Source organism: Colossoma macropomum, unplaced genomic scaffold (genome assembly GCF_904425465.1).
Source record: "Colossoma macropomum unplaced genomic scaffold, Colossoma_macropomum, whole genome shotgun sequence".
In the NCBI taxonomy this organism is placed as follows: domain Eukaryota; kingdom Metazoa; phylum Chordata; class Actinopteri; order Characiformes; family Serrasalmidae; genus Colossoma; species Colossoma macropomum.
The window spans coordinates 40,286,744-40,406,185 of NW_023494787.1; the positions used below are offsets into that span (position 1 = coordinate 40,286,744).

General features: G+C 38.0%; 4 protein-coding genes across 8 annotated transcripts; 1 reads left to right on the forward strand and 3 right to left on the reverse strand.

Moving 5' to 3' along the window:
* Positions 1-4,368: 4,368 nt before the first annotated feature.
* On the reverse strand, positions 4,369-8,724 carry LOC118804960 (interferon a3-like). Its single transcript, XM_036565553.1, has 5 exons — positions 8,605-8,724; positions 7,862-7,942; positions 7,534-7,680; positions 6,803-6,895; positions 4,369-4,473 (listed from the first exon to the last, which is right to left on the reverse strand). The coding sequence occupies exons 1-5, from the start codon at positions 8,722-8,724 to the stop codon at positions 4,369-4,371; spliced, it is 546 nt and encodes a 181-aa protein (XP_036421446.1).
* A 22,070-nt stretch (positions 8,725-30,794) lies between these two features.
* Positions 30,795-33,802, reverse strand: LOC118804962 (interferon a3-like). Its single transcript, XM_036565554.1, has 5 exons — positions 33,683-33,802; positions 32,937-33,017; positions 32,639-32,785; positions 31,842-31,934; positions 30,795-30,899 (listed from the first exon to the last, which is right to left on the reverse strand). The coding sequence occupies exons 1-5, from the start codon at positions 33,800-33,802 to the stop codon at positions 30,795-30,797; spliced, it is 546 nt and encodes a 181-aa protein (XP_036421447.1).
* A 9,968-nt stretch (positions 33,803-43,770) lies between these two features.
* On the reverse strand, positions 43,771-46,962 carry LOC118804963 (interferon a3-like). The gene is made up of 6 exons (XM_036565555.1): positions 46,883-46,962; positions 46,583-46,670; positions 45,845-45,925; positions 45,546-45,692; positions 44,779-44,871; positions 43,771-43,875 (listed from the first exon to the last, which is right to left on the reverse strand). The coding sequence occupies exons 1-6, from the start codon at positions 46,960-46,962 to the stop codon at positions 43,771-43,773; spliced, it is 594 nt and encodes a 197-aa protein (XP_036421448.1).
* A 14,231-nt stretch (positions 46,963-61,193) lies between these two features.
* On the forward strand, positions 61,194-118,329 carry arhgap27l (Rho GTPase activating protein 27, like). 5 transcript variants are annotated; one of them, XM_036567362.1, is made up of 20 exons: positions 61,194-61,241; positions 68,902-69,249; positions 82,810-83,733; positions 101,595-102,053; positions 102,903-103,112; positions 104,428-104,508; positions 104,748-104,864; positions 106,087-106,176; positions 106,419-106,478; positions 107,816-107,883; positions 108,370-108,457; positions 108,595-108,696; positions 109,003-109,101; positions 110,379-110,463; positions 110,662-110,784; positions 112,021-112,119; positions 112,303-112,380; positions 112,526-112,660; positions 113,291-113,396; positions 114,531-118,329. In XM_036567362.1, exons 3-20 carry the CDS (start codon positions 82,870-82,872, stop codon positions 114,706-114,708), a joined length of 3,042 nt encoding a protein of 1,013 aa, XP_036423255.1. In that variant the 5' UTR covers positions 61,194-61,241; positions 68,902-69,249; positions 82,810-82,869; the 3' UTR covers positions 114,709-118,329. The 5 variants fall into 5 exon arrangements, with proteins under 5 accessions (XP_036423255.1, XP_036423256.1, XP_036423257.1 ...); XM_036567363.1 differs by having other exon boundaries at positions 106,090-106,176; XM_036567364.1 differs by having other exon boundaries at positions 101,595-102,026.
* The last annotated feature ends 1,113 nt before the right edge of the window (positions 118,330-119,442 follow it).

Here is a 119,442-nt window from a genome sequence, read left to right on the forward strand (position 1 = left end):
CACAGCAAGAGTAAAATCAACGTTTTGTGCAGTTATGTTACAGGAAAGAAAGAATAGAAATGTACAAGGTGTATGTGGACCGTGATTTCGAGCTGCAGTCCGCGTTTTCAGTGAAAATACTCCACCGGCTTTCCCACAAGAGTAACTGTTTGGCCTCGTGATGTCTCTTTAGGATAGGTTTATCAGAGTCAGACAGGCAGGTTATGCCGACAGTACGTGGTGCTAGAAGAGAAAAGCGAGCTCTATTGATGAATTCCTTCATCAGTTTCATCAGAGAATGTGTTCCCATCAGCAGTGAACCAGGGTTCGCTTGAAAGCGGACCAAGACCTGCGTTTTTTGCCGATCCACAGTTCAGCTGTCTGTTGCAGACCCGATATTCACAGATGTCAAAACGGAGCGAACTAAAGAAAACGTCTGGTAGGTCCAGACCAAACAAGGCAGCTGTAAAAGCGCCCTGAGAAACTTCTCCATCTCTGGCTCGCTAACTGTCTGCATCGCGCGCCCGCAGCTGCGTTGTCTCAAACTGATGACGTTTATTTAGCCCGTTACTGCAATGTTTTATTTGAACGTATATTGGTTATGATTTACCTGTCCAGGGTGTATCCTGCCTTCCACCCAATGAGTGCTGGGATAGGCTCCGGTACCCCCCAAAGCGACCCCCCCCCCGCGACCCAGAGGCGGCTTAGAAAATGTGTGTGTGGTTATGATTTGATAACTTTATTATTCGATTTTTAATTATTAAGTTAATCTTTTCCGTTGTTACGACTTAAACTAGGAACTATTCCCTCCGCACTGTGAACGGGCCCACGGACCACTACAGCGTGCTTCACGGCCCACTGGTGGTCCGCAGCAGGGGTGGCGGCACACCTCCAAAAGTGGTGGGGCAAAACACAAAGCATATTCTTTGGGAAAAAAAAATAAAAAACGGCTGACTGACTGACAAAATGCAATCAGATCACTAACTAAAATTGCCTTTCATGTCATGCTCATGACATGTCTTTATAAATGAAATAGAGTGAGAACTCTGTGAGTGCTGGCTTGGTGGGTCTTAGAAGCAGGAGGCTCCGGTAAGAGAGCAGGGCTCGGAGAGACATTCCATCAGATAATGGTCAGTTAATGGTCGTTCTGGTATTGTTAGGTACAAGGGCACATTGTTACATTGGCGTACGGGTGAGTAGGTGTGTATGTGTGTGTGGCTATAGACACTAAGAGAAATATAATAACAGGGATTACATTAACTGTGTTAGGCTGCTACATATAAACAGTGTTCAGGCACTCGATACCTCACATTTACTGAAGCCAATGCAAACTAACCACATAAAGGCAGCTAATCTACTAGTCAAACAGCACACTTGCAACTTAACTAGCTCTAATTAGAAAGTTCAACAGAACTAAGTATCTACGTCTGATAAACATAAACATACATTATTTTCATCCACTCAAACTCAAACAGCTCGCTCTCATATCAACATAACTAGCCACATTCGCAATGTGGCATTCAATAATACATTTAGAGAAAGGAAAACAAAGTTAACTAACTTGATATTCACAATTTTAGCAAACTACAGAAATAATATCTCCTGCTGGAGAACTCAAAGTATAATTAAACTTACTTTCTATTCAATTGACGCACACAAACTGAAAATAAACTTTAAAAGTGCCACATCTCTGCTTCAGCTGCCTTCTGCACAAGGGAACTAGGGAATCGCTGCAGGGACAAAACACGAAGCTGAAAGACAATAAATGTTCATTGTATTGACAGGAACAGCGGCTTTATGACAGGCTACCTTAGAGACTTTACTACAATAAACCTATTCAGGGGTGGTACATTTACTCAAATACATTTACTTAAGTCAAATATTGATGGATTCTTACTCTTCTGAGTGTTTTTAAATCATACTTTACTTCTACTAAAGTGAGTAAAGAAATCTTTTTACTCAGCCACATTTGTAATTTTGTAATTTTGTACTTCTGTACTTTTGTACTTTTGTTCCTTGTTGCACCTTGTTCCTGGAGGAACGTAATTTCACTCCACTGTGTACTTGTACATAGATGGAATGACAATAAAAGCCCCTTGACTTGACTTGACTTGATTTGACATTTCAGACTTACTTTCGTACTAAGTTATTCGTATTTAGATACTAATTCCATTAGGCCAAAAAATACGTTCTACGGTCCATGTGCCAAAATCTAACGCATATCATTACTGTATTGCTTGTCTCTCGTTACTTACTGCTGCTCGCAGTACTGGAAGGAAATGAGCGTTTGTAAAGAGTGAAACAGTGAAATGTTGCGCAGACAGAACAGCGAAAAATAGTGTAGCACTGGAAAATAGTGTTGAATCCTCAATTAGCACGGTTCAGCTGTTCGGTGCTGCCTGAATTCGGGTGGTGTCGCGTGTCAAAACCGAACTAAAGAAAAAGGTGGACAGGTTCGCACCAATCAAGGCAGGTCTGAAAGTGTCTCCCAGCTGAAACCGAGATTCTGATTGGCTCTGCCGCTCAGTTTTACTCTGTCTGGTCGTGCTGACCAGCGCTTCATGCAGTTCAGTGAAAGCGGAGGTTTTTATGTGCGCGTGCTGAAAGTAGTGGGGCGTCGCTACAGTACCTTGAAAAGTGGTGGGGCAAATGCCCGCTCGTCACTGTGGTTCCGGGGGCCCTGGTCCGCGGCCCACAGGTTGAGAAACCCTGGTCTAAGCCAATCGGAAATCCTAGGCTTTGTTTGCACAAGCAGCTCAAATCCGAATTTTCTTCTGATTTAAACAGGGCATTTCCTGTAGTTTGAACGAAAAAAAAAATCGGACTTTTTCCAACAGTTGTTGGCAGACATTCACATATTCTGTCTTAAACAGAGAGCTGGAGCTTTTAAAGAGATTTGAAAGCTTTTGAATATTACTGGTAGAACCTATTAGCATGTTAGCTAACGTTACCGATGAATGCTATGCACTGTTCAGGTTCTAGCTGCTGAAAAGTGAAATTCTGTTGTGAAATAAGTATCTATAGCATGATGAGCATGCTACTACTACTACTACTACTACTACTACTGCTACTACTAATAATAATAATAATAACAGCGTGATTGTTGTAGTCGACTGCTTTTTTGTTAAAATCTGATGCTGTTGCATTGGAATTGGCCACCAATAGGGATCACTAGTTTCCTGTAAGACTTCCAGCATTTTTCAGCAAAGTTCCTAGAGGTTTCACCTCTTTGACATTTAGTTTTCAACACATATTGCAGCTAATCGATGACTTCTAAAGATATTAAGTATGAAAGAAATATGGTGGAGCACGCCTAGCGCATTAGACAGTATCTTCAGCAGATTAATTAGGCAGGCTACTCGGTGGACTTCTACTTTACAGTGAGGAAAATATTTCAAGCTGCCCATCTGTTTCTTCATAATGAAGTTTGACCTGATGGACAGAAACTTCACCTATATAGCGGTGGCCTGAAGTTGACTCTTCAGCTCATTGAAACATTCATCGGCTTAAAATTTTTATGCTGGAGCAAAAAAACAGTACAGTGCACGGTGTAGAGGGACTACAGGAGTAACATATGGCAACACTGGATTAGAGAAGCCACTGGTGAACCATCTACACAAGACATATCAAAGCTAATGCAACCAGTGAGATACTGCAATGCTACACTGAAATTCGTGACGTAATTTGTACCTAAATAATCAAATGACAATGGTTATCTTCTTAAAAGTAGTTGCTATAGCATTGTTTAGGGGTGCTAATTGTAGAATGCACCGAAATAAGGAAATAAATGTAAAACTGCTTTTTTCCCACACTGTCAGAAAAATGCTACTGTGCAGGTATATTTTTATTCATTACGGTTCAGAAAGTGTGAACTTTTAGGTCGCAAATTTGTGCCAAATTGTCACAAATCTGTACCTTTTCCTGATAATAAAGAATAATACAAAATAAAAATTCTGGGGACAAGACACGGTGAGTGGAGTCAATACAACTTAAAAAATATAATTGCAAAGAAATTATACAGGACAGTTACGTCCCTTACATAATGAGATAAAAAGTGAGTGACAGAAGCTCCTGCATCGAATTACTTATTCAAGACGCCTTCATTTCATATACGTCATTTGAAAGAGTGACACCAAAACTGGCAGACGTCATTATGTGTGCATTTATTTTTTAAGGTTCATACAAAATTCATAAATTAATTAATGTCACTAGAGATAAAATAAATGAATGAATAGAATAAATATTGAAAAACATTTTTATGCAGCAATAAATATCATAACACATAAATAAGCGAAACAATTGGCAGTAATTTTCACTTTCACAGAAAATCTCTCGCGGTACTTCACGCGGTCAGGATTTCAAATCCACGAGTTTGAGACGCAGTTTCATCTAAAGGCTGGCGTCGAGTTTAGTGCTGATGGCCAGTAAGTCCAGTCTGTACAGGTGTTGCAGCACCAGTCCAGCAACGTCCTTCCAGCCATTCGCGCTGTAATCCTGCAAAGAGAAAGATCAGCTTCAGCTTCAGGCAAATTTCAGTGCTGAATGATTTTAGAGCGTATTCAGTGCTGTAACTGTGTTTTGGGCCTCAGTGCATAATAGTTTTGCTAATTGTATATGCTGAGAACAATAATAATAATAATTATAATAATTTTCAATTAATAAGAAATAACAATATAATTAGCATGTTAATTTGCTAGTGTTATGTCTTACGTTAAGATGCTTTTATTATTATTAGGGTTCAAGCATGCAATGCATTGAACCCTATTGGAATTGTTAGAGTTTTTCTTATTATTATTATTCTTTTTCCGCCCTGAAACGGAACGCACAGCCCAAACCGTAAGTCCTAGAGACTTGGTCAATAGGTAGTAGTCCCTCCCGCTACTCAGGCGCAAGAAATCAGCCCCATCGGCCACAAGGTGGCGCTATAGCGTTTTGGCGCGTTTTGGCTCATAACTGCTAAACCAGATTTTTGCCAGACAAGCCATATTTTTTTCCTGATTCTAGGGGTCCAAATAAATATCTTTGCTATTTGGTTCGTCAATCTCCGCCCACTTAGATTTTTCGCAATACTGCAAAATATGCGAAACCTACTTTTGCGAACTAGTCCTACAATTTTTGCCCGATCCTCATGTTTTTGGTGTCAAAAAATTCAGAAGACCCTGAAGGTCAATAATTATCAAAACATTTTAAGTTTTCCATACAACATGGCTGCCATATGCAAATGAACCCTTCTGGATAAATTCAAAATAATTCAGAATTAATTGAAAAATCTGTAACTCAAGAATCCTTCAGCCAAAAAATTTCAAACTTCACAGGCCATGTCAGTAGCCTATTCTGAGGTAGCCATTCGATTTTTGTGCGCATATGTAATTAGGGGGCGGAGCAACAGAAACATGGCATTTTCTCTGCAGCCGTACATTCTATCAAGCTGAAACTTTGCAAGCAGCATCCATAGGCCAGACTACAAGTGCCACTATAAGGACAATTGGATATGTTGAAATTTGTGGTCGCCATCGGCCAATAAGCATTCAGCAGGCCTTTTGACAGGCTTAACATTGACCAATCATGACGAAACTTGAATGATGTCTATATGTAGCCACTTTCTAACAACCAGTCGAGTTTCAAACGATTTGACCACTGGGGGGCGCTATTTCTGAAATTTACATGTCATTACAATATTATTACAATTTTCACCAAAAGCCTATTGTACTACAGTGTGACAAACAATTTTGCCTATACATGTTTATTAAAAAACTGCATAGTTTTTTTTGTAATCGATAAATGTTTGAAAACCATACTTTTCGAACTAGTCTCTGAATTTTGATCCAATCTTTTCAAAATTGGTCTAGAACAATATTTTGGCATCAGTAGGTAAATAATTATCAAAAACATTTTGACTTTTCTACTCAGGGTCAGGGGATTAATCACTTAATTACTGCATACATGGCATTGCGAGCTTGATTAGCTATAACTCATCAGTCCTTGGTCACATCATCTCCAAACTTTCAATATTTATACAAATTGAGATTCTAATGGAGTATGCCAAGGTTGATCCAGATTGGCCTTTGGGGGTGCTTCAGCACTCAAAAACACTGAAAAATCAATAAAAATGTTATTACAATGTTATTACAAGGTCGACATATAAACAATTGGTGCCATGTGACTCAGTCCACTAAGATGAACAACTTTCTAATTACATGTTATGTCAAAAATTGCACTGCTTGTCTTTTATTTTGGCTTATTCATTCAAAGATTTCACTATACAAAGACTTACTATACAAAGGCTTGAGGCCTTTTCAGGCCTAATATAATAAAAGCTTGAGGCCTTTTTAGGCCTAATGGGCTAAACCTGCAGGAGGGCCCATACTGCTGTTGCATGCTTGAACCCGGTCATTGCCGCTTGCGGCTATATTTATTGTTGTTATTATTGTTGTTTTTGTTGTTGGTGTTATTATTATTATTATTATTATTATTATTATTATTATTAATAATAATTTTTTGATCGCAATTTTCGGTCACCCCAGAGCACATACAATGCGCAAAAACAACAAGGCATACTCAGAGTAGATCTTACACTCTTAAAAAAGATGGTTCTTTCTTGATCTTTAATCAAGAAAATGGTTCTATATAGAACCATGAACACTCAAAGAACACTTTGCATGATTTAAGCGTTCTTCAGATTAGCTGTAGATGGATCTATACAGAACCTTTTTGAAAAGAACTTTTTTGGCACTGTTTAGAACCCATTTTGCTAAGTGAGTACTTAATTCATTATTATAATAACATTCAAATAGATCTGTGTTTCCACTGTTTGAAAACTTACCGTGTTCTTCAGGTGGGAAATCAGACTTTTGAAATGAATTTCCATCTTCTTCATTATCTTCTTGTTCGCTGCAGTTATGACGACTTTTGTAGCCTTCACAGAAAAAACAAACAAGTGTTAAAATCATTTTGAAAACTCTTTCTTTGCGTACTTTATGCTGAAGGCGGGTGCTGGGCTGTACCATCTCTCCGGACAAAAAAAGAAAGAAATGATCCCCCTTAAAAACTGTCATCCCCCTTTAACAGTCCATGTGTTCTAATGTCATTATGTTTAATAACATAAAGTGTCTACTGTTACGTCGCTGTCGGAACAAACTCATTATTTTCATACTTTGAAAATGCCAGCTGACGTTTCATCGCGAAAGGCCCAACAGAATTAATGAAATGAATTACTTAAAGTAAAATATTTTTACCCAAGCTTACATTAAAATATAAGAAAGTTTGTTTTCCTTCTCCTGTAAAGTCTATCGACAATGGATATTTTGATTTCATACATTGTAAAAAAAATGATGTTTTAACTGAAAAAAAAATAGTTACTGGGCTGCTTTGAAATTTTAATTAAACTTCTAATAGTAAGTTACCAGAACAACATTCTGAGTTTTATGCAAGAAATTTAAGGCAGCCTGTTAACTTTTCTCAGTGAAAACACCACGTTTTTGCAGGCTACGTTTGAGATTTACGTGCCAGCCATGTTACTTCTTTCTGATTGGACCACTGACTGCAATGACTTACACATCGCTCGAGCTCCGTGATCTGGCGGTGGATGTCGAGGATAAACGTCTGCAGCTTCTGCTGGTCGCAGTCCGCGCTCTCAGATTTCTCATAGAGCCTCATCACGTTCTTCAGAGTTCGCAGAATAAAGACGATGTGAGACTTCGCCTAAAGAACCGACCAGGATTCAGTTATCATTAGTACAACTGTTCAAACTAATGCAGTATGTCTATATCTGTAACTCTACAAAGCTGCTCTAAAACACTATCAGATCCTTCCCGAGGCCTTCAGTTCCTTTAAATGAACACCATACTAAATTTATCAGGAACAGTGGTGAAAGTGCCTGTACCTGTAACTGAGTGACGTGACTGTAAAGCTTGCTTGGGAATTCCAAACTCAGCGTGACGTGGCGATGCGTGACGTCGTTGCACTGAAATGTAAACAAAAATTGTACAAGTCGCATCAAATGCTTTGAACAAGAAATGAAAAGTGTTCTATCAAATCTACAAAAGGTCACAATGGAAAACATCACGATGACTTTTTTGCATTATTATCTTCTTTTGTCAAGTCCAGGTTTCCACGTGTTCTTCAGATAACAGTAAGATGTTGTTCGCTTTGGAGTCACAATGAACAACCATCCAACATTCTTTTATAATGCACACTTTAAAAAAATCAAAGGTTCTTTAGTGAAGAAAATATTTCTACTTAGAACCACGAGTTCTATATAGAACCGTTTGCATGTTTAAATGATTCGTTGCTTAGTGGAATTGTTGTTCAGATTGATGGAGAATGTGTTGTACATGGCTCTGTATAGAGACTTTTGAAAATGGTTCTACACAGCACCAAAAAGGGTTCTTCTATTGTTACAAGCTTGACATCGTAACAACAGCAGAACCCGTTTTGGTGCTATTTACAACCCTCTACAACACATTCTCCATCCACCTGAAGAACCATTTCACCATGTAAAGAACAATTCAAGCATGAAAAGCGTTACTTTTTGTGTGTTCATGGTTCTATATAGAACCCTTGAAGAACCATCTTTTTAATTGTGTACAATAAATAACGTATTTTCCAGCGAATCTATTTGCTTACCGCTTGTTGAAGATGCGAGATGGAGCTGTTGCTTAAGATGTGGAAGTTGCTCTTCATCCATGTGCATCCATCCACGTTGCTCCAGCAGCTAAAGGCAAGGAGAACACCAAGCAGACACATCTTGAACACTGCCATTTTACAGCACTAAGAGAACCAGAGCTGATGAAGGACTGCAGCTGAATTAAAGATATTAAAGACTGGCAAGAACAAGTTAAGAGAGCTCGAGGTGTTCGCTTTGCCGTTCATTTTGGGGCTCGTGCGTTTATACTAAAGCTACTGAAAACTGAAAACCTGTGTTTCCCCCCCACACCCTTTCGCATCTCTTACGCAGCTGAGTGACCTGAAAGTTTTATCACCTGTGTACTTCCATGGAATGTCAGGTCAGTCTATTTGACGCCGTGTCATTAATACCTGTGCATTAACTTTAATACTGTATATTCAAGTCAATTTACTTTCCTCACTGTTGTTCAGATCGCATCATAATCTGTGACTTGAACTATTTTCAAGTGTTCATTATAAAAAAGTAGCAAGAAAACAAAGGTGGGTAGTGTTAGATGTACTGGAGTAACCTTGTATTATAGATTTATGCTTTCTTATGTATTTTCTGTTATAATACTGCTCCTTCTACCCATGTGCGTTTGTGTATATTTGTGAGACTTTAACTTTTAGATTTATTTCAGTCATTAAGTTACTAATTCCTTTTTCACTACATTAACATATCTGGCATCAGCTGTACATTGTTTACACCTCTCAGTTTTGGGGTTCAGTTTATTGTCGATCAAAGTGTGCAAAAAAAAGGACTTGTGTCTGCTGATAGATGCTGGATGTTCGAAGACGTTGTATTGCAGTTCTGTTAAGTTAAACTCACTACTTAAGTGTTTTTGACCTACAAAGGAAAATGTATTGACAACGATTCATGTGTAGACAGATCAGGAAAGAGCGGGGAAATTTAGCTTACATTATAATTATTATTATTATTATTATTATTATTATTATTATTATTATTATTGTTGTTGTTGTTGTTGTTGTTGTTGTTGTTAGATTAGAGTGAAATTAAGTGAATGTTCATGATTTTATTCACTCTCTGTTCGATTTTTCGACCTTTCGATTTTCGAACTTGAACTCACTCTACCAATCATTATCTGTGGCGTTGGCCGCAACCAACGTAAAGGCTAGCTAGTCTGCATGCCGAGTGCATCGCGTACGGTGTATGCACTTTTCATGCGAATATTCGTATTTTCGTGTCATTTATTCGCATCGCTTTCAGAGCAATCTACACTGACAACACGGTGCTTCGCATTCACGAGGAAAGTGTCTTGGTGAGTGTGCATGTATGGTATAGCGTAAACATTTAGAGACACTGTAAACTGTAACCCACTGACCATTGAGTTGGTAAACCGATAGAGTCACGTTTTCTATGTAAATAAAGAAACTGATTTTAATTTCCAGTTGAATTTCAAGACTACAAACTGATTTTAACTTTAATTCTAATTGACATACAATTATGAAGTTTACGGTCAAACGTTATTCGCCTATTTCAGTTATATCTGTTCATCATTTGCTAATATTTGTTATTTAGATGCCTTCCTTTTCAGAAAACTCAGATTCATTGAGTAAAATCTCGCTTTATTATGGTATAAACATTTGTACAATGACGCAGTGATGCATTGTGGTACACAGTTGACACAGTAGAGCTGATGTAATACCCGTCATTCATGTACAACCGACTGACCACATTTCAATCGTTTAAATACATTTTCATTTCCTTGTTTTAGGCGAGCAGTCTGCGCCAAACCGCAACCGGTGATGAAAAGAAAAGCACACTTGAAGGTATTTATTCACTTTTTTAATTATGTATCTTCATGTGTGGGTCAGACTTCTTCTCTGGTCATCCACCTGGCCGCTGGTCACATTCCGCTGTGACGCTGAGCTGGTTGCTGAGAGAGAGAGAGAGAGAGAGAGAGAGACGGAATCTCTCCCACGGCAGAAAGCTCTCTCGACCGCATGCAGCGCAAACGCTCCTTCCGCTTTTCTCCTCTGCTCTAAAGACAGCAGTCTAAACTTACACCCCAGTAAAACTCTTATTTTGAAATAATAACCAAAGACAACTTAGCATCTTAAAAAACCTCAAAGGAGAATTCCACCAATTTTTGGAATCACTGTATAATTCAATCAGAGAGTGGTTTGGTGTGAGATGTGCATTGTGGAGAAATGTACTAACTCAGACCTCTTTACAGTGCTGGTGATACATTCTTTAAAAAGACATTTCTTTAAGGGTTCTTGAATAAAGGCAGTAGTTCTATACAGAGCCATGGGTTCTATATGGGACCATTTTATGCTTTCATTTGGGAAATTGCTTCAGATTGATGGATAATGTGTTGAAAACAGTTCTACATAGCACTGAAAGGGTTCTGCTGTTGTTCACTTGATGATGTCAAGCTTTTAACAATAGAAGAACCCTTTTTGGTACTATATAGAACCATTTTCAAAAAGGTTCTATATAGAACCATGTACAACACATTCTCTATTAATCTGAGGCCATTTCACCATGCAAATGGTTCTATAAGGAACTGATGGTCCTAAATAGAACTATTACCTTTACTAAAGAACGCTTGAAGAATCCTTCTTTAAGAGTGTAGGAACCAGGAGTCTCAATGTTTACAATGCAAATATAGTCAGTTTATTTACTAAGCCAGTAAACTTACACCTGTCAGGCACTATATTCAAAACCACTTAATGCAATAACTTTGTGTGATGTAGCCTTTGGGAGCAATCAGACGTCTGGTTCCCATCAACACAACTGTGAATTATTCTGACTCTGTTTCTCTAGAATGAAGCATTTCCAAACCATTAATGAGTTTGTTTACACCATAACCATTGAATTATACAGAAATGTTGAAAAGTCACTGGAATTCACCTTTAAGCACAGAATAACATTTTTTCTGTATATTTCCATCTATGAGCATGGGAACTGAAGTTGGAAAGACTTTGTTTTCCTTTCTGATGCAGTCTTGGTCTCTAAAACAAAAATGGTAAACCTCAAAAGTCAGAAGTGTGACCAGTCACAAAGCAGAACAGATACTGTCACTTATGGAACATGAAATCAAACCCAATGACTACATTTAAATGAGTGAAAATAGATTTCCTTCCTCACAAATGAACTTCAAATAAAAATATTAGCTTTACTCATGTAACACAGAGTAATAATAAATAAATAATAAATAAATATTAGTAATACTTATGTAACATAGAGGGAAATACAGATGCATGATTCAAGAGCAAGTCTTTGTTTTTAGAAAGGAAACAAGACATATATTATGAGCATTTAAGCATAAAAGGAGGATATATGAGGGTGATGGTTTGTCAGTATACCTTGAAACAGCAGCTATGGGAGGCAATACTTATGAAATACAGGCAGAAACTATACATGTTAAAGTCATCTCAAAGAAGGGCTTATATATCAATATTTAACTTGATCTGTAAATACAGTGATTTAACTTGTTTTTATTTTTTGTTTTTATACTTTCATAATAATGACATTCATATAATTTCAATATTTGCTGCATGGACAGATATTTTTTCCAAAAATAAAAACAAGTTAAATCATTGTTAAATCAAGTTACATATTAATATATAAGGCCTTCTTTGAGATGACTTTAACAACTTTCTTTATATATATATGTCACCATGACTTCAGTCAGGGTCGCATTCACCCACTCCTTTAGTTTGCAAAGAGAGTCTTTTTTTTGTATGAGAGTCTTACTGCGCGAGAGAGACTGGATCCGCTTGTGAGACAATGAAACTGCGCAGGAGAGACTGAAAGTTTACTTCCCTGAAGTGTGTCCTAATCATGCTGACACATTTCTGTCTCTGTATCAGTTCAGGGCCTGATGTAAATATAATTTGGCTGCCCTGTGTTACCATGTTTATTGCCATGTTTATTTATGGTCAGCAAAGCCATGTTTTTGGAACTTTACAACACCATGGCTACCAGACTCACAGACAAACATGGCTTTGCTGACCATAAATAAACCAAACAAATCTATTTTGGCAGGCTTTCTGACAAGCCACGGCTTCAACTATTAGCTACATAACTGGGAGGTTGGCTTGATAGTACTCCGTTTATTTATTTATTTATTTATTTATTTATTTATTTAATGGTGCTGTAGCTCAGTGTGTGCATTCAATGACATTGTGATAACACTAGTGTTGGAGAAATTAGGTGAAAAGTAATAACCTCTATTACGACCCCACATTCTGTCTAGGGTGCTGTGGGATCAGAGACATGTGGCAATAAAAGACTGAACTGGTGATGATGGATTAAAAGTTGGAGGAACAGGCTAATAGAGCTTTTGAAGCCAGTTTATTAAAACTAACCATCTTAAAAAGGTGTGCTATGATACCTAGTACCACACTGGAAGAGTCAAACTCTGGATGGCACCAAAGATGTGAACAAAACGAAACCTAACCACGCTTGCCTACTCTGAAACAAAAAGCACTTAGCTAACCTAAAAAAGAAAACAAAAGCTAACTCCTCCACACTTCCCTGGCCAGTAATCAAAAGTACATGTGGCAGTGCCCTCCCTCTAGGGAACTAGAAAGAGTGGATTTCTACGTGGTCCAAATGTATAGGCATTTTGACCATGTAGAAATCCACTCTTTCTATCTATCTTACTTTTTTGAAACCCCTCTTGTCTCTTGTAAACCAAAGTTTTAGTAATAATCATGTTGATGTAACATCATTCATTATGAACTCTCCCCTTCGCTTTCTGTTTGGAGTGCAATGCACCGGTCAGGAAGAGCGGGAAGATGAAGAGTCGTTTTAGGTATTGTAATTACACCTTTGGCATCGTCTTGCTGAAATAAACAAGGCCTTCCCTGAAAAAGACACTGTCTGGATGGCAGCATATATATATATCGTTCAGCATTAATGGTGCCTTCACAGACGTGCACGTTACCCATTCCATGTGCACTAATGCACCCCTATATCATCATGAATACTGCCTTTTGAACTGTGCCCTGATAACAAGCTGAGTGGTCTTTAGCCCAGAGGACACAGCGTCCATGATTTCCTAAATGAATTTAAAATTTTTATTCGTTGGACCACAGAACACTTTTCCACTTCCCTTCTGTCCATTTTAAATGAGCTAAGGCCCAGAGAAGGTGGCGGCATTTCTGGATTCTGTTTATATACGGTTTCTTCTTTGTGTTTTAGAGTTTTAGCTTGCATTTGTGGATGCAGCAACAAACTGTTTTCACAGACAGTGGTTTTCAGAAGTGTTTCTGAGCCCATGCAGTGATTTCCACTACAGAATCATGTCTGTTTTTAATGCAGTGCTGTCTGAGGGCCAAAAGATCACGGCCAGCAGATACTGGTTTTTGGCCTTGTCCCTTGCCTACAGAGATTTCTCTAGATTCTCTGAATCTTTTAGTGATATTATGTACTGTAGATGATGAAAAGCAAAAGTTCTGTGCTATTTTATGTTGAGAAACGTTATTCTTGAATTGTTGTACTATTTGCTCATGCAGTCTTTCACAGAGTGGTGAACTCCTCCTCATCTTTACTTCTGAAAGACTCAGCCTCTCTGAGATGCTCTTTTTATACCCAATCATGTTATAGGCCTATTGCCAATCAACCACCAGGTGTTTTTTTTTAGCATTACACAACTTTTAGCATTAAACAATGTTTTTGGAACATGTTATTGGCATCAAATTCAACATGGGCATACATTTTTCAAAAAACAATAAAATTTCTCAGTTTCAACATTTGATATGTTGTCTTTGTACTATTTACAATTAAATAGGTTTTAAATGATTTGCACATCATTGCATTTTGTTTTTATTTACATTTTGCACAGCATCCCAACTTTTTTTGGAAAATGGAGTTGTATTTGGAGCACATTTTTATTGGTTGACTTCATGCCTGAGCCTGTTCACCAGTCATCACCGTTGTCTCTGTATACTATATTAATGTGCCAGAAATGTTGTGACCATTACATAATTAACCAGTTAGATATCTATCTAAGAACAAGACCAGTTCGACCAGTTCTCTGGTTTCCTGCTTGTTTTTGGTCACCTTCAAACTGTAGATGAACATTGACAGCTCCTAACCCTCTCCAATTCTCCTCAACTTTGCCTCTGAAAGATGAAAGGAAATGAAAACCATAACTTAATTTCAAAGTTTGACATAGGAGTGATAGATAACATTGTTTGTTTACGTCTGAAATAGTGGGCAGAAATACGAATAAAAAACTTTTTGAATAAAGAAGCATTTCGTCTGAAACAAATTAAATCTGTTTCATTTTTTGGTTAAAGGATTTTTGATGTAGTGCAGTTGTGTTTAAACAGCATGATGCTTGCCCTAGATCAGTGTTTCCTAATCCGACCATCAGTGTCCCCCAAACGGTCCATATTTTCCCTTCATCCCTATGTGTTTAGGTTGATTAAGATAGGAGTAAAAATGTGGGTCCTCTGGGGTCCCTGCTCTAGATAAAGAACGTCTTTGACAAAGTTTTAATTATTTAGGATTTTTAAAGACTGAAAACTGAAGATTGAAGTGTTCTGTTAACTTTCACTATTCAGTTGTCCAGCAGGTGGTGCTGTAGCTCTATGTTCAGACTGCAGGCAAATCGTATTTGTTTGTCAAATCAGATCTTTTGAGCCTACTGACCGCACTGTTAAGTGATCAGATCGGATTTGTTTGTCCAGATATCACCGACCTGTCAGCCTCGTTTACTGTGGTAATGATGTATGCGTTAGTAATTACGTAGCTAGCTGGTGACGATAATGTCAAACACGGATTCAGTAGAGATGGAGGCGCAACATCCCACCTTCAAACCCTTCAAGCTCTTCTTGATTCCCAGCACCTCCATCACTCTGGATTTGACGCGTTCGTCACGTTGCGACTGAGAATAGACCATTAGAACCTTTAGGATTAAAACCTGCTTTTATGCTTTTTAATGGTAATAGAGACCACCAATTTTCTGTAAAACACCTTTAGATTCTAAAGCAAAAAATTAATTTAGAATCAAGCATTAGTCGCCCGTTAAACCATTATGATCCTTTACACTGTGATATCAGCCCATTAAAAAGCCAAAACATAGTACAAACCCATCAGCAACCAATAGAAACACTTAATGGTTTCTATGGGGGGTTTTTTCAGCAGAGCGAGTGACGCAAAACACACAGTAAGTGCTTCAGTAACGGTTCGAAACTCTTGAGCATCACTGGTAGAGCCTACAGTGTCTTACAGTGAGCTAATGTATAAACTCAGGAATATAAATACAGGAATGCTCAGTCAATATAAGCCAAATGTTCCATCCAAGTGTCTAACTGTAGTAATTTAGAGGTTAAACAAAGGGCCCCCATTTCAAATGGTCCAGCCCAAGTTTGCTTATTGCTACCGAGTCTGGTACAGTGGATAAAGATTAGATGAAGTGAAGATAGCTTCATAGTCCCGATCCACCTTAAATGGTATGGCACTTTCATTCAGACGCCTGTGCTGGCGCTTGCATCTAACTGTGGCTATGACTATGGAATTCCAATAAGAAACTTCAGCACAATAGAGTAAACCTGACAGTCCATTACTTTTTTGTCAGAAGGCGGACAGCAGCAGCAAGAACTCCAAAAAACAAGGTGGCACCAAAACCACATAAATGGAGAGCTACTTGAAAAGCTACTTAAGAAAGATGACAACATATTCGAGCAGGATTTTAGAAAAAGATATATTGCACAAAGGCAATGCTGTGTGTGTGTGTGAGTGTGGGTGTGTGGGGGGGGCATGGGGGGGGGGGTCCTAAAAATCAAAGGAACAAATCTGATTTGCCCTGTGTGAACAGAACAAAATGTAAAGTTTCATTTCTTTATTTGTTCATTCTGACCGAACAGCATGAAAGGCAAAGATAAACCTGTCGTGACCATAGCTGGAAAAAAGACAAATTTGAGGCCACTAGTTTTCTGTGAGACTTCCATCATTTCTTTCAGCAAGGATCACTTCTTTAACATTTCATTTTCACCATAATCAATGACTTCTGGAGATATTAATGATGCATTAAATGTGGTGGAGATGGCCTGGCGCATTACAAGGTCGAGCAGGCTATTATTCCTTGGTGTATTTCTGCCTTACAGTGAGAAAACTATTCAAGCTGCCCATCTGCCACCTCATAATGACATTTGACCTGATAGACATAAACTTCACCTATAAAGCAGCAGCCTGCAGTTCATGGAACACACTTTATTGTGATAAAATCATTATAGAGCAAGAAAACAGTATAGTATGCAGTGTATAGGGGGAATACAGAAGCAAGATATGACAAAACTGGATTAGAGAATCCACTGGTGAACCATCCACATATGACACATCAGAGCTAATGCAACCAATGAGATACTGTAATCGGTAGGAAGAGACTAAACTGGCACAGGCTGCCTTCAGGCAAAACGGTGCACTCACAAAGGCCTATCATGTTTCTAGACCGTCCCTTCCTTTCTTTTGTCTTGTTTATGTTCGTGCACTCTCAGAAAAAAGGTATCAAACTGTTACTGGGCAGTGACCCTGAGGGGTACAACTTAAGTACCTTTATTCAGGGGACAAAACTGGACCATATTTCATTGAAATGGTATTTTTTATGTTGTATTGGCTCCACTCACCCTGTTTTGACCCAGAAGTTTTATTTGTTCGTTATTGTTTATGAGGTTATGATAAATATGTACCTTTTCCTTGGGAAGAACGTCAGGTACACAGTTTACATTGTTTGAACCTTGATATACCTTTTTCTGACTGTGGAAAAAAGCAGTTTGCATTTCAATGCTGTATGATATGGTATTATCAGTATTTGGACCGTTTCATTACACGTATTTCATTATTTTACTATGTTTCAGCTCATTCTACAATTAGCATCCTATCTGAATAATGAGATAAAAGGTGAGTGACAGAAGCTCGTGCATGGAATTACATATTCAAGACGCCTTCATTTCATGTACGTTATTCGAAAGAGTGACACAAAAACTGCTAGACATCGTGATGTGTGTATTTATTTTTTACAGTTCATACAAAATTAATACATTAATTAATGCCTGTAGATATAAAAATAAATTAAGAAATAAATAAAATAAATGTTTAAATAAACATATGTTTGTTGCAATAAATATCACAAAAAATAAATAAATAAAACAATTGGCAGTAATTTTCACTTTCACAGAAAATCTCTCGCGGTACTTCACGCGGTCAGGATTTCGAATCGACGAGTTTGAGACGCAGTTTCATCTTAAAGGCTGGGGTCAAGTTTAGTGTTGATGGCCAGTAAGTCCAGTCTGTACAGGTGTTGCAGCACCAGTCCAGCAACGTCCTTCCAGCCTTTCGCGCTGTAATCCTGCAAAGAGAAAGATCAGCTTCAGCTTCAGCTTCGGGCAATTTTCAGTGCTGAATGATTTTAGAGCGTATTCGGTGCTGTAACTATCTTTTTCGCCCCAGTCCATAATAATTTTTCTCATTGTATGTGCTCATAATAATAATAATAATAATAATAATAATAATAATGGCCCCATGCGAAAATTCATTTCAATGAATAAGACATAACTCTGTAATTTACTTGTTAATTTGCGAGTGTTATGTCTTAAACAAGGCACGCAACTAGCATGTTTACATTAGACGTAGACGTGCTCTTTGGATCGCAACAATTATGTCATAATTAACTATCTATTTGAAAGGCCCAATAAAGGTTTAAGAGAGTCCGGTCGCGGCGGGAACCCTGCGTCATGGACCGTACCCCTGAATCGCGCCTCTAACTGTATATTAGTTGTATATTATAATTATAATTACATATATTGTGTATTATTATTATTATTATTATTATTATTATTATCGCCATTTTCAGTCACCCCAAAGCATATACAATAGGCAAAAACAACAAGGCCTACTGAGTGAATGGACTCCAACTAAATCTTACACTCTTAAAAAATATGGTTTTTCAATGGATCTTTAGTCAAGAAAACGGTTCTATATATAATCATGAACACTTAAAGAACACTTTGTATGATTTAATCTTTGCATCGTGAAAGGGTTCTTCACATTAATGGAGAACATGCTGTAGATGGTTCTATATGAAAAGGGTTCTTTATAGCACCAATAGGGTTCCTCTGTTGAAACAAGCCAAAATATCTTTTTTGGTACTATATAGAACCCTTTTTTGCTGAGAGTTTACTTTAATAATTCATTATCATAAGACATTCAAATAGATCTGTGTTTCTATTGTTTGAAAGCTTACCGTGTTCTTCAGGTGAGAGATCAGACTTTTGAAGTGCATTTCCATCTTCTTCATTATCTTCTTGTTCGTTTCAGTGATGACGATTTTTGTTGCCTTCACAGAAAAAACAAACAAGTGTTAAAATCATTTTGAAAACTCTTTCTTTGCCTACTTTACGTTGAAGGCGGGTGCTGGGCTGTACCATCTCTCCGGACAAAAAAAGAAAGAAATGATCCCCCTTAAAAACTGTCATCCCCCTTTAACAGTCCATGTGTTCTAATGTTCTATTATGTTTAATAATCTACAGTGTTTATTATAGCGTCGCTGTCGGAACAAAACATTATATATATCACCATTTTTCCATCATTTAAAAATGCCAGCTTATTAAACTGTGCGATTTTCATGGCAAAAGGCCCAAACAGAAATGGTTCAAAATGACTTCGAATAAAAATCTTAAAATAAACTTACATTAAAAGATTGAAATGCTTTTTATTCTCCTGTAAAAATACTTTTTCGAGCTTTTGTTCAGACAGCGACGATAGATATTTTTTAAAAAAAAAAGTGGTGTTTTAGCTGAAAAGGTTAGTTGCCTTACCGTTTTGAGTTAATTAAATGTCTAATAGTCAGTTACCGTAACAACAGTCTGTATTTTATTATCTGTCAATTTATTATTTGAAGTTCAAATAATTCAAACTTTTAAGGCACCACCGGGACCACATTGTCGTTTGAACCCACCAACACCATGTTACTTCTTTCTGATTGGACCACTGACTGCATTGCATTGATACTTACACATCGCTCGAGCTCCGTGATCTGGCGGTGGATGTCGAGGATAAACGTCTGCAGCTTCTGCTGGTCGCAGTCCGCGCTCTCAGATTTCTCATAGAGCCTCATCACGTTCTTCAGAGTTCGCAGAATAAAGACGATGTGAGACTTCGCCTAAAGAACCGACCAGGATTCAGTTATCATTAGTACAACTGTTCAAACTAATGCAGTATGTCTATATCTGTAACTCTCCATAGCTGCTCTAAAACACTATCAGATCCTTCCCGAGGCCTTCAGTACAAAGTGAAAGTGCGCTTTCCCTATACCTGTAGCTGAGTCACGTGACTGTAAAGCTTGCTCGGGAATCCCAAGCTCAGCGTGACGTGGCGATGCGTGACGTCGTTGCACTAAAATGAACAGAAATTGTACATCAAAGTCGCATCAAATGCTTCGAACAAGAAGTGAAAAGTGTTCTATCAAATCTACAAAAGGTCACAAAGGAAAAAACATCACGATGACTTTTTTGCATTATTAGCTTCTTTTTTCAAGTCCAGGTTTCCACGTGTTCTTCAGATAACAGTAAGATGTTGCTCACTTTGGAGTCACAATGAACAACCATCCAACATTCTTTTATAATGCACACTTAAAAAAATCAAAGGTTCTTTAGTAAAGGCAATGGTTCTACTTAGAACCACGAGTTCTATATAGAACCATTTGCATGCTTAAATGGTTCTTTGCTTAGTTGAATCGTTCTTCAGATTGATGGAGAATGTGTTGTACATGGCTCTGTATAGAAACCTTTGAAAATGGTTCTGTACAGCACCAAAAAGGGTTCTTCTATTGTTACAAGCTTGACATCGCAACAATAGCAGAACCCGTTTTGGTGCTATTTACAACCCTCTACAACACATTCTCCATCCATCTGAAGAACCATGCAAAGAACAATTTAAGCATGAAAAGCGTTAATTTTTGTGTGTTCATGGTTCTATATAGAACCCTTGAAGAACCATCTTTTTAATTGTGTACAGTAAATAACGTATTTTCCAGCGAATCTATTTGCTTACCGCTTGTTGAAGATGCGAGATGGAGCTGTTGCTTAAGATGTGGAAGTTGCTCTTCATCCATGTGCATCCATCCACGTTGCTCCAGCAGCTAAAGGCAAGGAGAACACCAAGCAGACACATCTTGAACACTGCCATTTTACAGCACTAAGAGAACCAGAGCTGATAAAGGACTGCAGCTGAATTAAAGATATTAAAGACTGGCAAGAACAAGTTAAGAGAGCTCGAGGTGTTCGCTTTGCCGTTCATTTTGGGGCTCGTGCATTTATACTAAAGCTACTGAAAACTGAAAACCTGTGTTTCCCCCCCACACCCTTTCGCATCTCTTACGCAGCTGAGTGACCTGAAAGTTTTATCACCTGTGTACTTCCATGGAATGCCAGGTCAGTCCCTTTGACGCCGTGTCATTAATACCTGTACATTAACTTTAATACTGTGCATTCAAGTCAATTCACTTTCCTCACTGTTGTTCAGATCGCATCATAATCTGTGACTTGAACTATTTTCAAGTGTTCATTATAAAAAAGTAGCAAGAAAACAAAGGTGGGTAGTGTTAGATGTACTGGAGTAACCTTGTATTATAGATTTATGCTTTCTTATGTATTTTCTGTTATAATACTGCTCCTTCTACCCATGTGCGTTTGTGTATATTTGTGAGACTTTAACTTTTAGATTTATTTCAGTCATTAAGTTACTAATTCCTTTTTCACTACATTAACATATCTGACATCAGCTGTACATTGTTTACACCTCTCAGTTTTGGGGTTCAGTTTATTGTCGATCAAAGAGTGCATTGAAAAAAAAGGACTTGTGTCTGCTGATAGATGCTGGATGTTCTAAGACGTTCTACTGCAGTTCTGTTAAGTTAAACTCACTACTTAAGTGTTTTTGACCTACAAAGGAAAATGTATTGACAACGATTCATTTGTAGAAATACCAGGAAAAAGCGGGGAAATTTAGCTTACATTCTTATAATAATAATAATAATAATAATAATAATAATTATTATTATTATTATTATTGTTGTTGTTGTTGTTATTAGATTACAGTTAAATTAAGTGAATGTTTATGAGTGTCATTTTCACTGTATTCGTCAACTAATAATATTAATGTTATAACTCGTGACATCTTGCACAAAAATGCAATTTTTCGAAAGGCAAAAAGTCGACATGATTTTATTCACTCTGTGTTCGATTTTTCGAACTTTCGATTTTCGAACTTGAACTCACTCAACCAATCATTATCTGTGGCGTTGGCCGCAACCAACGGAAAGGCTAGCTAGTCTGCATGCCGAGTGCATCGCGTACGGTGTATGCACTTTTCATGCGAATATTCGTATTTTCGTGTCATTTATTCGCATCGCTTTCAGAGCAATCTACACTGACAACACGGTGCTTCGCATTCACGAGGAAAGTGTCTTGGTGAGTGTGCATGTATGGTATAGCGTAAACATTTAGAGACACTGTAAACTGTAACCCACTGACCATCAAGTTGGTAAACCGATAGGGTCACGTTTTCTATGTAAATAAAGAAACTGATTTTAATTTCCAGTTGAATTTCAAGACTACAAACTGATTTTAACTTTAATTCTAATTGACATACAGTTTGAAGTTTACGGTCAAACGTTATTCGCCTATTTCAGTTATATCTGTTCATCATTTGCTAATATTTGTTATTTAGATGCCTTCCTTTTCAGAAAACTCAGATTCATTGAGTAAAATCTCGCTTTCCTCAAATATAAGTAAACTTGCTTAAACCTTTGTAGGTTATACTTTTATGATAAGCTTATATTCACAATAAAGTCTACTGTTGAGTATTAATATTTACTGTTATTATTTACAGTGTGTGTAAGACTATTAACAAATATTCGAGAGAATTTACCCAATGGAAAAAACATAAACGTGCTTGAACGTTTGTATTACGATTTACTATAATCATTCATGTTATATGCAAGATTAGAGCAAATACAAGAAAGTGTAGTATAGTAAACATAGTTAGATAGTTAGAAAGTTAAATAGAAAATAGATATGAAAAGAGCCCAGAAAAGAACATGTGTGCAGTCTGAGGAGACTGCAAAATATATTGTTATGGTATAAACATTTGCACAATGACGCAGTGATGCATTATGGTACACAGTTGACTCAGTAGAGTTGATTTAATACCCGTCATTCATGTACAACCGACTGACCACATTTCAATCGTTTAAATACATTTTCATTTCTTTGTTTTTAGGCGAGCAGTCTGCGCCAAACCGCAACCGGAGTGAAAAGAAAAGCACATTTGAAGGTATTTATTCATTTTTTAGGTACGTATCTTCATGTGTGGGTCAGACTTCTTCTCTGGTCATCCACCTGGCCGCTGGCCACATTCCGCTGTGACGCTGAGCTGGTTTGCTGAGAGAGAGAGAGAGAGGAAATCTCTCCCACGGCAGAAAGCTCTCTCGACCGCATGCAGCGCAAACGCTCCTGCCGCTTTTCTCCTCTGCTCTAAAGACAGCAGTCTAAACCTACACACCAGTAAAACTCTTATTTTGAAATAATAACCAAAGACAACTTAGCATCTTAAAAAACTCAAAGGAGAATTCCACCAATTTTTGGAATCACTGTATAATTCAATCAGAGTGTGGTTTGGTGTGAGATGTGCATTGTGGAGAAATGTACTAACTCAGACCTCTTTACAGTGCTGGTGATACATTCTTTAAAAAGACATTTCTTTAAGGGTTCTTGAATAAAGGCAGTAGTTCTATACAGAGCCATGGGTTCTATATGGGATCATTTTATGCTTTAATTTGGGAAATTGCTTCAGATTGATGGATAATGTGTTGAAAACAGTTCTACATAGCACTAAAAGGATTCTGCTGTTGTTCACTTGATGATGTCAAGCTTTTAACAATAGAAGAACCCTTTTTGGTACTATATAGAACCATTTTCAAAAAGGTTCTATATAGAACCACATATAACACATTCTCTATTAATCTAATGCCATTTCACCATGCAAATGGTTCTATAAGGAACTGATGGTCCTAAATAGAACTATTACCTTTACTAAAGAACGCTTGAAGAATCCTTCTTTAAGAGTGTAGGAACCAGGAGTCTCAATGTTTACAATGCAAATATAGTCAGTTTATTTACTAAACCAGTAAACTTACACCTGTCCTCTGTGTTTATATAGCCTATATAATGTTGTTGAAAGTAAATAGTGACAAATCTGAAAAAAGCCCCCACCTTCTCTTTGTAGACTATTTGGTCTTATAGTGCCCTACATGTACCCCTCCGCAATGAATAGCTTTTTAAAATTACATTTTTGGCTAAAAACTTCTCATAAAACTACTAATAAACAATGTCTCAGGCACTATATTCATAACCACTTCATGCAATAACTTTGTGTGATGTAGCCTTTGGGAGCAATCAGACGTCTGGTTCCCATCAACACATCTGTGAATAATTCTGACTCTGTAAGTTTCTCTAGAATGAAGCATTTCACACCAAACCATTCTGAATGAGTTTGTTTACATCATAACCATTAAATTATATGGAAATGTTGAAAAGTCACTGGAATTCACCTTTAAGCACAGAATAACATTTTTTCTGTATATTTCCATCTATGAGCATGGGAACTGAAGTTGGAAAGACTTTGTTTTCCTTTCTGATGCAGTCTTGGTCTCTAAAACAAAAATGATAAACCTCAAAAGTCAGAAGTGTGACCAGTCACAAAGCAGAACAGATACTGTCACTTATGGAACATGAAATCAAACCCAATGACTACATTTAAATGAGTGAAAATAGATTTCCTTCCTCACAAATGAACTTCAAATGAAAATACTAGCTTTACTCATGTAACACAGAGTAATAATAAATAAATAATAAATAAATATTAGTAATACTTATGTAACATAGAGGGAGATACAGAGGCATGATGCAAGTGCAAGTCTTCGTTTTTACTGAAAGCCATGATGAATAACGAAATAATAAAGGAAAGGAAACAAGACAAAAGAATATGTATATATATATATATATATATATATATATATATATATATATATATATGTATACACACACACACACACACACTGTGTTCCAAATTATTATGCAAGTAACATATCAGTAGGATATCAGTATTATGAGCATTTAGGCTTTGGCTTTTCAAATAAAGTGTTTGTTTTATTTCTCGTATCTTCTTAAGTAACTGGTATCAATCTCAGACAGGTTTGTTAATCAGTTTGCCAAGTGATCTTGATTAACAGGAAACTTACAGAGATTGTTCCACATTGTTAAGCAAGTAACAGTTCTCATACAATATGTGGAGAAAGGAAGATCCTTCTCAAGATGAAAAGCATGAAATAATACAACGTCTTGCAAAAGGCATGAAAACAATTGATATTTCACAAAAACTGAAGAGAGATCAGAAAAGATGTGTATTAAAAGGGCAACTATAAAACACCACTGTTGAGCAGCAAACAGGTATTTAAAGCTGCTGCTGTCTCAAGAACCTCTCGATGCAGGATTCTCCACAGGCCGGCAGCTGTGCATAAAGCTGTTTTTTGCCTCCCCCAAGGCAAAGCTCACAAAGAGAAACATTTACAGTGGGCTCAGAAACACATGAAGACTCATTTTTAAACAGTTTTATTCACTGATGAATGCCATGCTGCACTAGATGGTCCAGATGGATGGAGTTTTGGATGGTTGGTGAATGGCCACCCTGTTCCAAGACTGCAATGTCAGCAAGGAGGTGGAGGAGTGATGATTTGGGCTGGAATATTGGGAAGTGAGATGGTAGATAGCATCTCTGTGGGTGTTAAAATGACCTCTGCAAGATATGTAGAGTTCCCAACCGACCATTTTCTGCCATGATATAAAAAGAAAATTCATGCCTTCTGAAAAAATTGGCTGCTATGGGCATAAAAGGAGAAAAAATCTTGATTTGGCCACCAACATCTCCTGACCTCAATCCCATTGGGAACCTGTGCAGCAACCTTAAAAGGAGGATATATAAGGGTGATGTTTGTGAGTATACTTTGAAACAGCAGCTCTGGGGGGCAATACTTATGAAATACAGGCAGAAACTATACATGTTAAAGTCATCTCAAAGAAGGACTTATATATCAATATGTGACTTGATCTGTAAACAAAGTTATTTAACTTGTTTTTATTTTTGGAAAATTATCTGTTCATGCAGCAAATATGAAAGATTTCTTTTTGAAATTATATGATTGTCATTATGACCCTATGAAAGTGTCAAAAAACTGTATTCTGCATAATAATTTGGAACAACGTATTTTGTGTTCTTTTCAATTTTCAGTAAAGTCATTGCCAGTAACAGTCAGTACTTCTAATTGTAATAATGTCCACATGGTTAAGCCCATCCTATATATATGAGAGAGAGAGAGAGAGAGAGACTGGATCCGCTTGTGAGACAATGAGACTACGGGAGAGTTGAAGAGCGCTTGGCACAGCGAGTGAAATGGCACAGGAGAGATTGAAAGTTTACTTCTCTGATATGTGTCTCAAAAAATCATGCTGACACAATTCTGTCTCTGTATCAGCTTGGCATTTCAGCTTTTGGTCTGATGTAAACATAATTTACAATGGGCTTCAGGGGCTGCAGTCTGGGCCTCCGCCACCAGGGGGAGCAACAATAACTATTTATAACTATTGATTTTCAGACTTCAGTACACATTTACTTCAAAAACAACAGTTCAAAACTGCTCACCATGTGGCCATGAGGGACAGGGATGTAGAATTCTCCACTGAGGGATTGTATGATCTGTACATTTTTGATACTTTACAACACCATGGCTACAAGACTCACGGACAAACATAGCTTTGCCGAACTTAAATAAACCAAACAAATCTATTTTGGTAGGCTTTCTGACAAGCCAAGGCTTCATATCAGTAACATGTGGCAATAAAATACTGAAGTAGTAATGATGGATTAAAAGTTGGAGGAACAGGCCAATAGAGCTTTTGAAGCCAGCTTATTCAAACCAACCATGATAAAAAGGTGTGCTATGATACCTAGTACCACACTGGAAGAGTCAAACTGTGGACGGCACCAAAGAAATAAACAAAACAAAACCTAACCACGCTTGCCTACTCTGAAACAAAAAGTACTTAGCTAACCCAACAAAAAGAAACAAAAGATAACTACTCCACACTTCCCTGGCCAGTAATCAAAAGTACATGTGGCAGCGCCCTCCCTCTGACCTAGGGAAGTAGAAAGAGTGGATTTCTACATGGTGCAAGTGTATAGGCACGCCTCTTGCCTGTTTGAAACCCCAGGTGGTACAAACAATCAATCTCTTGTAAACCAAAGTAAAAGTATGCAGGTAAAATACCTAAAACAAACGCAGACTCTCAACACAAGAGATTAAAAAAGATTAAAAACACAGCACCCATGTAATGAGTCCTCTCTGTCTTCAACCATCTTGAAGGCCTCTTTGAAAACATAGGCTCCTCCCCAAATTGCACCAGCCAGGCCTCTGATTTGTTGGAGGTCCACCTCACATCACTGCTTGCAGAGCAGGTACACCTGTGAAGGGAGAGACCGGGAGAGAGAGACACTGACAAACACAAAAAAGACCAAAATACATGCTTATGAGTAACACCCCCAAAAACGTGAACTAAAATCTAGCCCCCGAGAGACCATTCTGAGCATTCTAAGTAGAATATTCCTTGAAAGCATCTTGGGGTGGACACAGGCTGAGTCGTCCAGGGCGGGCTCAGCACCCTGGCGACTGTGGTGGTGGGTGACTGTGTCAGTCTGTGTACTTCCAGTGAAGTACCCCTTTTACTCAGTTTTGTTTTCAGTTCTGCTTTTAGTAATAATCATGTTGATGTAACATCATTCATTATGAACTCTGCCCTTCGCTTTCTGTTTGGGGTGCAAAGCACCGGTCAGGAAGAGCGGGAAGATGAAGAGTCGTTTTAGGCTTTGTAATTATTTGGAGCACATTTTTTAAGAATTGACTTTGTGTCCCAGCCTGTTCACCAGTCTTCACCATTGCCACTGTAGCCTAGTGTATTAATGTGCCAGAAATGTTGTGACCATTACATGATTAACCAGCTAGATAACTATCTAAGAACAGGACCGGTTGGGCCAGTTCTCTGGTCTGAATTTAGGCTACACTGATTTACAGTTGATAACGAGGTCATGTGACCCACACACATCTTCTTCATCCTCTTCCTCTCCAATCCTCCTCAACTTTGCCTATGAAAGGTGAAAGGAAATGAAAATCATAACTTCATTTCAAAGCTTGACACATGAGTGATATAACATTGTTTACTTTTGAAATAGTAGGCAGAAATATAAATAAAAAACTTTCTGACTAAAGAAGCATTTAATCTGAAACAAATTTAAACTGTTTTTCATTTGTTGGCCAAAAGGTTTTAATATATTTTAGTTGGCTTTACACAGCAAGATGCTTGTCCTCGATCAGTGTTTCCTAATCCGATCCTAAGTGCCCCCCAAACAGTCCATATTTTTCCTTCATCCATAAGTGTTTAGGTTGGTTTAGGTAGGAGCAAAAATGTGGGTCCTCTGGGGTCCCTGCTCTAGAAAAAGTCTTTGACAAAGTTTAGTATTAGGATTTTTAAAGGCTGAAAAGTTAAGATGTGTTCTGTTACTGTTCACTATTCAGTTGTCCAGCAGGTGGTGCTGTAGCTCTACGTTAAGACTGCAGGCAAATCGGATTGTTTGTCAAATCAGATCTTTTGAGCCTACTGACTGCACTGTTAAGTGATAAGATCGGATTTGTTTGTCCAGATATCACCGACCTATCTGCCACTAGTTTTCTGTAAAACACCTTTAGATCCCATTAGGGAAAGCAAAACATTAATTTAGAATCAACCATTAGTCGCCCGTTAAACCTTTAGGATGCTTTACACTGTGATATCAGCCCATTAAAAGCCAAAACATGGTACAAACCCATCAACAACCAATAGAAACACTTAATGGTTTCTATGGGTTTTTTCAGCAGAGCGAGTGACGCAAAACACACAGTAAGTGCTTCAGTAACGGTTCGAAACTCTTGAGCATCACTGGTAGAGCCTATTAGCTTGTTAGCTAACATCAGTGCCAGTGTTGGTAATCAGGAGAGAGTCAGGAGAATTCCCAGTGGGCTGGTAGTGTCTTACAGTGAGCTAATGTATAAACTCAGGAATATAAATACAGGAATGCTCAGTCAATATAAGCCAAATGTTCCATCCAAGTGTCTAACTGTAGTAACTGTAGCCCAGGTTTGCTTACTGCCACCGAGTGTGGTACAGTGGATAAAGATTAGATGAAGTGAAGATAGCTTCATAGTCTAACGTCCCGATCTACCTTAAATGGTATAGCACTTTCATTCAGACGCCTGTGCTGGCGCATCTAACTGTGGCACTATTTACGGTGGAATGGAAATTCCAATAAGAAACTTCAGCACAATAGAGTAAACCTGACAGTCCATTACTTTTTTTAAGAAGGTGGACAGCAGCAGCAAGAACTCCAAAAAACAAGGTGGCACGAAAACCACATAAATGGAGAGCTACTTGAAAAGCTACTTAAGAAAGATGACAACATATTTGAGCAGGATTTTAGAAAAAGATATATTGCACAAAGGCAATGCTGTGTGTGTGTGAGTGGCGGGGCGTCCTAAAAATCATGTTTAAGGAACAAATCTGATTTGCCCTGTGTGAACAGAACAAAATGTAAAGTTTCATTTCTTTATTTGTTTATTCTGACCGAACAGCATGCAAGGCAAAGATAAACCTGTCGTGACCATAGCTGGAAAAAAGACAAATTTCAGGCCACTAGTTTTCTGTGAGACTTCCATCATTTCTTTCAGCAAGGATCACTTCTTTAACATTTCATTTTCACCACGTATTCCTGATAATCAATGACTTCTGGAGATATTAATGATGCATTAAATGTGGTGGAGATGGCCTGGCGCATTACAAGGTCGAGCAGGCTATTATTCCTTGGTGTATTTCTGCCTTACAGTGAGAAAACTATTCAAGCTGCCCATCTGCCACCTCATAATGACATTTGACCTGATAGACATAAACTTCACCTATAAAGCAGCAGCCTGCAGTTCATGGAACACACTTTATTGTGATAAAATCATTATAGAGCAAGAAAACAGTATAGTGTGCAGTGTATAGGGGGAATACAGAAGCAAGATATGGCAAAACTGGATTAGAGAATCCACTGGTGAACCATCCACATATGACACATCAGAGCTAATGCAACCAATGAGATACTGTAATCGGTAGGAAGAGACTAAACTGGCACAGGCTGCCTTCAGGCAAAACGGTGCACTCACAAAGGCCTATCATGTTTCTAGACCGTCCCTTCCTTTCTTTTGTCTTGTTTATGTTCGTGCACTCTCAGAAAAAAGGTATCAAACTGTTACTGGGCAGTGACCCTGAGGGGTACAACTTAAGTACCTTTATTCAGGGGACAAAACTGGACCATATTTCATTGAAATGGTATTTTTTATGTTGTATTGGCTCCACTCACCCTGTTTTGACCCAGAAGTTTTATTTGTTCGTTATTGTTTATGAGGTTATGATAAATATGTACCTTTTCCTTGGGAAGAACGTCAGGTACACAGTTTACATTGTTTGAACCTTGATGAATGAAAAATATACCTTTTTCTGACTGTGGAAAAAAGCAGTTTGCATTTCAATGCTGTATGATATGGTATTATCAGTATTTGGACCGTTTCATTACACGTATTTCATTATTTTACTATGTTTCAGCTCATTCTACAATTAGCATCCTATCTGAATAATGAGATAAAAGGTGAGTGACAGAAGCTCGTGCATGGAATTACATATTCAAGACGCCTTCATTTCATGTACGTTATTCGAAAGAGTGACACAAAAACTGCTAGACATCGTGATGTGTGTATTTATTTTTTACAGTTCATACAAAATTAATACATTAATTAATGCCTGTAGATATAAAAATAAATTAAGAAATAAATAAAATAAATGTTTAAATAAACATATGTTTGTTGCAATAAATATCACAAAAAATAAATAAATAAAACAATTGGCAGTAATTTTCACTTTCACAGAAAATCTCTCGCGGTACTTCACGCGGTCAGGATTTCGAATCGACGAGTTTGAGACGCAGTTTCATCTTAAAGGCTGGGGTCAAGTTTAGTGTTGATGGCCAGTAAGTCCAGTCTGTACAGGTGTTGCAGCACCAGTCCAGCAACGTCCTTCCAGCCTTTCGCGCTGTAATCCTGCAAAGAGAAAGATCAGCTTCAGCTTCAGGCAATTTTCAGTGCTGAATGATTTTAGAGCGTATTCGGTGCTGTAACTATCTTTTTCACCCCAGTCCATAATAATTTTTCTCATTGTATGTGCTCATAATATTAATAATAATAATAATAATAATAATAATAATAATAATAATAATGGCCCCGATGCGAAAATTCATTTCAATGAATAAGACATAACTAAGAAATAACTAAGAAATAACTATAACTATAATTATATAATGTAATTTGCTTGTTAATTTGCGAGTGTTATGTCTTAAACAAGGCACGCAACTAGCATGCTTACATTAGACGTAGACGTGCTCTTTGGATCGCAACAATTATGTCATAATTAACTATCTATTTGAAAGGCCCAATAAAGGTTTAAGAGAGTCCGGTCGCGGCGGGAACCCTGCGTCATGGACCGTACCCCTGAATCGCGCCTCTAACTGTATATTAGTTGTATATTATAATTATAATTACATATATTGTGTATTATTATTATTATTATTATTATTATTATTATTATCGCCATTTTCAGTCACCCCAAAGCATATACAATAGGCAAAAACAACAAGGCCTACTGAGTGAATAGACTCCAACTAGATCTTACACTCTTAAAAAATATGGTTCTTCAATGGATCTTTAGTCAAGAAAACGGTTCTATATATAATCATGAACACTTAACACTTTGTATGATTTAATCTTTGCATCGTGAAAGGGTTCTTCACATTAATGGAGAACATGCTGTAGATGGTTCTATATGAAAAGGGTTCTTTATAACACCAATAGGATTCCTCTGTTGAAACAAGCCAAAATATCTTTTTTGGTACTATATAGAACCCTTTTTTGCTGAGAGTTTACTTTAATAATTCATTATCATAAGACATTCAAATAGATCTGTGTTTCCACTGTTTGAAAGCTTACCGCGTTCTTCAGGTGAGAGATCAGACTTTTGAAGTGCATTTCCATCTTCTTCATTATCTTCTTGTTCGTTTCAGTGATGACGATTTTTGTTGCCTTCACAGAAAAAAACAAACAAGTGTTAAAATCATTTTGAAAACTCTTTCTTTGCCTGCTTTACGTTGAAGGCGGGTGCTGGGCTGTACCATCTCTCCGGACAAAAATGATGAGAAATGAAACAATGAAACAACAATGAAAGAAATGATCCCCCTTAAAAACTGTCATCCCCCTTTAACAGTCCATGTGTTCTAATGTTCTATTATGTTTAATAATCTACAGTGTTTATTATAGCGTCGCTGTCGGAACAAAACATTATATATATCACCATTTTTCCATCATTTAAAAATGCCAGCTTATTAAACTGTGCGATTTTCATGGCAAAAGGCCCAAACAGAAATGGTTCAAAATGACTTCGAATAAAAATCTTAAAATAAACTTACATTAAAAGATTGAAATGCTTTTTATTCTCCTGTAAAAATACTTTTTCGAGCTTTTGTTCAGACAGCGACGATAGATATTTTTTAAAAAAAGTGGTGTTTTAGCTGAAAAGGTTAGTTGCCTTACCGTTTTGAGTTAATTAAATGTCTAATAGTCAGTTACCGTAACAACAGTCTGTATTTTATGGTCTGTCAATTTATTATTTGAAGTTCAAATAATTCAGACTTTTAAGGCACCACCGGGACCACATTGTCGTTTGAACCCACCAACACCGTGTTACTTCTTTCTGATTGGACCACTGACTGCATTGCATTGATACTTACACATCGCTCGAGCTCCGTGATCTGGCGGTGGATGTCGAGGATGAACGTCTGCAGCTTCTGCTGGTCGCAGTCCGCGCTCTCAGATTTCTCATAGAGCCTCATCACGTTCTTCAGAGTTCGCAGAATAAAGACGATGTGAGACTTCGCCTAAAGAACCGACCAGGATTCAGTTATCATCAGTACAACTGTTCAAACTAATGCAGTATGTCTATATCTGTAACTCTCCATAGCTGCTCTAAAACACATCAGATCCTTCCCGAGGCCTTCAGTACAAAGTGAAAGTGCGCTTTCCCTATACCTGTAGCTGAGTCACGTGACTGTAAAGCTTGCTCGGGAATCCCAAGCTCAGCGTGACGTGGCGATGCGTGACGTCGTTGCACTAAAATGAACAGAAATTGTACATCAAAGTCGCATCAAATGCTTCGAACGAGAAATGAAAAGTGTCCTATCAAATCTACAAAAGGTCACAAAGGAAAAAACATCACGATGACTTTTTTGCATTATTAGCTTCTTTTTTCAAGTCCAGGTTTCCACGTGTTCTTCAGATAACAGTAAGATGTTGCTCACTTTGGAGTCACAATGAACAACCATCCAACATTCTTTTATAATGCACACTTAAAAAAATCAAAGGTTCTTTAGTAAAGGCAATGGTTCTACTTAGAACCACGAGTTCTATATAGAACCATTTGCATGCTTAAATGGTTCTTTGCTTAGTTGAATCGTTCTTCAGATTGATGGAGAATGTGTTGTACATGGCTCTGTATAGAAACCTTTGAAAATGGTTCTATACAGCACCAAAAAGGGTTCTTCTATTGTTACAAGCTTGACATCGTAATAATAGCAGAACCCGTTTTGGTGCTATTTACAACCCTCTACAACACATTCTCCATCCATCTGAAGAACCATTTCACCATGCAAAGAACAATTTAAGCATGAAAAGCGTTAATTTTTGTGCGTTCATGGTTCTATATAGAACCCTTGAAGAACCATCTTTTTAATTGTGTACAATAAATAACGCATTTTCCAGCGAATCTATTTGCTTACCGCTTGTTGAAGATGCGAGATGGAGCTGTTGCTTAAGATGTGGAAGTTGCTCTTCATCCATGTGCATCCATCCACGTTGCTCCAGCAGCTAAAGGCAAGGAGAACACCAAGCAGACACATCTTGAACACTGCCATTTTACAGCACTAAGAGAACCAGAGCTGATGAAGGACTGCAGCTGAATTAAAGATATTAAAGACTGGCAAGAACAAGTTAAGAGAGCTCGAGGTGTTCGCTTTGCCGTTCATTTTGGGGCTCGTGCATTTATACTAAAGCTACTGAAAACTGAAAACCTGTGTTTTCCCCCCACACCCTTTCCCATCTCTTACGCAGCTGAGTGACCTGAAAGTTTTATCACCTGTGTACTTCCATGGAATGCCAGGTCAGTCTATTTGACGCCGTGTCATTAATACCTGTGCATTAACTTTAATACTGTGTATTCAAGTCAATTTACTTTCCTCACTGTTGTTCAGATCGCATCATAATCTGTGACTTAAACTATTTTCAAGTGTTCATTATAAAAAAGTAGCAAGAAAACAAAGGTGGGTAGTGTTAGATGTACTGGAGTAACCTTGTATTATAGATTTATGCTTTCTTATGTATTTTCTGTTATAATACTGCTCCTTCTACCCATGTGCGTTTGTGTATATTTGTGAGACTTTAACTTTTAGATTTATTTCAGTCATTAAGTTACTAATTCCTTTTTCACTACATTAACATATCTGGCATCAGCTGTACATTGTTTACACCTCTCAGTTTTGGGGTTCAGTTTATTGTAGATCAAAGTGTGCAAAAAAAAGGACTTGTGTCTGCTGATAGATGCTGGTTGTTCTAAGACGTTCTACTGCAGTTCTGTTAAGTTAAACTCACTACTTAAGTGTTTTTGACCTACAAAGGAAAATGTGTTGACAACGATTCATTTGTAGAAATACCAGGAAAAAGCGGGGAAATTTAGCTTACATTCTTATAATAATAATAATAATAATAATAATAATAATAATAATAATAATATTGTTGTTGTTGTTGTTGTTGTTGTTATTAGATTACAGTTAAATTAAGTGAATGTTTATGAGTGTCACTTTCACTGTATTCGTCAACTAATAATATTAATGTTATAACTCGTGACATCTTGCACAAAAATGCAATTTTTCGAAAGGCAAAAATTCGACATGATTTTATTCACTCTGTGTTCGATTTTTCGTGCTTTCGATTTTCGAACTTGAACTCACTCAACCAATCATTATCTGTGGCGTTGGCCGCAACCAACGGAAAGGCTAGCTAGTCTGCATGCCGAGTGCATCGCGTACGGTGTATGCACTTTTCATGCGAATATTCGTATTTTCGTGTCATTTATCATCACTGACAACACGGTGCTTCGCATTCACGAGGAAAGTGTCTTGGTGAGTGTGCATGTATGGTATAGCGTAAACATTTAGAGACACTGTAAACTGTAACCCACTGACCATCAAGTTGGTAAACCGATAGAGTCACGTTTTCTATGTAAATAAAGAAACTGATTTTAATTTCCAGTTGAATTTCAAGACTACAAACTGATTTTAACTTTAATTCTAATTGACATACATTTTGAAGTTTACGGCCAAACGTTATTCGCCTATTTCAGTTATATCTGTTCATCATTTGCTAATATTTGTTATTTAGATGCCTTCCTTTTCAGAAAACTCAGATTCATTGAGTAAAATCTCGCTTTCCTCAAATATAAGTAAACTTGCTTAAACCTTTGTAGGTTATACTGTTATGATAAGCTTATATTCACAATAAAGTCTACTGTTGAGTATTAATATTTACTGTTATTATTTACAGTGTGTGTAAGACTATTAACAAATATTCGAGAGAATTTACCCAATGGAAAAAACATAAACGTGCTTGAACGTTTGTATTACGATTTACTATAATCATTCACGTTATATGCAAGATAAGAGCAAATACAAGAAAGTGTAGTATAGTAAACATAGCAAGTTAAATAGAAAATAGATATGAAAAGAGCCCAGAAAAGAACATGTGTGCAGTCTGAGGAGACTGCAAAATATATTATTATGGTATAAACATTTGCACAATGACGCAGTGATGCATTATGGTACACAGTTGACTCAGTAGAGTTGATTTAATACCCGTCATTCATGTACAACCGACTGACCACATTTCAATCGTTTAAATACATTTTCATTTCCTTGTTTTTAGGCGAGCAGTCTGCGCCAAACCGCAACCGGAGTGAAAAGAAAAGCACATTTGAAGGTATTTATTCATTTTTTAGGTACGTATCTTCATGTGTGGGTCAGACTTCTTCTCTGGTCATCCACCTGGCCGCTGGCCACATTCCGCTGTGACGCTGAGCTGGTTTGCTGAGAGAGAGAGAGAGAGGAAATCTCTCCCACGGCAGAAAGCTCTCTCGACCGCATGCAGCGCAAACGCTCCTGCCGCTTTTCTCCTCTGCTCTGAAGACAGCAGTCTAAACCTACACACCAGTAAAACTCTTATTTTGAAATAATAACCAAAGACAACTTAGCATCTTAAAAAACTCAAAGGAGAATTCCACCAATTTTTGAAATTACTGCATAATTGAATCAGAGAGTGGTTTGGTGTGAGATGTGCATTGTGGAGAAATGTACTAACTCAGACCTCTTTACAGTGCTGGTGATACATTCTTTACAAAGACGTTTCTTTAAGGGTTCTTGAATAAAGGCAGTAGTTCTATACAGAGCCATGGGTTCTATATGGGACCATTTTATGTTTTAATTTGGGAAATTGCTTCAGATTGATGGATAATGTGTTGAAAACAGTTCTACATAGCACTAAAAGGGTTCTGCTGTTGTTCACTTGATGATGTCAAGCTTTTAACAATAGAAGAACCCTTTTTGGTACTATATAGAACCATTTTCAAAAAGGTTCTATATAGAGCCACGTATAACACATTCTCTATTAATCTGATGCCATTTCACCATGCAAATGGTTCTATAAGGAACTGATGGTCCTAAATAGAACTATTACCTTTACTAAAGAACCCTTGAAGAATCCTTCATTAAGAGTGTAGGAACCAGGGGTCTCAATGTTTACAATGCAAATATAGTCAGTTTGTTTACTAAACCAGTAAACTTACACCTGTCTTCTGGGTTTATATAGCCTATATAATGTTGTTGAAAGTAAATAGTGATAAATCTGAAAAAAGCCCCCACCTTCTCTTTGTAGACTATTTGGTCTTATAGTGCCCTACATGTACCCCTCCGCAATGAATAGCTTTTTAAAATTACATTTTTGGCTAAAAACTTCTCATAAAACTACTAATAAACAATGTCTCAGGCACTATATTCATAACCACTTCATGCAATAACTTTGTGTGATGTAGCCTTTGGGAGCAATCAGACGTCTGGTTCCCATCAACACATCTGTGAATAATTCTGACTCTGTAAGTTTCTCTAGAATGAAGCATTTCACACCAAACCATTCTGAATGAGTTTGTTTACATCATAACCATTAAATTATATGGAAATGTTGAAAAGTCACTGGAATTCACCTTTAAGCACAGAATAACATTTTTTCTGTATATTTCCATCTATGAGCATGGGAACTGAAGTTGGAAAGACTTTGTTTTCCTTTCTGATGCAGTCTTGGTCTCTAAAACAAAAATGATAAACCTCAAAAGTCAGAAGTGTGACCAGTCACAAAGCAGAACAGATACTGTCACTTATGGAACATGAAATCAAACCCAATGACTACATTTAAATGAGTGAAAATAGATTTCCTTCCTCACAAATGAACTTCAAATGAAAATATTAGCTTTACTCATGTAACACAGAGTAATAATAAATAAATAATAAATAAATATTAGTAATACTTATGTAACATAGAAGGAGATACAGAGGCATGATGCAAGTGCAAGTCTTCGTTTTTACTGAAAGCCATGATGAATAACGAAATAATAAAGGAAAGGAAACAAGACAAAAGAATATGTATATATATATATATATATATATATATATATGTATACACACACACACACACACACACACACTGTGTTCCAAATTATTATGCAAGTAACATATCAGTAGGATATCAGTATTATGAGCATTTAGGCTTTGGCTTTTCAAAAAAAGTGTTTGTTTTATTTCTCGTATCTTCTTAAGTAACTGGTATCAATCTCAGACAGGTTTGTTAATCAGTTTGCCAAGTGATCTTGATTAACAGGAAACTTACAGAGATTGTTCCACATTGTTAAGCAAGTAACAGTTCTCATACAATATGTGGAGAAAGGAAGATCCTTCTCAAGATGAAAAGCATGAAATAATACAACGTCTTGCAAAAGGCATGAAAACAATTGATATTTCACAAAAACTGAAGAGAGATCAGAAAAGATGTGTATTAAAAGGGCAACTATAAAAACACCACTGTTGAGCAGCAAACAGGTATTTAAAGCTGCTGCTGTCTCTGGAGTCTCAAGAACCTCTCGATGCAGGATTCTCCACAGGCCGGCAGCTGTGCATAAAGCTGTTTTTTGCCTCCCCCAAGGCAAAGCTCACAAAGAGAAACATTTACAGTGGGCTCAGAAACACATGAAGACTCATTTTTAAACAGTTTTATTCACTGATGAATGCCATGCTGCACTAGATGGTCCAAATGGATGGAGTTTTGGATGGTTGGTGAATGGCCACCCTGTTCCAAGACTGCAATGTCAGCAAGGAGGTGGAGGAGTGATGATTTGGGCTGGAATATTGGGAAGTGAGATGGTAGATAGCATCTCTGTGGGTGTTAAAATGACCTCTGCAAGATATGTAGAGTTCCCAACCGACCATTTTCTGCCATGATATAAAAAGAAAATTCATGCCTTCTGAAAAAATTGGCTGCTATGGGCATAAAAGGAGAAAAAATCTTGATTTGGCCACCAACATCTCCTGACCTCAATCCCATTGGGAACCTGTGCAGCAACCTTAAAAGGAGGATATATAAGGGTGATGTTTGTGAGTATACTTTGAAACAGCAGCTCTGGGGGGCAATACTTATGAAATACAGGCAGAAACTATACATGTTAAAGTCATCTCAAAGAAGGACTTATATATCAATATGTGACTTGATCTGTAAACAAAGTGATTTAACTTGTTTTTATTTTTGGAAAATTATCTGTTCATGCAGCAAATATGAAAGATTTCTTTTTGAAATTATATGATTGTCATTATGACCCTATGAAAGTGTCAAAAAACTGTATTCTGCATAATAATTTGGAAAAACGTATTTTGTGTTCTTTTCAATTTTCAGTAAAGCCATTGCCAGTAACAGTCAGTACTTCTAATTGTAATAATGTCCACATGGTTAAGCCCATCCTATATATATGAGAGAGAGAGAGAGAGAGAGACTGGATCCGCTTGTGAGACAATGAGACTACGGGAGAGTTGAAGAGCGCTTGGCACAGCGAGTGAAATGGCACAGGAGAGATTGAAAGTTTACTTCTCTGATATGTGTCTCAAAAAATCATGCTGACACAATTCTGTCTCTGTATCAGCTTGGCATTTCAGCTTTTGGTCTGATGTAAACATAATTTACAATGGGCTTCAGGGGCTGCAGTCTGGGCCTCCGCCACCAGGGGGAGCAACAATAACTATTTATAACTATTGATTTTCAGACTTCAGTACACATTTACTTCAAAAACAACAGTTCAAAACTGCTCACCATGTGGCCATGAGGGACAGGGATGTAGAATTCTCCACTGAGGGATTGTATGATCTGTACATTTTTGATACTTTACAACACCATGGCTACAAGACTCACGGACAAACATAGCTTTGCCGAACTTAAATAAACCAAACAAATCTATTTTGGTAGGCTTTCTGACAAGCCAAGGCTTCATATCAGTAACATGTGGCAATAAAATACTGAAGTAGTGATGTTGGATTGAAAGTTGGAGGAACAGGCCAATAGAGCTTTTGAAGCCAGCTTATTCAAACCAACCATGATAAAAAGGTGTGCTATGATACCTAGTACCACACTGGAAGAGTCAAACTGTGGACGGCACCAAAGAAATAAACAAAACAAAACCTAACCACGCTTGCCTACTCTGAAACAAAAAGTACTTAGCTAACCCAACAAAAAGAAACAAAAGCTAACTACTCCACACTTCCCTGGCCAGTAATCAAAAGTACATGTGGCAGCGCCCTCCCTCTGACCTAGGGAAGTAGAAAGAGTGGATTTCTACATGGTGCAAATGTATAGGCACGCCTCTTGCCTGTTTGAAACCCCAGGTGGTACAAACAATCAATCTCTTGTAAACCAAAGTAAAGGTATGCAGGTAAAATACCTAAAACAAACGCAGACTCTCAACACAAGAGATTAAAAAAGATTAAAAACACAGCACCCATGTAATGAGTCCTCTCTGTCTTCAACCATCTTGAGGGCCTCTTTGAAAACATAGGCTCCTCCCCAAATTGCACCAGCCAGGCCTCTGATTTGTTGGAGGTCCACCTCACATCACTGCTTGCAGAGCAGGTACACCTGTGAAGGGAGAGACCGGGAGAGAGAGACACTGACAAACACAAAAAAGACCAAAATACATGCTTACGAGTAACACCCCCAAAAACGTGAACTAAAATCTAGCCCCCGAGAGACCATTCTGAGCATTCTAAGTAGAATATTCCTTGAAAGCATCTTGGGGTGGACACAGGCTGAGTCGTCCAGGGCGGGCTCAGCACCCTGGCGACTGTGGTGGTGGGTGACTGTGTCAGTCTGTGTACTTCCAGTGAAGTACCACATTAACTCAGTTTTGTTTTCAGTTCTGCTTTTAGTAATAATCATGTTGATGTAACATCATTCATTATGAACACTCCCCTTCGCTTTCTGTTTGGGGTGCAATGCACCGGTCAGGAAGAGCGGGAAGATGAAGAGTCGTTTTAGGCTTTGTAATTATTTGGAGCACATTTTTTAAGAATTGACTTTGTGTCACAGCCTGTTCACCAGTCTTCACCATTGCCACTGTAGCCTAGTGTATTAATGCGCCAGAAATGTTGTGACCATTACATGATTAACCAGCTAGATAACTATCTAAGAACGGGACCGGTTGGGCCAGTTCTCTGGTCTGAATTTAGGCTACACTGATTTACAGTTGATAACGAGGTCATGTGACCCACACACATCCTCTTCATCCTCTTCCTCTCCAATCCTCCTCAACTTTGCCTATGAAAGGTGAAAGGAAATGAAAATCATAACTTCATTTCAAAGCTTGACACATGAGTGATATAACATTGTTTACTTTTGAAATAGTAGGCAGAAATATAAATAAAAAACTTTCTGACTAAAGAAGCATTTAATCTGAAACGAATTTAAACTGTTTTTCATTTGTTGGCCAAAAGGTTTTAATATATTTTAGTTGGCTTTACACAGCAAGATGCTTGTCCTTGATCAGTGTTTCCTAATCCGATCCTAAGTGCCCCCCAAACAGTCCATATTTTTCCTTCATCCATAAGTGTTTAGGTTGGTTTAGGTAGGAGCAAAAATGTGGGTCCTCTGGGGTCCCTGCTCTAGAAAAAGTCTTTGACAAAGTTTAGTATTAGGATTTTTAAAGGCTGAAAAGTTAAGATGTGTTCTGTTACTGTTCACTATTCAGTTGTCCAGCAGGTGGTGCTGTAGCTCTACGTTAAGACTGCAGGCAAATCGGATTGTTTGTCAAATCAGATCTTTTGAGCCTACTGACTGCACTGTTAAGTGATAAGATCGGATTTGTTTGTCCAGATATCACCGACCTATCTGCCACTAGTTTTCTGTAAAACACCTTTAGATCCCATTAGGGAAAGCAAAACATTAATTTAGAATCAACCATTAGTCGCCCGTTAAACCTTTAGGATGCTTTACACTGTGATATCAGCCCATTAAAAGCCAAAACATGGTACAAACCCATCAACAACCAATAGAAACACTTAATGGTTTCTATGGGTTTTTTCAGCAGAGCGAGTGACGCAAAACACACAGTAAGTGCTTCAGTAACGGTTCGAAACTCTTGAGCATCACTGGTAGAGCCTATTAGCTTGTTAGCTAACATCAGTGCCAGTGTTGGTAATCAGGAGAGAGTCAGGAGAATTCCCAGTGGGCTGGTAGTGTCTTACAGTGAGCTAATGTATAAACTCAGGAATATAAATACAGGAATGCTCAGTCAATATAAGCCAAATGTTCCATCCAAGTGTCTAACTGTAGTAACTGTAGCCCAGGTTTGCTTACTGCCACCGAGTGTGGTACAGTGGATAAAGATTAGATGAAGTGAAGATAGCTTCATAGTCTAACGTCCCGATCTACCTTAAATGGTATAGCACTTTCATTCAGACGCCTGTGCTGGCGCATCTAACTGTGGCACTATTTACGGTGGAATGGAAATTCCAATAAGAAACTTCAGCACAATAGAGTAAACCTGACAGTCCATTACTTTTTTTAAGAAGGTGGACAGCAGCAGCAAGAACTCCAAAAAACAAGGTGGCACGAAAACCACATAAATGGAGAGCTACTTGAAAAGCTACTTAAGAAAGATGACAACATATTTGAGCAGGATTTTAGAAAAAGATATATTGCACAAAGGCAATGCTGTGTGTGTGTGAGTGGCGGGGCGTCCTAAAAATCATGTTTAAGGAACAAATCTGATTTGCCCTGTGTGAACAGAACAAAATGTAAAGTTTCATTTCTTTATTTGTTTATTCTGACCGAACAGCATGCAAGGCAAAGATAAACCTGTCGTGACCATAGCTGGAAAAAAGACAAATTTCAGGCCACTAGTTTTCTGTGAGACTTCCATCATTTCTTTCAGCAAGGATCACTTCTTTAACATTTCATTTTCACCACGTATTCCTGATAATCAATGACTTCTGGAGATATTAATGATGCATTAAATGTGGTGGAGATGGCCTGGCGCATTACAAGGTCGAGCAGGCTATTATTCCTTGGTGTATTTCTGCCTTACAGTGAGAAAACTATTCAAGCTGCCCATCTGCCACCTCATAATGACATTTGACCTGATAGACATAAACTTCACCTATAAAGCAGCAGCCTGCAGTTCATGGAACACACTTTATTGTGATAAAATCATTATAGAGCAAGAAAACAGTATAGTGTGCAGTGTATAGGGGGAATACAGAAGCAAGATATGGCAAAACTGGATTAGAGAATCCACTGGTGAACCATCCACATATGACACATCAGAGCTAATGCAACCAATGAGATACTGTAATCGGTAGGAAGAGACTAAACTGGCACAGGCTGCCTTCAGGCAAAACGGTGCACTCACAAAGGCCTATCATGTTTCTAGACCGTCCCTTCCTTTCTTTTGTCTTGTTTATGTTCGTGCACTCTCAGAAAAAAGGTATCAAACTGTTACTGGGCAGTGACCCTGAGGGGTACAACTTAAGTACCTTTATTCAGGGGACAAAACTGGACCATATTTCATTGAAATGGTATTTTTTATGTTGTATTGGCTCCACTCACCCTGTTTTGACCCAGAAGTTTTATTTGTTCGTTATTGTTTATGAGGTTATGATAAATATGTACCTTTTCCTTGGGAAGAACGTCAGGTACACAGTTTACATTGTTTGAACCTTGATGAATGAAAAATATACCTTTTTCTGACTGTGGAAAAAAGCAGTTTGCATTTCAATGCTGTATGATATGGTATTATCAGTATTTGGACCGTTTCATTACACGTATTTCATTATTTTACTATGTTTCAGCTCATTCTACAATTAGCATCCTATCTGAATAATGAGATAAAAGGTGAGTGACAGAAGCTCGTGCATGGAATTACATATTCAAGACGCCTTCATTTCATGTACGTTATTCGAAAGAGTGACACAAAAACTGCTAGACATCGTGATGTGTGTATTTATTTTTTACAGTTCATACAAAATTAATACATTAATTAATGCCTGTAGATATAAAAATAAATTAAGAAATAAATAAAATAAATGTTTAAATAAACATATGTTTGTTGCAATAAATATCACAAAAAATAAATAAATAAAACAATTGGCAGTAATTTTCACTTTCACAGAAAATCTCTCGCGGTACTTCACGCGGTCAGGATTTCGAATCGACGAGTTTGAGACGCAGTTTCATCTTAAAGGCTGGGGTCAAGTTTAGTGTTGATGGCCAGTAAGTCCAGTCTGTACAGGTGTTGCAGCACCAGTCCAGCAACGTCCTTCCAGCCTTTCGCGCTGTAATCCTGCAAAGAGAAAGATCAGCTTCAGCTTCAGGCAATTTTCAGTGCTGAATGATTTTAGAGCGTATTCGGTGCTGTAACTATTTTTTTCACCCCAGTCCATAATAATTTTTCTCATTGTATGTGCTCATAATATTAATAATAATAATAATAATAATAATAATAATAATAATAATGGCCCCATGCGAAAATTCATTTCAATGAACAAGACATAACTAAGAAATAACTATAATGTAATTTGCTTGTTAATTTGCGAGTGTTATGTCTTAAACAAGGCACGCAACTAGCATGTTTACATTAGACGTAGACGTGCTCTTTGGATCGCAACAATTATGTCATAATTAACTATCTATTTGAAAGGCCCAATAAAGGTTTAAGAGAGTCCGGTCGCGGCGGGAACCCTGCGTCATGGACCGTACCCCTGAATCGCGCCTCTAACTGTATATTAGTTGTATATTATAATTATAATTACATATATTGTGTATTATTATTATTATTATTATTATCGCCATTTTCAGTCACCCCAAAGCATATACAATAGGCAAAAACAACAAGGCCTACTGAGTGAATGGACTCCAACTAGATCTTACACTCTTAAAAATTATGGTTCTTCAATGGATCTTTAGTCAAGAAAACGGTTCTATATATAATCATGAACACTTAAAGAACACTTTGTATGATTTAATCTTTGCATCGTGAAAGGGTTCTTCACATTAATGGAGAACATGCTGTAGATGGTTCTATGTGAAGGGTTCTTTATAGCACCAATAGGGTTCCTCTGTTGAAACAAGCCAAAATATCTTTTTTGGTACTATATAGAACCCTTTTTTGCTGAGAGTTTACTTTAATAATTCATTATCATAAGACATTCAAATAGATCTGTGTTTCCACTGTTTGAAAGCTTACCGCGTTCTTCAGGTGAGAGATCAGACTTTTGAAGTGCATTTCCATCTTCTTCATTATCTTCTTGTTCGTTTCAGTGATGACGATTTTTGTTGCCTTCACAGAAAAAACAAACAAGTGTTAAAATCATTTTGAAAACTCTTTCTTTGCCTACTTTACGTTGAAGGCGGGTGCTGGGCTGTACCATCTCTCCGGGCAAAAAAAGAAAGAAATGATCCCCCTTAAAAACTGTCATCCCCTTTAACAGTCCATGTGTTCTAATGTTCTATTATGTTTAATAATCTACAGTGTTTATTATAGCGTCGCTGTCGGAACAAAACATTATATACATCACCATTTTTCCATCATTTAAAAATGCCAGCTTATTAAACTGTGCGATTTTCATGGCAAAAGGCCCAAACAGAAATGGTTCAAAATGACTTCGAATAAAAATCTTAAAATAAACTTACATTAAAAGATTGAAATGCTTTTTATTCTCCTGTAAAAATACTTTTTCGAGCTTTTGTTCAGACAGCGACGATGGATATTTTTTAAAAAAAGTGGTGTTTTAGCTGAAAAGGTTAGTTGCCTTACCGTTTTGAGTTAATTAAATGTCTAATAGTCAGTTACCGTAACAACAGTCTGTATTTTATTATCTGTCAATTTATTATTTGAAGTTCAAATAATTCAAACTTTTAAGGCACCACCGGGACCACATTGTCGTTTGAACCCACCAACACCATGTTACTTCTTTCTGATTGGACCACTGACTGCATTGCATTGATACTTACACATCGCTCGAGCTCCGTGATCTGGCGGTGGATGTCGAGGATGAACGTCTGCAGCTTCTGCTGGTCGCAGTCCGCGTTCTCAGATTTCTCATAGAGCCTCATCACGTTCTTCAGAGTTCGCAGAATAAAGACGATGTGAGACTTCGCCTAAAGAACCGACCAGGATTCAGTTATCATTAGTACAACTGTTCAAACTAATGCAGTATGTCTATATCTGTAACTCTCCATAGCTGCTCTAAAACACTATCAGATCCTTCCCGAGGCCTTCAGTACAAAGTGAAAGTGCGCTTTCCCTATACCTGTAGCTGAGTCACGTGACTGTAAAGCTTGCTCGGGAATCCCAAGCTCAGCGTGACGTGGCGATGCGTGACGTCGTTGCACTAAAACGAACAGAAATTGTACATCAAAGTCGCATCAAAGGCTTCGAACAAGAAGTGAAAAGTGTTCTATCAAATCTACAAAAGGTCACAAAGGAAAAAACATCACGATGACTTTTTTGCATTATTAGCTTCTTTTTTCAAGTCCAGGTTTCCACGTGTTCTTCAGATAACAGTAAGATGTTGCTCACTTTGGAGTCACAATGAACAACCATCCAACATTCTTTTATAATGCACACTTAAAAAAATCAAAGGTTCTTTAGTAAAGGCAATGGTTCTACTTAGAACCACGAGTTCTATATAGAACCATTTGCATGCTTAAATGGTTCTTTGCTTAGTTGAATCGTTCTTCAGATTGATGGAGAATGTGTTGTACATGGCTCTGTATAGAAACCTTTGAAAATGGTTCTATACAGCACCAAAAAGGGTTCTTCTATTGTTACAAGCTTGACATCGTAATAATAGCAGAACCCGTTTTGGTGCTATTTACAACCCTCTACAACACATTCTCCATCCATCTGAAGAACCATGCAAAGAACAATTTAAGCATGAAAAGCGTTAATTTTTGTGTGTTCATGGTTCTATATAGAACCCTTGAAGAACCATCTTTTTAATTGTGTACAATAAATAACGTATTTTCCAGCGAATCTATTTGCTTACCGCTTGTTGAAGATGCGAGATGGAGCTGTTGCTTAAGATGTGGAAGTTGCTCTTCATCCATGTGCATCCATCCACGTTGCTCCAGCAGCTAAAGGCAAGGAGAACACCAAGCAGACACATCTTGAACACTGCCATTTTACAGCACTAAGAGAACCAGAGCTGATGAAGGACTGCAGCTGAATTAAAGATATTAAAGACTGGCAAGAACAAGTTAAGAGAGCTCGAGGTGTTCGCTTTGCCGTTCATTTTGGGGCTCGTGCATTTATACTAAAAGTACCGAAAAGCGAAAGCCTCACGTACCTTACCACAGCCTTTCGCATCTCTGGACCTGAAAAGCTTCCTTGGAACGTCAGATTAGTCCCTGACGCCGCGTCATTCATACCTGTCCACTAACTTACGTGTGTCATGTGAAATTCCCCACTGTTGAAATAATCTGGGACTAAACAAAGGTGAGCAACTGCTTCAATAAACCTTACAGATTTATACTTTGTTGAGAGTTTCTAGTTCATAATGCTTTTCTAACCATGTATATTTGTATTTGTGATAAACTATTAACATTTATATATAAAGTAATTATATTGAGTTACTTGTTATTAATATTGATTAATTCATATTTTTGTGCTCCATTTCCTTACATTAATACATCTGACATCATCTTTGTTACCATTTTATTGGTTTATCAGTTTGTTATAGAGTGTGCATCAAAAAGAATGGACTTGTGTCTGTTGATGTTGGATGTTCTACGTGGTTTCACTGCAGTTCTGTTTTTTTGACCTGCTACTTTTGTTCCTCTACTTGCAAAGGTACTTTTACTCATGATTTGTATTGTTGTTTTCTTTTATTCAATTACAGTTGAAGTAACACTGGAGAACTGGGTTAGGCAATCTCTACTCACAAATAAACTGGATTGCAAAAAAAATCATTTATAGAAACATCAGTAAAAGGTGAGAAAAGTTATCTGGTTGCCTTAAAGTGTTTAATAAATTGATTGAATTTTTCGAAATTTCAATTTTTGAATTTGAAGTCAATTGACCAATTATTGTTGTCTCTGGCCTTAGCCTGGCCACAACCAAGATAAAGGCTAATTTGTATCCAGGTTTGTAAGTGTGGAGGTCTTCAAAATGGGCTCAGACTAGACTACAATCCCAACTCAGATTGCCTTTTCGCAAAGCAAAAACATTGTGAAATTATCCCCAAAACGTTCTAAAGTTTTGGATAAAGCCTTATCCGCCTAATTTATTAGTTAGTTTATTTGTTAACTACTTGCTAATATTTGTTATTTAGTTGCATTCCCTTTAAAAAAAAACAGAATTGGGTCATTTTCTTCAAAAATAACTGAACCTGCTTGAATTTTTTTAGGATACTGTTATGTACTTGTATGACAAGATGCAAGCAAAATAAAATAAAGTAAGTTAAATAGAAAATAGATATTAAAAGAGCCCAGAAGTGCGCATGTGTACAGAGTCTGAGGAGACCTATAATGCAAAATATATTCTTATGGTATTGTACAGTGATGCAATGATGTGTTATGGAACAGTAGAGTTGATGTAATGCATGTAATTCATATGCAAAGACTGACCACATTTGAATCGTTAAATGCATTTTCACTTCCTTGTTTTAGGCGAGCAGTCTGCTCCGAACTGTAACCGGTGAAACGCGGTGACTCTTCGACGTCTTTTGAAGAAGAAGTGAGGAGAGGTGGATGCTGATGAAAAAAACACATTTGAAGGTATTACTTTATTTTTTTAGTTATGTATCTTCATGTTTGGGTCATCTCTGGTTATCCTCCTGCTCGCTGGCCACATTCCGCTGAAGTGGTGAGCAGGGAGACGCTGAGCTGGTTGCGGGAAATAGGGAATCTCTGCGTGAGGAAGCCTACAATCGAGACGCGGGCTGCAGCTCCTCTCGACCGCAGCAACGCGAACGCTCCTTCCGCTTTTCTCCTCTGCGTCTCTCCGGTGGTTTTATAGTTTACAGCGCTTTAAAGACAGCCGAGCGGCCTAAACCCACACTCCAGTAAAGCTCTTACCTCTTTATATAAAAAACTCAAATAACCTAGCAGGTCGAAAAAAAAAATACTTTAAGGACATTTTTTTCAACATGTCCGTGTAATTCAGGAATTGAGATGTAAACAAAGAGTACTTTGAGCTGAGATGGTGCACTGTAAAGAAATGTACTAACTCAGGCGTCTTTACAGTGGTGGTGATGCACTAAAATATGGTTCTTCAAGGGTTCTTTTGTAAAGGCATTAGTTCTGTTTACAGCCATGAGTTTTATATAGAACCACTGCACGCTTAAATGGTTTTCAGATCGATGGAGAATGCGTTGTATATGATTTTATACATCACCCGAAAGGTTCTGCTACGGCTACGATGTCAAGCTTGTAACAACAGAGGATCACTTTTTGAGGCTATATAGATCCATTTTCAAAAAAGGTTCTATATTGAACCTTAATACAACACCCTCTCCGTCAATCTAAAGAGCCATTCAAAGAACTCGTTAATACCATGCCACCATACAACGAACCATTTAGGCATGCAAATGGTTCTTTATAGAACTAATGGTTCCAAATACGTAGAATCTTTACTAAAGAACCCTTGAAGAACCTTCTTATTTAAGAGTGTAGGGACCAAGGATCGCAATGTTTACAATGCACGTAATGTACTATCCAAAACCACCAGTGAACGTACGTGCCTTCTAAGTTTGTACATATAATGTTGTGAAAGGTAAATGGTGGTATGTCATGTAATAACTTTGTGTGATGTAGCCTTTAGGAGCAATCAGACGTCTGGTTCCCATCATCCCATCATCACCACTGTGAATAATTCTGACTCTGTAGGTTTCTCTAGAATTAAGCATTTCACACCAAACCAATCTGAATGACTTTGTTTACATCATAACCACTTAATTATACAGAAGCGTTGAAAAATCACTGGAATTCACCTTTAAGTCCAGTACAACATAATTATGTCTTAATAAGGCCATCTACCAGCATGGGAACTGAAGTTTGCAGGGCTTTGATTTCCTTTCTGATGTGGTCTCGGTCTAAAAACAAAAATGATAAACCTCAAAAGCAGAACAAAGATACTGTCACTAATGGAACATGAAATCAAAGCCAATGACAACATTTAAGTAAAATTAAGTAGACTTCTTTCCTCACATTTTTACTAGATGTAAAAATATTAGCGTTAAAAAACTCAGAACTGCGTACATAGAACTGCCCCCCTTGTTGGCTAGACATGTTTAAAGTTGGCTAGAAGTGTTTTGTTGAGGTGTGGAATCTGTGCTTTGCAGTTTACGGCTATGTTGTTAAAATTATTTAGCATTGATCCTAAGTTACACTCTCAAAATGTGATGTGTTAAATAATAACACACTTATTTGTGTTACCAGTTTTTGATTTAACACATTCTGTGTTAACAGTAACATGTGTTATCTGTAAGTAGGCACAGAAATATTTCAACACATTTTGTGTTGAAAGTAACTCGAAATGTGGCGTCTCCAACTGAACACACGGATGTGTGTAGTTAGAGACAGATGTGTTGTTTTTTAACACATCTGTTTTTAGAGTGTACTAACTGTGTTAAATAGTAGGCGCCTCAGCAGAGGACTTTTAATTTGTAGTAATGGTGTCAGTCGAAAGTTTTACTGTACAGTCTAAAAATAAAAGTTCCTGTCCTGGCGCACGGCTCGTTCACAAAGAATCATGCACTGAAATGTGCGTTTACACTTTTATTGAAACTGGAAGGGGAATCCCACTGATTTGTCAAAATTTCTGCATGATGAAATGGTTAAGATCAAAGTCCTCCGGAGTGGTTTTGGTGTGAAATGAAATTCTAGAGAAACGTGCCGGTTCAGAACTCACTCTAAAAAGTGATGTGTTAAAAAACAACGCATTCTGTCTCTAATTAGGCACATCAGTGTGTTCAGATGGGGGCGACCCATTTTGAGTTACTTTTAGCACAGAATGTGTTGAAATATTTCTGTGCCCACTTACGGACAACACGTGTTGTGTTACTGTTAACACAGAATGTGTTAAATCAAAAAACAGTATGATCCAGTATGATTGTTATTTAACAAGTGGCGATGATGGGAACCAGACGTCTGAAGAGTTCAATGCCTTCAAAAGCTACACCACAAAACAAAGTTATGACATGATTACATGAACTGTTAATGAATGCTTTGCCAGCTGTCTGAGACATTGTTTTACCAGAATTTTGGCAGAAGAGGTTGGCGGAGGGACACAAGCAAGGCAAGATAATTTTTTTAGATTATTGACGTTACATCCAAAAACTCATACGGCAAATCTATATGTGTACTGGCTAAATTGGATTGTTAATAAAATGGCTATATCTGTGTTGTAGGTATCGTGACTCCTGGTTCCTATCACCACCACTGTAAAGAAATCAGAGTCATTCTCTACAATGAACTACTTCACATCAAACCACTCTGAATGACTTTGTTTACGCCCCAAACACTGACTTAAACAGAGATATTGAAACATCGCTGTAAGTGATTTCCTGGCTTATGGCCCCGAAAGTGACTCGTCCTTTTATATCCCACATTTGATGTTACATAATGAGGTTCCATTTTCATTTTTACCATCAGAATGTTTTACTTTACATTTACACAACAGTTAACAGACCTCGTTCACATTTAATACATGTTGTGTAATCACACTGAAAAAATTAATGCTTTACTTGATTTAAACGTTGGGATGCACATTAATAAAATATATTATATTAACACAATTAATTCCAAAATAAGTGAACTAAAAGGCAGCGACTGTACTAAGAAAATATACTATAGCTAGTTATGTACAACCTACTGACGCATTGAATCAGGTAAATGTAAAGCACAAGTTTCTTCAGTGCATTATTTTTATCTGGAAAAGCCCTTAATGCTCTAATCAGAGCATTTATATTTTGGAGATACGGTTGGGGATTCCGGCTTATGCGGGCATTCCATGATATGATTCTACATTTCAAATGACCATTTTTTATATTTCCAATTCATGTGATCCCTCATAGGGTGGTGTACAGTAGTAATCTACTCTCGCTGTTCATCCTTTAACAAAATCCCCCTCAAATACACGAGCGCTGGCTTCCAGAGTACCGAACATCTGCTTGTATAAAACTTCTGCGTTTCCACATTGAAGATCATGATTGTCAGCCAGATAATATTTCTCACATTTATAAAATGTGTCACAACGCTTGATTAATTGGATAGTGACTCGTAATGTCTGCAGACGCTGCATTCATTCATGATTAGCTCCTGGTGCCTCTGAATTTTGGAGATGTATTAGTAAATCTGTATCAGGTTTCATTGAGATAGACTTGGATGGCCTTCTAAGTGTTAACAGACATTTTACAATTAACTCAGATCACCGTTTGCTGCTTTTATTGCTGATCCGTTCTACCGTTGTGGCAAATGGGGTCCCGGTTTGGAGCCACGAAAACGAACTCGAAATAACAACAAACCATAGAAAGTTGATATCTGTGAAGTCTTTGTTTTGTTCTTAAATTAATAAAGAAATAACTGACAAAAGAGCAGCAGATTCTGAAGTATTATTTTTGTAAACAAAAATGCAGTTGAAATTGTAAAAGTGCGTTAAAATAATCGTTTACCGTGTGTTAAACTGAATATAAGTATTGTATGTTTATATTTTGATGAAAAATCTTGTCCCAATTTTTTTTTTAGTCAGAGGTGATACAGAAACATAAAATGTCATAAAAAAATAGAAAGGTAGACTAAGACAGGTTCATGGTAAGTGATTTTGTAATATTTCTGACACATTTGGCTAAAATACTGCCAACATCATGTGTCGCAGCAAAATTGTCAGTGGTGTTGCTAATAAAACGTGATTTCGAAAAAATTCACACTAGAAAAGTGCATTTCCTGAAGAAAATACAGTGACTGCGCAGCTTATAAGCAGTTCCCAAGTGGTTGCTGCGATATTGCCGAGTAGTTGTGTAGGGATGTCACTTATGTACTCAGATCATCATGATATAAGTAATGTCCACAAACTTTTGCCATCGTAGTTCCGCCATTCATTCCTATGTGGAAAAATGTCACTTAACATCCATTATATGAAAACTGTAAATAACTGTAAAGCTGTATATAAGCACACCATTCCCAAACAGACTGAATAATAATAATAATAATAATAATAATAATAATAATAATAATAATAATAAAGAATATACCGTTGGATGACAACGGTATTGCGCGTTGGTGTTGTGCAATTTTTAATAACAATATAGTTGCAATATTTGACATTTTCTACATACGATGTGCCTTTGAATCCAAAATGGTAGGGAACTATATATAATATAGTAATTTTGTCAGTTATCACTGTAAAAAAGTTACCATAAAATTTACAGTAATATACCGGCAGCAGAGTTGCCAGTAGAGGACTGTTTATTCACGGTGATTGTTAACAGTAGTTTACTCTATATTACATTTACAATTATTTTATTATAAATTTACAGAACTTTACTGTTAACTTTGCTGCTGATCTAACTGCCCAAACTTTTACAGCATGACCCTATGAAATAAAAAACAGTATTTTACTGTAAATACTGCCAATTCACAGCAGTTTTTACACTGCAACTTTATTGATGTTCAATATAACAGAGGTTTTACCCTAAATTATATAGCAGCATTCGAAAGTCGTTGGACACCACAGTGATAGAATGACCCACCTACTAAAAATCAGCTCAGTTAAATAAAACTCATCCTTAAACAGTGTGCGTGGACATCACTGCTGTCCTAGAAGATTCATAAACGTAAGCATCTTTCTCAGTAAGACTATCTCGTTTAAATAGTAACAGACACTCACACATACTGTTTCATTTCAGTACAGATTTTTTATTGATCATAATAATAAAATAATTTAATAAGTTGGCCATTGTTAAATAAACAGGATGCATATATACCATTAAAACTCAAATATGTCTTTTTAAAACAATATAAAACAGAATGTACATGACATTACCTGAACCTGATTGATGAAATAATTTAATTCTAGATGTTTATAATCAAATCTATTTATTCATAGGACAGACAGATAGAGATGGGTAGTTGTTGCCTGTTTTATGCGCAGGTGCAGCGTGTGTTATGTCTTATGCTTCGATGCGTCCTTGACTTTTTGGATCGACACAAACTTTGCATGACGCTCAAAACAATAGGCCGCACGCTCTCCCACGCGCATGCGCTGAAAGCCTGCGGAGATGAAAACGAAAAAAAGCCAATAGCATTAAAAATGGTCAGTAAATGTATATAACATCACATATACTTCAGTCGCTGATAGTCAGAGTGGGCCAGTGAGGGTGTCACCTGTTCTGTCAGAAAGTTTTCCACACTGATCCAGAAGTTTCTCCACAGCTCCACCTCCGCATCACCAGCAGCAGCAGCTGAGTCGGCAAAGTCAAACTAAATGAGAGTAAATAAAGCGTCAGTCTCCACGGGTTAATAATAGATGATGATATTTATGCTAATCTGATTATCTTACACATTGGGTTTGCTGGCCCAGCAGGTCACGTAAATGCTGCAGCTCTTGAGCTTTCCAGTTGGTAGGAGTTGAGCTCTTCTGGAAGAGTTCAGAGGCGAACCGAAAAGACCACTCCATCACCAGGGGTCTGCTCCTCTGTTCAAACAAAGAAGCAAAACAGTAGTTTCATGAGAGTGAACAGAAACATAAAGTAATGTGGTCGCAGAGTGACTTAGGGAGGTGATTTAGCGCGTGAGACTCGACTTAACCAGCAGATTACCGTCGGAATTATTCATTTGATATGCTAACGATACACTCACCCTTAGAGAAAAAACAACACATGAATTTCAAATGTGAATTAAACACACGTGGTTTCTACAGATTTCCCATGTGAAATATATGTGAATCTTCTGGAAGGGCAGGTTCAGACATGTGAAAGACAAACACAAATTTAACAGTCAAAGAAAAAAGAAAACACTGTACCTAACAAAAAAGGCAGGTAATATTCCTTTAACTTTTCCACGCGCACACTGGTGGTTTTGGGAACAAGGCTTTGCAAACATGAACTGTCTTAAACAGACTAAACACTGCCTAAGACAATCAGCATTCACGACAATTCATTAGGAACTACTTGACTAATTTGATATACGAAAGTACAGTGTAAAAATGAACTGATGTTTTAACTTAGAAAGAAAGAAATTTGGATGCCGTTAAGTCTTGAGTCTCTATCTAATGAATCTCAATCTAAATAATGTAAATATACTTAGCAAGAGCCGTATATTAAACTGTAAAGTATGTGATTGAGTATATAAATATCAAGTATATTACCTATATTATATACTATACACGGTATACATATATATATATATATATATATATATATATATATATATATATAGTAAATAAATTATATATATATATAAAATTTATTTACTTAATTTAATTGATTCGCATGTGTAAATATATTCCATATATTTGAAATACATTCCATGTAATATTTTATTTGTTCAATTAAATCAAGTAAATTGTAAATATTTTTTGTGAATATATATATATATATATATATATATATATATATATATATATATATATATATATTAAATATTGTCTTTGTACTACATATTATTTTTTGTAATTAATACCAACAAAATGTTTGTTTGCTTATTTTTGTATTTCTTCTATTCAGTGACGAACCATACAAAACAACGCCGAGGGATCGAAGCGGACTTGACAAAAGAGGAAAAGTGGCGATGACAATAAGTCCAAGTCATTGCTCATAAAACGTGATTTCGAAAAAAATCACACTAGAAAAGTGCATTTCCTGAAGAAAATACAGTGACTGCGCAGCTTATATGCAGTTCCCAAGCGGTTGCTACGATATTGCCGAGTAGTTGTTATAGGGATGTCACTAATGTACTCTGATCAAGTCACTGTGTACAGTTGGACAAATAATAATGAGCCACAGAAAGCGTCACATACGCGGCTGGAGTTTTTCCCCTTTTGTCCCACCCCCTACCTCGCTTAGGGTCTTCGGACGGACCACCCTCATGCTCTCCACCTCTTTCATACAGGTCCTCGGGCGCAGTTCACCCTGGCAGGAAGAAAAGCAGAAGAATATCATCATTTACTAATTCAGTGAGTACAGAAATGAACAGGCGCATTCGTTTTTAAAGAAAATTATTCATGCATATGAAGTACGATTATGAAGTACGTTATTAAATTTTACGTTGTTAAATATGTTGTACTAAAGGCTCCATTTTAACCTTTAACTTTGCTTTTCTTAACTGTTCTTGCATCTATATGCGACTGTTTTTCTGCATACAGAAGGCTTTATTGTATTTCTAAATATAAGATATAAAACACACGAGACACAACAATAACAAATTCAAACTGTAGCTCAGTAATGAAATATATTTAAAAATCATAATGTAAGATTTACGCTTGATAATGTAAATAAGACATTATTAACATAGACAAACAATAATACGCCCTTATTAATCACTGTGAAAAGATGTAGTTATATTTCTCTTAGCTTTTCAGTTCAGTCTTACCAGGTCACAGAGGCTCTGGATGATCCCAGAAATTCGTTTTTGCTTCCGGTCGCCGGTGCATCTTGCAGAAGCAAATAAAGGTGCATAAACTATAAGGAGTCCCAGCAAAAAGCGGACACTCACCATCTCTACTCTCCTCACCAACGTCGTGAAATAGAGAAGTGAGCTCGTGTCAAGGACTTTATAAGAGCAAAAAAGAAGAGTGGTTTGCATAGAAGGCAGCAGTGGGAAGCCCGCGTGCATTTTCCCCCGGACTAGAAAATGAAAGAATTATCATTGTTTAGGGGGTTTACTTCCACTGCTGAACACGCGCTGGCATGTCACACACAAATACTCACACACACACACATACTCACACATACACAAACATACATAAAAATACACACTAATAATAATGATTTTGTTTCGTTTGTTTACTCAAAAACAATTCTTTTATACACATCCAAACATTTGTATCTTTCAGTTTACTTTGTTTTTAGCTGTCATTATCACTTGGAATCTATGTATAAATAAAACACTTTCCCCAGTACTGAATATGGGCTTAACACGTGTATTAGTGTTACTTGCATGTGTGTCTCTTGTTGTGATTGTGGGATGGCGGGTAGGGGCTTCCCCTGCTTTTACAGCGCAGTACTGCACTTTCCACTCCAGAGCGCAAGTGAAAGCAGATGATCATTTCCGGCAGGAATTCTGCAGGAAGAAAACACGAAAAAGGCGGAGCGACGTGACGAAATTCAATCTTATTACTTATCACTGATTCAACTTTGAAATTTGGTCAAAAGCGTTAATGATCAGTGTTGAAGGATCACCACTGAAGAAATATTAGCGTTAAGATCGTTTGTCATACATTGAAATGTAATTGCCAAACACTGGTCCTTTGTTTATGTTTTGAGTACTTTTCAACACACACACACACACACACACACACACACACACACAGGCAGTCTAACCTTTTAAGAGACAAATTATACTAATTATACTAAATTATATTATCTGTTCTATAGCTGCACTTGCTACTTAGTATAATTTAGGGTTCTAGCATCATCACTTGAAAATACTCAGAAAGAAACCCATCAATAGGTGAACTAATCCGCTGCTGGGGGCTCCTGAAAGGGTTGTCACAAACTGCTGCAAGGTCATAAAAATAGTGCAGTGGGTAATGAAATCACCTTAAATACAGAGAACTGGAGGTTTGATCTCCAGTCGAGTAGCACTGTAATGCAGTAATGAAAGTCCTCAGTTAGGTCTTCAAGCATTGCATTCGCCCTCTGTAATGAGTCTGCTGAATATGTAAGTGAGCTGTGTTATATTCTATAAATGCTGAGCTTAGTATGCCTTCAGTGTTAAATAAACACTGCACAGTCATGAAGGAAACATCCTTTCATCTTCAGCACTAACCCTGCTAAAAAAATCATAGAAACCATTGAAAGTTTCGGTTGGTTCCTGGTGGTGTCCAATAGTCTCTAACGGCATTGTGTATTTTCCTGATGGGTTAATATCACGGTGTATCACGGTGTATTTTAATGGTTTAACAGGTGTTCTAGGACTGATTCCAGATGCATTTGTTGGTTTCTTAACGGGATCTAAAGGTGTCCAATAGAGCACTAGTGGTCTCTTGTGGTGTCAATTAAGACAATTCTCATTAAAGAGCAAAACCATCAGGTTTTAATCCCAGTGAGTCTAATGGGCGGTTAAATCAACGTTGGATCAGTTTTCAATGGACGATTTTCCATCATTGAATCAACGGCCAAGATAACTGTATATTCAACGTCAGAGATCTACGTTAATTCAATGAAACTGTGCAAATCTAAACATCCCTGCTGAAAAACAACAGCTTAGACTGGCATGAATTCCAGTGTAAAACTGGTTTATACCGGTCTGCTGCTGATTTAGCTGGTCACTCAGCATGGTGATGACCAGCTAGCATCCAAAACACATAAGCTGGTAGCCAGCAGTGCTGCTCTATGCCGTTTTTTCTATCATGGATTTGGGAATGAATTTTTTGTTTTATTATGTTTTGTGTAAACGGACAGTGATTTCTAGAGACGTGGACAATATTGTTTTAATCGCTAATGTAATTAATGTATTCGATACAGTGTCCCATCTTTAGGTGTTGGTTTGAGATCATCGTGCGGAAATACAGGCAGCAGCTTCAGTTTGCCTTTTTGTGATTATCAATATTTTGTCATCATTCAGGGATTAACGGCGATGTGAATCTTGGGAAATGAAGTCTTACATCATGTCTGAGGAACGTGATGGTGATAAAGTGAATGTAGGTGTTATTTGCTGTGCTATTGTGAGCGGCTGGATAGTGAAAGTGAGCAATAGTTTCACTTTCGACTGGATGGCATAAACAATTTAAGCGTGTATTCCCACGCTCATGTTTCGTCATCACTGAGGTGTTTATGCTAATGTGAGTCTTACATCAACATTTGATGGATGAAAGTGAGTAATTTTTCACTTTCGGCTGGACGGATGGTGTAAAGTAGCTGACATAGTAAACAAAGCAGCTGTGTGTATTCCGCGCTAACGTTTTGTCATCATTGAGGAATTTATGTGTAGTCTTTTCTTACATCATCACTGATTGGGTGATTAAACGAGCAGACCATTTAGCCGTTGTAATGTACATAAAAAACATTTCAATACTGAATCTAAAAAAAATAGTATTTAACCAGTTCAATAATGGGAACATCTAAGGGACAATATTTTTTCTTTATTTCTTTTACATTGTCTTAATTTTCTTTACTTGGCTTAAATTGAAAGGATGGTTCTTCAAATACATAATGATTCTATTTAGAACCACGAGTTCTATATAGAACCATTCCAATATTTACACGGGGAAATGGTTTTTCAGATTTGTGGAAAATGTGCTGTAAATGGTTCTATACACCAAAAAGTGTTCTTTAGTTTAACATCATAATAAGAGAAGAACCCTTTTTTGGAGCTCTATAGAACAACTCATTCTTTGCATGGTGAAATGGTCCTTCAGATTAATGTAGAATGTGTTGTAGATGGTTAGCACCAAAAAGCGTTCTTAAGCTTGACAAGCTTGACGTCATAACAAGAAAAAATGTTCCATACAGAACCATAAACAACACATTCTCCAACAATCTGAAGAACCGTTTCACCATGCAAAGAACCATTTAGGTGTGAAATTGTTCTGTATAGAACTTATAGTTCTAGACAAAACTACTGCCTTTACTAAAAACCCTTGAAGAACCATTTTTAAGTGTGTAGCACCCGTGCTCCCTGCTGAAAAAATAAAGAACCGTTAGGATTAAAACCTGATGGTTTTGCTTTCGAATTGTAATAGGCTTAACGGTTACCATTAGAGACCATTAGCTTCCTGATGATTTCCTACCTTTAGATCACAGTAGGAACTCATCAAATGCAACTGGAATCAGTCCCAGAACACCTAGTAAACCATTAGAACCCTTTAAACTGTGATATCAACCCATCAGGAAAACACACAATACCATCAGTGAGTGTTGGACACCAACAAGAACCAACAGAAACTTTTAATGATTTTAATTTTTTTCAGCAGGGCTGGAGGACATAAAAGACATTACAATGATTTACTTCTAATGTTTTTATAATCCTTTATTTTCAGTTGAGTAACAGTATAACTGAAAAGATGGAAAAAACACAAAGACATTTTCTCCTTGCCATGATCTTCAGGAAATTTTGATGATTATTCCTGAGCGAGATGTTGAATGGATTCACACATTAATTTAAGAATAATTAGATTGATTTAATAGAATTTAACAGTTGTATTTAATAGTTGTTTTGTAAAGTAAAGTGTAGTTGTACTGAGATGGGGTAGGCAGAAATGCTGTAGGTTTCATTAATGTTAGTTATTTATCTGAAACGTGCACATAAGTTGTTGTGAAGGACATTTTATTCATGCTCAGAATGTCTTTTACCTTCACTTTACATATATGTACATGTATTATCATTTGGTCACAATTGGCACCGCAATGTGTCGGTGACAGTGTGAAAGTAGGTGTAATCTGACCTGCTACCGTGTTTCATTTTCAACTTTCGGATGTCATCATGTACTTGAGGCCATAAACAATGCAGTCACGTATTCCTGTGCAAATACACTGTGAGTGTAGTGTTACGTCAGGAGTTCATATCAGGCAATGTCACATTATCTGATTACTGAGTGGATCTAGATCACTCAAAATGACCTACACGTCAATCACTGGGTCACAGTCCAACTACACTGGCTAATCTTTAGCCCTTATGCAAAGTAAGCCTGATTCAAGCTACATTCAAAGGGGAATTCCACCGATTTTCAAATTTTCTGTGTAATTCAGTTGCTGAAATGTGAACAAAGTCTGTCAACAATTCTGACTGTACTGCAGAGCATTTCACGCAAGACCATGCTGAATAAAATTGTTTACATTTTAACGATGGAACACTTTGGTGTTTTTTTTTCCGAGCAGGGAACTGCTACATTAAATAAAACTCATCCTTAAACAGTATGCATGGACATCACTGCTCCTCTAGAAGATTCATAAATATCATCTTTTAAAGCATCTTTCTCAGTAAGACTTTCTCTTTTAAATATTAACACATACTCACACATACTGTTTCATTTGAGTAGAGATTTATTATTGAACATATTAATTAAATAATTTAATAAGTTAACCACAAAAACAGGATGCACTTATACCATTAAAACTCAAATATGTCTCTACAAACAATATAAAACAGAAATGTACATGACATTATCTGAACTGGATTGGTGAAATCATTGAATTTAAGCCACAGCTAGGTCTTAGGTAAAAATATTTAAAGTTTTATACAATTTTAATAACGTTTTTAAAAAAGTTCTTCACAAGAATAGAGCAAGCAAATATAACTGAAGTAGGTCAGACTTAGATTTTAAGGGGAAATCTGAATGTAATACAAAACACCACCGTTAGGGGTCAGCAGCGCTCCTTTTTTTCTCACTTGCCCTGCCCTTACGCTGGGATTGGCCACAGTATAAATTACAAGCCAATCCAAGTGCGAAAGAGGAGATATTACTAGCCAATCAATCGTATGAGGCGGGGCTTGTGGCCTTATTAGTTTAACAGTATTACGCATTATGTTCAAGACACCCAAAATCTGGTAAGCAACAGTAACTAACGTTTATCATTTTCACAGTTTTTAGTTATAGCTATGTTTGTTTTATAATGTATGTTTTCCATGCCTTTACAAAGTTCCTGAAATGTGGTCTGTGTGGGGTCTGCAAGCAAGCATTTCAACAAGAAAAACCTCTTTAGCTTTAGCCAGGTAGCAAATCAAAAACTGTCATAAGCAGTGCTAACATTAACACTGCAGGCCGGAAAAAGGGGCACATTTTATAACTACAAGGTTGTAAGATCAGAATCCTTTATAATACATTAGAGAGCAGTATGAATAAGCCATGAATGCACTGTGTACAAAATTGGTGCTGAAAATATGACATGACATGAAGGGATTTACACACAGTAAACATGTGCACGCTTGTTTAAGATCTCAGCAGGTCTCATTTTGCATTTCCATTCTGTAGTGCAGGTAATTCCACACCATCTAAACCAAGAGACGTCCATATGAATCTAAGCAAAAGCTAAACACATTGTCAAAATGCGTAATAAAATTGATGGGACTGCTTTCATTTAGTGTTTGCACTGCATATTACTGGATGCAGACTGAGTTGTGTGCAAGCAGTATTGGGCACAGGTGAAAGTACAAAAGACAAAAACAAGGGTATTTCCATTAAAAGCATGTGTAATAGCAATACATTTGTAACAATGACAATATAATGTAAACATATTGGAGCATTATCTGTATTTCCAGTGTAAATATCACTGGGATAACAAACCTCTGTCTCTTCAGAATGGGAACATATGTTCTTGTCCTTAATGTACATTAATGTAACACAACCCTAAGTCATTTTGAACCATTTCTTTGGGTCCCTTTGACATAAAATGTTCACACAACATAAAAGGCAGCTAGTGTTTTCAAATGGGGTAAAAAAAATAATAACCAAAAACAAATGGAGTCATGCATGTTTGATATGATAGTAAAACAAGGCAAATTCAGTTTCTATTATACCTGTTTTCAAAATTCCATACATATGCATACATGCATTGGCCTTCACTACAGAGTGAGCTTGGGGTGAGGATGTGTGAATCCTGCGCCGGAAATGAGATAGCCAGAGCAGGGGAAGAGCTGTGTGGCTGCCCTCAGTGGACAGGAAAGAGGTTGTTTCCTTCCAGGGGATGGAGAGAAGAGAGAAAGAGAAGGACAGACAGGCAGTCTGTTATACTTAGGTGTACACTTCCTAATCTGCCTCAGGTGTTCAACTACACTCTGAAGGGTTCTTTGAAGCAGTGCCATAGAGCAGGTCTGCCTAAAGTGGGGCGGAGGGTCAAAACTGGCCTGTTTGAATGTTAAATGTTGACTATTCTCCATTTAAAATGGTAATTTTAGGCATTTAAGTCACAAAAATGGTGTAATGTTCTAAAATAAATTCTAAGAAAAAAGGGTTGGTATAGCCTAGTAAAGTGAGTAATACTGTTGCTTTCCATACAGCACACTTGGGTTCGATTCCCCACCCAGGCAACCATACTATACCAATAAGAGTCACTGGGCAAGACTCCTAATGCTGCATTGCCTACATTTGTAAATTTAATTCAAATGTAAGTTGCCCTAGATAAGAGCATCTGCAAAATGTGTAAATGTTTAATTTGAAACCCACCTTCTTTATTTATATACTATTTTGTCTATTTGGCCCTCAGACCACCACAAAGTTTGGACAGGACAAAAAGTTTGGCACACTCTTTCATAGAGGAACTACTTTTGGTTCCCTTTAAGAGCATTTCAGTGGATGGTTCTGTAATGAGCCATTTTTAATGGCAAAGGTTCTGTACCATATAAGGGTTATTCTAGAACCATATATCCAAGCAAAAACCATTTAGGAACCATTATTTTTAAAAGTGTCAGGCTTCAGCTATAAGTCTTTGTAAGCCAGTCTAGTCTTAATTCCTAACTCAGGCTGGGTGATAGTTGCCTTAAGCTTAATTCCAACACAACTACAGTGCAGTGTCACCATTTTTGTTGTTTAGACTCGGTTCTCCAGCACATTGACAGTGATTGAAGCAGACTCATGATGCAAATGTGACATCTAGAATCAACATTTAACCACTTGTTTCTTGTGTATGGGCAAATTAACATAGCAGATGCAGATGTACTTGTGATGTCATGTAGAACTAAATTGGAACATTGTGCACTTCCAGTGTGCTGGAGTACAAAATTGAAACACCAAAAATGAAATCACTGTCCCTTTACTCATGGGCTGCAGTCTACATTGCCTTCATAGATAGAAATTCTGTGATAAAATCTGTGGAAGGGGGACCATGTTTTAACTATCTTTGACTAGCAGCTAAAAACAATTCAAGAGATGTCAAAAGATGCAATTTTTTGCCTTCCTCCTTTCCCTGTTGACCCCAATTTATCTATCCATGTTCGCCCACAAAATCTGTTCTTTTGTAACTTCTGTTGCCACAGTTGTGGCAGAATGTTAGCAAAAATCCCATTCAATCCCTTTTTGTGTGTATTATTAATTTTAAGCCAAATATTTGTTTTGTATGCATCTTTCTTGTTTGCTATTACTAATTAGTTTCACTTAGCTTGAGGCAATATGCACTTTCTGTTTTTATCTCTATGGCTAGTGTGACTTTTTTCCAGCAAATTCAAATTTGTATTCAACAAAGCCACTGCAGCTAATAATGTAGGCCAAGACATTAACTCAGTTAGCTAGCAGCGTTGAAACAGCTGGAGCCTATGAACTTCCTGCTAGTCAGAAGTTGATAAACAAAATCTTGAATTCATGACAAAAAACTTCATTTAATCATCTACAGTATGACCTTTCACCTGCATTGAAAATAAATGTGATTTGAAATTAACAAACCACTTTAAATCTAGATAATCTGATAACAACTGATTTGTGCGCTACAATTTCTCATTAGGCTGAATAGGATTTTGCCAATGTTTTGTCAGGTTTGTCCAACCTCACAACAACAGCAATGAAAAAATGCACAGGTATGTTAGTTCTCCCATGAATCAATGAAATCCTGCTGTTATCTTTACTAATTAGTGGAGAATATCTGAGGCATGATTGAACAAGGCCCCAGCAGCAATAGAGAAGAAATAGAATCCATCAGTGGATACTACTGGCTAAGCAAATTTCTAGAAATTTATCAGATTCAGCTGCACTCAGCTCCACAGTAAACCTTGATTGCAGCATTCTACAGATGGCTGACTTGGAGTCAGGTCTGGTTTTCAGCGCCCCCCCCCCTTTCAGCTATGGTTCAAAGTGCACTCTGTGTTTGGGGGTAGTTGGCTCCATATCACTAAAAAAAGGGCAATGTCTATTCTGGAGCTCATTGACGACCAAAGATCTTAGATAGCTGGCAGGTGGCCCCAGCTTGTCATTAGCTTTACAAACTTTTGCAAAGGACCTATGAGATCATTGTAGAGAATGTGACTGATATTTCAAAATAAAGGTGCAAAAAAGGGTTCTTTGGAGCGATGCCTTACAATAGGGGTCTCAGTCTCAAATGATTTCTCCAAGGGACAGATGGAAAAAATCTTTTTTTTTTCTAAGTATGAACTTTAACTACAAACATGCACACTAATTTATGTATATATATATATATATATATATATATATATATATATATATATATATATATATATATATATCTTTGTCAACTTCTATGATGACTACAAAAATTATTAGTAGTAGTTGTGGTATTAATAGGATACATATTTAGTGTTTAATAAATAATTCAGTGATCAATCAAATTAAGTAAACTTATTTAATTTAAATTTAACAGTAGAATCACATGGGACTCCAATTGTGATAGCAGTATCATTCTTGCTGAACATGAGTGAAGTGACTGAAAATGAACTGCAGTTCATTCTGCATTCACAGTAGATTTGTTTGATAATTCCATTTATTTCTTAATTCTGACATGCTGTATGTACCATACTTCACACATGAATCCACAACAGGCAGGTTTAATTAACTGTCTGTTAGTTAGAATAAGAATAATAGCTAATTTATAGCTAAATTTTAGCTGTGCCTGCTCAGTGTGCAGCATTCATGTTTCCTTTTGCGTGCAGTGTAACAGTGTAAACATCAGCCAAAGCTGATTTGATATAGCTTGTTAGGTAATCAGCCACAGTGTCTGGTGGGTAAAACAAATATACCCATCAAATGTCAATGCTTAGCCACAGAAAAATGTCAAATGATTTGTGTATAGGCCAGATTTAAAGTAACCCTGAATTAATAAATTAAAACATCCAAAACTTCCACATTTTTACTAATTATTATGTCCAAGAAACTATTTAAACGGCATAGGAGGGTCCCTAAACCTCAGGTGTTCAATAAGATTGCGATGTGCACAAATATGTCCCAATTCTGCATGACTGTAAATGTCCCCTTTTTCCCCTTCCCCTTAGGCCACTCGGCCATCCTGACCCCTTCCCCCATGCTGTCTCTATTTTTGAATAGTTAAGGACAGAAACAAACATAAACTCCCACTGTAACTTTAATAATCATAAAGATTCTGTCTTTATATCAATCCTGCACAAGTTGCTCAGATTTGAGTTTTTAACCTCGACACCTCGACATCAGTGTAGCGTCAGTGAGTCAGACTTGCTGGTGGCTTACTATTCTCGCTAAGCTGTTAGCCTCTGGTGCTAACAAGAATTTGAATTGTAAGTAGCTTAAGCTAACAGCTCCATGAAAAACCACAGGTTTACCCACTCAGATTTGAGTCTTTATTCTCAAAACAGTCAGTGGGGCATCAGTCAGCCAGAATGAATCTCTGTGGTTGTGTGCAAAGCTGTTTAGGCCTTCTCACTAATCTAATACTAGGTACAAGTGCTAATGTATAGCGGTGCAGCTGCAGGACCATAACATTCAACCAGTGGCACTGCCTGGCACATTCTTTCATTAGCATACTGTAGTATATTGGCCCGTGATAACTTTCAAGCTAATTTAAGCCCCACAAATCACTTATATTTCACATTTACTGAGATGGCCTGTGTTTTCAATAGAATATTGTAAACTCTGCAGCATGGTAACACATTTGATATGAATATCAGTCTATATGACAATAATAAGCCATCCAAAGAGGAGTTAACCATTTAAAAACACATTTTTGAGTGCAGGGAGCTCTTTAAGGATAAAGTATATATGTGAGGGTGCCATGCAGGCCATTAGTTTGAGACCCCAACCATAGAAGCACCACTTTTTTCCCTAAAGAAGCTTTAAATGAATTCAACAAAGACCCATTTTTTTAACTGAGATGTGTGGAAGCGTAGAACCTTTTTAAAGTTTTAAAAACTCCCCATAATGCAAAGGTTTTAAACCAAATAACCCAACAATCTTTTAGGAACCCTTATTTTTAAGAGTGTATTTCAAGATGTCCTACTGCTTTCTGGTACTCCACCTGCACAATGCACCAATTATTCTGGTGCATTTATAACTTTAAATAGTTCACAGTTATCTGAACCAGTGAGGTAAAACTACAGTGCCACTCTCAGTCAGAAAAACATTTCCATTTGTTTCCCATTTGGAACAGCACATTTTCATTCACTCCACCCTGTCAACACATTCCTGACTCTGGCAGCTCGGGTGGGGCGTGTTTTTTTGGCCCTCACCCATTCTATGGGTTTAGTGGTAAAGACACTCCTCCTCTAGGTCTGGTCTCCATAGGAGGCCACCTCGCTATAGTCCAATTCCAGTCTCCGTCAGCCACAGCGGAATCGCTGCCGAACTTGTGCAACTGCAGGGAGGGGAAAAGCCACTGGAGCCCAAATGGGCGTGATTCAACCACTAGAGGCTATTATTAGAAGGCGCATGGGGACTCTTGGCAATGCTTAAAGATTTGAGTTCTATGGATGACAGTGATAGGAGTGTCAGTCTTTAAACAGAATCAGAAGACATAGTGAGAGTGAGCATCTAATTATGTTAGTAATTAATGTGCTATCTCCTTTGCCGAAAATGTAATAGAATGTTTAGCTAATGTACAAATGAACAGGAGACGCAGAAAATGCAACCAACTCCTAAAACTGAACTTTGGAGGCGTGAAAGAGAATCCCTGGAGATTTCTTTGAAAAAATGAAAGCAAGTCTCCAGAGAAGAATGGAAGCTATAATAAAGGCAAAGACAACATTTGTGTTTTATATGCAATCAATCTTACATGCTTTGAGAAGCAGCATCCTTAGAAGTGTCATCCAAGTAGGGGTCGGGAATATGATGATAACAGTATTTATTGTTATCGTGATAAATTACATGATATCACAATATGCTTTTCTGAGCATACTGTGGATATCGCCAGCACTTAAAGAACACTGACCAACTGCATGCTGCGTTGCAAAGAGAGTATTAGGCCTATTTAACTGAAATTTGTTGTGCCGTATCTGATATATTAAATAAAAAGAAAAAAGTTTTTTTTTGTCTCATCAAACTTCAGAAAAACTTGTCATGATGTATCAAAAAATGTTTTGAAGTATCAATATAGTGTTATATTGTTGCCATATCGCCCACTGCTATATCCAAGCACAAAGTAATGCTGATTATCCCTTTGATAAAACAGAAAAAAAGTTTATTAATTTAATGTACTCATTCATGTTGCACTCACATATGTATTTTCTCTTAGCAAACTTGGCCGCTACATATATAAAGAGTCAGTGTAGGGTACCTACTTCAAAATGCTTAATTATTGAGTTGGCAGCTGTATTGTTGTAGCTATTTGAAACTAGGCAGGTTTGAAATGACAATGTCACCATGCTAATGCCTCTCAATTATTGTTATTATTTTTACTATATATTTTATCGTCTTTCTCTTTGTTTGAACAGCCTAAATGTCCTTCGACTCACTTCATATATTTTGTCCCTATCCCAAACTTTACCACCAGCCACCGTTGCCTGTCTTGTACTAACACTGTGACCTTTAACATGCATACGAAATGAATATAAGTTGAAATTATTTAGGCATTCTTAAAAGTTTACATGAGGTTGAATGGGATTTTTGCCAGCATTCTGTAAACCTTGTCCATCTTAGCAACAAATATGTCAAATATGCTAAAGTTGGAACAAAATGTGGGAAAAAACATTTGCTTTATAGGTTCGGAATTTCTTTTCTTTCTAACCTTAGATCAGTAAGTGACTAATCTGCTAGTCACGGGTTTTGCTTGGGGGTACAATGCATTGCAAAGCCCAAAACAATTAATGGGTAGTATGATGAATACCAAGCTTACTTTATAAATTTGTGGCCATTATTGTTTTCTCTGGTGAGGATGGATTTCCTGTCATGAGTCAAGTTTCATGTTGTGATGGCAAAAGTAAATGTTGCTAAGCATCACTTTTTGTATTCAAAACTTACAGTAAAAATAACCTATAGTATAGTAACTTACAGGATCAGTTAGCCGGACAGTGATTAAGCCTAGCCATGGACTTTGTTTTCCTTTCAATGGAAAATCTCCCATCCAGCCCAGGACTAGGCTGAAACCACCCATACAGATATACTAAATTAAGGCCACAAAACTGCAGTGCACACAAAAAGTGTGAATATAGATCTACTACAGTTCAGACCTATTACCTGTTGACTGCTCACTACAAAGCATTACAAATATCGACACATGAAGCAAAATTTTTAAAATACAGCCTAACCACCAGTCTCTCTCTCTGTGTCTCTCTTCCTGTTGCTGGCTGTCTCTCTCCTCTGAAGCTGTGATGTGTACTCTGGAACAGGAAATGAGTGCAGACAGAGGAGGCAGGCAAGCTGAAACCGGCACAAGGCTCTGCTGCACACACAAACACACACGCTCATACTCGCGTATACGCTCTCACACTGGCCACGCGCTGCGTCTGCCAGCACTGGAACTTCAGATAAAAGGACAGACAAAACACTGAAGCAAAAAGAGAGGGAGCAAAAGCAACAAAAAAACGAGTGAAAGATAAGAGGAAATAAAAAGAAAAAGGACAGATATCTGAGTGGTGTTGGCTGGAATTTTTAAAGACTGAGGAAGAAAGAAAGGCGTCTGGTTAGGATGGTGCTGCAGTCTCCTTCCACCAGGTACACTTTTGAACTTCTAACATGCGCTTCCTTTTTTCTGTTTCTGTACTGTAGTTCTATGTGCTTCCAACTGCTTTGTGTTCCTTAAAATAGTTTTTGGGTTTCCAGCTGGTAACTGAAGGGCTGGAGTGAATGTGAAATAAGAACTATCCTTTTTCTGTTCTTTGAGTAGTTGAGCAGGCAGACAGATGTTTTTCCCACAGTACCAGCACCAGTTAGAGAGAAATGTTGTCAATTGCAGGTCTCAATCTATGCTCAAATGCTCTTGAGCTTTATAGCTGAGTCGGAGCAGCTAGTAACTACATCTGTATAGACCTGAAAAAATCATTTTTCATTTTTATGTTTATTGAAATCTATACCATATACCAAAACTTAACCTAGAAGAGCAGCAGAGGTGATCTCAGATCAATGTATACATGATTTTTAAAGCTATGTAGTATGGGCTTCATAGATAGAGTTTAACAGCATTCTGCAATCATCAAATACGTCTTGGGACAGCTTCCCGGACATGGAACAAGCCTAGCCCTGGACTAGAAACCATTCTGAATGGAGATTCCCCTTTGGAAGTATAGGCGACGAAATCTCTGTCCAGGAAACCGGCCTCTAAAGTTTAACATAGGGTTATTCTGCCCATTATCTCATCTGCATATGTTACATATTATCCGTGTCATATCAAAATCTCATAACTCCTTATTTTTTCAGCTAAAAACTCAACATGACTGAACATTTGACGTACAGGCCAACGGAAACAGTCCAAAATTGTCTCGCTACATTAATGTACAAGGAGATTTATTTTCTATGAAGTTATGAGATGGTCTTGTTATCATAGTATGGACATAATATTCATTTGTGCCTATTTAAAATCCCGTTAATAACTACCTTAGGATTATCTGTATGTAAACATTCACTTGCATTCCAAAATTGTAAATTTAAAGTATTTTCAAGCCTCCTGAAATTCAGATCTAAAAAAATCTAATTTAAAAGCAGGAATAAACAGAATTATACCATTATGTTTGTTCTTGCTTTTAATATGATTTTGATTGTGATCTGCTGGTGGTGGTGTTATTTCTTCAATGATTGTCTTCTTGGTTGTTGTGTGCTGCCATCTTGGCCAGAACTCACTAGCAAAAGAGATTTTTAATCTCAGTGTGACGACCCTGGTTAAATAATGATAAAATTAAACAATGTACCTTTTGTTGTTTTTTAAAGTAAAAAAGGAGTTATCACATCCTCTGCAGTGAACAAACATAAATATTTTTATTATATTTTTATTTATACTTTTGTACATTTTAATTGCACAATTTAATGCAAATTGAATGCACAAATGCAACATTTTCCAAGCACATGATTCCACGTGATTGTCATTGGAGTGTTTTTTATGATACCAATAATGGGATGGGGATGGTGAAATTTCATTGTTGTTATGATGTCACACGGTTGGCATACTGGTCTGTAAAAAAACCTTATGGCTGATATCAGTTCTGTGATTCAGAAATAGAAAGTTTGCGGTGACAAACACGCCTGCTAAACTTGGAAACAAACTGTTAAATCAGGTGTGTTTGAGTAGGGAAATCACTAAACATGTCTGGACTAAAGTCCTCCAGGACTGAAGCTGGACTCCTTATGCTGTAAGAAGTATCTTGTCAAAGTCTCTTTCCCTTAGGCTTTAGGCGTAGGCTTTTAACTACCTTTGCATTTAACTACCTTCCAAACAACTAGTCCTAACGTTTTTCTCAAGAGCTTGTTTTGATGACTCTTGATGTATGCAGACTAAACACTCTTTATTTTGAGGAGTGTTTTGGTGCACTGGCCTCGTTTTGATGTGCTTTTGCTGGGCTTGTTTTGAGCGGTGTTTTGATGTGTGAGTTACGGGGTGTTTCAGTGTGTTTTCTGCAGAATGTGGAGGTGTATGTACTGAAGCAGTGGCCAATGACTGCTTGCACTGCATTCCTGAGTGTATGGAGCTGAGGTGGGTGTGGAGCAAGAGTGAATCACCGCAGGTTTGCTCCAGCAATGCTAAATCATTGTGAATTCCACTCCAGTCCTACTACACCTCTACGTCTCCCTCTCAGGCCTTTAGAGACTTCCCCAAGGTCCTTTAGAAGTGACAAGAAGTGGCGGTTGTGTGGACCCTAATTTTCCAACCTCTCCTTATCCTTTAGAATTAAACAGGCTGCGTTACTGTGCCTTTAAGACCGATTCAATATGAAGAAGCTTGGTTCTGATTGGCTGTCCTGTATATTGCCTTTTTCAAAAAGCAGTCAGACCTGGGACACTCTATAACTTCAATAACTGGGCGGAGCAAAACTGCATTGAATAGGTGAATGTATGTAAATGGTTGCACATTTAATTCAAAACAGGCTTTTTGCAGCTTAGTTTCCAAATATGGATTCTATGGACTGGGGAGCAAAACGAATTTTGAAAATTGCAACAATATTTACATATTAGTTCTTATTTAAAAAAAGTGAGGTAAATATGGTTTTCCATGAGATGGACCCCTTTAAGAGCATATACTCCTTTATACTCCTACCTAATACAGGAAATAGCCTTGCCTTCTGCCAGTGCAAAATCAGGGCTCAAGGTTTTGGCTCAGTGTCCAGCCCCTGGCTCTATGGAATCTAAGCCTGAAACCTTGGCCTGGGCTAATTTTGGAAGCAAATGTGGATCACGCAAAAGTGGCTTATTTGTTGTGGGCTACGCTGAAGCTTGCAGACCCATTTTATCCCTTCCAGAGTGGACATCCTGCAGAGGTAGCAGACACACCACGCCGAGGTCACAGAGAGGAAAAACAAGAGGTTTCCGTGTTTAAACAGCAGCTGAATGGAAACGGCCTCCTCCAATTGTTCTCTGACTGTAGCTTTTTCTGCTGGAGGGTGTTCCCTCTCTTCACCCCCCCCAACACACACACACACACACACCACCACCACCACCACCTATGCCTGCGGCATGCACAGATACCAAGAATTTTTTTAGTGTACCTGCTCCAACATGATGAATCCCGGCCAGGGACAGTGTGGGTGTCATTCCTGCCCTGCTGCTCAAGAATCACCCGAAAGCTGAGAGTCGCCAAACAGGTTCTGAATGTTCCCTGTCTGTATTCATGTCTGTGTGGATGCACAAACAAACACACTCCCATACAAGCCCGCAGTCAGGAAGATGCAGTAACTTTATATCAGTATCATTTGTTGTAGAACTGGAGAATCTGTCTGGATGACACTGTGTTCCTTTGGTAGACCACAGGTCCGCCATTGCACCCAGTTCATTTCCACCCCCTTTTTAGCAGAAAAGCAGTAGCTTGGCTGTTGTTTGCACTTGATTCCCTCCCTCTGGAGGGAAGAGAACATCTGTGCTCTCGGTGTGTTCAGGGTTGGTGCCTCACGTCTCTCGTCCTTCACTGCACTGTCACAGACATGTTGAGGCAGGTTATGGGAACGAGAAAGACACCTGGGCTGTTTTTGCAATGATGTTCTTTGAAGCAGGTCTTACAAGATCACTGTGTAGTCACTAAGTGACTTGGGCCTTAAAGACTCATCTTGATGTGACATGTTCCACGTCTGGCACTACATCACTTCAACTTGCTCTAACATATATATATATATTGTATTAAAGACACTCCATATTCCAAGCATATTGGGAAAAAAGCAAGAACTTAGTGATTAACAAATATCTATTTATAGTAATATCCCGATAATCTGATTATGACTATTCAAATATGAAGCATTCTTAATTTTATTTTAATTTTCAGTGCTATACAGCTTTCTCAGTCACTATTCAATCATCTTGTAACAACATGCACCATGAAAAAAGTGTGTGTGTGTGTGTGTGTGTGTGTGTGTATATATACAACAACACAACAACTTCTAAAACACTATATAACATCATAACAAATACAAACAAATTAAAAAATAACTAGAATTTTTATAAATAGAATTCTTTTCAAAAATGTAGTTGATGTTTTTGAGCTAGTTAAGAGCTCAGTGTGGTTCCAGATTTCTCCATGATGGCCCAGCCATCACATGTATTTGTTAAATTTCATCAGTAGCAAACTTGATTGAGCCAAACCAGGTATTGGATGATAAGTACAAATGACACTGGGCTTCCTTGAGGAGTGGTTAGGAAATGGTTAAGCAAAAAATGCTTACCCCAGATAAACAGCTTTTTAAATATATTTTTTTGCCAAGTGTATAACCTTATTGCACAGTACTGATTATAGTGCTAGTCAAAAGTTTGAATATGCCTGATAGAATGCATACCATGATATTTTGACCTAAAGGCTGCAAAGAGTCTAAAACATTACACAATTTTAATTTTGACATGTATGTGGTTTTTACAGTAATCTTCATAATTCATCAGGCCTCTTTTTTGATACATAACACTTTCTCCTGCCTGTAGGTGTCCCAGATGACTTTTAAAAGTATGCATTTAGGTGGCTGGGAACCCTACATATTATGATTCTTAATAGAGCTATGAGTTTTATTGCCACCACCCTTTGTTCAACATGCAGAGTTCTACATAATTAAAATAATTAGAGCTGTTTTGAGTTCCAGAGGGAAGCTCAAGAACAATTTTTAAGTGCAATTCCACAGCCCTACAGTGATACAAACATAATCACATGGACTTTACTCTTCAGTTTATTCAGTTATGGAACGCAACTCCCACACAATTAAATGGTCACTGTAGTTGCTAATCAGTTTATAACCACTCTCAGCAACAGAGAAAATGGTGAAATGCTCTAACAGTGAACAACAACGAGAGCCAAAGTATAAATAAATACGCCTACCCGGGGTTGCCAGATTGAGCCAAAAAATGTTCAGAACGTGTGGAAACATATTCAGAATACATCTTGGTAAGGCACATGGGGAAATCTTTTTTTATTAATTCACACTGTTTCTTACTGTTACTGGGTGGCCGTTTTGTTCATGTGATTATTCTGTTAATACATGTCATGAAAAATTCATTTTGAAAATTCTCAACATTTTTTTCCTTCTCACCGTGGCCCACAATCCTGTGAGTGGTACATTACAACACTGATGCTAAACTTGTTTCTCACAAACATGTCCACTACTGAAGAGACAGTTTGATCATCCCTCAAAAGAGTTCAATAATGCTGAGATTAACAACTGATCATCACAATGTTTTATCCGTCTACTCAGGCTTTAGTAGGTGCTTTAGTAGGAGCTTTAGTGTTTGCAAAGAAGCTGTTAATTGAAGTCCTCTTTAAAATGTGTCTTACAAGCATGTTTGCTACATAGAACCTCTATATAGAACCATGGACATTCAAAAAACATTTGCATGCTTAAATAGTTCTTTGCATGGTGAAATTGTTGTTTAGTGGGTATCATAAAAATGTAAAACGTCACTGTATTCTGAATGCTGCCTACACAAAATGTAACTTGGACTAAATGCAGATCCCAATACTTGTATTTGGTTACATCCCAACCCTGACAGTCAGTAATGCCAAGTAAACTGGATAATCCATGTCTTGCCTTTGTGATTGCGATTGATGCTGATCTGTGTGCCAACAGCTGCCTCTCAATAGGACAGAATGAAATGTATGTCAGTCAAAGTTTTAATAACTGATTGCATGTAGGGAGAATTCAAATTTTAGCTGCATTTTTAGACTCTCGGCATATATTTTTTAAAAGTCCACCAAAGTCATGATCAGCCCAAATTTTGTCCACCTGCCAAAGTACTTCTTTCCCTGACAAATCAAACCAAAATCCACCCAATTTGTCAGGAAACGGTCCAATCTGGCAACATAGCATACACCCAAGAGAAGATGAAAGGAAAAAAAGAAGCCTAGGAGAAAGGACAACACAGTGATGGTACGAAAAACAAGAGGAAAGGCACACCCAGTGTGCAAATAGATGGAGCCAATGAAATCTTTGAAAACAAGAAATAACTCCCTCAAAATCATTGAGTAATGTGGAATATATCCTATTTAAATACAACAGACTTACTTTATTTGGGTACTTTAGCAGGTGGAAATCCCATGGAACTTAGAAAAACACAATTCATTCTCTTATTTGACTTTGGCAGATTTAACGTTTAGGATAATTATGTTCTTTCAACAATAATATTTTAAGTACATTTTTAAAAATGGGTCAATTCAATTAATATCAAATTGATTTTTTTTCTTAACGTGCAAGAGCCAGTTCTACATTTTTTGAGTATTTTTGAGTTTAGGGGTGTCACGATACGCATGTTAATATTCATTTTTTCAATACAGGTTTCACAAGACGATACACGCTGTGAATCAAATACAGTTAGATTTCATGCTCTGAAATGTGCAATAGTGAGAATACTTTCTATAGTTCTAGTTAACACTATCCATAATGTTTCTAAGAGTAATAACCATCAGTGTAAAAAAAACTCCACTACACAACTCTCAGAACTGGAAAAAACTCGTTTGGTCAGCCCAGCTGTTTGAAATACCAAGAGTTCTCAGTTGAGTATGATAACGATGGGCAAAGAAAGGTAGATCGGTAACAGTGCCGACATTGCTTCAATCAAATATCCATGCTAATGCATCAAATATGATAACTAATTTGTGAAGACATCACCCAAATGTGTCAGTTACCGGATTGAGGAAGCTGAAGTTGGACAGCTTCTTATTCAAATTTTCCATTCCACTTTAAAGTGAGCAGCTGTTACATGTCACTGCTGCTCCATTGAAGGTGGAAAATAAAAATTCAATAAGAAGCTGGTGAGTAGGAAGCCAACTTCAGCTGTGTGGAGATATTTCTCCTGACAGGATTCAAGTAGCTAGTAAGTGGACTTGAGTCCAAACAGCAGAAACAAGTAGCTTGGTCCATAGGGATGTTAATAGCTATGCATGTCCACCTCTATCCAGCTGTACAGTACATTTTCTATTTACTTTTATATAGATACTTTTGTTTGTATCTAAAGTGCATTATATCATGATATGTGTGTCTTGTTACACTCCTAGCACAACCTACCTCTCCTCTATATCGGTCACAGTCAGAAGTTCAGGAACAGATTACCTGAGCCCCGGGCCAGCCAAACTTTTCAAAAGAAAAGTTTTGAAAAAGTTTCAAAAGAAATCTAAGTGACTCCATCAGGGAAAGTCTGCTCTGCAAGCCTTTACCATGGCCACTTTTCTCTTCTTTAGAATCAGAATCTCCAGTGTACTAAAGCTAGATCTGGAAAAATCTACCTGGAGTGACCTCAGAAAGTGTGGGGGCAGTGCTGTTCTGTTAAAGCAGTCAGAAACATCATGATTCCATCACTGTGAATCCACAGTGGTCTGTTATGTGGTATTGCCCTGAGCTAGGAGATAAAACTAGGAATAAAAGCTCCCTGGGGAACCAATTGCAAAGGAACACAAACTTTGATGTCAGTCATCTTCAAACAGACACTTCAGAGGGAGCATGTTGCTATGCTTGGGCGAGGAGGTTGGCTGAAGGGGGCTGGCTTAGTTGCACGAGCCCTGGGCCAAAGACTGGGGGAGCAGGAACTTCCTGTTACACATTTGTCCGACTGCAGTGAATTCTGGGTAGCTCTTTGTTTTCGTCTGCAGTTTCCCTTTTCGTGCTGGTCTAGGAACACATTTTTCAACCCAAATCCCAATCCTATAACCACAGAGAAGCAGAAAAGGCTGGTCCCAGATGATTGCAGGAGAGCATTTTCTTCCTGCGCCATGGTGATGGTGCTGCTGAGGGTAGCATAACGGTTTCCTGCCCTTCTGTTTTGCGCAAGAGCATTAGACGACAGAGGCAGAGGAAGTCCTTAGTAGGTCACCGCAAACCCCCAAAATCAGGTGACGTAGACAGTGATTAGGTTATGAAAAATAGACTTTGGCCAAAAGCTCAGCTGAAGGGAAGAGCAAAAGGAAACATTGCTGAGGACCTATTGTGTTCATGAACACAAATGTGTTTTTGGTTGCCACCTTAAATGGTTGAACACCTCCGTTTAAGGGAACTGAGAGAGCAATGCTGCAGTGCTGTTACGTTTGCTTTCTGCTTGACAGAAATCTGCTTATACAGAGGTAGATTCAGATTTGCTATGAAGCTTGTGAATGTTTGCCAACAATGCATAGGTTCATTGTTATCTGACATTTGGGCCAGACAATGACCATAGAATGGTAAAATCATTATAATCAGGGAAGCACCAATCATGAATTTCTTATCCAGTTCTGATTTCTCTACAGCCAAATTGGCCAACAGAAGATTTTTTGGCTTTCTTTTTTTTTAATAATTACCCAAAGCTCACACTCAGTGCACTAAATTAACATATTAGAGTGTGTTCAAGAAATGTTTACGTGTTAGTTTTGGGTTGTGCATTTTTCAGAATGTATTTACTGGGTTTATTTTGCTAAAGACTTTTATTGTAGAGGCCCATCTGTGTGTGCGTGAGCTAAGAAAGAGGGGAAATGAGAAGACATGAGCTGGGTATCGGACGACTTGAGAAAAGAAAATTATGTACGGCATAGTTGGGCCAAAAACAGCTGGAAAATAAAGCACTACGACTTGTGCAAAAGCAGTAAACAACTACAACGTGAAACACTAGCATATTTTCAGCACTTACATTTAAAAGCTGTATTATAAATAGCATTATTTGCACTTTAAAATAAAAAAATAAAAAAAAGCACAATAATGGCTCTCATTCATCAAAGTTGTGTATGGTTAAATCTGACCGTAATATGAGCACATACAAAATCTCCTGATCAATTTCATCTTTGACATATCTGTATGGTCAATCTCACATCTGGTAGAAGTGCATATAAATTTCAGAATGATGATTCAAAAATGTCTGATTTGCAATAAAATAAAGTCATCAAAATTATTGTCAATCGCATAATAATATCAGCAATAAAAGTAAAAATGGCAAATAACAATGACAGTATTAATAACTGTGAACACAACCCTTGTACTAAAGTGGATGTGCTCATTTTTTGTGATATAAACAAATTCTGCAACTATACATTCCATTTAAAGACTTTGGCTTTATACTACTGATACAGTAAACAACTATCTCTCTAAAATATAAAATAGAGCCAAGTACAGTAGAAGCTCATATACTGCAATATTATCACTCAAGCAGACAGTATTTTATGAAAATAATCACATTGTGCAATCACATAATTATACTGTCTGGATAGATAGATAGACAGACAGACAGACAGATAGGTACTTTATTGATCCTGAAGGAAATTTAGCTGCAGCATTTTGTTAATTTCATATTTTTTTTCTTTTCTTTTCTTTTCGTTGTATTTTTAGCACGATACAGCTATTTAACCTCCATCCAGAAGGGTGGCAGTGTACCTCCAGCTCGACCCCAAACTCCCCCTGGGAGAACAACCATTGGCTTATGAACCTACTGAACACTTTTGTTTTATTGGCTATCTGCGGTAATCAGGGTGGGCTTCATACAAATTATATTGTAGCTTCAGCGCAGAAAAAGATGCAGAAAACATTGCAGGGGTCTTCTATTTTAAACAAGCACTTCAACATCGACAGCGAAATGCCTAGCTTAGCAACACTCCAATGCGAAACACAGTGAGGGGTTAACATGGGAGGACACAACGTGCAAAGAGGGTAGATAGACATAAACTACAAAACTCACCCTCCTCACTACAAATATAGCAATTACACTAACAACACCACAACAACAGCAACAAATGTCTGTATTTACACCATGGGGGGAGGGGGGTATGTTTCACAAGGCAGGATTTCTCAGTTTGGCCAGATAACTTAAGTCCAATGTCAAGCCTGTCCAATAGGAAAAGAGTTGAGGGGCATTCCTATTGAAAAGTCCTCATCTTTGGGCTTACGTTATCTGGATATGTAGGAAGTTCTGCTTTATGAAATACCTCCCGAAAGTGTGGTGCATCCCGAGAGCCACTTTCGCAGGGCCACACCCCCCAAGCTCCCGATTGTGTGTTTGAAGTGAAAATCTGCTGGTTTCAATCTTGGCCGATTCCAACTGTGAACCTCTTTTTTTAAAGGTCCATCACAGTATTTTTCCTCCTTACTCAAAATGTTATATTAACAGGAAGTATGTAATTATCTTCATACTTCTGCATCAGCCCAACATTTATTGGGCACTGTGCGTAAAATCACATTTAAATTTTGAATGTTTTTGCATACTGCCCCCTAACCACTGTTTAGGAATTACACTTTATTTGGCTTGATTTTACACGTCGCAGATAACACTAATTTACTTTAGGGAATCATAAGCTACCTCATTTTGCACATACATGAACTGTGAAAACAGCTGACCCTCCCACACTTTACATGCTCCGGTTTTTGGATGCAAGAGGGAGAATGGTCACTCTCTACATCCTAGAGTTACAAATTTACGGTCAACGATACGAGGCTTCCTATTTGGCAGCTTCTTGTTCGAATTTCTCATTCCACCTTTAATGGTGCAGCAATTACATACCAGTGCTGCACCATTAAATGTGGAATGGGAAAATTCTAATAAGAAGCCTCAGGCACCAGAACATAACTGCCTCAACACTTAAGGTAAGTCTCAGGCGCCAGAATGTATCTGCTTTACCATTTAAGGTGGAATGGGAAATTTCAAAAAAGAAGTAATGCAGCTGAAATGCAAACCTTCTAATAGCTGGTTAGCAACCAGAAATCCAGCTATAGACAGTACCACTGAGAAGCTGCTACAAGACTGCGATTTCCAGGTTCTTATTCAGAATGACCCTCTTCAGGTTTACACAAATATATCGCTGCTGTCGGAATAAAACCTCGTATCTCCATTTTTGTCATTGTTCAGTTTTTGGCATAATTTAGAAATGCCTGTTGCCTTTAACATTGTTTGTAAATTTAACGAAGAATGGACCAAAAGAAACGACCCAAAATGACTTGGAAAAAAGTCTGGTTCCTTTGACTAACATTAAAAGTAAAGTATGTTTTTTCCCTCTCCTGTAAAGTTACCATTTTGGAGATACAAGGTTTTCTTCCGGCAACAGTGATATATAAGTATGTGTAAGGCCGCGTTGATGCAATACTAGATGCAGTTCATTGTATTTGACACGCTGCAGTTATGAATCATCTCAGTGAAACTGTGTGCGGAAACCTTTTAATGTGTACCAAAAGGTAATTGGTACTCCTGGCCCTATATAGACGTTGAGAGGCTGACGGAAGTGTGCTGTTTCCACTCTTCAGTGTAGTGATCTGCTTGAGTAGGCAAATAGTGTGCAAATGCTGAAAGACGATAAGAAGATAAACTAAGATTAACAAGAAATCTCTCAGCAAGAGTTTAAATCTGTGATCATTATCAGTGAGTGTTTCAAATGTTTCTTAAACTGGCTGCAAGTCAATATAATCTAGTCAGTAGCTACACAAACATGAGTTAGAGAAGGCTGGCACAGTAAGAACAACACTAAAAAAAAACTTTGTTGAACATTTGTTCAACTCTGGTTCCCTTAAAACAGAAGTGGAGGTGTGGGAATTTTCTCCTTTCAGTTATATCAGCAGTAAAAGTTTCAGGTGCTTTAACCACTTCCATTTTGTTTTAACAGAGTAAAATACACTAACTGGCCACTTAATTAGGTACACCTACTATGTGTAGTTGTATACAAAGTCTGGGTGCCTATTTTTTTTATTTTGTAAGTGAAAATAAATACATATTTCTACAGAGAACACACATTTCAATCCACAATTATTGTTGATTTATTGATTTTAACATATTGGGAAAAATATAATAAAACATAAAAAGTGGCTTGTGCAGCAGTTATAGCACACTTTATATGTTATATTTTATGTGTTTTACTTTTTTCCAATGTGTTAAACTCAGCAAATAAATAGAGATTGAATGTTGAATTTTGTTAAAAAATGCCATATTTAAGTTTGTTCCCTGTAGAAGAGGAGTCAACTTATTTTCACTTACAGAAACAGATGGACTACAGTCTGTAATTGTAGAACTACAAAGTTCACCTATATAGTAAGTGGAGCCGGTAAAACGGACAAGTGTAAATACAAGGCAGGTGGCCAATGAGTGTATATCAACATTATAGTTTCTCTGAGATGTGAGCTTTGGGTTCTTCTTAACATGACAAATTAATAAGTGTTTTTTTAAGCACTTTAATTGCTATGGAATCTGTAAACCATCGCAAATGAAAGTTCCCGATTGGATGTAATGTCTAATTGCACACAGTGAACTGCAAATGTGATCACTAAAGAGAAGTCTGAAACTGTTTTCTGCGACACACTATCAGCACTCTCTGATATTTTATAGAGATGCAGAGACTTGCACAGCTTGGCAGCAGCTACCTGCCCACAAGAGCCCATTTTGACACAGCTGCCTCCCATGCATTCTTTGAAGTTAAACATTAGCTGTGGACTCAAGGTGTGGGCTGGAGCAATGATGAGGTTTCCGATGTTTACTCAAATGTGCTCTCAAGGTGTGTGGGAAATGTCACATGATTCAGCTGAAGCAATAGGCACAAAAATGGTTAACAATGAATAAAAAACCTAGCAGGCTTTTTTCCAGTTGACCAGTGCTAACAGACCCTTCTTTCATTCATTTTTAGCCAAATTAGCGTGTCTATTCTGATCATTTTAGTTCCTTGAAAAGTACCCACACGCATGACGACAATATTAAAAATATTAAAAATTCCACCAATATTTCAACAATTCAAGTGTTTTGATGTGCAATTGTGCATTGTAGAGAAACTTACTGATTCAAATTTTCTTTACAGCGGTGGTGATAGGACCAGTGAACTTACACAGGCCTTCTGAATTTCTATATAAAATGGTAAATCTTAAAAAAATGAGTTTTCCTGGGGATTCATAAAAATTTCATGTTATAACTTTTTGCGACCTAAACTCTTGGGCGTCTGGTTCCTTTCACCACCACTGTGAACAATTGTGACTTCGCAAGTTTCAGAGCATATCACATCAAATCATTCTGAATGACTTTGTTTACATATTAACTATTTAATTATGCAGAATTTTTGAAAAAAGGATGGAACTCCCCTGTAATATTTTCAAGGAAGGTGAGCACGCTTTGCCTGATCTGCAAAAATGAGTCATAAAGACACACTGTAATTACACACTGCATGACGCTCCTGCATACCTTGTGTATGTATCATAGTTCAAGACGGTTTAAAATCTGCTAATGTTATCATTCAGATTCCACGTGGGCGAAAAGGGCAACTGATTAGATCTATTTAACCTACCGTATATAGTAGTGAGTACAGCAACTAAAAATTTATATCTGTCCCAATCTATTTAAACCCACAGAGACGTGATCTTCATTTTAATACAATTACAAGGTATATTTGGCCCAAACTAGGAGTCAGCACTGAGTTTACCTTCTGAATTATTAATTCAAGAAGCAATTTCCTGTTGTATCCTTTGCTGTAGCCTCTAGTTTGCTCCATGTGGCTAGGAAATTACTTGTCAGCAATGAAGAGAATACATCTGACCTTCAGAAAACCCCTTTACATTAGAGAGCCCACACAGCTGTGAGGTTAGCTAGAAGTCACAGCACTTATAACTCAGATTAAAGAATATTGGCTAGAGTGGTTTTTATGTATCAAGACCTTCTCTAAAGCTCTCATTATTTGTTTTTGACCCTCAGGAAGGCTTTGCTTGAGCCGTGACCCCAGCGTGACCTCTGCAGGTGTTGAGAAGTGGAGCGATGGGTGAGGTGGGCAAGATGGCGTCTTCGTGCAGCATGGGCCTGGTGCTGGTGGAGTTTGAGTATGAGTACATGGGTCGAGACGGCTGCATGGTGTCCATCAAACCCAACGAGCGGTACACCCTTCTGGCCAAGACCAACAACCATTGGTGGCACGTGCGCAAAGATGAGCGTGCCAAGCCCTTCTACATTCCGGCAAAGTATGTGAAGGAGTTGCCGCCCACTCTCCCCTCACCCCTGGACTTTGCGGACCCTCCAGGGCCAGAACCAAGGCCTCCTGCGCCCGACCTGGCAGAAAAGCCCAAGCCCAATGAGGTCACCATCAGGTTGCGCTCTCCAGGGAACTGCCGCAAGACTGACAACCGTATGTCTACGTTCGGCGTTCCCCTGGACATCCATGACCCTCCGTCATACCTGCATGGTGGCTTAGCAGACTCCCTCCTATCCCTTCACCCTGTCCCTTCAGTCCCAGCTCCAGATGCCGCCCAGCAGAAAAAGAGACTTAGCCTTGCACCCAACTTGCTGTTTGGTTCTCGGGGTGCCCCCATAGAAGATGCTTCTCAGAAGTCCCGTGTGCCCAGCTTTAGCCCTGCTGACCCGCTCCCTCGACAGGCCAAGCCTGTGGAACCACCGACGGTCAAGAACCTGACAGAGCCCAGACATCAGGGACTGCCTCCAAAGCCAGAACCGCTCATAGAGCCAGACGAGGAGTCCAGTCCGGAACCGACGGGCTCCTCAGACACTGAGAATATATATGAGTCCATATTGGACCTGAAACTGGATGACTTGATAAAAACTGAACCTGTTCCTACTGCTGTGCAAGAGCCTGCAGCCAGTGCACCTGCATCTGCACCACAGGCCAAGGTAAGGACTGCATAATATATTGTTTGTTAATTGCTATTGCAATATTTAGCTTTGCAAGACTGCAATATGCAAACAACGCTCTAAGAAATAACTAAATATTTTACTGTGAGTATCCTGAACCACTTCAGATGTTCCAGATGAGTGTTTCTCTGGGTGTTTTGCCCACAGTTTTGAGAAATCAAGGCAAATTCATCTTTAGGTATGCACAATTATGTCAGAATCAGACTGGTATTGGCAGATATTTGCTCACAAAATAAATATTGCCATAGGCAGATGTTTAGATTTGACCGTCATTTTAAACCAGTGTTTGATAATGTATTTATTGTACTCTAAAAGGGCAGAATGTTTAGGCAACAATGAGTTACTCACACTAAGCTAAAATGTCTGCATTTTACCCACTTTACTGCATTTGTAACCATATAGAAACAAATTGCACATTATGCTGTAATGCTAATCCAGACCAAGTCTCAAAGTCAACATTTTTTAAACATTTATGTAATGACATCAGTATAGTCATCGTCAGACACGTACATGAAAAATATTAGATTGACACCAAATTTGGTCAAAATAATGCAGGCCAGTCTTTAAAGCTGCAATATGCAAGATATTTTGGTTCGAATTGAAAAAGATAGCATGGCTGAGTCAGGAGAAAAAAGTCAGATTAAGAGGCATCAGTTCAGATTTTGTGGGAGTTTTTCAGACCACGTCATATGTCCTTACCTTTTAACGTCACACGCACGAGCTCAAAAGGAAAGTCCTGCTTGATGTTTAGGTCTCAAATGGAGAATCAGCGTTATGCTGATGAATATATAATATCTCTTTGAATACTCTTTCAACACACTCTCAGTCATCAGATTCATCGGCTTGGGCAAGTGGGCTGAAGCATAAATGTTCTTCCGCACATTGAGTGCAACTACACATTTCCACCAAAGAGGTCTCCAAATCTCCAAAACTAACGTAGTCTAGCTTTGCAACAAATAGTGCACCCACAACATGTATCAACATTAGGGCAATGTGGAATTTTGTCCATATCTTTAGGCCCTAGTGAAATCCTGGGTAAAGTGATTTCTCTTGCAGGAATCACACTATGCAACCTTATCTTTGGTGTTGTTCCCTACATCTGTTTCCTGTAAAACTCTGGGTGTCACAAACATAGGCTATTTCAATTCCTTTCACAGTTATGATCAGATTCTGGTCATTCACTGGCCGTCCTGACTCTCCAAAGGAGCAGTACACATCCTGGTATACTCAGTAGGCTTATGTGCCAGGATTGCAGATTTCCTGACGATGTTTAAAAAAAAGAATGCTTCTGTGGCGCTACTGACATTCTTTGAACTCATGTGTATTTTATGTTCATGTGATGTGACAACAGGCCTTCTTTACAGTGCATATAACTCCCTCAGATACCTTGGAAGGAGTCACAGTGTTTTTATTCGACTACTGTTTGAGATCTCCCCCTCTGTCTCTTTCTCTCTCCATTTACATTGGTGTTATTGAAGGATTTGTTTTTTTGTTTTTTTTTGTTGTTTTTTGTAAAGAAAATGCAACAATGTTAATGAAGGATTGTTGCATATACCACCTCATAGATTATCACTGGACAAACAATGTCAAACAGGTTTATAAACAATTGGACTGAGTGTGTCTTGGTGGTGCTGTGTAACAGTCAGGGCTCTGTGTTTTTTGTTACAGCAGAAACCACTCGGAGGCGCTGTTTGCATGTCTTACAAATTCACTTAGTGGGTTGTGGTCTCTCTGGGTTTATCGCTCACTGCTGGTCACATACCACTGTTGGATATATGCCACATGCACTGGTCACAACTAAACTTTAATCCAGTTAAGACCAAAAGTGACTTGGAAGAGGTCAATTATTATACCAAATGCATGAGGTTTTTAACTGTTCTGAAGTTTTGTTTGTTTAGCTTAGTCATGAAGTTAAGGTCAAATACTGAACATACAGGGTCTGATGACAGGAACAAAACTGAAACAATGGAGACTGAGGCAGAGCAGAGGAAAGTTTGAGTGTGTGCTGTAAACGTGACTTCAGGACAGGATATTACAGCCTTTCCCCCAGCAAGAGCAGGATATGATGAGCCCAAACAACATCAAAGAAAAACTCTGAGAGAGTTTGAGGGGCTGTGGGTTTTTATACACTGAAAATAAGCATTCTGAACTGAATACAGTTCATTTTGAACTAACTTTTCATTTTTTTCCTCACGTGTAGGATACACGCTAATATTCACATGAATTTAGTTGTAAGATAAAAATACAAAAATACCCAACCGCTCACCCTCTAAGATTCTACACAGGTCTGTACAAAGAAAATTAACAAAGAATGCTTGTAGATTCTGCTTCCTCCTACATGCTTTTTAGTTAATTCCTAGTATGTGCTACTGCAACAAAAGAGGCCATCAAACATCATTAACATGCTGTAGCTTTAGCAGGCTGGGCAGCTACTTAAGCTTGCATTGAGCAGTTTAGAACCAATGAGCTCTTGGTTTGATCCAGGCCTGTGCAAGACCTTTAGAGGGTCGTGCCTCAGATGGTAAACAAAAATCATGGCTCTAACCCTATACCCACTCTGAACACCATTACCATTTATATTTATTTCACTGTCTGAACTACTATTATCTGTTTCTTTGCAAATTAATGCAAAAACAACTCTTGTCTGTTGGTCTGTTGTTCCAACAAAGAGCAGATTTATCTTTAAGTTCAAAAAGATTTCTAATTTAGTACCACAGGTCCAAAGACAGTGGTACTTCTTTTTTACTACAGCTGTACACCAATCAGCTATAGCCTTAAACCACCTTGTTGTTTCTACACTCATTGTTCATTTTATCAGCTCCATTTAGTGTATAGGTGCTCTTTGTAGTTCTACAATTACAGATTGTAGTCCATCTGTTTTCCTGTATACTTTATTAGCCTTGGTTGGTGGACTGCTCTCAGTCCAGCAGTGACACTGAGATATTTAAAAATATGCCTGCTCTGAGGTGGTCCTGACCATTGAACAACAGGACAAACAGACTACAGTCTGTAATTGTAGAACTACAAAGTGTAACTATATGGTCAGTGGAGATGATAAAATGGACACTGAGTGCAGAAACAAGGAGGTGGTTTTAATATTATGGCTGATAGGTGTATATTCAAGTAGTCTAATTCTGGCTATGCAATTGCATTGTATTGTTTGATGCTGCTAAAATGGAAGGTGATTTGCTGGCTAGCTTTACACCAAGTTATTTCCTTACCAGAGCGCTTGGTCACCCCCTCTTGTCAGAGCTCTTGGTCAGTTGGACAGAATTAATGTTGGGGTAGTACCATTCAACAGTGCTAACATGGGTTTAAAGCTAATCTTGTTGACATGTTAGCCATTCGGTTAACATGTTAGCCTTTCGTTAACCTGGGACCAGAAGTCTGCATAAATATGTCTCATATCTCTTAATCTCTTAAAGAAAATTATCATACAAGTTAGCACATTGTGATGTTATAAGGTTTCAGCAAGGATAAAGCAAGTGTTAAAACCTAGCAAGTGCTAAAAGCTTTTCACTAATGACTGCTTGAGCCAAGGGCAAGTCATGACAAGGCTGGAGTAGGCCTGTTTTCAAAGGGTTGTAGCTTTTCCTGGGAAGTTTAGCATGAGACGTTAGCTTAATTGTTAACATGCTAAACGCTTTTAAGCTTGCGCTCTTAGGTATGAACCAATGTGAAAGATTAATGTTTTGTGATGTGAATAACATTTTATTAGTCCATCTGTTAGCTACAATCGTGGCCCCGCTGGGTGTTGTGATCAGAGAGCTGGAGATCCGTCACTGAATGAGAAGCATTTGCTGCAGTTTGGTAACCATTAGCACCCTGGCCTTTTCAGCACAGCTACTTCCTACTCTCTAGAAACTCTAGCCCTAGACAAACCTACTGAAGCTTGAGTTTGTGCCGCACTGAGGCAAAGAGAAAAGTGGGACAGAGGCACAGAGTGAGAATGAGGATTAAAGAGAAATTAAATCAAGGTTTCTAAGCCATTAATTATGTGTGGCTTGTGTCTGCGCTAGTTCATGTTGTCCAGTCATGCTGTCTGTCAATGGCAGACTATTCATTATTGTAATTAAAATGCGTATTACATGAAAATGTTCACGTGCATAATTACAGTTCCACAGGGAATGCAGGGCTTCTTTTGAATCTGACTCTAACATATAATGAGAACAGTGACGCAAGTCTGTGCAGTTGATGTAATTAAGCAGTCAACACAAAGGTTTGATGTGATAAATTGACTGTTACTAGCAGTACAAAAATGCATGTATTGCATTTATATTTTATATTATATTTATGTATGCATGATATTTTGTTTTAAATGTGGTGATTCAACTACATTGTTTAGGGATTATAGAATTGATTATAATAATAAGTAAAAAAAAACAAAAACATATTTTGACCAAAAATCAGTTCTCTGAAGGTTAAGGAACCAGCCTTGTGACTGGAAGGTTGCCGGTTCGATCCCCTGAGCTGACAGGACATGACTGAAGTGCCATTGAGCAAGGCATCTAACCCCCAACTGCTCCCAGGGCACTGTGGATAGGGCTGCCCACCACTCTGGGCAAGTGTGCTCACTGCCCCTAGTGTGTGTGCATTCACTAGTGTGCATGGGGGTGTTTCATTGCACAGATGGGATAAATTTTCTCATTGTGAGATTAATTAACTTAATAAAAGTACAGTTTATTGGTTTTATTGCCTGTACTAGTATGTAAATAGCTCCTCCAAATTTGTGTTTTTTTCAATGATTCAGAATCGTACCAATATAAATGAATCAAATTAAGTAATAGTGAAATGTGAGACTTTATAATGCATTGACCCCATTCCTTAAGCTGTGGTTCTCAGACTGGTTCTGAAGGCACCCCAGATGGTCCACACCACATTTTTGCTGTATCTCAATGTGTTGGGAGCTAAAGACTGCTTTAAGAACCACCATCTTAAATAATTCGAATTGAATTGAATTAGGGCCTGACTACTCTGCTGAGGGAGGAGAGTTTTCAGTGTGCCCGCATCAGATTACAGAGCAATTGTAAGTGTCTGCCTCATAGCGTTTGACACCAAAGCCACACACACAAAGGCGTAGAGATTCGCACGCCTCACAGTTCACTGACTGTGATTTAAAACAGAAAGAATACAAGGAAATGACCATCTAGATGCAAGATAAAATACTCACGTCTCATTATGAAGGCTGTTGTTTGGGTTTTATCAGGATCTGTAATGCGGCACTATATTTAAACGTTTCTGGTGCAAAAAGGATTTTAGATTTTTAGGATTTAGGACTTAGATTGACATGAAATGTTAATGATAGAAAGATAACATCGTGTTCAAATTCTGTGATTTTCACACTAACAGTCTATGGAACTGTGGTTAGTTAGAGCCCAAATCAAACAAGCTTAGTTCATTCACATGAAGAGACACATCCATGCTTTTCCAACTGACCAATGTTAGCAGCCTATTCTGTATGGCTGCCTCCATGTGTTTCCAACTGACCAATGTTAGTAGCTTGTTCTGTATGGCTACCCTCAGGCCACAAGTGTTTACAGAATACAGGTGGTGTCTTTTCCTACAATGCTCCAAACCTCACCCATCTGCTTCTATCACAAACAAATAGAGACCAACATGCAGGCCTAAACACACATATACAAACACAAGTTTATATTCTTGTCTTTGTGTAGGGTTTCAGTTGCCTTACTGTAGCCAAATGCTACTATGGTACACCTACCTCAGGAATCAAAAGCAAATCTTATTTACTTTGTTCTTTGAAAAAAACACCCCTTTTTCCTTATAGGGAGAAGCCAAACGTTACGAGAATATTAAAGTTTTCATGTTTTCCTTTATCCAGGGGATATTTGGTTTTTAGGAAGTGAAAGTGAAAATGTGTTGAATTCATTCATATGAAGAAAACATTCATAGTCTTTTTGGTCAGTCTGAGTCACTTGGAGTCAGGAGCTGCATTCTACTCCACATGGTCTCTAAGCGGCGCTCTTATATTAAGCAGTGCCTGTATATTATATGTAAATATTCTGAATGTTCTTCATTGTCATTATCAAAGAGACATGCAATGATCAGTAGATCGCAAAAGAGGAACAACTCACCACTAACAAATCTTATAGGAGCTATATTAGCAGTAGTGATTTAATAAACAAAGGCTGCTTACAAAGACACTGCAAAGTTTTTGCATTAAACATTGTGGTAACCAATTGTATTTGTCAGCTTATTTGCATAACCCTAGTTATGACGTTTAATCATCCATCTTGCCATAATTACCATCATTGAGCAGTTACTTCATGTACTACTGTGTTGTATGTGTGATGCTCAAGCTAGCTGGTGAGTTTGGTTAGTAATTGTTTACTTTACTGTTCATGTGAAAAGTACGTGCAGTTGCCCCTGGCTGGCCTGGGTGGGCAGTTCTGTGGCTAACCACCAAGCATCATGTTCTGTGCTGTAAGTGTGAGTTGCCACATTAAGGTAAATTACCATTTCAGTCAATATGCTTCCTTGTCTTGCCTCTTCCTTGGAAACACTACACTATGTAATGACATGCATGGAAGGCTTTGAATTAATTGAAATAAGGAGTTTTAAGTAGTGAAAAATTATCTACTTGTCATGAATTGGCAGGTGTGATGGGCCATTCAAAACAAAAAACTACAGAGCCAAACCACTTTTGTGTCAGCTTTCTGCGCAGTGACACTGCTATTCAGTTTATTGCTATGCAGTGTGAGGTTCCCCCTCAAACCACACATTTCACTCCCTATGGTGTGGAATATCCTTTAACATGTCTGAATACCATGTGTAGATCACTTTGCAGGGAATTATTAAGGTGACTGGAATGCACCTAGGGTCTTTTGGACTTTGAGTCAGTTAGAGTGTCTTTTAGGTCAGCTGAAGTCCTCTGAGCTATTTTAGAGCCAGGCTTTAGCCAGGTCTTTTTTATGTCTTTTGAGCTAGTGTAGTTTTGAGTCAATATCTTTCAAGTCAGTTCTGGCCTTAAACTAGCTGTTTGATATGTTATTCACTATGTACCCTGTATTGAAGCATTGCACCCCTCATCCTCTTCAGTTCAGGAACCAGGGGTCTCAGTGTCTACAGTGGAAATATAGCCATTTTATTTACTGTCCAAAACTGCCACTGAACCTACATGAGTTAACATATGTAATCCTGATTATGGTAAAATAATGGTCAATATATATATAAAAAAAATTATTTAGGGACTATTTTACTTTCGTGTGTCCCTCCACCTAGAATGGATTAAAAGAAATTGATTAAAACACGTTTTAGACCAAAACTTTATCACACAACTACTATGAAACAATGTCTCATACATCAGGCTGAATATTCATAACCATTTAATGTTTTATACGTTTGGCTCCTATCACCACCATTGTGCACTATGCTGACTAACACGCCACTCTGAATCCTTTTTCTGACGTTAACTTTTCAGTTATGCGGAAATTTTGAAAAACCTGTGGAGCTCCCCTTTAAGTAAGTTTGAGTCTTTTACCTGCTTCTTCGAGCTTTGTGTTGTAAGCAGTCAGTGAAGGGTTAAGGGCGCGCGCGGCCACGCCCTCTTAACGCTCTGTTGAGCTCTCGCGCTGCCTCAGGTGGGTCTGTCAGAGTGAAGCTCAGAGACTCTCCTCCAGCAACAAACACATGGAAGTGCTTGAATTTCAGCGTTGAGGAGCTTTTCTCCCCGAAGTGAATAGACTGAAGGTAGCTTTGCCCGGTTCTTTAACTCGAAACTCGTACTTTTAGCCAGGCTGAAATAAGTTTGCTTGGATTTTTATCAAACACAGCGTCGAAGTAGGTAAGTTTGGCTCGTAACACAGAGGTGTGTTTTGGTCAGCGGTTAAAAGTTCAGTGTCAGCTACATTTATGGCATTTCATAGTGTTTTGGTACGTTTAGCTGTGGAGGTAAAGTTTGTGGTGATTTAAATCTCTGCTCTCTCAGTCAGTGAAATATATGGATAAAAATAATGGAGTAAGCGTCCAATTACTTTCTGTAGTAGGCCTACGTGTGTACCTGTTATAGTCAGGAACGCATCTGCTGAATATTCTCTATTTTGTGCTCCAAAACAGATATAAACCCAAGTCTCTAATTCCAGTATGCATGTAATGTCCTTAGGAGCCTGAATGTTGCAAGGTAAGCTGTTAACTGATATGATTAAGGATGGAATGTGTCAGATAAATCAATAATGTGTCCTGTATGCTCTTGTGCTATTCTTATTCCAGTTAAACCTAAGCATATATGCTGTCTTAAATCAGCCCTGTAGTTCAACGTGCATGGTAGCCTGAATAATACAACTTAGTCAAGAATAAGTGGGCCTTAAGAGTCTGATTACCGATGTTACGGCTCATTTCTCAGACACAGGTTGAGTCTCAAACCAAAGTTTGTTTCCATTCCATTGGCTGAACTCAGTTAAAAGCTTTTGGAAATGCTCTTCAGACCGCAGTGAATATACATACTGTAGCCTATTGTTTGGGGAAAATAGGCTAAATAGATTAGTAGAGAGAGACGTGAGTGCAGGCAGTTTTTCCAAGAATAAAGTCCTCATATTGATTTTGACATTCTTAGATGATGACGTTTTGCTCCCAGAAATCTCTGCTCTTCGCACACGTTGAGATGTCTTATTGATCACGCTTTACATTAGTTGAGCCAAGAAAACCTATTTCTGATTCACTAAAGGTTATTTTGAGTATCTGGGGCTGCTGGTCTTGTCAATGGAGTTAAAAGGAAATGCAGATCAGAAGGCCATTCTGTAACCGTACTTTTTATAGGTGTTAACGTTTCTATCATGAGTTGTCGGTGAATTTATTGTTCCTTTACATATTTATGTAGCCTGTTTTATGTGGATTTTCTAGAGGAAGTCAGTCAGGCGCAGTACATCCCCCATCTAACTATCAATGCTAAATATAGCAAAAAGAGATGTGTGAAATATTGTGGAACTTTTTGTAATGTAAGTGTTAATAGCTCAATTTCACACATAGGCAATATGAATAGTTCAGAACAGCAAAAGGAAAATGCTAGATCAGAGTTGTTAGTGTTCAGGTACGCAGGCCAATGTTAGATCCTTCCTGGTTCCTGTTTCCTGTGGACGGATGCTAGGTCAGGGAGAATAGCCTAATTAGTCCCAAGAATGGGGTCAAAATACAGTGTCATTAGACTTTTCGCAATCTGAACACAAATCATTGACAGAATGTCACAAGCACAAATCAAAACACTTTCAATTTCACTCCTTAAGACAGTCAACTATGTTTATTTAAAGCTAATTTTAAACTAAAAAGAATTTAGTGATGGTGATTTACCATTGGCCATTCAGTTCAGTCCAGGACTAGGCTTAATCCATGTCTGGGAAAACAGCCCTAAAATATTAAGATTAAAACTAGCTCTGGAGCATGTTATGTAGTCTGTGCATTTCTTTTTAAGTTCAAGATTTCAAATTATTAACTACACTTTGACCAATCAGGACAAGCTTCTGACCCATCAGAGACAGCCTTGAGATGGAAGTGAACCCCTCTGGCCTTTTTTAGGTTACATGTTTTTCTTTATGATGTTTATGGCATTGATCAAGTGAAAAAAATCATTTTTTAAATGTATCAAGAATAAAAAATAATTATTACTCCAGTAAGCGCTAACACAATGTCAGTGGCAACACCTTTTCTTTTTACCGTCATAAATGCTTTACTCTTGCCTTATTTACAGAATTTGATTTCTTTTTTCTTCTTTGAAAAATAAGCCACTTAGGTGTTCAGCATAAATGTCATGCTTTCATGTGCAGGAAGATTAATTGTAGCTTAAGTATTTAAGCCTGGGTTAACAGGAAGTTCGTAACCACCATGGCAAAATGTGTTAACCATGGTTGTGCTTCAACTGCTTTTGTATTCCATCACATTGAAGAGCACATGGTACATATTTGAAGCCGTGCATCTGTAAAACATTTTAATGGCCTATATTTGTTAGTACAGGTTGAAGTAATGTTCATTTTATAGGTTAAGACTGAGTTAACCTGAGCTGCCTTGCTGCTTGTTTTTTTATTTTGATGGGTCAGAGTAGACTAGTAGACAGGTGGGCAGTAGGTCACTACAGGGTGGCAGTAGGTAAAACACAGAGTCAAACTAGTACATCGAGGGACAGTAGTTCACTGATAGGGTTAGGCTAATACACTAAGAGGCACGGGCACTGCCAGGGTTAGGCTAGTACGCCAAGAGGCAGTAGGACACTAACAGGGTTGGGCTAGTGCAAAAACAGACAGTAGGTCACTGACAGGGTTAAGCTACTGCAATAAGAGGCAGTAAGGCACTATCTAATAGAGTGCTACCCTGAGGACCCCTGTACTATGTACCAGCAGCGGCACAGCCTTTTGAGTGTTGGTTACTGCAGGTTTGGCTAGTACACTAAGGTGTAGCTGGTCAGTTGGGCAGGTAAACTAAAGAACGGATGATTACTTTGGCTAGTACACTAAGGGATAGTAGGTGGTTGCTTTGGCTAGTACCATAAGTAGCAGTAGATCACTGTAGGTTTGGACTACTGCATTTAGGGGTAATAAAGGGTTAGGGAAAATATCTTCATCTTCTCTCCCTGCCTGTGTAGAGTTGGCAATTACAGACATCTGAGGGTCACATCTACATGACTAGCTCACGTTTAAGCATGATTAGCTATATTATGATATGGCATTAGTGGTGCATGACAGTATGTATTAGGCCTTACCTTAAAAGATTTGTAGCCATAGTGCAAAAGGGGAGGCTTCGGTAGCAAGTGGGGTTAGTTAACAGATACAGTTGGATGCAATGAGACAAAAATATCACAGATGATGTATATTTTTTTACTGTAGTATTTAATCCTAGATTGAGTAACTTAGAATACGTAATGTGAATAACTGTGACTCATCATTTGTGCGTGTGTATACAGTACACAGACGCCAAAGAGAAAGTTCACAAAGTGTATTACAATCTGTTGCATTTGAAGTTGAGGATTTTGTATGGAATCTAAGTGCTGAATTAGCAAAGGCTACCCAACTTCCACTGATAATCTCATTATTTACTTGTAGTGGAAAAGGTTTGCCGGTGCTTCACAAGGACACATGTATATGTCTTCAAGTAAGCACATCTGCATTTCTGCATTTCTAAAATGCATTTCTGTGATCAGAAATACATTTGTTTTGAGTGGTTACAGATTTCAGTCCTTGAATACCCCTGTACTGTGTCAAGTGCTTTCACTGTTCCAGCACCCCAGTTAAGGCCTCAGGGATTTAATCATTGTCCGAGTTGAATAATAAGTTCCTCCTTATCCCAAATGTAGTTGATCAGCCAGCGCATGTTTGCCAGATGTCTGAAGTTTGCCTCTTTAATTTTGCACTTGAGCTGTGAGGCTGTTGTAACTAAGAAGTAATGGACACCACCAGTTAGCATTGTGCAGACTGCATATCTACATTTGAGATTACTTGTCACTCAGTTACGTTGAACTGCATTGAGTTAGATAATCTCAACCAGACTTGTTTGTGTGGTTTCCAACACTGTGAGGCTGTTTACACCTCTCATCAACATGTGTTTCATGTGCAGATTGTATCTGGATATACTTTGGCCAGATTCCATTTACAATTTTTCCCAGTGTGACCAGATCCGATTGTACTTACCTATGTAAAAAGTGTCACCACGTGCCATTTTCCTTTTACTTTGACAACCTGTTACCATACAAATTGACTAGCTTGGTGCTTTCATCAGTGCAGAGTGCAAAAAAGTCGTTGGTACCTACTACTACTGGTCAGCTCACTGCAGGCACATTACCATTTACGTATTACAGAAGACACTTGTGATGAGTGTGGTCAAGATCCATATTTGACCACCTCTGAATGTGGTCTGAGTAATACGATCACAATGCATACTGGGTGTGTTTACACCTGCCTTGTCATGTGGACAAGTGATATCCAAACGTGACCCAGTCACCGAATTTTGCTGAACTGTCACTTCAGATTAAGGTTCTACAGTGCCTGTATCGTACTCAGCATAACCAAATGAGACCTGAATGAGATGACCATGAGATTTATGGGTGTGTCTGATCACAGCTGTGGAGATGTCATTTGAATAACAAAGCTTTTGGCATAGTGTTGAATTGTTGGTATCTCACTTCTCTGCAGCACCACAAAAAGACTTTCTCACTGAGTCTGCAACACATGGATGGCTGAAAGGAAATGAGAAGAAAGGGGAAAGCTTGGGTTTGTGGTTTTCATTGTTCAAGCACAACTTTCCCTGTTCTGTTTGGGAACTTATTCTGTTCAAAAACTTACAAGGAAACGATTAGCATCCAAGTTTTAGTGTTGCAGTGAATGCATTTTCGTTTTGTGACCATAGTTTCTGTCCTGTAAATAAAAACTCCCAAGCTGCGCGTTTGTTTATGTTCAAATCCTCATTACTCCTCCTAAAGAGGAAATTGCTGTTGAAAAGTCCGTGCGCCCTCCACCCACTAATAGCATCTACTGTGTGCCACTGTAGAGTGCGTTTCTGTGTGTGCGTGTCTGTGTAAAGCTCAGGGGAACATTCAAGTCCTGTTGAAAATGTCTAAAGTACCCCTCTTGGCATAGTAACACCCACATGCTTACGAACAGAAACGCAGTTTCACCATTTCTCATATTCTCTCCCCACAAGGTGTATGTAGCTTATGGGTTATGAACGTGATGTTCTCTGGAAATGAAAAGTGAGAAAGGACCTGAACTTCTGTTTTTTGGGCCACGTCAACTCTCGGTGGAGAATAGATGTAGTTGAACTCTTCAATATCTTTCGATTTGAGTTTCAGATTGTTTTTTTTTTTTCCCTTGCCTTTTCTCGTGTATTTGGCACTTCTGGCCACAATGGCAGTGGATGAAGTGATCCTTAGCGCTTGCCGTAGATTCGTGCCTAGGCTGATGACCGTCCTGAGCTTTCCCAAGGTAAGCAGTGAGCACAAGAATGCATTGTGAGGGTAGGAGAGTTTGTGGGAACATTTTGGCTATAAGGGGTGTAACAATACGCACATTTCATGTGACAGCATGCACGATATTGTGTGTGTTTTTCTAACATACACATGTACATGGTTGCTACACAAGTTACAAAGAAATACCAGACCTTATTTTGCTTCTTTTTGCTCAAAGTCTAGTTGTCAAAGACTACACACAGAGTATAAATGTTTTAGGTGCAGTACAGCAGAGTTTTTCTTTTATTTTTGCAGTTTGCTTTTCTAGCGATATCATGGAATGCGTAACACCCTTAATATGCATATCATAACACCCTTACTGTCTGTATCTCCAGATCTGTGAAATTGTTTGTGATTTGCAGTAGATTTTGGCTTGGATAGCTTTTTTTGTCTGGATATCATTGTTACTTGCATGAAATACTGTCTGGATTTTACTGCAATCTACAATACCTGAACTCTGGGTGTTGTTTCGTATATGCGCTTGCGAAAATGTGTTCTACATACCATTGTATGTTAGATCTAATATAAAGCTGTTATTTTAGTCAGTGAACATTTTCTTTTTGTTGTTTTTTGTAGTTTTCCATGATTTTTGCAGTAGTTTGGCAAAAAAAAGAATTTCTGCAAGCAAAACTGCATGCCTAAATCATCTCTCACTTGTATTAATCTCAAACAGACTTGCACATGTAGTTACTGACACTATATGACATAGCTGACAAGTAATGGAAACTTACACCCCATCATTTAGTGTCAGGCAAACCCAAAGCATCAAAAGTGTTTCATAGCTAAAAACAGCAATTGCAGAAATCTCAAAACATGAATTTTTATCTGTCCTGTTGTTTAATTTTTGTATTGATAGTAGATATATTATAGATGCATGGTCAAACATTAGGTTTCAGTATGGCTGAATGTACTGTTTTAGCTATGCAACCTACGTTTTGATCGTTTGGGCATGCAGTGCTAATTAGTGGGGTGTAAGCTTCCATTACAAGTTTTCATTAGCCTCGTAGTTCCAATGCAAAACTAAATTAGGCTGAGCTATTTCTTTATGGCACATTTTACCCCCTTTCAGTTCTGTATTAAAGTGTGCTATGTATTTCCAAATGCATCAAGACACTCCTTCTAATTAGTGATTTCAGCTGCTTTAAAGTGCACCCATTGCTGATACTGTATAATCTCTATAGAAAAGAATTGCTAATAGAATGAGATGCTCTGGAGCAGCCACATATGAGCCTAAATTCACCATGTCCAATGTCAAGCATCAGCTAGGAGAGTATAAAGCCCCCCACCATTGTGCTGTGGAGCAGTGGAACTGTGTTCTCTGGACTGAAGGAGCTCCATCCAATACCTTTGGGATGCACTGCAGTGATCTGGAACTAATCATCCAACGTCAGTACCTGACCTCACTAACTCTCTCGAGGCTGCATCAAATCCTCGTAGCAATGTTCCAACAGTATTAAGCCTTTCCAGGAGAGTAGAGGCTGTTACTGCAGCAAAGTGGACAAACTCCCTTTTAATACCCTTGATTTCAGATGCACCGTTAGCTAAGCAGGTGTCTAAAAACTTTTGGACATTTACTGTATCAGTTTATTCCGGTTAACTAATGTGTATTAATGGATCCATATTATGCAGTGTAAACCAGTAGTGATGATCTGTGTTAGTAGGCCTAGTTAGGCCTAGTCACCATTATCAGGTGCTTGGTTAAAATGGCTTGATATTGGATGATATGCCACACACACACGTGCAAAGATTGGGCTGTGCATAGTGGAAAATTCATCCCTCCATTCTGCACTGTTTGGCTCTCAGCTTCCTGTCCCCTGAGAGAAGCCTGGGTCTTGGAAAGCACATCAGCTGGACATTTTCCCATTTTGTGGGGGCCCATCTGATGAGGTGATATGGCTGCAGTACTTTCACTCTGACCAGCTACACTTACTGAATGATTGGGAGAGGGGACGTTAAAGGTTAGACGTTAAAAAATTCCCTGAATTTCATTTAATTGTAAGTAACCCACCAAAACAAGTCCATTTCAAGGAAGTCCCATTCTGTAAATTCTGTAATCTTTCATAATTTTTTCTAATATAGAGTACTGTGCAAAAGTCAGATCACCTTTTATTTATGTAATTTCCTGTCAAAACATTAGCATTGGGGAAAAAGGCATAAAACATATGTTTAATGGAAAATACACGGAAGTCTCAACAATTAAATATAATATAACCTTTTTCAGTATTTAGTGTGTCCACTATTCCGTTCTTTTTAGAAGACTTGCTTTTTAGTTTTTCAGAGGAATCTGTAGGGATATTTTTTTTATTAAATTAAATGAAGTGTGCCTTTTGTACAGTACTGTATGTGATGTGCATTCTCCTTTTTTATTGTTGTAACTAGAGCTGGGCGATATGGCCAAAAATGTTATCACGATAAACAAAACTTATATTGTTCAATATCAATACATACCGCGATAAATGTCAAATCATTATTTCTTTCAAGTTTGAAGGCTGATTTTTGCTCCTGGGTGGTTAACTGCTGTTTTAAACTATCCTTTATGGTTGGAACACGACAAACACTCGCCAAACAGCGGAACATTTCACAGATGTATCATGGGAGAGTGGGAGAAAGTGTCTGGCTGGAAAAGCATGGCTATTTTTGTAATAGTCATAATTTAAGAAAGAAAACAGATTATTTTTAGCTGGTGACGAGCGCTCGGCTACCCCGCTACAAATGACATCACAGTATTCAGACACCAGCCAGCAACGACTGGATTTCTCTATACTATCGTAGTAGTTTAAGTGGTGATCTACAGTATCATTAATCCTCCGTGTCGTGCGAGTGACAAAGCGCTGCTTCAAGTTAGCCAGCTGCTAAAAACAGCTAGCCTGGACAGATAGCGCTCTCCCGCTCTCCAGCTCTCCAATGCCTCACAGCTTCCTCAGTTTACTTTCGTTTAAATCAGGGCTGTAAATTACATGAACCCACTTCTTTCTTTCACTTTCGTTGCTTTGGAATGCAATTTAAATATGACTGTCCGAGCGCTGCAACAGCGCTTTAGTTGTGAGGATTGTGATTTAACGCTGCTAAAGCTGGTTAGGTGTTAGAGGTGAGTTCGCTGTAGGACAGTATCGTTACACCACTGACCTTGTCACTCACACTCGGTCACAGGAGAACAGATCGCCGGTCGCTCCACTCAAACAGGGAATGTATAACTCCGCGTTTCAGCCGTTGCTAAAGACTCATCTTATTCGTGGCCCCCTCCCTCTCTAATCATGTAGAAAAACTCGGAAGTGCGCCATCTCCTGGCGACAGCACAGAAGTGTCGCTTTCCTTGCTGTAGAAAACGCCACCAAGGCTTTCGCTGAACGTGGAGGTGTGAGAATGGTGCATTATATCGAACATTTATCGAACATGTCATATCGTTCTATCGAGGAAAAGTTATTTCGCGATAATTATCGTTATCGTTTTATTGCCCAGCCCTAGTTGTAACTCTAACTTTGTATTTCTAGATAGCTGGTACATTTCATACATAAGAATGCAGCCGAAAATGCTTCACATTGTATGTACATAAAACAAAAAGAAGTATATGGCAAGAAAGAACTGTTAAACAGGCAAAAACATATGGATTTATTAACTGTAAAACTGTTGCTGTCCTGTTTACAGTTTCAGTCTGCACCCTGGCTGTTTTTTTGCATTGCAGTTGTAAAACCTTATCCAGACCCCTGGCTCTGTTTGGGGTGGGAGTTGGGGGTTTACTTGTAGTGAGCTGAGAGTTTGAGCTGAACAGAGGCTGAACTGTGTCTGAGTCTGCACTCTGGAGGGATATCTGATTTCCTTCTGTCTCCTTTGTTGCTGCTGAATAAAGGGGAAGGCTCAGGCCGGGATGTGGCCTCTTTGCCATTTTATCCTGCCCAGGTTTCCATAGTCTTTTGTTTGAGATGATGACAGGAATACTAGTGCTAGTATAATAATGCCTCGGAGAGCAGTAACTGTGCTGAGGTCATGAATCTGCCAGTGTTTGATTTTACATGAGGGCCACATTAGAGGCTCTTTGTTCTTTTCTCGCCATTAAACTTAAGGGGTTTGACAGTGTAGGTACAGAAATACCTGTCAGGGGAGACTTCATTTTCATTTTGTGAACTCTTGGTAGAAACTAACAGGTCTGACTAGTTCTGATTTGGCAAGTAGCCTGAATGACAAGTCTCAGCACCCTCTCACAGTGCCAAAAGTGTTGCCTGTCAGACAGTGTTTAGAGTGATATTCACTCTACCATTTAATGATGGTCTTTGTGCTATAGTGCTTTTGGGACACTGACCTTTGAACGTTCATGAGGCCTCTGTTGCAGTTTTCATCTTTAGAAGGAGAGGCTGGTGTTAAAGAAATAGTTCAGTGAAATATCAAATTTGTCCCAAATGTGGTCAGTCAGTCAGTCAGTCAGTCAAGACATTTGGTATCTGAGGTTTGTTTCTTTAGTTTTGCATTGGAGCTGTATGGCTATTGTGTAATAAAAATGCCATAACTTATGCACAAGCCACATTTATGTTGGATTTTCTAATATGATAAATTCCACAAATAAACACACACACACACACACACACATCACTAAACCGCTTATCCTTCTGGGTCGCGGTGGCAAATAAACAGTAATTGTGTATTTAAAAAGTGTGTTCTGAGGATGTGTTAACTTAAACTTTTGCATATGACTGTGTCATGCATACCTCATTCTTATTAGCTGCTTTATAAATGTTGTCAATTTTTTTTTTTTTTTTGCTACATTGCATGATTAGCTACATTAGCCGGTAGCTCAAGTACAGAACTGGTATTTTGAAGTACTTTAGCCTGTGTTATTTTTATACTCTTGCTACAACCGTCAGTGTGCTGCTAACATACTAATCTGAATTCTTTCTCTTTTTCAAAGCCAGAGAATGAGAACCCCACCACAGCAGTGTATGCTAATGTCACTGACCTGAAGAAGACCACACGCTCAGCTCCTTCTTCCTCCTCCACCTGCTCCTCTCCCGGCCTCTCCCTCAGTCCAGCTCCAGACTCGGCACTGTCCCCTGACCCAGTCGGCTGGGAGGTGCACACTGACCAGGACAGTGGCAAGGCCTTCTACTATCATCCTGCAACGCAGCAGAGTAGCTGGGCAGACCCACGGAGCCCCACTCCGGCCGCAGGCATGGAGGCCTCAGCCACAGCCCTGCCTGCCCCCTCCTCCACCTCTCCGGCCCTCCCACGGAGCTCTGACTGGGAGCAGCTACTGGATGAGACTACTGGCAGGCACTACTACTACAACCACACACTCAAGCAGACCACATGGGTAGCGCCAGAGCCTCAGGCGGATGGACCAGTAAGACACTCCAGCTGCAGTGGGGTTGTGGGTAGATACCAGAGATCTCCAGTAATACACTAATGCCTTTCAGTGGTCAAGAAGTCAGACAAGGTGTTAGTCAGCACCGAACAGTAAATTTCATCGAACTTTGATCGAACACTAAGGAAAACATAAGCTTTTTTTTCTACCTTTTGTTTTCTCATTAAATAGTTTTACAACAGGTTTAAAACTTGACAGCACAAAAAGCAGGTCTGTTTATTTGGACAAAATCGCTATCATTTCAGTCATCACAATTTCATTTTACTGCTGGATCAGAGTATCCTCCAAACACTGTTAGTATAGTGCATGAGTTGTTCTGCAACCACACCACCAAGATCATAATGTTTTAGTAAATTATTATTTTTTTAACATAGTCTAGAACAGTATAGAAGGTGGGAGTGTGCAGTTTTGACACTTTCTCTTTGAAGGGTACACCTCCATCACAAGTGGAAAAACATGAGCTAGCATATGACATGACTCTAGCACAGCAGAAGTGGACTGAAACAGAGATAAAAATGGATAGTAATGTTTTGTTCAGGGTGATTTTGAAAGTGAGTATTTGGGTAATTGTTTGGAATTATCAACAAGTATTTGAAGCCTGTAAAATACTAGTAAGTAAAGTTGTCATCAGACAGCAAAGTGCTGTTTAGCTAAAACTATTTAAGTATTTTCAGTATATAAAATGAATATGTAAAATCAGCTGATATGGCAATTTTATTCAATATCAGAATTTTTAGCTCTTTAAAATCCGTATTCAATCAGACAAAATTTTCTTATCAGTCAGGCCCTGTTAGACAGGCAAGTGGCAAGAAAAGTCAACTCTCTCTATTTGTCATCCTCCCACTCTCTTTCCAGCCTCCTTTACCTGAGGAGGACTACCCTACAGAAGATCATGGGCCTCAGAATGCCCCACACGCCTTCAAGGATGCGCTCGTGCCACAGGGTAAACTGCCAGTTTTGCCCCGGGTCACCCTGGACCCAGGGACCCCCATACCCACTGGCTGGACCTGCTCCACAGAACCTGGTGGAAAAACTGTATTTACCAACGAGCACACACACCAGCAGGTAAAAATGTTCATCTATAAACTACAAACTTAAAAAAGATGGTTCTTCAGGGGTTCTGTAGTAAGGGCAACAGTTCTATATAGAATCACGAGTTCTATATGGAACCATTCCATGCTTGAATGGTTTTGCATGGTGAAATCGTTCTTCAGACTGATGGAGCATGTGTTGTATATGGTTCTGTATAGAACCTTTTTGAAAATGGTTCTATATAGCACCATAAAGGGTTCTGCTATTGTTACAATGTCAAGCTTGTAACAGTAGAAGATCCCTTTTTGGTATTATATACAAGTATTTTCAAAAAGGTTCTGTATAGAACCATATACAACACACTTTCCTTCAGTCTGAAGAACTATTTTACCATTCAAAGAATACTTTAATCATGAAATGGTTGTATGTAGAGCTCATGGTTCTAAATAGAACCATTGTCTTTACTAAAGAACCCCTGAGGAAGCATTTTTTATGTGTATAAACATACACTAACAAGGAAACGGTGTAATCACCTTTCAAAACGAACAGGTTGAGTAAGACTTCAAATATGCTCAAAATGACAGTTGACCTGTTTCTGAGGAGCACCAGGCACAATGACCTCTGACAAACACTCAGAGCTTTACATTGAATGTAAGGCTGCCTACTTGCTTGGATCACTATTGCTGAGGCCTCTCACTTTTAAACTATGATTGTTATAGCCTTTAGCCTGTATCTTTATCCTTTAGGTGCTATCAGGCTACCAAGCTATCTCAATGTTATATACTTTCTTACTGGATACCTTTTTGTGTGCCCCTTCCTAAAATTTTGGATGTATAGACGCAGAGATTACTAATAAATGTCCTCCACCCTGCCGTTGAATACTTTTATAGTTGCCTGGCTCAAAAGCTTGTAACCAAGGGGGCTGGGCCTACTGAAGTTTGCAGTCATATCATTAATATCATATATCATCTAGTCATGACTTTCTCAATACAGTCATGATTTTTTTATTTCCTTTTATAACATTCTGTTTGAGGTAAATTATCTGAACTGTTTATTTGAACATTTAGTATGGATTTATGCTGCCTGTCAAGCATATGCCATTAAAATCATCAACATCCCCAACTTAAAACACCTTCTCGCATTCCTGTTCATGTTTGTGTGATATCCATGAACATTCTCTGTAATTTTAACATGCTGGCTCAAAAGTCAGTCAACACTTGTGAGCATTCTAAACCTTTTGAATGGCACCATCTGTTGGTCGTTTTTGGTATTACTATCAGAACTGATGGCACAATGTTTTGCCATATTGAATACTTTAATTTTGTCTGTCTCTTGCTTTCTTCTACAGTGGATCCAATCAAAGGATGACAAAGGCAAGACATATTACTACTTAAAAGATGGCTCTAAATCTCAGTGGACCCTTCCAGAGGTGTGTGTGCATGCTCAATAGGAAATTCATGCTTATAATTCAACTATAATTCAAATGGAAATATGTATTTTTCACTTTCTAAGTTACATTTTATAGTTAGACATAGACACTTAATAGTTATCAATCTAATTAGTCTGTTACGTCAGAGATTTGTTTCACTTCAGTGAATTTTCTTTGAGCCTGTTATGAACTATAACCTTCCATAAAGTCCATAAACTCTATGCGAAATCTGACTGAAGGCTGCAGCACCATCCGGACCTCCACCGCTGGGGAATGGCTTGGAGCCAGACGCTCAACCTATCCTGAAAAACTGGAGACACACCATGGGCCAGATCAACACATCACATGAGGACACGGTGAGCAAGCAACCTCCAGAGTATCCAGGACTGACTAGACCTACAGTACTGTGCAAAAGTCAGAGACCTTCTTTCATGTTTTCAGTATTACATTTTGTCTTCGTTACGGCTTCCGTTCTTTTTGGGAGACTTGCTTTCAGTTTTTTCAAAGAGATCTGCAGGGATATTTTTCCACACCTTCCACGTTCAGTCTTAGAAGTTGCATTTTTCTGCTTCTCATGATATAAGTAATGCCAAACACATCAGTGATGGTCTGGGCTCTGGGGTGGCCAGTCAATTGTTCTGAGAAACCAGCAGCTTTGTTTGATTTGCAAAATTTCCTTGTCTCAGTAAGGGCTTCTTGACAGCTACACATCCTTTCAGACCCATAGCGTTGAGTTGTCTTCTTACAGTTGAAGGATGGACAGAAACACCTGTGGATTTTTTTTTTCAGATGTGAAGCAGGAGTGGAGCTTGATTTTCTCATCTCTCAGTGATGAAAGCTTTAAGTACTGTTTATCTGATGGGTATAGTTTTGGTGGTCTGCCATGCATGGTTTTTAAGGGTCCCATTTTCTCTATATCTTTTTCAGTTTTGGAAACTACATTTTTCACATACTTCTTCTTTTTGCAAGTGAATTGTTTTGTATCTAATCTCTTCAGAAAAATCTTCTGAAAAATTAATAACTTGTACTTATTGGCCGTTTTGACTGGAAATTAAATCAATGAAGGGCAGTCTCTAACATTTGCACTGTATTAGATATCAGTCACCAAGAGCAGTAACAATAGTAAGCTAACATGAGCTGCAGCAGACAGTAGAAATCGAAGCATTATTTTACCACAAAATTATTACTAGAATGAGTGAATGTTAAATGGCACCAGTTAGCACAATATTTTATGCACATTAATGCTAAGTGCCCCCTAGCATTTATTAATAATTAATAAGGAACTTTGAAGTTCCTTTCATAACAATTTACTTGTTATTATTTCCTTATAAACTCGTATCTCTTTGCTTTGTAACATTTATCACATTCTCTTCAGATATGACGTATGCTTTAGCAGATTTATTGAAGATCCGCACAGATCGTTAAGTGCTATAGAGATCACAGGATATGCACAAACTCTTAGACAGTCCATTACTTAGTGAGTAACAGTGACTCATAGGCTGAAGGAAACTTCTGACCTGATTAAGCCCTGAGGCATCTCCATCAGCTCATTTCTCTACCCTTCCACTTTCCTTACAGCAGAAGTTTTTCCCAAGCCACCGGAGGATTGCTTCAGATTATGCTAGTGATACATCAAGCACAGGAAATTCACCGGAGATTCATCATCAGGCAAGTAGCAGCATCTTTCCTCCACTCATTGGCTATCGCATGATGCAAATTCATCAACCTTTTAAACTAATTTCATCACCATCATTATTTATTTCTTTCCACAGTAATGTTCAATACTACCATAAGAACCATTCCCTTACTTCTACTTCTGATGTTGTAATTCCTACTTTTTGTTGCACAAACTCAGTGAACTTTTTTGGGATTCTAAGAGTGTCCCAACACTGTTCTGTTTTCCCTGAAAGGAGGACAAGTTGAGACAGAGGAGGAACCTATCCAGCACAGACCCACACCATCACCATCATGTGCGTGCAGGTCCACGAGCCTGAGCATAGAATTAGAATGAATAGAATGGTCCTAGTTCTAATTCTATGGGCCTAATTGTCTAGATGTTCACAGTGTCCTAAGGGTTTATGGGAAACTGAGCTTTTGCTCAGATTAACAGTACTAACACAAGTCATGGACTGTCTCATATACTTGTAATTAACCCCTGGTAACAATACACTTATAAGTAACCATGGTAACAATGGTGGAATAGCTAAAAATACTTCCCAATTGAGCCTTTCAGGACTGGAAGCTATTCTCTTGGAAATATGATAGATTAGAACTCAAAACAGTTCTTCTTGAACGGAAAAGATGGCATCAAATGAAACCATTTGAAACCGTTCTGCCATTGTTACCCTGCACTCTTCATTAGCACATTTTCATCATCAGTGTGGCTGTTTCGTGGATGGATGTGTTTGTCATTGGCTTTGTGCTTCACTTAAATGTTCTTTCGTTTGCCTGATCTAACATGGTAAATGTCACTGGGAATACCACTAAGCTTTCATTTTGAGTTTGATTACTTGTTTAATGGATTGGTATTTTCCCTAAAACAGAAACTGGGGTGAGTAAGTAAAATGAAATCATTCATTGACATTGTCATGTCAGTCTGAAAGCACGCTTTCTATCTGTGGCGTTGCGGTGTTTTTTATACTGCATTTTTTATTTAAGCAACCAAAAGCAAATGCTTTACTGAAGTAATCAAATTTGTATGAACAAAAATCCTTTCCTTTTTTTGTTCTTTGTATGCTAATCAGCTGTCAAAATATGGCACTTACCATTGAAAAGATGAACTGATATATATATATATATATATATGTCAGTGCAAAAGTTGTAAAAGTTTTAAACTGGCAGTAAGTATATTAATTAATCAGTTAATTAAATACTTTTTATATAAAGTTAGAATAAATACTAATTAACATAAATACAATAAAACATATGATGTTTTAAAAAATTTATTAATATGTTGGTTGAATAATGCAGTTAGAACACACTTCTTGACTTCTTGCTGCACTCCAGCCATCACATGGATTTGTTCCATCAGCAGCACACCTGATTGAATTTAATGAAGAATTGATTAAGTAAAGTAGGTATTGGATGTTGATTGTAAATACTGGGTTTGCCTAAGGAGTGCTTTGTAAATGTTTTTTCTCACACACATAAATTAAGAATGTATTGTTTATTTGTTGATTGGTATTTATTCTAATTTTAGTATAGATTTTTTAAAGAAATGCTTACTGCCTCAGATGCCTCCTTTTGCACAGTACTGTATATTCTAGAAAAACCTTCTAGAACTTTCTCTTTCTTCTCCCCTCTCCAGGCTTTACTGCTAGAGAAGGCTGGCATTCTCAACAAGACCAAAGTGGCAGATAATGGGAAGAAACTGAGGTATAGTAAAGCCCCTAAAGTACCACTGCAGAAAAAAAATGCAAAAATATTGCAGGGAAACCCAGCGTTGCAAGGGAATACCTTTTTTGTTTGTTTCCCTTAACTACAGCCCTTTAGGAACTCTGTATTAAGCAGCTTATATTAGCAAACATGGGGAAAAAAAATATATATATCGCTGTTGTCAGAAGAAAACCTTGTATCTCCAAAATGCTAACTTAATAGGAGAAGGAAAAAACATACACTACTTTTAATGTAAGTCAATGGAACCAGATTTTTTTCCAAGTCATTTTGAGCCATTTCTTTTGGTCCATTCATCATGACACTTACCTACAATGTAAAGGGTAACAGGCATTTTCAAATTATGTCAAAAACTGAAAAACGTCAAAAATGGAGATATGATGTTTTTGCCATAATACACACTATAGGACAGGCCTAATGGATAAGTTGTACGAGATTCTTTTTTCATTTTTTGCATTTCATTCCCAGGAAGAATTGGGCACAGTCATGGACCGTGCTTCATGGAGGAATTCTCACTTTCTACAAAGACCCCAAATCCACACCTGGTGGAAATGTGGTAACATCACTCATTGCATTTTTGACTTAAGTTCTGTGCACCGTACATGACTGAGCACTTTAAGATGACCATTGCATTGTGAGCATTTTTGGGGAACGCAGCTCAGTTCTCATGTCATTTGTCACTGGTTGTTACAGACGAAAACCAATCAGATTGTCCCAGAGTACACTGTGGAGCTGAAGGGTGCCGCGGTTTACTGGGCGTCTAAAGAGAAATCCAGCAAGAAGAACGTTCTAGAGGTGCGCTGTGGAAGCTAATGTCTTTTGAAAGTGCAGTGTGCAATTTTCCTACCAAAAGCCATGTGGCTGTTAGTTGATTGATGTTTTACTGTTGTTTTGTATTTTACCTGGATTTTAGTTACTGAATGATTGTTTGCTATCGTGCTACAGTAGGCACTATGAAGGATATTTAACAGTTGGTCTTAGAATTTGTCATTAATTCACAATAAAGCTTCAATTGCCTTCTGAGTGGAGATTCTTCTAACAAGGATTTTGAATCTTGACGTTTTAGTATTACAAGTGTAATGTAGTTTGTTTCTCCTGCAGCTAAAAACTCGCCATGGTTCAGAGTATTTGATGCAATATGACACTGACAGCATCATCCATGACTGGCACAAGATCATCCAGGATACCATCAGGCATCTGGTGAGTGAGCCCCCTCATGTGGCGAATGTGTAGTATTATACTGTCTTTATGGAGGACTGTTATCCTGTATAATACTCTATATGTCCAAAAGTGTCCAGACGCCCCTTCTAATTGTTGAATTTACTTACTTTAATGTGCACCCATTGCTAACACAAGCCTTCAAGTTGCACAATTTATACTCCCTATTAAACCCATGATTTCATAAGAAATGTTGAATGAGCAGGTGTCTACAAACTGTTGGAGATAAAGTGTGCAGTACTGTGCAAATGTCAGAGACCACCTTTCATTTATGTAATTTCCAGTCAAAACAGGTATTAAGTACAAGTTCATTTTTCAAGAGATATCTCTGAGGAGGTTAGATACAAGATAATTCACTTGCATTCACAAGGAAAGAGAAAATCAAAGGAAAATAAGTGAAAAACGGGATTAGACCCACAAGAGTTGGATTAAATCCACCATAAAGTTACTTTTACCCCAACCACTCACCCGATGAGAGAACATATTTTTATTCTGTACAGTACTATGCAAAAATGACCACCTTCATTTATCTAATGTCCAGTCAAAACGACCATTAAGTACAAGTTATTCATTTTTCAGGAGGTGTTTCTGAGATTCCCAAACTAGACTTCATAAAAATTAAGGTACAGAAAAAATGAGACTCCTGTACAAGACCTGGTAGACCACCAAAACTGTCACCATCAGATAAACAGCACTTAAAGCTTTCATCTTTGAGAGAGGAGAAAATAAAGCTCCACTCTTGCTTTAGATCTGAAAAAATCCACAGGTGCTTCTGTCCATTCTTTCACTGTGAAGACAATGTACGCTATGGGTCTGAAAAGATAGACAAAAAAAGATGATTTGCAAAAAAAAAATAAAGAAACTGTTTGTGTTCTCAGATTGATGGACTGGCCAACGCGGAGTCCAGAACTCAACATCATTGAATGTGTTTTGGATTACTTGTGTCATCAGAAGCAAAAAATGCAACCAACTTCTAAGATTGAACTTTGAAAGTGTAGAAAAACTTTCTTTCTTTGAAAAACTGAATGCAAGTCTGCTTAAAAGAATGGAAGCTGCTTCTGCTTTTTTGTTCTTAATAGATGGAGACTGGAAATTAAATACATGAAGGGTGGTTTCTGACTTTTGCACAGTACTGTATATCAGAGCATATTGTTTTTTTTTGGGAGGTGGACATGCATACAGATGTTGGAGCTTCCTGAAAAAAGACAAAGTGTTGATCATTGCATTCTTGAAAATAACTGCTAATTGCATGGTTATAGGATCATGACCATTACTCAGAGGAGGAGGAAGATGAGGTAATGGAAAAATCCCCACAGCCTAATGACAGAGAGAGGAAGAACACTGGTGAGTATGACAGATACATTTGTAGTGTGTAAAACAAACACACAACCAAACTTTCACTTTAATACACAAAAAGTAAAGGAACTGGACACCAAGAGCTTTAATTGTTCTAAATGCAGATTCGCCATTGCAGACGGTTTAAATCTAGGACTGGTCCTAGTCATGATTCTAAGCATTTATTTTTGGCTTATTTTCACCCAGCTGTGAGGCAGAGTTCCACAGCCGCTGCAGACACAGACCAGGGCCGCGTTCGCACAAAGCTGCGCAAGTTCCTCCAGAGACGACCCACACTGCAGTCTGTCAAAGATAAGGGCTACATCAAATGTGAGTATATGTTATATGATGCTTTACCCATATTATGTGCCTTTAGTTATTTTTAACCAATAATGAATAACAGCACAACTGATCAGTTTAATACTATTAGCTTTAATAGTAGAGTTATTACAAGAGTTACTGCAATAGTAGAGTTAGTTTTACTCTAACTTATGTTTACTTTAACTTATGTCTAATTTTCTAGGCCTAATTTATGTCTATTTTTATTTTCTAATTTTATTTCTGCCTAATATATGTAGGTTTATGTGCAATTATATGTCTTGCTACTGTAACACTGCAATTTCCCTTTGGGATCAATAAATATCTATCCATCCATCCATCCATCCATCTTTAAATCTTTAATACCCCAGAGAACTTAAATCTATGGGTTTTTTTTTCTAAGTAGCTAACTTTTTAATAAAGGGCCAATGTGTTTTGCCAGTCGTTTCCTCTCTCAATGTAAAATGGGCCATGCTCATCTTGGTTGTGCATGTAAGCAGTAAACCCACCAATCACAAAGCTGATGTTGGTTGTCCCACCCACACATCTTTAACAAAATAAAGTGTTCCCCACCGATCTCCTCCTCTCTGTGTTCGAGTCGGAGAAGGTTGCCGAGAGAAAGCTAACAAAAAAAACTTTGCAAGCATGAAAGAGCTAGCAAGAGCATCCATTCGTCTGTTCATTCGGTCGGCCAGCCACGCCAGTGTTCCGTGGATGCACATTCAGCAGTAAAGTGAATAAAAACGTCCCCTTCTTTAAGATGTCACCATATAAAAACTGGATGTTTCTAGTGAGCCGTGGTCACAGCATGGTCTACAACACCACCTATACAGCCCTTTTCACTCATTTCTCTCCACTTTGTTTTCACTGTTGTGTTTAGTTCCTCTTCAGTGACGTAGCTGGCTGGGAATGTTGTTCTAAGGGCTGTCTGCTCATCGTGCTCATCAGAATATTCGCACCACACACAGGCAGTTCTGATAAGCGATTTTAAGCCATGTTGTATAATATTTTCATCTTTTTTATTTAAACTTTGCTGGTTTTTAAATTTAAACACTCAGTTTTAATGTCATACAAATAATTTGTATGATATATTTTTTAAAATAATGTAATAATTTTTTCTTTTTGTATTATACACTTGTGTTTTTGTATTTGTGTTACCTGGGACTTTAAAAGTAGTTTACCTGTTCAGCAAGATAGTGCATAACTCTTTTCCTCTCTCTCTGTGTATTCCTCTCATTCTTCTCTTAGACAATGTCTTTGGCTGTCACTTGGACACGCTGTGTCATCGGGAGAACACCAACGTACCCAGATTTGTTGAGAAATGCATAAAGGCCGTGGAGAGAAGAGGTAGGCCGCTGTGGCCTTGCTCTTGAGTTTTCTCCAGTGCTTTTAAATACTTTTGTGCTGACTGTTTGAGTAACAAATCTTAGGATATGATTAGGTAAAATGAATCAGTCGAAGGAAAATGTGAATTGCCTGTGTAAGTAACCATTACTGTTAAACGTGCTCTGCATGCTCAACCCTGAACAGGTTTAAACGTTGATGGAATCTACAGAGTGAGCGGGAACCTGGCAGTCATCCAGAAGCTTAGGCACAAAGCTGATCACGGTAAGCGAGAACACATTTTCATGTGTTGTCAGTATTAACTGACATACGTGCAGCACATGCATGGAATCCATTGTACCAAACACAATGACATTTAATCCATCTGCAAACCATCCATATCATCATGCCTGGTGTCTCTGTGTTTTAGAGGAGGATCTGGATCTGGACGATGGTCAGTGGGAAGAGATACATGTCATCACTGGAGCACTGAAGCTGTTCTTCAGGGAGCTTCCCGAGCCTCTGTTCCCTTACAGCTTCTTTGACAAGTTCATCGCTGCCATTAGTGAGTGAACCACTACAGTAGTGCACTACTTTTATGCAAATACAGACTAGCCTAGATAAAATTAATATGCACACATTAAACATATACAAAGTAATCAGTTTTGCAGCTCAGAAATCCAGCGCCAGGCTACATAATCGTTGATGAAAAGGAGGAGTGCATGAATTCCATTTCTATGTACTAGGCTTTTTAAAATTTAGGCTTATCTTTATTTCCAAATCGTCATAGATCAAATCCATCAGAAGCTGATGTCATTGGTCATGTGGTCAAGGTGTGGTTGTTCACATGTTTACTTCAATGGTGCTTCCAAAACATGTAATCTAATGCAACTTACATGCATACAATACCAGTCAAAAGTTGGGACACTAGATTTGTTTTACATAATCTTAATCATAATCTGGCTTATGCTGTTAAGGTTTATGCTTAAATGATTGTAATGTATTCATATGATAAATCTAAACAGTTAAGCTGATGCCTATTTGTGAATTAGGCATCAGCTTTTTTTCTTATACCTCCCCCCAAATGAGTAGTTGGCAACTAGAGGCTCATCATGAAGCTGCTTGTGCCTGGTAAACGTACAGTATATGGAATGCATAGGCATTTGTATTCCTATGTTTTTTTTTTGCTTTGCAGAAATCACTGACTACAGCCAGAAGGTTTCATACATGCAGGACTTGGTGAGAGCATTGCCTGTGCCCAACCACAACACCATGGAAGTGCTTTTTAAGCACTTACGCAAGTAAGCCAATTCTGCTAAAACTTTTGTATAATGAACTATGAATGTTCTTTGTTACATGGCACCATTACATGCAGAGTTCTTTTCTCAGCCATTCATTACCAAAGCTCTACCAAAGCTCATCTCAAGGTCTTATAAGCCATTTATAGTCATCTCTTTCATTATTAGAACGCTTGGTAACGATGGGTAAAATATATCTTGGTGGTTAATTAGCTCCATCTCACAGTGAAAAACAGAGAAGTCTAACCTTTAAGTGAAGTAAATTTAAACAAAAGTGTCAGTGGACTGGAATGGCCACATAAGAAGCTTCTGGTCATTTAACCATTCTTGTTTAGATTTGGATGTACATTTTAGATCATTGTCCTACTGGAAGGTCCAACTACGTCTTGAATGTTTATTGGCAAAAAGCTCTATTTTTGTCATATCTTACCATGGAAACTGGTTCCAGTCAAAGTTCCATTAGTGTCTATCTAACGAACTCCAGGCGATTACAGTTGGGGTTAGATGAGGTTTCCTTCTGGCACGCTGTCCAACAAGTTTGGCATGGAGGTGGCATCTAATTGTAGTTATGGACTGCAAAATGCTATCATCTTCTGCAAATCTCCAACTGTGATCCTTGGAGAAATTTTTGCCTTTCTAACAGTCCTCTTCACTGTGCATATAAGCAAGATACACTTCACTTCACTATAGTTCCAGTTGTTTTAAACTTATTTTTGTCCTAACAGTGGATTTGGGCATTTTTAGGCATGTAGCTAATTTTCTTAGCCATTGCCTGATGATGAAGGTTAATGGTTTTGTCTCATTTCATTTGTGTGTTCTCTCATCTCCCCCATTTTGATGAATGACTAAGAGACTTGGCAACAGACTTCAGTTACATTTTGGTCATAAGACGTGAATTGGGACATGTAGTAATTGATATTGATATTGTTTAAAAATATATACTTTTTAAAATAAGGATTTCTGTTTCCTTAGACTAAATTTGCTTCAATGAAAGGATACATTTCTCCTATATTTTTTAGACTGAGTTTGCAATAATTAACCTCAAAAAATTTTTTTTACCCATCTTTACCAAAGGTACTAGTAATTATGGAGCTGGTAGCATGTGCCACTTTCCTGACTTCTTCCTCTGTCCTGCAGAGTGATTGAACATGGGGACTCGAACCGTATGTCTGTCCAGAGCATGGCCATAGTGTTTGGCCCCACCCTACTCAGGCCTGAAGAAGAGTCGGGCAACATCACAGTCCACATGGTCTTCCAGAACCAGATAGTGGAGCTCATCCTCAACGAGTTTAATGAAGTTTTCCGTCCCAGATGAGCCACTCAGCCTGAGTGTCATGCCATCAATCCCTGATGCTAAACCCTGACCCCAGGAGTCTGAAACTGTTGACCACTTTTGTGTTTGGGCACTACTAAATGGCCATATTTACAGCTTAATCTAATGGTACACGAGGAGTGCATTTGAGTATGGAGAAATACAGAACTTCGTTCAATCACCGAGATCTAGTTGAGGATGGTTATTCAAGTACCGGCCTTGACCACAATATCACAAATCACTTGTTTGTTGTGTGCTGTGAGCTTCCTGACCTGTCACAAGGTGCAACAAACAAATAATTTTGGTCAACAATAATGCAGGCCAATTTAACATCAAGGATTAATTAATGCTGTATTAATATGATATTTTGCCCATATCATACAGCCCAATAAGTATTAGAGCTAACTTGTATGTTATCATGTAGCATCTCCAACACTTGGTTTTTATTCCAAAGTCAAATAGCTTTTTGGTTTGTACAGCTACACGTCACTGGTCGAATATGAACCAACCAATCACAGATTTGCATTTGTCCATACCGTGCTTATGTTACCAAATTTCAGCAACCTTGCTTTGTGTCCAAGCAGTTTGTGTTTACCTAGTCACAGTGCTGGGGATTGAGAAGCTAGCGGCCCAAATGCAGACACTCAGGCTAGAGACATTAAGCTCCATGGGAGGATTGTGCTAGAGGCTTTGGGAGGGACCCTGGATGTACACCATTGCTTCTTGGTTGGCCTGGATTGGCTGCTCTATGCATTATCAAGTCTATAAAGGACATCCTTCTGGAAACTTTAGTTTGAATTCTGTTCTTGCCTATCAGCTTTGTGTTGAGAGAGAGTATTCTCATCCACTGCTATAAGTGCTGTGAGCAGATCCCAAGAGTCTTCAGTGGTAACAAACTACTGGACTGTTCTCTTAAAAAACAAAATGGTAATTTTTGTGTGGCCTATTAGACACAATCCACTTGCCAAAACATATTGTAACAGTTGAAGTCTATTGCTGTTGTGTTATCTGATCTATCCAAGTAAGTGACTGCTGGTAGGTGACTCAGGGGAGCCATTCTGAACCTGCATTCAGTTATGACATGCTGCGAATAGATAGCATAAATGATGTGAGCTCAAAAATACCATACAGTCATGTGCAAAGTTTGGGTGCCCCTGGTCAATTTGTATTGTTGATTTTCTAAGTGAAAATAAGTTAACACATCCTCTACAGAGAACAGAGTACATTTTAGTGTACAATTACTGTTTATTTGCTGAATTTAACACATTGGGGAAAAAAATCTAAAGTTGCACATGGGCAAAAGTTATGGCATATTTTTATATATTTAATTTGCAGAAAAATGCCACAATTAAGTTTTTCTCTGTACAGGATGTGTTACTTGCAATTCTAATTTGACGGAGGGTATTCAAACTTTTGCATACAACTGTATAAGTAGAGAACATGTAGCTCTGTCCAAACCTGCAGTTGCACTGATCCTCACTGATTGGTCATCTGCAGAGATGTTTGCCATACTTATATTTATATTATGTCAGTATCCAGGCTGTTTTTTGGATCCCAGGTATTTAAGGACCAAATAAGTGCCAATGCGCTGCCTTAGCTCACCAAAAAGCTGTCATAACATGAAAATTACCAACCTTGTCAGTCCATACATATGTGTTTAAATCTGTTCAAAACATGAACATGAAAGACACTGCTTACTACAAGAAGCATTTTAAACATGACAACTATGGAAATAGTCCAAAAAAAGTGGACAATAGTCACAACCCTGTTTAGGGCTTTATGTAAGATACATTACCATTACAGACATTTTACCTGCAGCTGAATATAACACAGAATACTGGTCAAATCGAACATGCTATGAACATTTGTATTACTGTATAAAATGGTTGAATGATGAATAAGTATCCATAGATTTGTACATATCTTGATGTTTATATGAAAGGAGGTTATACATTTCACATATTAAGGCTCTGTAAATAGACAATAGTAAATTCACTTTACAAATAAATATTCTTCAAGTTAATAATTTAATTTTATTGAAGTGTTTACTATGGTTTTATCACTGGTAAGCAGTTCTGATAAGAAATCCTTCACCAGAAATCACTATTTAACACCAAGCAAAAGATGTTAAGTGAAATTCATTGATAATATAAACACAAAAAAAGGTTCAGTGTAGAAAATTTTAGCTAGAACAAAATCATTGCACTCATTCTCAACAACGATGGCTGGAGTTAATAGGTCAGACTTGTTCCCTTGCTGACTGTACTACAAACCGGGACTGTGACAAACACATTGTAACTAAACATTGATGCAGTCGATACATGACCTTTATTACCTCTGTTCAATCTGTTTTACTTTCAATAAATTGAGTTTATTAAACTAATAAGTATCTAATAAACTGATTGTGACAGTGGGGAAGTGGTCTAGCATCGCCAGTGAGGCATGCTCATGCACATCGACGTTAGCTTAGTAGCGGTAATGTTTATGTCACAGCACACAAAGCAATTTTAGACAATTATATGCTTTATGGTAACAGTTTGGGGAAGGCCCGTAACAGTCCCAGCATGATTATGCTTCTGTACACAAAGTGAGCTCCATAACAAAGAAAATTGGTTTGACAAAGTTTGCTGTGGAGGAACTCCAGTGGCCTGCACAGAGCCTGGACCTCAACCTCACTGAATGCCTTTGGGATGATTTGGTACATCAATTGTAAGCCAGGCCTTCTCATCCTACACCAGTGCCTGACCACACAAATGCTGACTGAATGAGTATAAATTCCCAGGGACACACTTAAGTCTTGTGGACAGCTTTCACAGAAGAGTGGAGGCTGTTACAGCCATCGGCCACCAGCTCAATGTTCTTTTTTCACCCTTTCATATCAAGAGTGGAGGGTCTTATGTTCCATTTCAGTGTGCTCACAGTGCACCTTTAACTTTTGAGTGGCAACAGAAAAGAATGATACTGCAACATCAATATGTGCCAAGAGCATTATGCACCCATGCCAGGTCCTCAGTGTGAGCTGTGGTTGTTTGGTGTCCAGGGCCAAAAAAGTTGAGACTAGCCCAGAATGTGGAGTATCCAGTTGCAAAAGAAACTCCTGTGCTGTGACCAGGTTATCACTCCCTAACTTTCACACACATACAGTGTATGTGTAGCATTGTGCCAACTGCACGCCTAAAATATCTTGCCTCAAACCGCTTTGAGTTGTTAAGTAGCCTCAAATGAATAGACTTTTTAATGTGGTTTCTGATACTGTATGACATACTGTTATCTATAAAAATTGACAAAAGGTATAGACAAAATTCAGGCTTCAAGGCTGCCACTACTGTTTCTAGCAATGGTTTGTGGATTCCCTCCTGTCTCTTCTGTGCCTTCTCATTTAACACACCAACTGCAATCAGCCATCATACTCATCCTACTAAAGTTTATTTCTGGATTTTATAATACCCTTATTAAGGCTTCCCTGCTGAAAAAAAAAAACAGTTTAGACCGGATTGGAACTTAGATGGTCTATATATTGTACTGTCTATATTATGGTCTATATATTGTATTGTCTATATTATGTATATGTATTCAGTTTTCTCTTGTTGATATAACTTAACAAATGCATGTCTGTGAAACTGAGTTAGTTGTGCTCTTTCAATGACATTGAGTAGTCAGATTTATTTCATAAGTGTTTGGTCTGTGTAATCTAATGTAAGTGCAAGTTTCCATGTAACTTACTGATGAGTGTTATTCACAGAGGTACAGTAACAACTTCATGAGATGAAACTGAAACCTACAAACTTTGTACACGTTACTTACTCAAGTATCTTAGATGCTACTTAACCCAGTAATTAATGCTCATTACTGCTTTATTAAGCAATAATTGTTTAAGAAGTACAAATCAAGAGTAAATTAAGCATTTTATAGAGCACTTTTATTTGTGTATTATAGATCGTAATTTTCCACACAATATTTGATGCCCTTATGCCCTTTTTATACCTTATTATGCCAATAGCTGCTAATTAACTGGCTACACTTACTACTTTATTAAGCAATAACTAGGATCAATTATCTATTTTCCACTGCACTTTTTTTGTATATTATCCGAAATACACTAGAATCGGGTCTGTATGGAATTAAACTAGCAGTTAAATTAGCAGTTATTGGCTTGGCTGGTTAGTTACTGACTTGGTAAATTAATAGCAATTGACTTGATTAAGCTTCATAGGGGTGTCATAATGGACACCAGTAATATTGTAGATTATAAAATCTAATGCACAAATAAAAGTACTCTGTTAAAATGCTTTAATCACCCTATTTATTGCTTGATTAGAGCACATTAGCAGCTTGGTAATTATTCACTACAGGATAAATAAGGGCATTACAATAGCATTATAATGTCCATAGACATTGATGTGTTATCTAAAACATTTAAAAATCATTAAGAATATTAGCAAAGACCAGGCATAGCTTTGAAGACCCCATGGAAACCATAATGTCATGTGGTGGTCTGTTAATGAAAGTGTATGTCTTGCATCAAGTCCAGTGTAGTGTGATATCTCTCCAGCTCTGTTTCTCGGCATCTTGGTTTATCTGGTTAAGTTTGCTTAGGCTGAACTACACCTTCTCTAAAAATGCCTCTTTTTAATGTCCATGGGCTTACTGTTATCTTTGAAGGAAAGACCCCCATGGTTCACTTCCATGCTGTAATATTTTATTTGTGCCTCCAGCTGGCCTGCAGGTGGCAGTATG

Bases quoted from the DNA above. Each gene is read 5' to 3' on its own strand.
- LOC118804960 (XM_036565553.1), bottom strand. From the start codon at position 8,724: ATGTGTCTGCTTGGTGTTCTCCTTGCCTTTAGCTGCTGGAGCAACGTG. The intron at 7,943-8,604 runs GTAAGCAAATAG...TTTACATTTCAG, and splicing joins TCTCGCATCTTCAACAAGCG to TGCAACGACGTCACGCATCG. The intron at 7,681-7,861 runs GTACAGGCACTT...TCGGTTCTTTAG, and splicing joins GTCACGTCACTCAGTTACAG to GCGAAGTCTCACATCGTCTT.
- LOC118804962 (XM_036565554.1), bottom strand. From the start codon at position 33,802: ATGTGTCTGCTTGGTGTTCTCCTTGCCTTTAGCTGCTGGAGCAACGTG. The intron at 33,018-33,682 runs GTAAGCAAATAG...TGTTCATTTTAG, and splicing joins TCTCGCATCTTCAACAAGCG to TGCAACGACGTCACGCATCG. The intron at 32,786-32,936 runs GTATAGGGAAAG...TCGGTTCTTTAG, and splicing joins GTCACGTGACTCAGCTACAG to GCGAAGTCTCACATCGTCTT.
- LOC118804963 (XM_036565555.1), bottom strand. From the start codon at position 46,962: ATGAATGACGCGGCGTCAGGGACTAATCTGACGTTCCAAGGAAGCTTT. The intron at 45,926-46,582 runs GTAAGCAAATAG...TGTTCGTTTTAG, and splicing joins TCTCGCATCTTCAACAAGCG to TGCAACGACGTCACGCATCG. The intron at 44,872-45,545 runs GTAAGTATCAAT...TTTTCTGTGAAG, and splicing joins TCACGGAGCTCGAGCGATGT to GCAACAAAAATCGTCATCAC.
- arhgap27l (XM_036567362.1), top strand. From the start codon at position 82,870: ATGGGTGAGGTGGGCAAGATGGCGTCTTCGTGCAGCATGGGCCTGGTG. The intron at 110,785-112,020 runs GTGAGTATATGT...TTCTTCTCTTAG, and splicing joins AGATAAGGGCTACATCAAAT to ACAATGTCTTTGGCTGTCAC. The intron at 113,397-114,530 runs GTAAGCCAATTC...TCTGTCCTGCAG, and splicing joins CTTTTTAAGCACTTACGCAA to AGTGATTGAACATGGGGACT.